The sequence below is a fragment of the Liolophura sinensis genome, chromosome 1, assembly GCF_032854445.1.
Source record: "Liolophura sinensis isolate JHLJ2023 chromosome 1, CUHK_Ljap_v2, whole genome shotgun sequence".
Lineage (NCBI taxonomy): Eukaryota > Metazoa > Mollusca > Polyplacophora > Chitonida > Chitonidae > Liolophura > Liolophura sinensis.
Window position 1 is genome coordinate 61,938,955 of NC_088295.1, and position 133,908 is coordinate 62,072,862.

A 133,908-nucleotide genomic window follows, 5' to 3' on the forward strand; every position below is an offset into this window, starting at 1 on the left:
CTGTTGGGACATCAGAACAAGTCTGTCATATGCAAGTGGATAATTTGCAGCCATATGATAAAATAATACATTCAACCGTCCGTCAGAAAACACAGCATCCTTTTGACTTGAAGCCGAAACAGCGAAAGCTGGGCTCGAACATGCGATCTCATTCATCAAGGGTCTGATAAGCGCAGCGAGCTGGAACTTTAACAACAACGAAGCGCCTCAACTTGATCATTAGACCATTAGAGATACGAAATGCATTGTATGCAAGAAACAAATTGTGAGAAGGCTTCCATTATCAAGTGATACTCTAGGAATGAGATTTTAAATGCGCTTTCTATCAAGTTTACAATTTTTATGGCGATCATTATTCAATCATGGAGGTCGCCATTCTGCAATGAAATTCAATATCACTCTCATTACTAGAAGGCACTCCGTCATATCTGATAAGGATGAAGAACGGTTTTAAAAATTACTAGATCCGGATGACCAGATCACCGCCAAAATTCAATACACTGGTCCTCAAGGCCAACATCTGCACAAAATTTCATCCAAATCAATGCACATATCTTTTTCCGTGAAAGTTGCTGAGAGACAAACAAACATACAGACAGACAGACAGAAAAACACCAGCAAAAGCATAACCTCCTTGGAAATCATCAATTACCAGAACACTGGAGAAGGGAGACAAGAAGGAACCAAGTCTCGCTGACAGTGACGCCAGTCCTAGGCCAGACGTCCTTGAAATATAAAATCAAAAAGTTATCAAGCGAAAAAGAAAATTTACTTTTAGGTTTCGTTGAAAAGGATTCAATCTTCCATGAAGAAGGCGTTTGTTTGTTTATTATTTGGTTGGTGTTTTACGCTGTATTATTTGTATACGACCTCAACCAGCTTTATGGTGAGAGGAAACAAGGCGACCAAGCGCATGTTGGCTGGAGACCTTCCCACATACGATGGTATATAGAGTAATCCATTCTGGGTTGGACTTGAACTCACACCGATCGCGTTGGTGAGAGGCTCCTGGCCCGGAAGACGTATAGGGCTACAGTAAACAGACCATGCAGATTTCTGTGAACCACTAAACAATTGCCTTAATGACTCCAGTTATGAAACGTATCAACTTTGGTGTGAAAAGGTATCATTTCAATGCATTTACATGCACATACCAAGTAGATATAAAATCACCAGCCGCCATAGAACCACTCTTTCAACTCTTTACGATTATAGAGTCACCTTCAACATTTCTTAACCATAATCTGTGGTAAATGCGAACTACTTGTTATTAATTTAGGTTTCTCTAATTAAAGTATTATTTGTAAACAAAATATGCTCATCCGGATGCCATTTTATTTGTCATTCCGCTGAGCTAGCACTCAATAGCCACTAAGCCACGGAGGCCCCACACAAAACTTTAAGACTGCAATGAATAGTTTTAGAGTGCAAAAAATAACCCCCCCCCCCCCAAAAAAAAAAAACAAACATCAGTGTTTGATGGCTTACCTGAAGTTGGTAGGGAATACTTCTGTTGTATAAACAAATACCAGGGTAAATGTGGCCGAGATTCCAAATTTACCGATGAATGTTACCCCTTGCATGGCCCTAACTTTGGTCTCTCCAACTGCAGAATAAATATAATGTAACAGTTACATTCAGCCGCCATGACACACGCCTGCGAGTTCAGTCCAGGTCTTTGACATGAAATTAGTTGATTTCCCAGTGTTTAGGGATTGTTTTTTTAGCCTTGTGAAAATAAGCGGTAGGCGAGGCTCATGTGGCCGTCAGAGAAGACGGTCAAGGCTCGGCCTACATGAGAGCTTAAGGCGCGACTCAGCTCAACGATACTGGTCGTGCGGAGTAGGTCCCAGTTGCTGATGGCCACACGACTTTAAGGTTGACCGGCAAACACTGGAGAAGAATTTCAACTGCATCGCGTCGTAGTAACGTGCTTAGGACCCGACGCATAGGTCGAGTTGAGTTGAGTTGGCTCTTAAGTTCTCGAATATGCCGAGCTTAACGTTCGTTCAAGGTCACTTAATTATGTGTCACCAATAAGCTGAACAGGCGGCCATTAACTTACCAAAGGTCGGTGCTTTTCCCTGGGCACTTCGGTTTTCTGACCGATAAAGGTATAATTAAGAATATACCACGATGCAATGTACCAGCCTGTTATTTTCATGGAGTGAGTGAGTGCATGGGGTTTAACGTCTTATTTTCATGGAAGACTCAGGAGCATGTACCAGAGGTTTGCCTTGGTTTGAAATGGAGAGTAAAAGATTTACTAGCATATCAACATGTCCAAATTATTCAAGCTTAGAGGGCCATTACTATTTTTATAACTTAATTTTTCGTTTTCATTTAGGTTTAGTCACAGTTTGTTTATTGTACTCCTTTTAACTAACCAGACTCATATAGCCTATATCCCCTGTTTGTGTTAAATCGGACGCCCATAACTTTCAATATAATGTTAAACTTCAAGCAAAGCTGTCTCTTTTTATGATAATTATTCTTCATATCTTCGCATTCTTTAATCTCTGATCTACAGAAAGACGTTGGAATTTTTCTATTATTTATTTATTTATTTGATTTGTGTTTTACGCCGTGCTAAAGAATATTTCACTTATACGACGGTAGAAAGCATTGTGGTGAGAAGAAAGTGGGCAGACTTCGGGGAAAACCCACGACCATCCACAATTGTATTTTTCTGTTAAGGATTTCACGAAAAAGGTTAAAATGAGTTTCGGTTAAATTCCACCAATGTCAATGCTACTATGGTAAGTACTCTTCTATCCATATGCCGTTCTTGGAAGAGCGTCCGCTTGGGGGCTGTAGATCTAGGGTCAATCCTGGCCAGATCACACCTAAGGCTTCAAAAGATGAAGTTGTAGCTTCATCGCTTGGCGTTCAACATTAAGGGAATCGTGCAACGACTAGGAGTGGAATTGCGTACACTCTAAGGACTCCTTTGTCTACATACGACAGGAAAATTGTTAAATACGACGTTAAACCCCAAGCACTCACTCACTCACTCATATGCTGGAAATCGGCCGACAGACATACTCACTCAGGGTAAAGTTGAAGATACCAGCCAACAACAGGGAAAATGCACACAGTCCGTGTAACCCCACCAGTAGTTTTTTGCGTGCCAACCTGTAATCACCAGCAGTAAGCATGCAGATATGCAAATATGAGTATCTATCTAAGGGGGCAAAGCCAGTAAACCTGGAACCATTTTGCAATCGTTAAATTTGTTATTTACTTTCAAACTGTGATTCTACATTCTAATTATTTTTTTAATCTTGGTTATTTTACACAAAAGCAGTTATTATACCAAGAATAATGACCAACACGTGAACATGTACTTCAGCCAAATTAGTGACGTCATGGGAGACCAGTGTCTAATCGCACATATTATACATGTACAGATAATTTGTTAATTCTAATCAAGCCAATTTTTGTTCTAAATGTTTACACATCATTATTTATTATTTACTTATTTTATTTTTGATTTATGTGATTGGGGTTGTTCGCCGTGTTTAAAAATATTTTACTTATACGACAGCGGACAATATTATGGTAGGAGGAATCCAGAAGTAAGCAGCAATAAAAAGAAAACAATAAAAACTACATTTGAAAATACTTTCACATATTTTTTTTTATACATTTTTCCCACTGAATACAATGTAGTCAGATATATGGACAGTAAGGCTGCTTTATAAGCAAAATCTAGACAAAACATGTAATCATGTCACAATGACTTTTCTCTGGTCCTAAAACCGTACTTAATGTCAGATCATCTTTTACGTGCACACGCATATATTACAAGAGTCGAGTTCGTCGGCATTTCATATTCATCCCTGCACATACAGGTACGGAATCAGTTACCTGTTGGGACGCAAAAAACTACTAGTGGAGTTACACAGACTGTAGGCATATTATTCATATGGTCCAAAAAGTCCACTGAGCAATCCACAAATTTAAGTGCAATTAAAATCTGATGAAAACATTAAAATAAAAAATACGGGCATTTTCATATACAGTTTATGTTAAGATGGTCAGTCTACTGATCCTTGTTTAATTATTATTCTTTCTATACTGCCAAATACATTGAAAACAAATGCATGCAGGGGAGTGTTATGGAGAGTTATGCCAGCAGGATGCATCAGTTAGCTACAAGCAGTATGACCATACCCACCATCTGAAAGAGACGTAGAGAAACAGGTAAGATGGAATCTCCACCAAGGCACTGAAGAAAAAGTTTAAAATTCTGTCTCCAGCCATGGCGTAGGACATGAGAAAGATCCCGTAATACACTAGACTGTTGACGAACCTGAAATTAAAAAAGGATTTAAGATCATAAGTATGGTGTTAATATACTAATTTACCTTTGATCTTTTTCTTTGACCTTTAAACTCCTGGTTTAAATCTTACCTTAATTCCATGCAATGGGTTTATTCAATATATAGGTTGTCTACTATCTTCCAATCCGTATAGCTGCATTTGGCCCCCATATTACTGGCTATTGCACTATATATATATATATATATATATATATATATATATATATATATATATATATATATATATATAATAGTGTGTGTGCGCAAAGCTGGTTTGAAATCAGTGTTGGTGGGCTTACCAGGAGAAACAAATGATAGGCACGATCTTCCGGGTTGACTTGTTTTTCAGCAAGTCTTTGATGTTCAGCTTTTTATGTCCAGGTTTCGTTTTCACTGCTGCGATGTCCTTTGAATCGGCAATGTCAGCGCTTGGTACCATCAGGTAACCATCTGAGGTATCTCCCCTGCTTTTAGACGGTTTTTTGACGTCATCTGAAAATGTGTACACAGTTTTCGGCCCCACTACTGAAAAGTCTTTTGATTGGACAGTGTCTGGGCTTGGAACCATTAGGTAATCACGTGATTTATCCTTCCTATTTTCGGATGAATCCCTCACGCCTTCGGCGATTCGAATGGCGTCTTCGGAAACCATGAGTTCCTGTTCATTGATTCCATTTGTCTTCATGGCTGACCTCAGGATTTGTGAAGCTTCCTTAAATTTTCCATTTGCGGACAGCCAGAGAAGAGACTCTTTTAAGAATCTGTGGAACAGCAAACGATCAAAGAAAGCATAGGACTGTAAGAATGTGTAACATTACGTAGGTATCAAGCAATAATTGATGTAAGAATGTACATACATGATGAATTATTTGGAGCAATTAAAATGTGTAATGCAAATGATTTCAGCTGAAGATTGTAAGATTGGCTAAAACTTGTTGAACATAATAAAATATATACTAATCATTGTCGACGTGAAAGTAAAAACATTCAATTCGTGGGTGTTTCTTTCCGCACTGTAGAGCATTTCAGCCTCGTCCGCACGGTAAGACTGTCAAATCCACTCGTCGAATTCGATTAGGCCAAAGAAAGTAGGACATGCTGGTTCATGCGATTGTAACATTCAACAAGTTACGTCGTCTGAACGCGGTTTATGAAAAAAAATTGTCATGCGACAAATCGCATCATTTCAGCTCCTCTTAAGACGGGTTGGTGGGTAAAGGCAACTGGGTAGTGTCCATCTGAAAACACCTCACCCACTTCTGCACTACCGGTATCCGGATTTCGACTTATCGGCCACTTCGACAAAAATGGTAAATTCTGACTTGCTCAGTTCTCCTGATTTGTTCTGGTCCGGTTTTCTGAAAGACAGACTCCCCAAAATTTGTTTTCACATTGGAAGATACGCCAGATACACACTCTTCAAACCGCTAAAAAAACACACGTGCTGCAAAAAAAATGTGAGAATAGCAGCAGCCCAAGAAAAATGTTCTGTAGCAAATACTAGTAGTACTTTGACAGGGGACAAATGTTTGATGCAGGAAAAAAACTGTCATATAAGTAACACTGAAATTTTTGTCATAATGAAAAACATGATGCAAACCACTGAACGTCCGTCCCAAAACTGTTCCCAGGCTTAAACTACTACATGTGTGAACATATATGTGCGACATATTCCAGAGACTTACATGACCTCCAGGATTATGGAGAGGGAAGGTAAAGATATGGCAACTTGGAAGTATCTCCAGTTCATGCCCTTCATGAGCTGAGCTATACCCGTTTGGATGCACAGATTCACCGCCCACGTTAACCCGGTCATCATAGTCACAACTGGTCGGAAGCGGATAGGAATGAGCTCCATTATAAACACGAACCTCACCAAGGTCAAACCCTGTGACAAATAATAACAACCAATTTTTTTCCTTCCATAAATAACGGTGAGATATTACCAATAATTGAAGGCAGCTTTTATTCTTCATGCGATAACGTATAATTTCATCCAACATTCTAAAGGTAATGGTCTCTTTTATATAATTCTGAGAAATATCCATTGGTTACTTCGTGCATGAATGCATCGGTAACGCAGTTTCTCCGCTGCGAATAAGTATTCGAGATTTCAATTACTCGTGAATGAATATATGCATTTCTGGCTTGTCATGCACAACACCGAACTGTTTATCAATTGCAGGTGCACAACGCACGCATGCATATATTTAAAACTTGCTTGCAGTTTGGTGATGTGATTCACCATTTAGAATAGTCCTTATACCATAAAAGAAATACCATGCCAACTGCTCCTGTTATCAGACGAAGAGCCATGAAAGCAGATATGTTTGGTGAGAGAGCCAGTCCGAAAATACATAAGATGACGACAAAACGTATGGCCAGGTAAGATCTCTTCCTTCCGAGTCGATCTGCTACGGGTGGTATAAAAACTGAGCCAATGGCCATTCCAACTGTAAACAGAACTTGCGAGACTTCCGAGAGATAAGCCTTATCACAGACCAAATCCCACTGGAAATTAAAGAAAAGTAGACATTCAACAAAACTGATAGGTGTTTTCGAACAAGTGGTATAGTACGAAAGTCCACTTAATCTGACTTTAAAATTCATTTATTTGACTGGTATTTTACACCGCACGCAAGAATATTTCAATTATACGACGTCGGTCAGCATTAATGTGGAAGAACCAGGCAGATCCCGTTGGAAACCGACGACCATCCGCAAGTTGCTGTTAGACTTTCTCACTCACAAACTGAGAGGAAGGCTGCATGAGGTGAGCTTGAACTTTCAGCGACAGCTTTGGTGCGAAGCTCCTGAGACATTGTGCTCTGCTAGTGAGCTAATCACTCGGCCACAAAGGCCCAGTTGTCTTCGAAAGCAAAACATTAGTGGATTGTACATGGCAGTTCACCATATCAACATGTTTTATGCTGTACATTAATTTATTAAATCCGTGTAATGTAGTTTGAATGTAAAACTCCCGCTGGACACTATAGATTGGTCCAGGGGCAGTGGACACTATAGATTGGTCCAGAGGCAGTGGACACTATAGACTGGCCCAGAGGCAGTGGACACTATAGACTGGTCCAGAGGCAGTGGACACTATAGACTGGTCCAGAGGCAGTGGACACTATAGATTGGTCCAGAGGCAGTGGACACTATAGATTGGTTCAGAGGCAGTGAGCACTAGAGATTGGTCCAGAGGCAAGGGTCACTAGAGATTGGTCCAGAGGCAGTGCACACTATAGACTGGTCCAGAGGCAGTGCACACTATAGATTGGTCCAGAGGCAGTGGACACTATAGATTGGTCCAGGGGCAGTGGACTATACACTGGTCCAGATGAAGTGGACACTATAGATTGGTCCAGAGACAGTGGACACTATAGACTGGTCCAGAGGCAGTGGACACTATAGATTGGTCCAGAGGCAGTGGACACTATAGACTGGTTCAGAGAAAGTGGGCACTAGAGATTGGTCCAGAGGCAGTGGACACTAGAGATTGGTCCAGAGGCAGTACACACTATAGACTGGTCCAGAGGCAGTGGACACTATAGATTGGTCCAGAGGCAGTGGACACTATAGATTGGTCCAGAGGGGTAATTTTTCTCAGGCGAATTAAACTCGTGTCTAAGTTGCATTAATACCAGAAGTACACAAACATTATTATTACATTATATATTATATTAATTATTTACCAATTCACACTGATGAGTACCAACATTCAAGAAAATAGCCAAACTCGTGTTTCTATTAATAACGATGAAGCAAAAAAGGAAACATATATCCATATATGTCACCAATAAGTTTTTAATTTGTTGCATTTATACATTTTAATAGAGGAGTTTTGTCGTTGAAGGCAAAAACAGTCTTGTTATATCATGTGACTTGTAAAATATCTTAGTCAAACTTTGTTGACAATAATTCACCTTTTACCTTTCTCACTGCGACCCAGAGACACAAGAGACACCTCTATCCTTTAGAAAATACTCAAGTTCACAAACGTTCAGCTACTCAATTTTCTCCATTTCTAGTGTAAATTACTTTTTTGTGAAACTTTTTTCAGGCGCCCATGTTACACTAAACGCGATCCCGCAACAAATGCCTAACATTTTTAACAGTTCACGTGATACACTAGGGCCTTTTGCACCTTCGAACTTACCTTTCGAGAATTCGAACTCGAAACTCCCCTATTCCTCTTCAAAAAAATCAATCTTTCACCCACACACGTAAGCATAACTATCCACATAACAATTAATCTAGGGGTTTAATTTTGTTAAGTAGCTGGAAAGAATTTCTGGCGTGGGGTTTTTTCTAAATGTCATTTTTTGTGTTTTTTATTTTTTTTTTTTTTTTTTTTTGTTTTTGGTACATATCATCTTTACATAATAATCTTTTACATGAGAAATTTAGATAATGTCTTTCTTCGCCTATTTTCATCATCATGACTGATTTGCGAGGTTCACACCAAGGACAAGTTGTGCAGGTTTTAGATAATTCTTCGAAAACTTGAAAATGTTTTGCCCTTGTCGAATTAGTCCTGTATACATGTCACTTACTTCTGCAACAATGGTCTCGTGCCTGTCGACGTCATAGCGAAATCCACCTTCACACGCGGATGAAGTGTTCGATGTGATGTTCAACACATTGCACTGATCGTCGAATCCGGTCGTGGCGTTTCTGCTCCCGGTGTAATTGTAACCATCTTCTCCATCCGTGCAGGTGAATTTCGGCTGAAAACCTGTGATTAAACAGTCATTGAATATTTTAACTTTTTTACTTAGCAAAGAAATTATTGTGCCGTTAACGCCATATTATCACACCATGTCATTTATTTCATTGCTTCTTAACACCATACTCAAGAAATGTTTACTTACACTAATACGATAAGGATGGTGGTCATTTCTGTGGGTGGAGGAAATCGTAGAGCCCGCGTGGAACTTTACCACGTGTAACACACATGGACTGCACACAAGCCGTACAACTAGCGCAATCCACTGCTTATTGTCACCAAGTTCCCACAAATATTGGTCCCACGATCAACAGGTTGTGACAAATCACAAAGACCGTAGGTCGCAGAAACAATGCTTCCTGTTCGAATATAATCCCCTGCTGTCTTTAGACATATTTTAGTTTGCTCCTTTGGGCTGCCCTTTTTCGCTTTTTCTGCTTGTTAAGTGGTATCGTTATGTAGCAGAGGCTTCAATATTTCATTCTAGGTTTGTGAAAAATTTCAATCCCTATCAGGAATTTGACTGGAGTTGTGTCAGGGGACCAGCATTATCAAGCCCAGAGCTTTCGAGGCTCGCAGATTTAGGGGTAATGCTGTAAGGCCAAATTTAAGTAAGTGGAAAAATTATGTCGCAGCACCCGTGAAACTGGGGCTTAATATTCCCTGCTCAGCGTGCTGGCTTGGGTGTGTTGTGCACATTTAACACAATAAATACTCACGAACGTGTTACATAAAGGACGGTAATAAAGTTTGCAGCCTTGTAGATATGTATATAGTCCAAAGTCACTGCATAAAATAGGAGTGAGTGAGTACTTAACACTTTTTCAGTCATATGACGACGAAAGAATCCTTAGAGTGCATGTACTGTGCCTCCTTGTTGCGGGAGGAATTTTGCTCTTTTATCTAGTGCTGCTTCACTGCGACACCTTACTGAAGGCAAGTAAGCTGCCCCACGATCCATTATACTGATACGGGTCAACCAGTCGTTGCACTATACCCTCTATGCTGAACGCCAAGCGAGGAAGCTACAACTTCCTCTTTTAACGTCTTAGGTGTGACTCGACTCAGGATTGACCCTGGATCTACCCTAGATAAAATAGGACAATTTATGTCAAATGCTTACACCACCTATCATTTGCGTAGTGTAGAAATTTATCTGTCGAAACAGACATCCGTATACCAGCAGTCAACCAATAAGGGCGCTCTAGGTCAATAATTGCAAGGTCAATTCCCAAAACGACCTATAACACAAGCCATGAAAGAGCTAAGAAAGTGTATAAAGCACGAAAATAGGACGGAAACATGTAAAGAGAAGCAGTCAGCAGTTTTCAGTGATGTTGGCAAGACGCAAGGTAGGTTCTAGGCGACTGAGTGAAATGAATATTCAAATAGTGTACCATGCTAGAATATCAATTGTCGGTAACAAACTATGTATCTAAACTGCGCTTTGATTGCAATTGTTCATGAATCTAAAGTGGCGATCTAATTCACCACGATGAATATCCAGCCCCAAGGCCCGGGATAAGCAGAATTAGACAGAGTTATGAAGTAGAGCTCAAGGAATTCCGGATGCTCTGTCCATATTTACGTACAAAAGAATTATACTCATTGTAAAAATTGAAGTGAAGGTGTTTGATAGAATAACTTTGACACAGTAGTGTTTTCAGTAATAACTTGTGACGTTGATTGAAATCGTCACACAACACGCAGGATTTAAGAAATGCTACAAGGCGAGATATGTGCACGCCATATGCAGAACCCTTCACTCAGGTACATGAGTATTGTTAGCGACTATCGTTTAAGACGGAAAAACTACTCGTAGTAGTACTTTCCTAAAAGAGAAATCGACTATCTCGCCTCGTCCATTCGTTTTTAGGAAAGTAGTGTTACTCGTACATTCATCATTACACATTAAAAATGGATGTTAGATTCATTTTAATTATTGAAAATCAATCTCTAAATTACAGCTTTTTAAAAATTTGGGATACCTTCCAATTATTTTTTTTATCTTTATGAACATTTTAGTGAATGTCATGGTGTCGACCAGCTTGCAATGCTTTGAACTATTGAACTACAGTAAGACAGAGGAATAAATCTGACTGCAGAAACTATTACGATATAAAGCTGGTATTTACCGCTGAAAGCAATTACAATGACTTGCATATCTGATGACACAGTGGCGGAAAATAGCAGGACCAACTGAAGGATTTGCCATTGTCCTCCTCGTTCCAGAAAAATGTTGACCGCGGCTTGGGTAACAGAACTGTTTCTCCTCTTCTTTGTCTTGTCTCTGTGATCCTTGATAAAAGCCGAGAGTGAACGTTCACCTTCATGGTCCATTGTCACACTTATGTTAGACACGTCTGCACAACGTGAATAGTTTTCTTTGCAAGGTTAGCTATCTCTTTTAAGCGTTGCAAATGCATTTATACTTTTCTTACTTTCCACTTTGAACTGCGTGTATGTAGAGCACTGCTTATCGTTTTTCGTGTGGGAGCCCATTGCGACCATCGCTCCGTCGTGCTGTGTTTTCTGCACTTGATTATTAATTTGGTGAACTTCTGTCCTTTTGATATACATGGACCACCAAAGCTCCAGGGGGAAATTTTGCCTTAAAATGTGGCGTGTTCTGACGAAGGCAGAGAAGCATAACATTTTAATGCAACATGACGTGGTTCCCTGATCTTTGGTTATAGCTTGGTGGGGTGACAACATTTTAGATATAAAATGTCGTCTTCAGTTATCGTTCAGTTGTAGATGCACATTCAAATGAATTATGCGAAATAGATTCAATGTTGCTGAAAGCATTAGCCAAAATTTTCTCTGCATACGCGTAAGGCGTTGACCGGCAAGGGCGACATTTCAAATTAAAATGTTGCGTGGTGTTGTTAACGCCTTTTCAAACCTCCTCCAACAAAACAAAGGGACATTTTACCTTCAATTATCACAATGTACTATGCCAGGTGTCCTCCCACCATATTACTGGCCACTATTGTATAAATAAAATATTCTTGAGCACGGCGTAATACACCAATCAAATAAATAAATAAATAAATAAAGAGATACACCAACTACCAACATGCAAGTTAAATGTAACTCTTGCCTTTTGTTAAATATCTTGAATTAAGGTACCGCTGATAGATTGTATCTTTGTAAAGGTACTGGCACACGAGGGTATGGGCTATACGCAGAGTGTGTGCGCTTCGAGGTTTATGCATATAGTCGTCTTTGTGACATTCAAAATACAACCACTACTGTCAATCAATAACGCGCCTATTCACCTATGACAAATATAGATCATCTACCGCCAGGAAATAAAGCAATTCTATTTGCTGCCATGCACAGCTGACTGGCCGGATTTTAGGTTAAAATGTCGCCTTGGCGCGTTGGCAAGTTGGTCATCGCTCCTGAGCGATATTTTAAATTAAAATGTCGCGTTGTCTTCCGGTTAAAGATATACGCATGATCGGTGAGAGTAGCGCGCCTTTTTACATTAAAATATCACGGTTCTCTCGTCCTTAATTTCTAGAGCGCCGTTTTACATTAAAATATCACGGTTCTCTCGTCCTTAATTCTTTTAAGATACACAGTAACAACGCAATATTTTAGCCAATATGTCGTTTTGGAGTGCTGTCAATAGATGTATCATTTTAAAGTTAAATTGGGGTGATTCTGTTCCCTTCTGTTCTCGGTTTAATAGGTCGGCAAAGCGAAAAGTGATATTGTATTCATAAAATCGCTCATCTTTTGCAAATGAACGAGGACGGAGCGACAGACTGACAAAACTGTCGCGTTGTCGTGCAACTGGAGAGCGCGTCAGAGTGGTGGTCGCAGTGGGTTTCCATATCTTTAAACTTCAGGTTTTTCCGCTGCTTGAACGTGCTCCGTTATATATTCTCAGCCCTGCAACCCAGATTAACTCTATACCTGGCCCTGGGTCATAATCCCAATGGTTCATTTAAATAATAAAAAAAAATAGATGCAGAGATATAAATTCAGGATAACCTCTAAGGATAATCTCTTCATGATAACCTGGACACCGCTAGCTAGTGGCCACAAGACTTAATTAAGAAAATCATTACCATGGAACTTTTTATCCCCATTTGCTTGCTGCCAGTATTTGTCTTTAAATGTAAGGACCCGGACTGGATTTGATTAATCACCCTTTATATAAGCTTATAATACAGTTCCGTTCCTTTTTCATGTTACTAGTTTTTGACATGACTCGTGGATTGTTACCCTAAGGCGTACCCCCGCCTTATAAAACATTATGTGTCTGGAAAATATCCCCAAGTCACCTCATTCTTATCTTGAAGTCTTAAGTGCATATCCACGTGCATAAATACAGAAAATGACACTTGCGTTTATGATTTAGCGTCTTTCAAAAGAAAAGCTCTATAAGTTTAAAAATTGTAACGCATAGCAAACGCCCGTATGTCAGGGCACTCAGCCACTCATATATTACCTTTCTCAGTCTGCATTGTGCTTGAAACAATGGCAAAGAGCAGAAACATACAATGTCAGTTAGTCTAAACGCATAATCCATTATTGTCCGAGTACATAAAGACGGAAATTTATACGAATACCTCTTCCGATGAAAGAAATCCTGTTTCTACAAATTTCAAAGACATTATTTCAGTATTCTGGCTTGCTACCTCTGTACAATAAATAGCGCAGTAGTCTGATAATTAAAACCTACAAAAACGTTAATAAAATTCAAGAAATGAACGAAAATGAAGTAATGATAAGCCGTTGTTTACCATTAAAAACAATCGTCATCGCTTGCATATCCGAAGTAATGGCGGCAACGCACAAAACCAAAAGTTGGCAGGTTTGCCACCGACCTCCTCTTTCCAGAAAAAGGCCGATCTCACTTTTCCTGTCTTGCATAGGTGAACAGATTTCCCCATTCCCGTCTCTTTGGTCCTTCACTAAAGTAGAGTGTGCAAATCCATTTTCATCCATGCTCGCACTAAATCTCACACCGGCAGTGACTTGTTTGGCAGCTTACAAAGATAATGTTTCACTACAGTTTTACTTTGCTTTGTACATTCTGACTTTGGCTTGACAGCAACCCTCCCCTCCCCACACACCCCACCCACTCCCTTCGGCCATACCCAACTTTGCTTTGTACATTTTGACTTTGGCTTGACAGCAACCCTCCCCTCCCCACACACCCCACCCATTCCCTTCGGCCATACCTAACTTTCCTTTGTACATTTTGACTTCGGCTGGAAAACAGCCCTCCCCTCGACACTAACCCCACCCACCCCCTCCGGCCATACCCCTCCGGCCATACCTAACTGTACCTTTTTGACCGCATTCATCGGCTCAAAACATATATGTAAATACTGGTGGTCAGAATAATTACAGCTGTTACATTCCCCTTTTCTAAATGAGCTGCGTTCGAAAGGGTTTCAAATTTTACGGCATAGGTATAGAATAGGTATGTATGCCATTGCCAATTTATGTGGTGACGGAAGATAATGCTGAATTTGCGTGGATTAAGTTTATAGAAGTTTGAATATACTGGTTAAAATTACATAGCGAGCCGGAGAAATAAGCAAATGCGGAAGTGCTTTTCTGACATTCTAATTGTGATAAATATTATTCCAAAATCACGTATAAACAAAGGATAAAAGATAATAAGATAAACTCCCCCATCACATACAACGACACACACCCACACAGTTCACCCGCACGAAAGAAAGGAAAACAAATGATGTTTGTCTTGCGATCAAACTATATGTGTAAATTAATATTAATATGGATTTAATGTATGTAATTGATATATCAACATACATCTAAACACAACTGTAAATTTTATACAAATCACTGGCATTAAATTTCAAGAGTACACTCACGTTAAATAAAAATACTCCTGAGAGAATCGATGCGGAAGAACATTCGTCTCATCTATAATCCGGGGATAAAAACAATAATACACATGACCCGCATGCTGTTGGTTAGCTGAATCTGACCGAGATGTTGTTGGTCTGTATGTACGGGGTTGTACATTAGACAACACAGTATGTCCACAGATAATTCACGTTATCGGGTTTGTCTTCTGCGTTATCGAGGCTTGGCTTCCTCTTTGGTGGTCCTTGGGAAGGTCTGTCAACAAACTACGGATTATCGTAGGTCTTCCCCGAGCTCAAAGACTACATCATTGGGGTCAGAGGTGAAGTTTGTTCTTTTATGTTTCCATATTATGAGACAAGCTTTGGATGGAAGCCTGAAATTGAACAAAATAGAAGAAACTCTAAATCTGGATTGTTTTTTTTCATCCCGTCACAAGAAGTACCGTGAGAAAACAATGACAGTAACACAACTACTCATGTAAAGTAAGCATATTCCACACGATACCCGATTGCCTGTATTGCAATCTACAACAAGGAGAAATACGTGTAACACACAAAATTGTTCATTGTCTGTGAATCATTGATATTAATTCTTAAAACTATTCTTTAATATTTCACTCACATTGAAACATTATTTATTTAAGGATTGACTGTAATATTTAAGCTTTATTGGGGTATAAACGAAAAAACCGCCGTGCAAACTGTATGAATATGCGTATCAGACCAAACATTTAGCACTACTCCATTTACTAGTTACACCTTCAAGGGGAAGCTGCTCCTGTATTATTAGAGAGAAGTCAAGAATAAAAAGTCAGCCTCTCTTTGGCACTAGCACACATTTATTTCAAGTAATTATTTTAGAGACAAGGAAAACATGTTTAAGTACGTCAGCTGAACATGAAGACAATTTACCGATACGTGTCATGTATTTATTGTAATCGTGAAAATAACGTACACAATTTCTGATTGGTGTGCATATATATTCGTACAGACAGCACATCTTCGTCACACAGAGAAGAATACTACTTGCTCACGACTCTGCAACAAGTGTAGCTAATTTTAATGCTTTTTGCTTTCAGCCAATGGAGGCTACTTTTCGATAAGAGTATAGCGTGAAACGTGAGGTGTGTCTTCAATTATAGCCTTACCACGATATGGCTGCAATGTTGCCGACGTTGCATTAAACCATATAATCATTCATTCATTCATTCATTCATTTATAGCGCTCCCTCCATTAACATATCGACCTGAGCCTTCTTTTACAAAACGTCGGAAATCAGTGTTTCTTAACCTTTCTGGTAAATCACGTCGCCTTTAACCATCTAACAGAGAAAACCTTTTTGAAAAGTTTTGATCAACATCGATCAAATTATCACTTAAAGAGGATCCTGAATTCATGCAAGACGACATCGACTTTTTTCTTCGAATATGAGCGTATGCTATCGTCGCTTAATTCAACGATGTTGTATACCAAGTTTTTTAAGCATGCAGGGGCCTCCGTGGCTCAGTTGGTTAGCGCGATAGCGCAGCGTAATGACCCAGGAGCCTCTCACCAGTGCAATCGCTGTGAGATTATAAAATACCACCAAGACAATGAGACAAACTTGCCTGTATAGTACTTTCAACTAGTTGGTGATTATAAAATACCACCAAGACATTGAGACAAGCTTGCCTGTATAGTACTTTCAGCTAGTTGGTGATTATAAAATATCACCAAGACAATGAGACAAGCTTGCATGTATTGTACTTTCAGCTAGTTGGTGATTATAAAATACTGCCAAGACAGTGGGATAAGTTTGCTTGTACAGTACTTTCAGCTGGGTGTGGATTATAAAATACCGCTATGACAATGGGATAAGCTTGCCTGTGTAACGTTACTATATGCATATTTTCTAGAGCAAAGTAAATACAGAGTGACCTCCCTTACACCATATATTTTGTATTAATGTTGACAGTAAAGTTAGATGTAGTTGAAGAAACGGTGTTCGCGTCATCCATAATCTGTGCTAGTTATGAACTCTCACAAATTAACCAGATAACGAAACATGGTGTCAGAAGTGGTTAAAGACTTCGTTTAACCGACCTACGTGCGGCATTCCTCCTACAGAGTGCTCGTTGTCACAGAATTGATATCAACGTGAAGTGGAAAAAAAATGGTCATGTAGGTAAATCTGGAAATCCCAGACACAGAGTCTACGCTTTGAATAATGAAACCTCGTCAGATGAAGAGACGTTTGTCCAGAATCGTCCATCGTCCAGAAAAATAATTAAACCCGTCGACCCTTTTGGCTTCACACCAAGAAGATTACACCATTAAAACAGCGCTTGGCAATTTGGTTGTGAGTCTTAACATTAATTTTCGTTTTATTAATCAACACAAAGTCGGTATTAGCAACTAGTGTGAAAAAAATATGATATTTTGGGAAGAGCAGAGTTCATCCTAGTAACGGAGTCAAGTGATTTAAGAATGGCGGTTCGAATGCTGTCCGAGTGGGTGCGTCGGTTATATTTGTTAATTGCTTTGATATGGTCTTTAGTATTCATGCGAAGTGAAGGGATATGAACTGAAAAATACTTTAAACTCACGGAATCTTGTTTTCATGGTATACAGGTTTGACAGTTTGAGGTTACAGCCCAGGTGACATAACCACGTTGGTGAATGTAAGGGTTCAGAGCCGTTCAGGTGGAAGCTATAAGTTGGGAACATGGCTAACCAATCTCAGCGCTAACGATGTGCATACAATTGCCAGATATATACAGCTTTCCTGACTGTTTTGTAAAACACGATTTAAAAATCACATCCTGTATCTTATCAATGTCTGACGCTCCCAAAGGATCTATGATGTTTTGGGATTCTGAACGCCAGTGATTTTATTCTTTTCCCACATATCAATTTCTATAATAGTTTGAGGCAGTTGTCGATTGTTCGTTTCTGGTACACAGACAAATAGTAAAGCCACGACAAGACAAAAACTTCCGAAGATAACACCGGGTCCCCATGGCAACAGGCGGAGCTGAAAGGAATTTAAAGCAAAACTAGTATTACTTACTAAAACAAACGAAATGTGAAGCTGCTCTTTGAATAACGCATTTGAAAAGTACTGAGCACGCATTTTTGCCAGTTCTTGCTTTAACGGTATATGATACTGTATATTACGTATAGAAGTTTATATAAGCTCGTTTGTTTAAGACAAGCACTAAATTGAGCATTCCAAACGAGAACAGTGAACAGTTTCATTGCTGCTTAACACCGTGCGTTGTAGAGTGCTTATATACCGTCAACAAGGCTTCTAGAAAAGTGGAAAACGGTAAATGACAGTTATCAATCTTAAACCATCAGAGGCCACAAGAAGTATATTAATGCAATAAATCCTTACTTACCAAAACACTTGAGAATGGTGAGAGGCAGGATCCAATTTTAGAGCAAAACGAACCAATACCCAGTCCGGAAGTTCTAAACCAATATACACATTGTGAATGAGATACAAAATTTAGCAATCGATTTCATTTTAACGAAGTGGGCGAAAATTGTAAAACAATGTATCCTTAATTTAATCTAGGTGTTTTTCTATTTAGTTTCTACTTTAGTTATTCGATCACTACAGCGTCTTTTCGACATAAAACTATAGACCAGACATATATCTATTGCAGGTAGTGGCAAAAGTTCAACAAAATTATCAAATGATTCATTACTGTTTCCTTTTAACAGACTACTTTTGTACGCTCCTTTTGTGTTAGTTACAATATTCGTGACATGAAAGTCATGAGATCACGAAAATGTGGGGCAAATTCGTGAACTTCTGAATGATGCTGTATGCATGATTACCCATCAATGGTACTAAATTATTGTTTTCACTGGGCTTATATGGTGTTGAAAATTGTGAGCAGAAACATTAAAAACAACAAAACTTCGCATGACTCTACTGATCAAATAACACGTGATCAGTGATTTTCTTTTCTGTAAAAAGTTAAACATGTTATGAATTAGGAGGACGGGGTTGCAGAACGCATGAGCCCATATTACACCATACCTGAAATTGGTAGGAAGCAGTTCCGTGGTGTAATAGTACAGCATTATGAACGTGGTCGAGATTCCGAACTTTCCTATAAACGTCACCACTTGCATGACGATCACTCTCTTGCTGCCATCTACAACAACCACAAGTATTAATACAGAACTAAAATAGGTAAATCGATACAATATGTCGTTATATCAGAACTTAACAATGACATGTCGAGGACAGCACACGACGAGGAGTCATTAGATGTGTATGTATATATAACAAGTAACATTTTTAAAATCTTTAGTATGACAGGTTTGATCCTAGGTCTCCTGGGTTCTGTTATGCAAAGTAAGCGGTTCGAATCCCACTGCTGCGAGTCCGGTAACCTTTTTATATGTCAAGAGAGTTTTTTTAAAACAATATACTAACAGAACTTTGGCTGATGCAAGTACATAATGGTATCTTACTAAGCGTGGCGTTACAGATGCCAGCCGTAAGTAATGAGAGTCCACATAGTCCATAGGACATCATCATCGTCCTTCCGCCTGCCAAAACTACATGAGATAAATGACGTCAGTGGTGTCACACACCGTAGCTTAGCAATCACTTGTACAGCGTATATAAAAACAACCGCAAACACCATCAAGAGATATTACACAGAGATGCGCGTAACGTTGATTAGTGGTTCTCTATTGATAACAAATTGACTAAATTACTGTTCGTGTGAACTTGCCTTTGCATATTTCATCTTTACAACCATAGCTTGTTAATGGTAAAACATATTTCGGAAAATTTTTCAATCCGGTTTTTACACGTTCTATTTAAGAATTTCCCCTACTGTATGGAAGTATTATTGGGTATATATATTATCAAAATCGCCATGCCATCACCACATTTACAAGGATTCGTCTACTATTCTATCTAAAAACAAATGGATAGCCAGAAACTTCACATACTATGATGTAGTCAAACTTACCGCTTGATGACAATATACAAACCAGCGCAAGATGGTATTTCTACAACACCAAGCAAGAAAAAGTTTAGGACCCTGTCCCCTGGCATAGCAGATGACATCAAAGACAGTCCGTAATAAACCAAACTTGTCACAAACCTGAAATCAACAACACAAGAAATTTGCGAATTGTAGACTGTGAGATAGCATCATGTCAGTAAAAATACCTAACAATCACGGTTACGAACCTGGGCCTCTTTTCACAAAGCGCATGTAGCGCTATGTTCATGTAACTACCGTGACGACGTAATACCTACAATACTGGTTGCCATGGAGGTTACGTACATTTGTGAAAATGGCCCCTGGACTAAATACATGAATTTAAAGAATAGCCATCAGCGTGTAGATTTCACCTCAGCATAGAAGAAAGCTTAAGACGCGGCTCTAATCAACTCAGTTCGTCTTACGAAGTTGTCCTGGTCACCGATGCACATGTATCTCTAAGTTTGAAGTTCTTACACACAAAGATTGGAGACTTTGCAGGCCTTTCTTGTTGAAGGCTGAGATTCATGCATGGTCATGGCCCGAGACACCAATCGTGTTGAATGGAGTTGGGTTTTTAAACCCCCGTTACGATTTGTGTCGAGTCTAAAACCGATTAGTTGTAGTAATAGTTGTTCAGGTAATTTATTTATGAAAAAAGGTTTCAATTTCTACTCGGTTGAGAATTTCAGGACGACGCATTTGGAAACCTATGTGTTTTTAGTATCCTGTGAGCGATACTTGCTATTGACATGTACTGCAAGGAAGAATGGGCACTAAATATAACATTAAACCTGGAAGATGTATTTTTATAGGTGAAATAAGTGAAATGGTCTTCAGCACAGCGTAAAATGCCAATGACTATAAATAAATAAATAAATAAATAAATAAATGCATTTCAAGTAAGCCTGAAAAAATAGACAAATATACGAACGATGAAAAATCTTGAAGTCAAAAAGACATACCGTGAGAGACATTGTTTAAGGCGCAATGTCTTGGATGTAAGCTTCCAATAACGTTACAAACATGTTCTTGGATCAGCTAGTGTTACTGACTCTAAACTATTATCCATTTTACATTATCGAAAATCTGAGAGGTACCGGATTGTATGTTTTAATCCGGTATAGCAATCGTTCATACTTTTCAAAGTCAAATTCCGTACCCTTACTTACCAAACGGCAGATATTATAAACATAAATTTCCTTGTTGTTTTGCTCTTCATCATATCGATAATTGTCAATCGTCGTTGATTTGATTCGTCGTCATCATTTATTGTCTTCTTAAATTCCACAGCGCAAATCAGTGATTGGTCCGCTATGTCTTCGTCAAATGGCGAGGTTTCTTTCTCTTTCAGTGTCATCTTTACCTCCTCCTTGGTCTTTAATGCCTCCTCTGTAATACGGTTAGCTTTCATCGCCTTCCTTAATATAGAAGATGCTTCCTTGTTTCTGCCATTTGCATAAAGCCAAATTAAAGATTCCTTAAGAAACCTGAAATGATAAGAAACAGTCTTTTATAAATTACAGATGCGAACCCTTTTCGATAAACTGCGCCTCGAACCTCGAACTATTTTCCCCTCCATACTGATACTCTCCCAACTTGCATGAACCGATAACATGGTTTGCGACCCCAATGCCTCGTACATTGTACATATACACTACATTATTCGTCAATATAGCAAACACTAGCTTTCACAGAGGTTTTAGGTGACCTCCGTGGTCCACTGGCTAGTGCTCTAGTAAAGTGCAATGACGTAGGAGCCTCTCACCTATGCAATCGCTATGAGTTCAACGTCATTTCGTGCTAGCGTCCTCTCTGCTCCTATGTGGGAATATCTGCACCAACTTAAAGATGGTCGTCGTTTTCCCCCGAGCTCTGCCCGGTTTTTCCCCCACCATAGTGATGGCCCCAGTCGTCTAAGTGAAGCATTAATCCTCAGTATGGCGTAAGACACCAGTCCAATAAAAAAAATGACAAAGATTTAATCAGAGTTTTGCATGACAATATATTTTATTTATTTTACATGAACTTATTTGATTGGTGTTTTACGCCATATCCAAGAATATTTCACTTATATACGACAGCGGCCAGCATTATGGTGGGAGGAAACCGAACATACAATATATAATGGGAACATACACACCTTCAGACTTTAAACTATTAGATTAAGTCGCAAATGATAACCACGAGCCTTGAATTCTTCAATTTGTGTCAATTTTCTCCTTTTTACAACATTCTTGAAAAAAATTAGTTCCTTCGAAAATTAATATACCCCGTGGATTGTTACGAGATATAGTTATAAGTACGACTTTAAAACCCCAAACATACAAAGATACATACGATATATGATTGTAAGTATGACGTTAAACACCAAGTAAGTTACGATATATAATTATAAATACGAAGTTAAACCCTAGGATACACACATACATATAAATACAATTACATACCGTAATTAAATCCGTTACGTAAATCCGTACGTTAAATCCCAAGCATACACACATACATACGGTATGTAATTAAAAGTATGACGTTAAACCCCAAACATACAAACATACATATGATATATAATTACACTGTTCCCGTGTTAATCCGTCAGAACATATACGGTACAGCTCATCTCTCATGTCTATCGTTAATCCAGGTCTTAGTTCCTGGGCCTTTATGGATTAGCATGTTAACCGGTCTGCTCAGTGTGTAGTGAGCCAGGGTGAACATGCATGGAGTCTTCAGCTTGATATTTCAATAGGACAGCAATAAAAATACTGTGTATACACTCTACACAAAGAAATGTCATCGTAACATGATAGAATTAATACCGAAAAAAAGGCCAAAATCATCGTATACTTTATGGCTGGCGTGTGCCAACCTTCCTTATTCTTTTGATGGCGGCTGAATTTAGGGGGAAAAAATGAAACAATGACCATACATTATTCGGCCAAAGCGCAGTTCTCGAATAGGCCAATTGTCTCCTTGCCAGTAAAATAGCAAGTTCAAATCCTGCTCTCGCTGGTTCGTCTCGTCTAGGGTTATGAAGTTTGTCAGGTACCTGTACATGAACAAGGTCGGTGGATTACTCCAGCCATTCCGATTTTCTTCAGCAACAGACGTATATTACATACTTACATAATCTCCAAAATGATGGTGAAATAAGAGGCGCAAACGAGCGCATAGATGTACCGCCAGTTCTTGCCCCTCATAAGGTGACCACACAGAGCCATGATACATAGACTCACACCCCAGAATATCTCGGATATGGTAGTCATGACGGGACGGGTCCGCAATGAAGTCAGCTCAGTCAGGTAAACGCCTCGTATCAATCCATTGGCCTAACAACAATGGTTAAACAAACGATTAGTTTGCAGTATTACAGCCATATAATTACAATAACTTTGTGGAACCATAGAAGAAACATTGAGGTTTCCATGGTGAAGATGACCACACCCAAACCAACAAAAAAAATGTGAGGCATGCAAGTTTCAACAAAATAGTTAAAATACGAAAATGCCTAACAAAAAGAAATATTAGAATTTTAGTGAAATTTTTTGAAAAATGACCTCGAATACGTCACCGAGGGTTAACAAACATCGTTACCAAGCTGAAAGTTGAAATATAAAATATGAACGAGCTCAACGCGGAGAGTAAACTATAGCATGATGACAGGGCAATAGTTGGCAGATAGTCACATGTAACCAGAAAAACAGGGACTGTCAGTTAACCTCAGTTAAGGTTTTATTCTAATTGATCATGTAGATGTTTAAATAGTCAGATTTATGCAACAAAAAACAGTTGTAGTTAGTTGTAATTTATTAGACATCACTAGTATAGAATTACTCTAAACCCTGTGTTGTTATCGCAATTAATGTAATTAAGTTGGTAGAAGATACTGCTGTTCCATCAGTTACAAGATTTGCCTCCCTTTGCCCCCACAACCGGCAACGCAAAAAGTAACGTGATGTCGGACTCACCATGACATATTTCTTGACCTTTCCCCTAAGAAACTGTCCACTTACCGTAGTAAGAATTCCTCCCAGAAAACGCAGCACGATAAAGCCGGTGATCCCGGGGGACGAAGAGGATAGCGCAAGAGTTGAGCAGGGTGAGCAGTCTCGTGAGGATGAAGGTCAAGCGCCGCCCCACACGGTCAGAGAGTGGGGCCACCAGGGCGGCGCCTATCGCACTGCCCACCGTGAACAGCATCTGAGAGACCTCGGACAGATAGGCCTTATCACAAATCAGATTCCACTGAAAGCAGAACGGTTTTGATGAAGTATAGTAAGAAGTTATCTAGAAATGAATCCGGCCATTGATCTCGTGAAATAAGCCTACTGAGACATGTGGTATATATGCCTATTATATCTGGACTGTTTTATTGGGTAAAATTTTTGCCATACCGCCTCACCACTTCACTCCCTAACCTCAATGGTATTGTTTACTTGTCATTCAGATTCTATGCTTTTCAGTGATTAAATCAGGATGACAACTTGTCACTCATCAGATGTTTAGGCTTAGTGTCTAAATAAAGACAATGGAGTTTGTACCTGTGGCTCGTTGTTATGGGATATCCCTACGTTTGTTAGAATGGTACATTTATGCACAATTGCTGAGTGGTTTATCATGCGCTATGTGACACACAATACTGCGTCAAGTATTTTTAAGAACATCCTCGCTTGACGTTCAGCATGAAGGGGATAGTGCAACTACTAGTTGACAGGTATCAGTATAATGGCTCGTGCGGGGCGGCTTACCGACCTTCGTCTCAGCGAAGCAGCACTAGATGAAAGAGCGCTGGAAATCCGTCCTCCAACAAGGAGACACATTACATACACCCTAAGGATTCCTTCGCCTTCATATGACTGAAAAATTGTTGAGTACGGCGTTAAACCCCAAGCACTAAGTTACTTTTAAAAACATCAATACTGATACAGAAGACTTCCACCCGCGTGATTTTGCGTCAGTGGCTGATATTTACCTCGCTCACAATAGACTCCGTCTTGTACACTTCATAACGGAATCCTGAGTCACAACCTACTGATGAATTTGAGGTGGCGTTATAAACCAAACAAGCGTTGTCAAATATCTCCGTGCTGTGGTTGTTTAGACCGTTTTTATCTGGACCCAGACTCAGTTCCAAATCACGGCAGACAAACTTTGGTTCAAATCCTGCAAACAGTACCGGCAGTTCAAATTATTGATATTTCACATCGCACATTGTAGGATTTCAAACCCACGCTTTCATAAAACTTCAGCCCACCCTACTGTCTCATGACATACTTTCATGACACTATCCCACACTGGCACATGCTCATGACACTTCATTCTACCCATCCACTTTCTCATGACACTTCATCTCACCCAACCACTTTCTCATGACACTTCATCTCACCTGGCTGCATTTTCATGACACTCAATCTGCCCACCCACATTCTCATAAAACTTCATTTCGCCCAGTCACAATCTCTTGGCACGCCATTCGCACCCAGCCACATTCTTATGGCAACTCATTAGCACCCAGCCACATTCTTATGGCAACTCATTAGCACCCAGCCACATTCTTATGGCAACTCATTAGCACCCAGCCACATTCTTATGGCAACTCATTAGCACCCAGCCACATTCTTATGGCAACTCATTAGCACCCAGCCACATTCTTATGGCAACTCATTAGCACCCAGCCACATTCTTATGGCAACTCATTAGCACCCAGCCACATTCTTATGGCAACTCATTAGCACCCAGCCACATTCTTATGGCAACTCATTAGCACCCAGCCACATTCTTATGGCAACTCATTAGCACCCAGCCACATTCTCCTGACACTTCATCCCTATCCGGCCACATTCTCCTGACACTTCATCCCTATCCGGCCACATTCTCCTGACACTTCATCCCTATCCGGCCATATTCTCCTGACATTTCATCCGTAACCAGCCAAATTCTCCTGACACTTTGTTACATTGTGCTAACTCATCACACTGCCTTCTCACATTCTCCCATACGGTCATGTTACTTTGGTACTCAATCACATACAGTCAAATCATAAAATTTCGCCCCAGGATGTTTATCTTTAGAAACAAATAAATTTCATTCGTGTAAATGAAGATTAAATGTGTTTCCAGTACAATATCATTCTACGTGTACATGCACTTACCCAGTCAACATCAAAAGTCCTACATAAGGTCCATAGAACCCTCGGAATTGAGCTCAATGAGCAGCTTTTTCATGGACGAATTTTTAGGTCATTTACCATTCAAATTTGAAAATTCAGGAAAACTCTTCTTTTCCATGTATGCACATAATATAATAAAGGTGAGCAATGACAGCAAAGTAATGCACACGTACATGTAAGCAGGACCGCCATTCGCTACATGTATGCGTCGCATAAGTACAACGCAAGAGGCGTGATCTAAGGAAACATAAGGTGGGTAAACCACATGATGTCTTGGCAATGTAGGACAATACAAAATACAACAAAACTGAACTAAATTTCGCAATGCATGTCAAAACAGGAGCATCAGTAAATGCAGTGTTTGCTGGAGCTCTTTTCCCTGTCGTTCTTTTCTGTGCACAAGAAAAGGATTTTTCTTTATCCGTGTTGAATCGCTGAGTCAAAATACATGCACCTTTCCCAAAATGTATTTATTTCATTAGCATTTTTAATGTTTTAATACTCAAGAGGTTTCCACTTATAAGATATGGCGGAAGGTTTTGTGGGTAAGGAAGGTGGTGGTAAGCCACCGACTTCTGGCAAGATACTGACTAACCTCCCACATGTGACGCCCAGACATGCATGACATAAAGCCCAAGGGTGCCGTGAACCGCTCCTTGATAAGCAGGTCCCCATAAACAACCACCACTGTGGAATCTAGAGATTCCCTGTCCAAGGCCCGGATTGAACGCACGCTTTTACTACTGGGTCATGCACGTCCACCTCACCCCAATATTATGATAACCTAATGTAGCCTTAACACACAGAGCTAGGCACACGTACCCGTGAAAACTATGACGAAAGTTGTCTGGACGGTTGACACAAATGTGAATAGCAAGAGAGCCATTTGTATCCATTGCCACTTGCCTCCGCGCTCTAAAAATCTCAGAGCTGCATCCTCCGTTAGTCTGTCTTTCGCTTCCATTGCGCATATTTCTTTATCTGATCTGTTCTTCATTTCGCCTTGCTCCTCAGTATTTCACTCGGTAGCCTCCAATCTGTACATTCAATGTATTCATGTACCGTCTAAATCAGCTGTGTAATTCTCACTTAAGTAGGTTATGCACACACCAAACTATATATACACATATACCTTATACGCTCCAATACAATGGCGTATTATCCAATGTCACAGCCTCCTCTTTCATCTACAGCTCATTAACGAGCTTGTTCCCATACGCATCACAACACTACATAACGAAGCGTGCAGAACATCATCGATAAACCGGTAAACGATAACTGCCCACAGCCTAACGAGCATGTCACCCAACACCATACAAAACATGTGGCATGTGAATGAATCCAGAACACGTGACTGTTTTTATCAAGCAGATACAACCACCACCCACAATAAAAGAAAAATGAAAGCCATACTGACAACGAACAACACGCGCACAAACAAACAAACAAACAAACAAACAAATATTTATATATATATTATTGTTATTGAGTTACTTACAATCTAACGCAATGAGTAAGAACGTTTTACGCACGCAATGGCTGAAATTTTTATGGATGGAGGAAACTGGAGAGCCCTGGGTAAACCACTGACCTTTGGCAAGTTACTGACGAACTTTCTCAGGTGAGATGAACGTATGTTCACACTATATGGGTGGAAGGCTAGTGGTCTTCAACCAACGTTAACGGAGCTATCGCAAGCACCATTTATCAGGCAGTATGCTAATGTATCAACCCACTAAGCGATCACATTAATTTTTTATCGTGGGTGTTCACATTGGAACCGCGATAATTAAGGGCCACATAAGGGAATGTATTTCCATCACAGACAACATACCTCCTGTGGCGTGTACACACCTCCTAATATTGCCATTCAGGAATAAAGCGAGTGATACACAGGCACATCTAGCTGGCATATCGGCGTCATCGCATGTATTCTGGCCAACTTATGTTTCCGGCACGAGTTTTGACTCGAGTTTATGCTTCAGCACCATCAGTACCTTGCAAGAAGCCCAGGAGAAAGGCCAGGCATCGTATGAGAACTGTCTGTGGAGAAGAGTGGCGTCGTAAGCGACACACCTGCTGGAGAGGTAGTTATATCAAAATGTTTAGCGTCAGTCAAATAAAATCCGTGGAGAAGATGGGACCACAGTAAATTGTGATGGATGTGATTCTGATGATTTTGTTTTCGGAATAGAAGGTTTCGATTTGGATGATCATGTATATGGCATGACAAGGAATTTATCGTCACTCAACACTCAATCTCTGTTTATGGTGATGATGAACCACCCGAGGGATAAAGATTTGTACAGTGTCCCATCCTTTTCTCGGACCTCAAGCCAAGGTAAAAGTGTTCTAGATGTTGACCCGATTTTTCTGGAGGAAACTCTTCAAAAGATTAATTCCAACTGCCCTTTTCTGGTAGGTGCGAAGCATGTTTATTTCTTTCCGACGTCGGCTATTATTCAAGGGGACGACAAAAGTTATTTTTGTTAAAACAAAGTTGTCTCCCTTTTCGTCTATTTTAGGCGTCTGAGCGCCACAGAATGATGATAATTATTATACCTTGTCGTTGTTGTCTTAAGTTAAAGGTCTTGTCAGAAGGACTAAAGTTGCAGCCGGATTGAGAAACTGGGATCTATACCTGACAACGTCAATTAGCAATGTATTGCTTCCTCTATGTGCGTAAGTAGCTATGTAATTCATTTGCCGGTCCGATATCACTATAAAGTGACGATAGCATGAGGCGTCATGCCAGTTTGGCGTCTTCGACATGGGACTGTAAATGTTCGCCAACAGACTTGTGCTGATCCACAACCTTCTTGGTCACGAGTAATGTGTGTCAACTACGGATGACTTCAGCTGCAAGTTCGAGCTAGCTTCAGGTTTCTGTCTTGGTTGAATTTAATAAGGTAGGTACGACTTTCGTGACGTCAGATTCATGTAATCTTTATGGATGACGATTAGCTGTCGCCATTGATATGTGTAATACGTTGAACAAAAGACAGTAGCGATGCATAGAGGTACGTAACCTTCTTATTCTGATACCCGTGAAGGAAAATGGGCATGGAATGTACTAGATGTTATGTTAACGACCACAGCGAGGTAAGTCGTATTTTAAAAGGGGAAAGCAAGGTCGGGGTGGATACATAGATGAGGCTCAGGGTAAGGTGCACAACCCCCAATCGCTTGTGTGGATTAAGTCTTTAGAGATTTCTTCGTTCATGCAGCGTGGGTGATGACAACCGATCGACGCCGCTGTAGACCATTTGTCTTCCTAAAAATTGGCGTAAAAATCACTAATTAGTCAAAGGTTGGTGATTTAACATGGGCACTCCAGTTTCCTTCACTCAGAAAACAGACAGCTCATTCGACCTCGACTGTAAAGTATATAATACACGTAGGGTTTTCTGTGAAGCGAAGATGGTAAAGTTTCAGAATTAGTGCAATAAATAAAATTTTTATAAACTTGAACAGTTGTTTGCCATTTTGGGGTGGCGGGGTCATAACCGTTTCTTGCTATTACGATGACAGCTGATGCATATTTTCCGTGAAGACTCGAGAATGTCTTAAGGTGACGTCAAGTTCGATTTGTTTGCGAACAGACAGTCATCGTTTCGCACGACAAGTAGTTGTTAGCAGTTATTAATACAGCGTTCACAACCGATGTCACCGGTCTAGCCCATGAATTGTCTACAGACACAACTGATGTCTCATTTATTTGATTGGTTTTACGCCCTACTCAAGAATATTTCACTTATACGACGGTGGCCGGCCTTATGGTGGGCGGCCTGATTTCAGTGAGTTATGAACCTTAACTTTAAAATCATATTCACCTGATCTGGACTCCCTCGTGCTAGGAAATTCCATAAAATAAGACGAGAAACAATACATTTGATAATGCGTTTAAATCCGGCGGTTTATTTCAGTGCCTAACAAACGCCGGTGTTAAGATGACTTCTTTTTTCAAATTTAACAAATATTTTTTTTAGTTTTTACAACAAATCCATTAAACTACAGTCGAATGCTGACCCCTAAAACTGACCACCGTCAAATATGTATAAATGTGCAGATCCGTAATAGTTGAGACTTTTGTCATACAGCTCATGCCATCTTGCGCCCAGTAAATGTTAAGAATGGGTGTCCAAAAAACTGACAAATCAAATCTAGTTATGTGTGCTCTTCTAAAAAATTGTAAATTACAAATATTATAGGCTCGTTGACTCGTTTCATCAGCTCGTATAGTGAGCTATATATTCCCACAACATGGACAGAACATATAGGTGGTGAGGTTATTGACAATATGGGCTAGGTCGTTCATGCAAACACATCAATGTTGAGGCAATTACTTAACCACGATCATGGACAGAGGCGTTTCGCCCAGCTGCCAGTCTGCTCAGAGCGTAAGCTCCACTACATAAACTCGCTTCATATCACTGTCACTAATAGTAACTATACTGACTGAGAGCCGGAAGAGATGCCTGACGAAACCGTACTTACAAGCCCCTCTTTGAGTGTTTTCTTGAAAATTAAGACTCAGAAACTAAACGCTTGTTGGAATCATGTTTAAATAAATGCTATTAAAAGAATTTTTGAGCCAATATGTATGTTTGGTCATTCGATTGCAATTGATATGTGTGTTAATTATGACAAATCCCTCTAGTATGCTTAGTAAAGTGTTATGAGGTCTTTCAACATACTGGCAAAATTGAATCTGCTTAAATCCCAGATCTGACAATAACACAGATTGTTCTTCATCAGACAGAAAATGACAGTGAATATGTGTAAAACGTATAAAATGTTTAATGCACAAAAATCTGCACAAAACTATTTCAAGAACATATACATGTACATGAAGCCCTAGCTTTTAACTATTTTACAACACACTGATTGATTATGATATATTGATGTACTCAGGCCTTTTCAGTCATTCGTTTACTTTGTAGATTTTATCACCACTCTTTTTTTCTTTTTCCCACATTTCAATTTCTATAACAGTTTGAGGGAGCTGTCGATTGTTTGTTTCAGGGACAAAGACAAAGAGCAAAGCCACGACAAGACAAAAACCGCCGAAGATAACACCGGGTCCCCATGGCAGCAGACGCAGCTGAAAGAAAGACAAAACAGGATTACACATATTTTTTTGGTAAACTTTTCACTAAACACTGCCACGTTTGATCTGCTTGAACATGCTTGTATACAGTGAAATTCATGTAACGCGAAATGAACCATTACAGCGAGATTTGCATATTATCGGATGGACTCGTGTTGAAGATAATCAAAAAAAATCTTTTTGCCTCAAAACTGCGTTCAAAAACTTTTTTTTCAATAAGCTCCCAAGAACAACTTATTAAAAAAATTTGAACCTTCTTCAGAACTATCACCCTTTCCACATTACAGTCTCACTTACCAACACGCTTGAAAACGGTGACAGACAGGATCCAGTTTTGGAGAAAAACGAGCCAATTCCCAGTCCTGTGGTCCTAAAATACACAATGCAAAAGTAAGTAATAGCCAAGATCACTATCAAATCACGTTATGCTAATCACAGGTTTAAGAGCATGTTTCTCATCATCCATAATTATTTATTTATTCGATTGATTTTCACGCCGTTCTCCGAATATTTTCCATATACGACCGTGGCCAGCATTATGGTGGCAGGAAACCGAGAAGGGGCTGAGGAAAACCGACAACTACCCGCAGGTTGCAGGAAGACCTTAACACGTACAGCCGGAGAAGGGGCAAGCATGATTATCCATAATTAAAGAGCGGTCATTATAGGAAGCGGGTACATGATCAGACCTTAGTGATATTGGTCATTGTGTTGATCCTTGTGAGAGTTATCTTAGAAATGTTGAACTGAGCAACAATATTGTGCATCACTCAGCACTAAACCATCCTGTACCATAAAGTGGAGTTTTATTCATTACTATTTTTCACATCTTCACTTGAATTATCAATTCACGGTCTACCACGGCTATCTGGTCAAAAAGACTTTACTGAAGTGAACTTTCGGTGCTTCCCTCTTACCTGAAATTCGTTGGGAGCACCTCCGTGGTGTAAAAGTACAGCAAGATGAAGGTGGCCGATATACCGAATTTTCCAATAAACGTTACCACTTGCATTGCTATGGTTTTAGTAGTTCCATCTGCATCAATTTAAACAAATGCAGAAATGTCGTGGAATCGATTGCTACTAGTATAGATTCAGATTTATAGCGTCATTTCTACGGTTACAGTCAGTAATACAAAGTTTTAAGAATGTTTCGTGTTACAAAGCCGTTTTCGGCATGAATTACACAGGTTGAGAAATATGATGCACTATGAATTAAGTATTTCAAGGCTGGCTCATTTATGGTTGTAACAAAGTAAATGCAGCCTACAACAAAAGCTCGAATACCGCAATGTGGTTAGAACATCCGCCTTGTAAGCTAGATGAGCCGGTTAATTCAAGATTTAGATATTTCTAGCTTGGAAATCAATATCATGCCTGCATGGTTATCCCGACTGGTCATGTATAGGCTTATAAAGTAGCAAAGCATACTCCCCCTTGAACTATGGCTCAAGCAAAATTTGGAGAAAAAATGCCGGGTGTTAGCTGCAATTTATAGACGTCACTGCTTCAGAATCACTCAAACTGCCGCATGTGTTGTCATCGACTTTAAATTTCAATCACATTAAATCTCCTGCCCAATTTCAGTATAGGCTGCGGTGTCTTCGTCATGGTGCTACAGTTGAACAATGGGTATGACTGAACTTGGTGTGTCATTATGTTTGCCATAATGACAAATCGTCGTGATAATTATTCATTAATAATTACTGACAATTACTGATCATTGATAATCATGAAAATAATGGCGAAATTGACGCTAAAGCACAAGAAACGAGAACATCATCTAACATTATTGGGAATTCTCTAGCTCATCCAAATTTTTGCTAACCTAGCAAGAAAAACGTAAACAATGATTTTGGGGCTTCAGAAGTGATGAATTTGGGTCACGTGGTCATGTAGACTTTGCGAGATACTAATTAAATCTTACGAAAAGTGATGCTCGAGATCCCCGCAAGTAGTAACGAGATTGCGCATACTCCATAGCACATCATCATAGTTTTCTTCCTGCCAAAACTGACACACACACATACACATAAATATACACATATGAATAAATATTTACGTGTAGTTTATACATTTTCAAACTCTTGAGCTGATCACAGTGCAAGTAAATTGAACGTCTATATCTTCAGTATCACTAATCACTTGTTTTTACAAGAAAAATGTAAACGACATTCTCCTTTTTGAAAACATAAGAATAATTGTATTATTTGTTACATGTATTTACTATTTATACTGAGGATATAGACGCAATTATTCCCTGTGATTTGTCTTCGTGAATGACGTATTTATACCCATGTTCTTCCTCTTTGGCTATGTGGAAGGTAACCTTGACTTTGTCTAAGGTTTTATTCGCTTTCGTTCTAAAAGCTCTAATCGTGAGCATAAACACCATGTAGTTAGTCTGTTGATAACGATAGAAAAAAGGGTGGATTAATCTGAAACTCCTCAGTTTCTTACATGTACCATCCATAATCTGGCTTCATAAATGTACAGAGTGCTTGGTTAAAAGGCAAGATGCGGGATAGAAATTAGAGAAATTAGCCAAGTATATTGCGATTTTTGACAGTGTGTCTGTAGTCGTTAATAGCGGGACTGCTAAACTGCCACGTTTTAAAACAAGGTATGTGTGTACATCTGCTTATATACTTACTGTTTAAGCACCACATACAAGCCACAACAGGCAGGAATTTCTACAGCACCCATCACAAAGAAGTTGAAGATTCTGTCTCCGGACATGGCGGATGACATCAGCGAGAGTCCGTAATACACGAGGCTTGTCACAAACCTGAAAGTAAAGAAAGTAAAGATCCTTTTCCTTGCATGGAATGGCGGGTTACACCAGAGAGTGTGCGCATGCACCAAACCTGCCATAAACCTGACGTCATCCACACAAAGAGAGTAAAGATTCTGTCCCTTGGCAAGGCGGCTTACTCCAGAAAGAGTGCACATATACCAGACCTAAATAGCTATATGTATGTGTCAGGTGAAGGTATAGTTCGAGGCACGTGGATCAAACACCTGCGTGAATGAAATATATATCTCTGCTAGAAGGCATTACGTGACACAGGACCTGGACTCCATGAGCCATTCTTCATTTTACATTATCAGTAAGACGGTACTACCCAATACAGAACGCCTATCAGTATATGGGCTCTGTCAGCCATTCTGCGCTTTTTATTTTCATCATATTTGGGGATTTTTTTTCACTTGACGCTGAGCTTCAACGAGCTACTCCAGTTCCAAAGCCTTTTAATTAAAAAAATGGCAGAGTGATCATAACCGGGATGATCTGAGCTAGATTCCTTTTAGAAGTTAAAATAAAATTTACAAGATATCAATGTCTGTTTCGTGCAGTGTACGGAGAGATTGCTTCCCTTTGTGCGTGAAGTTACATCATGTCACGTGGCAGGGAGCTGGCATAAAGTCACTGTACTATAGATGCAGTAATTTTCACAAAATTGGTTTGCCTGTCTTTAAATCCGACTCACTTAACGTCTTATATTTAAGTCAAGAACTGTTGTGTAAGGCATCCTTCGTATGATTTCTAAAACTGCAGACTACTTCCTCTATGAGCATGAGTAGTTCTTTAAAGAAAATTCCACTGATGATCAGTCATTTGACGTTGAACGATATCTAGCTGGGATATAACATATGGTGACACAGACCTCGTGTCTCACCAGCATTACAAGCACAGTGGCACTGGTAACCGTTTTGCTTTAAGTATATAAATCTTGTATACTGCTGCCGAAATAAAGCTGAAAGCGACCTAAAAATAAAACCATAAACAATATCTGTCTATATAAAACATGTAGACTACAGCACAGAGAGTAAAATCAGAGCTGTAACAAAAATGTGATAGTTGGCAAATGGTCACACGTAACAAGTGAAATATGGGCAATTCAGCTAACTGTTTATGTAAATGCTTTATCCGTAGTAAATTAAACTCCCTTTAGCACCATGGCTGAAACAGAATTAGGTACATTAGATATAATATATTAGACGAAATACTCGAAATGCTGTATTGTTACTGCATGTATTACACATGGACATGAACATGATGCAAAGAGACCAAGCCTTAGGGATATTAAGTACACCAGCAGAATCCCTGATTATGCAGAAATACAACATAAAAGATATATACTCACCAGACAAAGGAAATTACAAAAAGGAGCTTTCTGGTGGTGGGGTTTTTGAGCATATCCACGACTGTGCTTCGTCGTTGTTTAATCTCCTCGTCGGAAATGGCAGTTTTATTAGATTCAGCCGTGCTCATCAGCCTTGTGTCTTTGTTATAGTCTCTGCTAGAGGTCAATTCACTTTTTTCCTGAAGAGGCACGGTTATCTCTCTGTTGCTAAATAATGATTCAGCGGTTACACCATTTGTTTTCATAGCCGCTTTTAAAATAACGGATGCTTCTTTTCTTCTGTCATTCGCACACAGCCAAATTAAGGATTCTTTTATAAATCTGAAATGATAATAACACGATCACATATAAATTTGGTATGATTTCACGTGCTTGGGTATCATTGTAATGGTACATAATAACACGATCACATAAATTTGGTATGATTTCACGTGCCTGGGTATCATTGTAATGGTACATAATAACACGATCACATAAATTTGGTATGATTTCACGTGCCTGGGTATCATTGTAATGGTACATAATAACACGATCACATAAATTATGTTTGATTTCACATCATTTAGTATCACAGACGGAACGACATTAGGTTAAAGGTAACCCATCACAAGCTTCGATGTTATGCTGAATTTTACTGTAGGTTGATTATAATATTAGTGTGCAAGCACAATGTGAAATGGTTATATGTTAAAATCTTATAAAACGGATATAGCGTATTTCTTTCCCTAAAGTAGATGTGAGAGAATCAGCTTGAATAAATATGTTTTTTAGAAAACAGAATAGAAATATTGGAATTGACTGATATATATATATATATATATAAAGAAAAATGTCCATCGTCAGCCAACCTGAATATGGCAATGTTTTCAACAACACCGATTTTCCGTTCGATAATATCGTGGCAAACAACAGTATCACTTCAAATGAACTATAATATTGTTTTAAGAATTAGGCCCTGCTTAACTGAGGGCCGTAAGTCTCAATTCAGGTTCTAAATAAGAACTTGCCACATACGACCGTTTCACAAACTCATACACAGATAAGAAAAACAAACTGTGTCAAATTCTATCCTGTTTTTTTTTGCGTTTGGGTTTATACTTTGTGGTGATAGTGTTTCCATTTTTCTAGAGGTACACATTCTATTTATTTACTAATTATCTTAATGGTGTCATTTAAATTTAAATGCGCACAGGCATGGAAAGTTGATATCTAAATGGTAAAGTGTTAAATTAAGGCTTACATAGTTTATTTTGCGCGTCAGTAGGCCTATATACCGCGTGGTAAAACGTACGACTAAAATGTACGACTAAATCTTAAACACCAGTGAAATGGTGTTTAGGAACTTACATCACATCCAAAATGATAGTGAAAAAAGACATAGAGAGGAGCGCCTGGAAGTATCGCCAGTTCATTCCCCTCATCAGGTAGCCAATCAGAGCCTGTATACAGAGAGCCACTCCCCACACCGTACCGGATACAGTGGTCATGATGGGACGGAATTTGAGAGGCGTCAGTTCACTGAGGTACACCCCGCGGACAACACTGGTACCCTGACACCAAACAAGAAACACAAGGCATATATGCATGGTTTATCTTGGATTGTAGGATCTGCTGGAAGTATTCTATTCCTGGATCTGGATTTGACAAATCATTTTTACACATTTAATTTAATCCAAATGTGTTAAATGTATTGAAATATCTTACATCATCTAAAACCAGACGTTTGTATACCAATGTTCAACCACAATAGTCTTGCAGGGTCAATAATCGTAAGGCCAATGTCCATAACGACGTTCAATACAAACAACCAAAGAACTAAGACGGTATACAAACTAAGAAATTAGGACGAATTCATGTAAAGACAAACAGTCACCGGTTCTTAATGATGCCGGAAAGGCACCAGGAGGTGTAGTGTTAATGGAGATGTGAGCCAGACTGCTATCCAGACTACAATTCACTGCTAAGAAGCGGTCCCTTGTGTTAGAATCGGTAAGTATTGGCATTACGTGATAGGCCACATTAAGTGTCATTAATTTACCAAATATGATGTCTGTTGATGCAATATTAATGGAGATATAGCCTAATATATAATCTAAAGAAATAATCTCCCTGTTGAACTGCGAACCGCAGACTAACTTCACTCACGTTTTTTATGTACGGTTTTACATTGTGTAAATCTGACACCGCGACGAACTGTCTAGGTTAACCACTGACTGATAAGTTCACCATTTCTAATGCAGCCTTCAAAGGTTTCCGTTACATTTTGACTTGGAAGCTTGTCGTTCGTTATAGTTTCGTAATATGTAAACCTTAACCTCGTCACAGAGCTGTCACATTCTTCTGTACGTCGCGAAACACCAATAATATGTGAACACATTGTTATCCGTAAGAGTACAGCAAAGCGACCGTACAGAAAGCTAAAAGTACAGCAAAGAAACAGTAAAGAAGTCAACAATACAGCAACGAAACTGTACAGAAAGACAACAGCACGGCAAAGAAACCGTACAGACAGGCAACAGTACAGCAAAGAAACCGTAGAGAAAGGCAACAATACAGCAAAGAAACTGTACAGAAGTCAACAGTACAGCAAAGAAACGGTACAGCAAGGCAGAATACAAGAATACATTGTCGCTTAAAAAGACTATACCGGAGATTTCTTACCAAAAACTCGATCCACACAAGTCTAATCGAATCGTTCATATTATTTTAAAATAGCTTCAACAATTTCCCTTCGCAGAATATCAATCTCGTCTGTGTATAGGTTTCCATTCAAACGCGGCGATAAAGTTTCTAAAATTGGTGATGCAAAGCTAATTCTAACTTTTCTATTCAGTAAACTGTAGAATCATTTTAAAACTATTGAAGAGACATGATTCTAATATTTAATTAAAGGCAATTATTTAAACCGTTCTTATAGAAATAAATGTAGAAAAATTTTATTTGAATAGTGGATATGAATTTTTGCCTAAAATCTAATATATAGCCTCTTGATATTCAGCGATGAGAAAACATATAGTTACCGTGGTCAGAATACCTCCCAGAAAGCGTAGCATTATGAAGCCGGTGATCCCGGGGACGAAGAGGATAGCGTAAGAGGTGAGCATGGTGAGCAGTCTCGTGACGATGAGGGTCCAGCGCCGCCCCACACGGTCAGAGAGTGGGGCCACCAGGGCGGCGCCTATCGCACTGCCCACCGTGAACAGCATCTGAGAGACCTCGGACAGATAGGCCTTATCACAGATCAGATTCCACTGAATGTAAACAAGTTTAGAGGAATTAAAGATAGAAACCAGCAATTAATGAAACTAAAGAATTCATAGTGTGGATCTAGACGTTGTGTCGCTTAAAAATTATAAAGGACCTGGTGAGGCAGAGAATCGCCCCGGAGAGGTACGATTAGAAAGTGCAAATTTCATAATCCCGGCACAGTTCTGTACATTTCCAAATCAGAAGTATAAAACTCGGTCGAAGCATCCAGAAAAGTTATATGGCCATATAAGAGATGGTTGCTTAGTTATAACCCGCCAAAGACGCACTCCACATCAAAAACGCCAATGTTACGTTCAAACGAGGCAGTGTGTTTTTAATTTACAGCATGAAGATCAACGTTAACCAGAGTAATATCTTTAATGAAACTTTTGCGTATGTGCTATCGAAGTTTTGTTTTGGTTAACGTTTATTTTCACATGTAAAACATAAACTTCATAATGTGATCAGTTTTGTCATATTTTGGCAAGTTTAAAATCCATACTTCTGCCGTAGTCACAGATATCCTTCATGGTACAATGGACTGACAAAGTCAGGGTGGAAATCAAATTCAACCTCGAGGAAGAGTTCGAACATGCAAGCTTCTTCTTTTCATGTTTTGAAACATACTTTTGTGCGAGGAAAGATACGCGCTGCCTTGTATTAAATAAGTGTTATCATGAATTAGAATGGATAAGCTAAGGTATTACGTAACGTGGGGCAATTATAACGAACTCGTACATGAATCCTGGCTGAGAGTACATGTGGTCTTCTACATATCATTAACATCAACATGTTATGCATAACGGAAGTATAAGACTTTTAGAAAGTTACATTTGTTATAGGTTTAAATTACTGACTGGCGCTTAACTGCGTGCTCAAGAATTTTCAGAAAGTTATATTTGTGGTGCACTGATATTTTCCATCACTCTACAGTGTCCAATGCAAAAAGAAAAGATAATTCAGTGTGACTTGAACAGGTTACCATTTTTCGATTGTATGACCTATACATTGTTTCAGTGCATGTTTGGGCCTTTATAGGTCACATGCTTGCCAAATAAGGAAAAGAAGAGTAAAACAAAACTGAAAAAGATAGTAGCCTTGCGAGTGTGTCACTCACAGCCATAGTCAGCTTTGCTTCTTGAGGTGCACAGTTTCTTGTATTGAGGCCGATTCCGCGCCTTATCAAATCAGGTCCTTTTCAGAAATTATAAAAACATATCTAAAATATTCAAACAGAAGCAAATCCTTATTTTTAGTCCGCCTAGATTACAAAATATGGGAGTTTCGAGTTCGAATTCTTTCGTTAAGAAATGTAAAAATATTAGGCAACGTTTGCTGATATAAAGTTACCCATCACCCATCTCATTGTGTTCCAGAGACAAAAATGATACCTCCTTCTTTTAAAAATTTCTTTCAAGTTCACAAACGTTCAGCTCCTCAGTTTTCTCCATCGTTCGTCTACTCTAAATGACCTTTTTGTGAACCTTTTTTTTCAGATGCCCATTTTGTAATAATTGTCATCAAAAATATTCCCTAACATTTTTGACATGTCACGTGATACAGTAGGATTTTTTTGTTTTACCTTTAGCAATAAGAGAGTTCGAACTTTTTAAACACTAATATTGTGTAACATACAACTGCGATTAAAAACGGTTTTCAGAGTATCAACTCACTAACAAAGATGATTCAAGTATTTAAATTACTTACCCCTGTCTATATTTATATTATATTCCTCTGTCTATATTTAGATTACAAAATCCTGTCGTTTATATTATATTTACCTCGCTCACGATAGACTCTGTCTTGTACACATCATAACGGAATCCTGCGTCACAACCAACGGACGAATTTGAGGTAGCATTATAGACCAAACAAGCGTTGTCAAATATCTCCATGCTGTGGTTGTTTAGGCCGTTTTCATCTGAACCCAGACTCAGTTCCAAATCACGGCATACAAACTTTGGTTCAAATCCTGCAAATATATTTAGAACCGTTTTGTGATATTTATAACTCACTATCGTAGTTGTGCCAACCAAGATATCCGAGTAGTAAGCTTCTGGCTTGTAAACGAGAGATGCGGGGTTCAATCCCGAATAGAGTCATACCTAGGGATTTTAAAATTATCACTCTCGGTACTGCACAAACATTTCTATCAGAATAAGGGAACTATGCCACCAGCTTGCCATGCCGGTATTGATGTAATGTGACTGACTGGCTGCCACTCAGTCATAATAGGCCGTCTTTGGCATGGCGTCCAAATCAGGCGGCAATATACGTACATATACTCGCCAGTTTTGGGATGAGCCAACTTTAAACAGACATCAATGTAAAATTGTGAAAATATTGCTGAAGGCGACTTTTAATTCTAATACAAATAAACACTTCAAAGCGATGAAGCTACACATACAAGGTCGATATTGAACATTTTTGAAAACGACATTTCAACAACAATCCCAATAGAAACAGAGAGTCTGACTAAAGCAAACTCTTAGGCCGATATCATACACCAGATAAAGTCTAAATCTAAAACGTTCAAAATTTTTCAACATCCCAAGTCGTTTTTAACGAACGTATGACTATGCAAAGAGTCCCATGAGTGCCTTACTGCTTATATTTTCGTACTCGTACACGAACAAATAGACTGCCTGCGGCTATCAGTGAGTCTTCAGCTTCAACTTTAGTACAGATCAGTTTGCGACATGACACTGCTTGTAACTGTTGTTCAGCCGGTTGTTCATATGCTGGTATATGAAGATAGGTGGCCTGATTTGGACAGTCAGGGACAGTACCATCTGAGTCTAGGTTGATTGAGTGAGCTTAAATGTCTGTTTCTGAAACAGGAGGAGGTCATTGAAACACTTGAAGCGAGAAAACTATTGATAATAGCCAGGTTACTGGGCTCGGTTGTTCGAAATTGGTTTAAGAGTTAATACCAGATGTAGTATTCAGCCAAGTCTTCAATTTTGCACTTAGCCCAAAAACAAAAGCACATTCAGAATAAGCGACCTGAAATACACTAGAATACATCAAACTAAGTGACTTAGAAGAACAAACTTCATAGCCCTAAGGCAAATATGTATATTATGTATATTATATATACTGACATTATGTATAGTGACAGCTGAATACCGATATACCTAGAAATGTATACGTTTACCTGTGAAGATAATAAGGAACGTTGCGTGAACCGATGATATGTACGATGCCAGCAACAGCACTACCTGGATCCAATGCCACCTTCCTCCCCGTTCCAAGAATTGCATGGCTTCATCCTCTGTAAATGACTCCGACATTTCCACTGCAGATGTGTAGTCCGGTCTTCAGATCGTTCTTAGCAGCGCCTAATCGTAACACATTTAACACGTTCATGTGTGAGATCTATATGTATATGTTACCTGACATGCGTTAAGAGATTTAAGACACTGACCCAAATCTCTATTTGTACTTTAAGTATATGCGGCTTAAGTAGGTTATAACCCCTTTGTGCACATACGAAATTAGACATTCCGAGGTCGTAATGCCTGGGATATAATTCCCATCACAACCCTCCTTTTGCATAAGCGCGTGACTAACACGCTTGCTAATGAGCCAGTAATATGACTGAGTGCGTGCTTGGGGTTTAACGTCGTACTCAACAATTTTTCAGCCATATGACGACGAAGGAATCCTTAGGGTGCATGTACGTGTAATGTGCCTCCTTGTTGCAGGAAATGTTTAAATGAAATAAAATTTAACAGTATAAAAATATGAGACAATGTAAACATCACATGTACCACACACATTATAATTATGTTTTGTTACATTTAAACTGCCCGTAATGGTACAGTATCATTGGTCAGCAAGGTTAAAAAAACATTCATAATTTTTCATAAATAGTGTCTGCTATGCCCGCTATTTATTTATTTATCTCTATAAAAACAACGAAGAAAACATCACGAAAGGAAGCTAATATTTGACCATAACACAGGGTCTATTTCGATAAGCGCACTGATATGGCGTACTCGGGTGACGTAAGAAGTGCCCTCGTATATATGGCGTACTCATAAATAAGGACATAGGGTTTTAAGAGTCCAGTCAGTGATGACTATTGACAACAAGTATGTTCTTCATGTTCTGTGTACATTTCTTGTGCGGACAGGGTGGAACATTATAATTTACGCATAGCATACTCGCCTTAAATTGCTTCGCTTTTATTAATGCCAATTACGTATTCAGTGCCGTGGAAAAACACGGCAGCAATGTGGAAATAAAACGTTAACGGAAAAATTGTTTATCGTGTATACAATACACATGCGCGATTTATTTATTTTATTTATTTGATTGGCGTTTGACGCCGTACTCAAGAATATTTCACTTATACGGCGGTGGCCAGCATTATGGTGGGAGCCGGAGGGGGGGGAACTCACGACTATCCGCGGGTTGCTGCCAGACCTTCCCACGTACGGCCGGAGAAGAAAGCAGCCTAAGCTGGACTTGGACTCACAACATGCCGTGCTGGCATGCTAATCGCCTCGGCCACAGATGCCCTCATGCTCGATTTATACATATATATCCATTTGTCTGCACGCAGTGTCATAGCAACGTTATAAAATATACAGACCTATCTCATTATTACCATTGTGACCTTCCCTATATACCTCTGCTTTCCTTTTCAATGTAATTTCATATTATTATGTTTCATGCTGGCTTGCTCTCCGGCCGCACGTGGGAAGATCTGCCAGTAATCTACGGAAGTTCGTGGGTTTTTTCCGGGCTCTGCCCGATTTAATTTCATCAGGCCTCCGTCGTATAAGTGAAATATTCTTGAGTGCAGCGTAAAACACGATTCAAATAAATAATTAAATATCATTATATTTCACGCGTCTTGGTTTGTGGCCGGCAATTCGCAGAGGACAACCAGGCAAAATTACCCATAGGCGGTCACAAACTACAAAGCACGCATGTGCATTTCAGTAAGGTACCGGAGGTTAAGAACAAGAACATCATTATAAGCTTTAACAACAACAATGGCGTCCTTACAGAGCTTATCGTCGCAGATAGTAATATAGCTGACTGCAAACCGCTGCACCCAGTGAACCCTCTCACACGTAATAGGATTACTGGTTTGCTTCAGACTTGGATGACCAAACACTCTGTTAATCTACACTGGAAATGTACCAAATCCGATTTAAACCAGGGACATATAGAACCAAATCTGAATTAAGGTTGAATCACTTAGTAGAGTATATGTGTAGCAAAATAAATCATAGTATCAGAAACTGCACACCCTGCACAACTAGGTCGAAGAACGTAGATGTACAAACGCTTTAGCTTCATGAAGATGCATATGTTATTCGCTCATTTCTGATAGATAACAGTCGCTTTTAAATTTCGTGTTGTCCAATTTCTCCGGCTCTACTCTAATACACATATATGCAAATCTTGCAAAGCAATATTATGCATACTTACACTGGGAGCCTCTGACCGTTAGCATAAAAATCTGGCAACTCACAGTGAAAACATATCTCCCGTCTGTTTGCCAGGCACACAGCGCTGGTCAAACGAACCCAGAAAATCAATAGGCTCTACCGGTCAGCTGTGCTCCTAACCAACAGAGGTCAGTCTCGACTGACCGGCCTGCGACCCCGGGTATTTAACGTTCACGGCGTAATTTTCTCGTGGTTATTTGTGTTATGTTTCTTTCATATCCCATACCGCAACATTTATTAATTAGTAAATGATATTGTGCACTTGATTTTTAAACGTGAATTCAAAGATAAGGACTTCAATATGGCGTCATTCATGAATATATGAATAAATCTTGTTGGTACTTCCATTAATGTGTGCTTAAAATGATCACGTTTATGTTGCTCTATCCGATCGTCCAACAACTGAATCGCGCAACACTGTAGCTGGAATAGCAATCGCATTCACCATGCATAAACAGTCGGTTCTATCGCTGCATTCTACAATCCAGAAAAGTACACTAACACTGTGCGCATTACACCGCCGCAAAAATTTGCATTATACGCTCAGTTCTTTTAAATCTTGTGTTGTGCAATTTCTCTGGCTCTACTCTAATACACATATATGCATATCTTGCTAAGCAATATTCCGCATACTTACATTTGGAGCCTCTTACCGTTAGCATGTAAATCTGGCAACTCACAGTGAAAACAAATTTGACAGACACACAGTATTTAAGGTTCACGGCGTAATTTTCTCGTGGTATAACAGCGTATACTTATCACTGTATCAGTTGTGCATAAAGTCTGCATTCGAGTAAACGCATTACACTGCACAGTTTAGATTCTTTTCTCAAGTCGATAATGCGAAGTTAACCGTACTCTATCGCCCTTTTGAAAAGGTCGAAAACGTTTTCTGCAGTTTAGACTTCGAGGTAGTTAACAGCGGGTTAACAGCGTGCTGCATCAAGCTACTACTAACCCTTAGCGTGGCACTACACGAGAAAATAAAGAGTGTCCGACTAAGTATAAAAGCGAACGAGGACCAAATTACAAATTATACATATACCAATAACCTTGGATGGCTTTTGTAAATAAAAAAAAGTGTATGTCATTGTTTTCCCTTTTGATTACAGTTCGTAGAAATAAAAAAGGCCATCTTCTTGAAAATAAAGGTTGGTTAAAAAAAAATCTGTCAGCTCTGTACATATTTGATTTAGTAACCCCCTGTGTATGTAGCTTTAAACTATGTATGCACATAATAATTACAAGTATGCCTTTTCAGCCCCCCCCCCCTCCCCCCAATTACCCTGGCACATTCACATGTAGACTACACTCGGTCACACGCTAACCCATGGATCAAAGGGCTTGAATACCGAGTGGCTACACCAATGTAGCTGACAAGTGATCTAAAGATGCGCACCGTTCAAGGCTACACATACTGCTGCCGTAGAACAGATGGTATTCTGGTTGAGAATATAACTAAACCCATTTAAAACAATATTGTGTTATCGGATATGCAACTAGTTTGTGACCTTTGCTCCTTCGCATTTTGGGGTTTTCGCCCTTTCGTGTTTTCGCGCTCCGCTCTTTTGAGTTTCATTTATAAGGTCTCCCCGGGCTCTGTCCAGTTGCCTCCCACCATAATGCTGGCCGCCGTGAAATAAGTTAAATATTCTTGAGTACGGCATAAAACACCAATCAAACAAATAAATAAATAAATATTTATAAGGTCGAAAGTAAGAAAACTGCAAGTGGTCGCATCTGGCTTCCATAGTTAGGAGTTATCTTTATATTTGTGTCAATCATGTGAACTAATTTACACAGTGACGCAGTTGCAGGTTGTGCTTGTTTGAATGTCAACAGAATGAAGAGAGACCTTTTAAAACTTTAGCCAATACTTATATAACTTCATTATACTGTTTAATTTCATTATTTTAAATCATGGTATCAAATATATATTTGTATCGCTATTAACATTAATGTTCCTATAAAGTTACTCGTATTTTGAAGGCCTCTCGTGTTTACGTGACACTTAAAGTCAAAAAAAGCCAAAATGTGAAGTAAGGTTCATCATATGGACAACGGAAAACTATGCGTAAAAAAGCTTTCATTTATTTGTTTCAGATTTTTTAAGAGTGTTTAAAGGCATTCAAATATTTCAGTACTATGGTGGGCTTTAATGGACAGTATCTAGTAACTCTGATGTCACATCACCTTTTTCTTCCTGATGGTCACCAAAAGGAAGGAATCTTTGGGAATCTTTTATCAGTAATCTTTTACTCGTGTGTAAAAATAATTATACCTATATTCATTTTCGTGATTAGATTTGAAAAACTTCATGTGAAGTTAGAGTTCCTAAACTCTGCAAAGACAACTTGCCTTCTCTCTCATTAACCGTGATGACCTAGTGACTAGATGTTCGTGTGGCTGTTAGCACAGTCTAACGTTCGGCAAAAACAACTTGCCTTCTCTCTCATTAACTGTGATGACCTAGTGACAAGACATTCGTGTGGCTGTTTGCACAGTCTAACGTTCAGCAAAAACAACTTGCCTTCTCTCTCATTAACTGTGATGACCTAGTGACAAGACATTTGTGTGGCTGTTAGCACAGTCTAACGCTAGGCAAAGACATCTTGCCTTCTCTCTCATTAACTGTGATGACCTAGTGACAAGACATTCGTGTGGCTGTTTTCACAGTCTAACGCTCGGCAAAGACAACTTGCCTTTTCTCTCATTAACTGTGATGACCTAGTGACAAGACGTTCTTGTCTGCGCAGTCTAACGTTCGGCAAAGACAATTTGCCTTCTCTCTCATTAACTGTGATGACCTAGTGACAAGACGTTCGCGTGGCTGTTAGCACAGTCTAACGTTCGGCAAAAACAACTTGCCTTCTCTCTCATTAACTGTGATGACCTAGTGACAAGACATTCGTGTGGCTGTTTGCACAGTCTAACGTTCAGCAAAAACAACTTGCCTTTTCTCTCATTAACTGTGATGACCTAGTGACAAGACATTCGTGTGGCTGTTAGCACAGTCTAACGCTCGGCAAAGACAACTTGCCTTCTCTCTCATTAACTGTGATGACCTAGTGACAAGACATTCGTGTGGCTGTTTTCACATTCTAACGCTCGGCAAAGACAACTTGCCTTTTTTCTCATTAACTGTGATGACCTAGTGACAAGACGTTCGTGTGGCTGTTTGCACAGTCTAACCTTCGGCAAAGACAACTTGCCTCACTCTAAGTATGGTGCACATATATGTGCGTCACACGTAGGAAAGTCCATTGGTAACCTTCCAAATGCACTTCAATTTCTTCCAAGCATAAATTAAACGCTATCGTGTAAGCGAAAAATTCTGAGCTTTTGACGTTAAGCATCAGTCAGATAAATAAACAAATATTTTGTGTGACCAAAAATGAAGATGCAAGAATTTTTCATAAATTCTGTGTTATAGCAAAACTCAAGGGGCCTCTGTGGCTCAGTTGGTTAGCGCGCTAGCGCCGCGTAATGACCCAGGAGCCTCTCACCAATACGGTTGCTGTGAGATCAAGTCCAGCTCATGCTGGCTTCCTCTTGGGTTTCGTGGGTTTCCCCCATGCTGTGCCTGGTTTCCTCCCACCATGATGCTGGCCGCCGTCGTATCAGTGAAATATTCTTGAGTACGGCGTAAAACACCAATCAAATAAAGAAGACCTGAAACGCTTTGGTTTTATTTCCTAATGCGCAGATTATCATCTGTAATAACACATAACAGTACCAATAAATTTTTCAACTTTCACTTTGGTGGGTAAAAATGGCTTCAACGTACAGTTTTCTTAAGGCCACACCGGTTAGTCCGGAATTTAAGTCGCTTGCAGCGGTGATGTCAACGATGATCTCATTTTAAAAAGAACTCTGTGGAGGACAGACCGAACCGGTCGGGCCGAATTGGGACGGAGGCGTGGGGAACAGACCGAATAGGGGCGGGTGTAAGGGCACGGAGAGGCGCTAAACTGGCCCAAAGAAGCCATGCAGTAACTGAGTACATGTCACTCTGCCCACACCGTAGCGACATGGTTCACTGGACTCAGGCCACTTTGGGAGTGTTCACCGAGTTCTGATAAAAGATCAACGATGACGTAGTTTCTGAAAAAAAATCCGATGATTGACGCAAAATATGCATAATATAGAGGGTATATTAATTAACAGGTATAAAAATACCCCCAAAATGCCTTTTCACAAAATTTGCGACGCATAATTTTGTTCATTTGACATCAAATCATAATCATTGTTTTATAGTCTGTTCCTTTTCGTGCATCGTTTAAAATACAACGCTACTTTATGATTGGGTGCAGACTTCAATATAATGCCAGTTCTTTATACAGGTTGCCAATGAATAATTATACAATGCAGATTATATTTGTTATCATTACAAGAACACAAACTGGTTTCCTTAAACCTGCGTACTGGTATACACTAAAAACATCTGTCATAACATCGCAAAGCTTTATTGTTCAACTTGTGATATAATAAATGCAAGAATGATGGGAGGTTGCATACAAATGAAATGCTATTGCACTTCCCACGGTCCTTTTCCTTTCACATCCGTTAGAATCTGCCCATGAACTTCTGTCCGGTGATCTGGAAGCTTCCTTGTAGGACATTGGAGGCAACAGTCTTCCTCTGGTTCGGTTGCTGACCGCCGGCATACACACGAATCTCTCCTGAAAACAAAAATGTTATGATTACCTGTTAGCTAATATACTAATGGCATAATGTTCATTTATCGTACATTTATTTCCATGCATAGTAAAATAGTCTGAGTAAAATTTATCGCGTAATCGTTGCCTAACCAGCCGGTCTGTCAACCAATTCGTCAAATGTCCTACACCGGGAGTTCTTTGTAATGATTAGTTAAATAATTTTTTCCTCACCATTTTTTTTTTACTAAAGGACGACGACAAGATTACTTGACTGCGCTTTCTAGCACTGTGTCTGGCCAATAAATTGCCAGTAATTCACAAAAATGACAGCAAACCACATTGTGGCATTTTACCTGACTCAATGAAAAACTGTTCTTTAGAATCGTCCCACTGCGCCATCTGGCGAGGATCAATCACAAACTTGACTGTCAATGACGTCACCACAGGACTGATCTGTCGTAGACGATCGTAGCCGACCAGTTGTAACTGTGGCATCGTGGTACTCGGACTAACCCAGGAAATGTACACCTGGATCACCTGTTAAAATAGGCAAGGTGTCACCGATGTCACAGCAATCTGTTAACACCTGATATAAGTACGTGATAATTGCTCAGTGCATGCTGGTGATTAGGAAATGTGCAGATGTGCGTCAAACGCCTTTGACAAAGAATTTTCCCACTTTTTGTATGATGTATCGGAGGTCTCCAAGGTCGAATAGATAGCGCGTTAGCGCAGTACAGTGACCCAGGGCCCTCTAATCCACGTGGTCGTTGTGAGCTCAAGTCCAGCTCATGCTGGCCTCCCTCCGCTCGTAGGTTTGCCAGCAACGTGTGGATGGTCATGGATTTCCCAGAGCTCTGCCCGGTTTCTTCGCACAATAATGCTGACCGCCGTCGTATAAGTGAAATTTTCATGAGTAACACCAATCCATTCATCAGACCTATAATTAAACAATAACTTCTGTTGATTCATTTATTTATTAAATTTTTGTTTACACGGTAAGATTATTTCACTAATAAGCAGTGCAACTTATTAAGATTTATGGACAGAGGTGGAAGTGACAGGGAGTAGATGGAGGTCAAATGTAAACAATTAATTGTGGTATTATTAGTGCTCTCACCTCATCGCTGATGGCGGCTCCCGAATTGTGGAGAGTAACGGACACGATCTGAGACTGACCAGCCTGTAATGATGAGCTGCCTATAGTGATATCCGTGTAGGTGAAGTTGGTATAGGATAGACCATAGCCGAACGGGTACAAGGGGTCTCCGGTAAAGTAACGGTATGTACGCTCGGACATCGTGTAATTCGTGATCTCAGGGGTCTAGAAGTATAGTATACGTGACTATCAAGCATATGTATCTTTCCTTCAAGCATGTTTATCTTTAATTTTGCTCAAATGTTCCATAAAGCTCGCTATAGACAATTCGCATTAGACATGTCCAAAAGATTTAGCTTTGGGGAATAACTTGGAAATATTACTTATAAATCTCTGTGTTAATTGCTTTATTATTCTTTGAATCACAAAATTACATCCGTGTAGCGTAGTGAATTTTTTGTGAACTCTGTGATACAACTATGAGTGTTGGGTAGTTTTTGGCCTAACTTCCAAATGTATTCCAAATTTGGTAAACGTTCAACTGTGATCCCATTAGGAATTGCATGTATCTTTTACCTGACTGGCTGAACGGTACCACGTGTACGGAAGTCTGCCAGCTGGACTTTCCTCTCCCAGAAGAACCTGCTGTAGAGCATTTCCGGTTTCCTGGGCAGGGAAGAAACAGGCAATGATAGAGCTGACGGCCTCGTTCTGGTCCGCCCAGGCGATGTCAAGAGGACCGGCGTTAAACATGAGCAGAACCACCGGGGCGCCATTAGCTGAAACACATAGTCACTGAGAACTGTTATTCGAATATCATTTAGAAAGTTTCAAAAACAAAATGTGAAAAGGCTAGTTTCTACGAAAATTCCGTCTAACCAAGACAAGAATTTATTTTATTACTAATATAAGGGCATTGCTAATATCGGGGCATCACAGGACTGGTTCCATGTTTATATTTTGTTTTTCATGGTTATGCTTACCATACTTAACAGCATCCTGTAGAAGCTGAAGTTGAGATCCTGAAAGATCCATATTCATCCTGTCATGTCCCTCAGCCTCAAGAGACTGGCCTGAAACATGGACAGAAAAAATCCAGTAAATTAAAGGCACAACATATGGTATACACGGATCACTGTGTGTTAAGACAGGAAATTGGAAGTGGCAACAGTACACTTCCAAAAACAAACAACAGTTCTCGAAAATCCTCGCTGTTTGGTAACCGTAAAAACCGCTTGAAAGCTGAACTTGGTTGGGTTCACAAACCTGTCCCAAGACACACGAATACAATGTCGGATCCATTGACCGCCTTCTCCACATCACCGCTGTTGTAATCGGTGCACTCTGTGACCGAACAGCCGCTGGCCATACTAATGGTAGGCCAGATGGCCTGTAGCCCTTGGTATGGCGTCACCGTATACTGTGGTGGGTTGCTAGAAGAATAATCCCCAAACAGTTGGCTAGGGTTGTCTGACATTGGCCCCACGATCTAAAAAAAAAACATCCATAAGTTTTGTTCATGGCTAATTTAATGGAATAATGACGGGCTTCACAAATCGTCATATATGGATTTTACAAATGATGTAAAACACTAAAATGAATTAATGCGCATATATATAAGTGAATAAAGCATGTTCGTTTGTGGAATATTTCAAAAAAAGTAGAACAACTGTAGACATAAGTGAGATGGGTGTTGATAATGCATGTATAGAAGAATGTACAGCAACTTACCGCAACTTTTTCGTATTGGCTGGGAGTGTTTATCGGTAAAAAGTTGTTGTTGTTCTTCAGAAGTACAAATGTCTTGACCGCTGCCTCCCTGGAGAGGGCGATATGAGGTTCACTCTCGATGACCGTCAGGTTGATCCTGTTATAAGGGTTCATTTCCGGTGGGTCAAACTCTCCCTGCCTCAGTCTGGTGTAGAACAGAGGCTTCACCCTCTCTATGACCGTGTCCATTGTGAGACTTCCGTCTTGAACAGCCTGGGCTGAAGAAGAAGAGTGCGAATTGTATTTGTATAACCCGTCTTGACTTTGTGGATACATGCAAAAATGTCCTGATCTGTTTTCCTTAATCGACAAGGTAGAATCGTAACATTATGTTTCTCCGCTCTCTTAGACAATGACGTTAACCTAATATTTATTGAAGGGTCAAGGTCAGCTATGGTTCAACTACTTATGGTTTAGCTCGCTTCTAAAAGTTGAGAAAATTTCCCGTTTTTTTCTCTGCGCCTGCATTGCTTTCTTATATTTTACATCGTACGCACTGGCTTCAAGGGTTTGTGATTACAATGTCTAATCCACAAAAATCAAATAAGTAAATAAATCAATGAAAAGAAATGAATGAAACAATGAAAACATCAACAAAACCTGTACCCTACCCATATCGTTGAAGAAATCTTTGGGTTCAACCGCTACATGAGCGAGATCCAAATTACATCCGGCATTGACACATGCGGCCACAGTTTGGACACTGGTGTTGAAGTAATGATGATCGTAAACGATATTCTCAATCGCGCCTTCGTCACTGACCACGTAACCCGTGAATCCCCATTCACCCCGCAGCACATCCGTCAGTAATTTCTTGTTCGCACAGGCAGGAACCCCGTTGATCCTAAAATAAGATTACGTTACTCACTCAGTTGTAAGACCACCATTAAGGAGGCAAACTGGAAGGAGCAGGATTTCAAGATGAAGGTATTTTTTACTCTGTTAAAGTTACTGCGGGATTGGTACTTGTAGTTTTGTCATTTTCAAACCTGTTCTGGTGTCATACGAGACTATCCCCAGTACACTATAAAAAATAATAACCCTGGTGTACATAAAGCACAAGCGAAAGTTGAACATAGCCTCTCCCAATCCAAACAACTACATTATATTAAGAATACACCAGTTCTGTTGGAAACGTTCTCAATAAAACAAATCTTTGCATCTTTGGAAAGTTTTTTTTATTATTTTTTATGTTTCATCACTGCATGAATATGTGACCTGTTGTAACTGCACATCACGCTGTAGGTTCCCGCCTCTACACACATGCGGAATGCCGGGAGAAATGTCAACCTCCAGTCACGGGTAGACACCTGTAAAACCCAGAGTATATTAAAACAGGATTGAATGGGTCGCCGTGAGTATAATGTGATTGGAAGGGATGTCTTGTCTGGTGTTTGATTTCTTACCTGTAAAAAATTACTACAATTGTGAAAAAGAAGTTTCTTCGGTAAAAAGTGATTTTCTGTGTAAACCGATTAGTTAACTTCAATAATTAAAAGCTTGATAAGCCGCCTCACTAGCAAGCATATATAGACAACAGTCACAAAATTCAAATGAAATTACTCAGCGCTAATAAACCACCGCATAATCATATACTTTTTGTCTAACTGTACCCTTACACTGTGCCGAAGACATTTTTTTATTTTCTGACATGTGTCAGTTTTCAGGAAACTCCACCATTTTCCAGGTAGCTCACCAAACTCCAAAAGCAAACAGTCCTCTATAACAAGCCACATGCAGATCATGTGACCTGACTGGTTGAGATCAAGTCCCATATCATCTACAGACGGCGCTTTAGATGAGATATAAAGAGATAGTCTACATTGAAAGTGCAACATTTCAAACTAGTGTCAACTTCGGGCTTAACACAGCCAACGCAAAAGAAAGAATAGAAATAGCTAAAACTTTTAGAAAGTACAAATCAGATGAGAGAGCCTGAAATGTGCAAATATGGATTTTTTTTCCTTCAGGAGAAAAGGGTGTTTGAAAATGTTTTTGTGTGGTGGGTATCTGGGACCACAATTTGGTACACATCGTTTATGATTAGTAATGTTCTAAATAAGGATATAATGCATGGCCAATAAATTTATTTGAATTAAATTTGTTGATTCTATCCAAACACATACATCTTTTATAAATTATGATAATATCTATGATTATATTAAAAATGTAAACCGGATCAAAATCCAGGTCGAACATATTTGTTAGCGGAAAAGACCAAATTCCAGTGCAAATTCTAGTGTTTAATAACATTATTAAACAAAGACAATATATACCAAGATACACCATACAAAACATATTTTTAAGTATCTTTCTCTCTTTAAAGACAACTCAAAAACCATACCCAAGATCACATGTTCTGAACTTTATGTAGTTTTTAAGTTTTCTCCACCTTTAAACCTTAAATATTTCAGACAAGCGAATATAAGATCAAGCTGAAGAAACCATAAGGTATTGAGACTTTTAGTTGTGGAAACTTGAAGAAAACTAAAGATTTTAGTAACCTGAGCATCAAACGAAAATCTTGATACAGGAATGTTGTCCGGACCACCGTGGACGTCAAAATGTTTACATCCGGCGCTTGCACGGACGTAAAGTGGGTGATCTCCCTGTAAGCCGGCCACGAAATGCTGAGCGTACAGACCATTCATGAACGGATCCTCGCCGTACGTCTCCTGAAATGACCGAATAAACTATTTTCAACTATTGAAAATGCATAATTCTTAAAGCACATGTACCACTCTCTACTCTCGCTTTACATCACTGCCAGCACTAGAATAGCTTGACCTTTGAATCCTGCGTGACGCACGTGGGTTCGTTTAGACTTAGTTGATCAGCATTGATCAGTAAAATTGTTTCAGGTGTTGGTTAGAGGTGTTGTGCAAAGGGGGCATACTTCAGATTAAGAGAATGCGTGTGTATAAAATATTATTAGAAATCAAGATTGAGACAAAGTTTTTTGTGTGTTTTTGTGCATCCTGCCTCATCACTGTGTCCCCAGTGACATCGACGTTGTTCAATATTTCTGTGAAAAAAATTGCTACTGTCGCAGTGAGCTGAAGCGAATGTACACAGCAACGCATGTGCTGTAAGGAGTGTGCTGAAAGTAATGTATCAATAAGTATTAGGGAATGAAATGTAAAGCCCAGCGCAAAAGAACAACATGCTGGCATTGATCTTGGCATCAATGCCCTCAAAAGTTATTCTTTTGTGGGCGAATATAATAATTTTGGATTCTTGAAAACTGTGTCCAGAGATGCAGTTTGTTTAATTTTCGACCAAAACAAATACAGAAGATAAATAATATTTATAATAATACATGTTTGGATTAAATGTATATTGACAAATCGGGATAAGTAGCCTATCTAACGACAGCAAAATGTGGACAGGCTTCTGTACGACATTAATACATTTCACATGATTTTAGACGTACATGCTATTAATAACAGGTCTGATATGGATATGTAGGACACCGAGTGAATGTGTTCTAATTTAAGTTCACCAGTGCACTTATCCTAGTCAACCTGGGAGAAATATTAAAAGCTCTAGGTCAAGTGGACAACGGACCAGAATCCTTTTTTGGCAAGAAATAATCAATACTGTAGAAAATATGTCAACCCGAAATGGCACAATAAATTTTATTATTCCATGTCTTCATATGACGTCATAGGCTGACATAATTCCTTTTGCCCAGAAAGGAACGTGAAAGTATTGCCCTATCAAATGTGTACTTGTTATCAAGTGAACATTAAATAACTATGTTAGAATGCTCACCGAAATATCGTCACCAATAAATGAGAAAGTTGTTATCTATAAACAAATTGTTATGCTTTTGGTCACAGAGAAATAACACTACTGATTACTACCTGATTTCTTCCCCATAGCGGGTGTCTCATGATGTTAATGACTGGACTGAAGCAACTAATCCCCTTTGAGTATCCATGGAGATTGTTTTTGGCGAAGTAGTTGTACTTGGCTCGCACCTCAACCGATGTGGCTTCGGCGATGCGGAAGATCATGGTAGGACTGCAACAGATAAATTTTATTCAGAAGTTTAAGCTTGTTGTGACGACGTCTGGATATTCACTTCGTTATATCGGCAGCACTTTCAGACATCAGCACCGAATCTTTAAACGGAAATATTTTTGTGAAAAGTTTTCTAAGAGTTGAATACTACAAATAGTTCATGTTTGAGCGTTTTGTGAGTTCAATATATGTGATATTCAACGATTATCAGTGATTGGAAAAGCCGTCGTAGGGCTGGTTTGCTATACAAATAAGCAGACAACGGGCTGACAAGGGGAGGTAACTGTAGTAGGATAAATTCAAAGATCGCTAGCTATTAGAGCAAATGTACACCGACGTTCACTGTTAGCCCCAGTTCGATGACTATGAAAAATAGTGAACATCCCGTGATAGTGTTTGGACTAATCGCATGCGATAATCTATGAATCAGATACAATAGGGTAAGCGATTGCCAAAATTGTAATCTTGTGACATTACTACAGAGAAAAAGAAATTCGTGTAAATGGGCGTTCCAGGTAAGTAATCGCAACGCCAATTCCAAAAAACGTCGTATATTGCAAACTAAGAAATATTAGTTTGACCGATAACTGTATCTAAAATACGAAAATAGGACGGCGTCATGAAAAGAAAAGCAGTCAACAGTTTTCAAGGATTTATTTATTTGATTGATGTTTTAGAACATACTCAAGAATATTTACTTTACACGACGGCGGCCAGCGTTATAGTGGGAAGAAACCGGGCAGAGCTTCACAGTCTTCAGTGATGCTGGAAGCATGCAAGGTATGTTCAAGGCGAATGGGTGAAATCGGTGCTCAAAGATGTATTGACGTGACGTTTCTATCCACCAGTAGTTAAGGTAATATAATGTAAGGTAAGGTAATGGGGAACGACACGTGTGTATATACTCTTGAAAGTTAAAGATGTCATGTAGTCGTCTTGGAGTGCATGTGCTTTACTGTATACAATTTCACGTTAAACTGCACACAGCACAGAGGAACATCACTGTGATGTCATGATATTCCAGCTAACACCAGTAGCATGTCATGCTAACGTCACTGGGATTTCATGATCTTCCAGTTAACGTCGTGATGTTTCATCTAAAGAGTAACGTTTTATACCAGTAACAGAGACCGCAGTGTTTTTCTAAATAGATGGCATGTTTAAAAAGGGTGGCTATATTGGATTCAGTTATGACCATGCTCTTTTGATGATAAAGAGCATACACTCAGCGGTTTGTAGAGCTTAATAATTAAAATATATATTTTGCTGTTTATGTTAACATTGAATATAAAACTTGCCGTTGAACATAACAGTAGGCAAAGAATCAATTTTCCCTGCTAGAAATATGATTCGAGGTAAATAAATAAGTAACTAAATAAATAGCTCTCGTGTGCTGGAACATGAGCATGAACTGCCATTGGGAAAAGTACGAGACATGAAATACCCTGTACCTAAATGTTGCCGCGAGTCCCAACGCCTGTGGAAACGATGTGGCTGTCCCTGCGTATACGTCTCCGCGCAAACATTCCGTGTCCCAATCGTGCGCTTTGATGCCTAACCGATCTATGGCTGGTGCCGGCTGAGTTTTGGCCATCTGTGGGACGATCTCATCCAAAGTGAGTCTGCCCACTAGGTCGTTAACCCGTTCCTCCCATGACAAGGAAATGTTCCGGAAGGGGAAGTCACAGCGTGCCCCGAGAACGAACACGTGAAGAACCACAAAGCCGATCAACAGTCCCTGTGCTGCCATCTTGTCGCGTGTTACCAGAAGATATATCGGCTATGGTATGACACGACGTTCTTATATTGAAATAATGTCACCAAGTGTCACATATCTCTAATGGCAATTGTTTTTAGATTAAGTCGTACATCCAGGGTATTGTGGTGAGACATCGTGGTCGACATGCTTGTACAGGTGATAGTTTATCTACATCCTTTGATCCAGTATCTATAAGTGTCCATCAAATTTATCTTTAGTAAAGATAGATGTCAATGATGTGGTTTGACCTGCTAACACGAAGTCGGAGTAAGAGCATGTTTATAGGCTCGCATTAGAAGGCTTTGATGCATATTGTCGTAAATATTTTTTTTAAATAACACTATCTCGCTTTAAATGTCATAACGTTGATTTGATTTGGAAAGAAAGGTTTCACAGACTGATACAGCAAATCTGCCCACTAGGTCGCTCACTCGTTCCTTCCATGACAGAGAGATGTTTGTGAAGGGGAGGTCACAATCTGCCCGAAGAAGGAAGATGTGGGAAAAAACACAGCTCAGTGCCATGCTATATGGAGATGGGGTTGGGAGGCACTTTGGGCTAAGTGGTTTACAAGTGAGACTACTTGTGCAGCACAATGACTCAGGAGCCTCTCACCAATGCGGTCACTGTGAGTTCAAGTCCATCTCCTGCAGGTTTCCTCTCAGGTCGTACGTGGAAAAGTCTGCCAGTAACCTACGCACGTTCTTGGGTTCCTCCAGGGTTCTGTCTGTTTTTTTCTCACCATGATACTCGCCGCTGTCGAATGAGTGAAATATTCTTTAGTACGGCGTAAAACACAAATCAAATAAATAAATAAATAAATCATAGAAAAAGTACAACCAAATCATATGAGTAAGACATCGCAATGTTCTGTAAATTGTTATTAACACCATTGGAAGTCACTGCATATCTACCTTTGCTTAAGCCGTGGTATGTGGGAGCGTCTAAGCTGCTGCCAGTTATGCATGTTTATGAACAGTCAGAATAACTGAGGTAAATTGATTTATTTGATTTATTTATTTGATTGGTTGGCTGTACATCCAATTCAGGTTTCATTGCCTAATTTTGTATCCTGTAGTGGGGAGTGTTTTTGTTCGCAGTTGCCGAAATCACCAAAGCCAGCTTTGCATGCTCACCAAAAATGTTACGCCCCGTTTCTTATCACTGCAAGTGATTTCGAAATTACCAACACCCATTTTAGTTCAAGTCAAGTAAGACAACGCACATAAAGTGTGACCAAATTGAAATCTATTGTACGTGTGTTCAAGCAACAGATGTAGGTCACATTGACCCGGTGATCTATATATACATGTATATTGACACACGTGGATTAGGAGATTCGGTTATGAATGCTTTGATCGCTGCAGCAGCGCATGTAATTATTGTTTGAGTGAAAGGTTTGTGTTTAATATGTCTGTTTAGATACAAAATCATCAGTCTGTTAGTTCAAACAGTGTCAAATTGCAGTTGTAACACTGAGCCAGGCGCATACTCTGATGTGCTGTGATGTGCATATGTGACAACAGAGAAAGTTGTTTTGGATGTTAAGGTCAAGTGCTACTTCGTAAAACTATCGTCTAACGTCTATAATTCCAGTAAATCATGCAAACCCAGCATGGTTAGAGTGTAGGTTACGGGGAAAGCAAAGGTTATGAATATATTCATAAGATATTCATATCATATGAAGTGCCAATATATTCAACCAAAAGTTCGTGTCACTTTCAACACATACTTTGGCATTTTTAGGTTTTAGGTTTTCAACCAAGCAAAAATCATTACTGCTGCCAAATACCTGAAATACTGGGCGTAAAATGCAGACAATAAAGAAAGAAAAATATTTCCAACAACACAAAACTAAAAAGCCTACAAATATATTTCCATAAATCTAGCTCTGTTGTAGAAAATTTTATATCACAATAAATACAACAATGACTTCATGAATAGAACACATAAACGTAGCAACGTTTCCAACTAGAATCTACCCAAAAACTTCTGCCCTGTGATCTGGAAGCTTCCCTGTAAGACATTGGAGTTGACGGTCCTCTTCTGGTTCGGCTGCTGACCTCCGGCGTACACACGAACCTCTCCTGAAACGTGAGCTGGATAATTAGTCATTGTCCTACGACTGACTGAATAATTGGTAAAGTAGATGCTTTGAGATAGACTAAATCCACAGTGGAAAAGATTAATGATAAAATCGTAAATAGGTAAATGCTTATTGACTTTATGAAACGCTGTTTTATAATAAAAAAACGCTGTTTTCTGCCAGGCTGCCATACTTTCGAACATCACTGACGAACTATTTATCAGAAAGCTACATTCTCAAATTTTAATACAATATTTGTTTAAAGTGTGGGATATCGCTGTGCTGATATTGTTATGTATGACTATTTAACGTTTTCATGTACTGTTAGTCTGCGGACCTTTGTGAAAGCATAACAGGCCTTGTTATATATGTACAGCGCGGACCTGATGGAAAGCACCTTGTTCAATGCTCTGTTTATTTAACTGGCTGTTCATTGGCTGTTAATTCTGTGTTTAAAAATAGTTGAATCCACCTGGCACGTATATAAGCCGTGTTTTCTGTGCAGAGAGGAGGGGATTTTTGCTGCATCCACTGGGAGCCATGAGAGTGTGCGACGCTCTCGTATCGAGTCCATTATATTGATATGAGCTGGTGATGCCAGTTTCATTTGGGAGGACAGATTTTTATGCCGGCACCGTTTGTGTACCACAGTTGTACTGATGTCTGGTTTATGTGTGTTTATCCCATGGTCTTTACGTTGGATCTCCTGGAATACGTTCTTTGGGATGCAAAGGTGAACTGGAAACTTTTAAAGGCCGGTAATACTGATGTGTATGTTTTTTTATGTTGTTGTTGTTGAACTGTCTGTAAAACTGTACGTCTCGTTTTATATATAAAGCATTGTAATATTGAGTCACTGAGTCTGTTTTCTGTTGCTGTTTTCAATACCGTAACAATATCCAGTGATCACCTACACAAACATGTGACTTGTGAAAATGAACTGTTTATTTAGAAACAGCAAATATCTGGTATAGTCATAGTAAACGTTTTGTATTCCAGTGTGACTTACCTGGCTCAATGAAAAACTGTTCTGTCGAGTCATCCCATTGCGCCATCTGGTGGGGATCAATCACAAATTTGACTGTCAGTGACGTCACGACGGGGCTGATCTGCCGCAGGCGATCATAGCCGACCAGTTGTAACTGTGGCATCGTGGTACTCGGGCTTACCCATGATATGTACACCTGGACCACCTGGTAATTCGAATAACAAAGAATGTCAAAGGTTTGCTCAATTTTTACTTTATTCAGTGTTTTTGGATTGAGCTTAGGTTTGGGCTGTGGTTACCTCCCCATAACGCCATGCTTTGGATCGCTTTCCCCCTTTTTTCAGCACTGTTATGGTAAAAGGAAGTGTAGTGACAGATTAAGATGTTAGAGGTAACACTACCAAGACCAATACGTCTAATTGCAACACAGCCAACGTATGTTGCCCGGTTTTCCATTGTTGCATGCCACATCTAAATTCTGGAAATATTTGTTTGTTAAGACATTGGTAGTTGATATGCTGGACAGTCAAAAATGCATACCCAACGATGATCCTGCACGTGTCACCAAGAAATGACTACACCACTGCAACTAAACTCTCACTAGCCTCACCTCATCACTGATGGCGTCCCCGGAGTTGTGGAGGGTTACAGACACGGTTTGAGGCTCACCAGCCTGTATTGATGAACTGCCGGTAGTGATATCCGTGTAGGTGAAGTTGGTATAGGATAGACCATAGCCGAACGGGTACAGGGGGTCTCCGGTAAAGTAACGGTAGGTGCGCTCTGCCATTGTGTAATTTGTTATTTCAGGGGTCTGGAAAAACATTATGCGTAATTATCATATACAGGTAAAGTAACCATGTACTAAGTATACAGTATGCCATCAAAAGAAAACATAGCATGACATATGCTCACACATGTATCGGATATGTTGGTTAAATTGTGTCTCCCGTCAATTCAAATATGTATGATAAAGGCTGGTAGATGATTGTCTACTTGACTGATATTTATTTGTTTGATGGGTGTATGGTCAGGGTCATAGACTGGGGAAACCCGAGTTCACGTATAAAGGAGTTTGAGAAATTCTTAGCCACAGGTAGATTCGAACTTGCGACCTTATCGATGAAAGTGCTGATCCTACCTGATTGGCCGAACGGTACCATGTGTACGGAAGTCTACCAGCTGGACTTTCCTCTCCCAGAAGAACCTGTTGTAGAGCATTTCCGGTCTCCTGGGCCGGGAAGAAGCAAGCAATGATGGAGCTAACGGCCTCGTTCTGGTCCGCCCAGGAGATGTCAAGAGGTCCGGCGTTAAACATGAGCAGAACCACCGGGGCGCCTTTAGCTGAAAACCAAAGGCACCCAGAGTTCAGTATTTTAGTGTTGTGCCTTTTAAATTTATTGTATGTTAAATGTGATTACAATCTGGCATTGTGAGAAATTCTTCACCAGTGACGTAGAATAAATTGTACTTATTAAATTCTAAACATCACTTTCTTCAACCTAAGTCACCTAACCCTTCGGATTAAGTCATGGTACTAGAGGGTGGTGAGGGGGAGTATAACTTGTTACTATTTAAAGGACAAAACAGCTTCTGGCTAAAACATATTTCAATCGAAAGCAGGATACTCAAGCTTTCTGAAAAGCATCAAACTTTATTAATTTAATGAGATTTCACCGAATAAGATCTAGAACACAAATGACAATATTGCATAAATGGTTGGTGTGAGTCGATTCACACACCACAATCTTAAATCTTGAGAATTTTATCCAATCAAAGAAGTTGCTATCAAATTGCTCGGCCTAAGCTGTGACGTAGCCTTTACCCATTCATTTAATGAAGTGACTAATGACAACACAGGACTACTGCATAAGACATCATTTTTAGATCGTTTACATGACTGAGTTACGTCATTGTAAACGTAACTAATTTTCATTGAGTTACCATTTCACAAAGTGGGACAGGTCTGTAAAATGAGTTGATTCGCAAGCCGTGTAATATTCATGCAACGCTGGTATCAAAAATTATGTCAAACAGTAGCATACCGTCTCGGCCCAAATCGCATTCATCTCCTCAAATAATTTTTTGTCGTTTGTTTTAGCGTTTAGTCAGCAGTTTCTAAATAACAAATATCAGAGTCAGTGCAAAACTCATTAGGGGTGTCGAAAGTTTATGGGAATAAGAAGATGACGTCTCATCTGACAACCCTTAAAATTAATTAAATCCTGTGATATGATTTTTCTCTGAATTTATTACATTTGAAGAATTTAAGCATTGCTCCTTCTTCTTTCCCGCATACAAGGGGTGTATTTGTATTCTGTTTTCTTTTATAAAATAGGGTAAAATTGTTGAAACGCTGTGTACAAGCCGAGGTGCTTTCTCTGACGTTCACGATAACTAGGTCAGCGCTGCTCTCATCTTTGAAGCCACCAACAATCCTACTGTGATTTTGTAAACATTTAATAGGCTTCAAAATCACCAGCACAGCCCCTCAGGAGGCTACCACCTGCACCAGGAATACCTTGGCTGTGCATCTACAGCTAAGCTATTTTAACCAGGTGGCTGGAATTATTTGTAAATGATATAGTAAGCCTACTGTATCAACACTTCAAGCGGTGAAAGAAATATTCTTATGTGCTATTTCCAAGAAAACTACATTTATCACTTGGGCCTTCATCACCGAAGTCCACAACTTTTATCTGCCATAGGCAACTGTTTAGACTATTACCGTATACGGAAAATACCTTCGACGTTAGAGAGCTAGAGTAAACGTGACGTCACGTTGGTCTCAATAATGGAGACGTGCTGAAGCTGTGTCAAAACGAATTTTCACTAAACTTTTACATGGTTCAAAAAAATCTAAAAAATATTTAATGGCGGTTTAAGATACTTTGAATGGTTGTCTTGCAGTGGACATAAACATTAGTCAGATGCTGTCCCCCACTTTATGCGTTTATATAATGAGTTTGAATAAAATCGTAACTGATGTTAACTGACAAGAGGCCGTATTTCACCGGTTACGCGGAATTCCTGTATTATATTGATATGATCAATATATGAAATTTCCTCTTTCATCTGGATTGTTTCAGCAGACCTTAAATATCTGTTATATCTATAACACACATTGTACAGTACACAACAAACACCCCTAGACTTTCAAAAGATAACATTACGTACCATACGCGACGGCGTCTTGCAGCAACTGTAACTGAGATCCCGCGAGATCAAGGCTTTTACGGTCGAGATCCTCAGACTCAAGTGACTGGCCTGAAATGAAAGACAAAAAAACGCTGAAAAATAGAAAGACTTTGACAATGGTACGTTTATATCACTAAATTTGTCGTGAGTTCATCATAAGTCATTCGCCCAGAAGCCACGGGCTTACTCTACCCAACGACTTCATATTACAAAAGTCAGTGCACTTACCATCTAGATGGAAAAAACGCAGCTAACTTAACAGTCAAGAATTGCCCAATCGAAATCGCTTTTGTCTCAGTTTTGTCATTAGTTTTGTTTTTCCTTTATGAAGTCGAAGTCGGGAGACCCGGGGATCAAACCAGGATCTGGTCACACCATAGATTTAAAAAATGGTGCTTGTTGCTGCCTCGTCTGGCGCTCAGCAGTGAGAGATTAGAGCAAACAAACATGACTGGTTGGACTTGTGTCAGTATAATGTGATTTTTGCGGTGTCTTGTCTGGTGTCTTTCACATGATACTTCAGTGGCAGCAGCATTTTGCCGGCATGTACTCGCCACAAGAAAACACAGTATATGTACACATACCTAATGGCTCCTCGTCGTCATATGACTAAAAATTGTAAAGTACGACGTTAAAGCCCAAGTATTCATTAATTTCTTTATGGCGATTTCGAGACTTTTTAATAACTAACGCTTAAGCCACACATGCCTGTGCCAAGACAAACGAAAACGATGTTGGAGCCGTTGACCACCTTCTCCACATCACCACTCTTGTAGTCAGTACACTCCGTGGCCGAGCAGCCACTTGCTATACTGATGGTAGGCCAGATGGAATTAAGGCCATGGTACGGGGTGACTGTATACCCAGGGGGACTGTTGGCGGCATAATCCCCGAAGAGCTGACTAGCGTTATTTGACATCGGTCCAACAATCTAATATAAACATACCACAGAATGGATGAATAAGTAGAATTAGAAGCTTCCCAGGAAATATGGATATATCTGGCTGTGGTATTCCTAAAATCGAAATTGTAACGCCTACAGTGTCTTGTAAAATATGGCTAAAAATCTTATATGTATAAGGATGTGATGGTTTTGAAGCATGAATTCATGCCTTTAGTACACCACAAATTTCACTTTACCGCAACTTTTTCATATTGGCTCGGAGTGTTTATCGGTAAAAAGTTGTTGTTGTTCTTCAGAAGAACGAAGGACTTGACGGCTGCCTCCCTGGAGAGGGCGATATGAGGTTCACTCTCAATGACCGTCAGGTTGATCCTGTTATAAGGGTTCATTTCCGGTGGGTCAAACTCTCCCTGCCTCAGTCTGGTGTAGAACAGAGGCTTCACCCTCTCTATGACCGTGTCCATTGTGAGGCTTCCGTCTTGAACAGCCTGGGCTGAAGAAAAAGAATCCAATAATGAGGAAACAATCAAACTAAATAAAATATGCAATACTAAATTTATCCCAAATCAATCACGTAACATTATTTGTCCAATCATGATTGAGAAGGACAAGCTTTCTTGGAGTATTGCAAAAGCAATTCGGCTCCAATACGGGGGGAGAAATCTGTGGAAAACTTTGTACTGAAAATGGACGAAACGGCTTGACACTTGAACTTTATCTGTAACTTTTTAGCACGAAGGGATCCCCTATTAACAAGTATTCTCACATTTGTATAGTTTGCTCCAAATAGTTTGTTTGGAGGCCGATTCCTAGAATGTTTTCATAGCTTTGTATGCGTATGTATTTTGAACGAAGAGCAGTTTGTGTGTGTTAAGTGGCAAAAACCTGACATGACGTCACAATATTGTCATAAAAGGCCGCGTACAGAATCCAGTGTTTCAAATACATCTTAATCGGTTGCTAAAAAACTCCAAAAACAAGAAATGGAACTATTTTTCTGGATACTGTGAAATGATCTTTAATCTGAAAGATACGTTTTGTTAGTGCTTTGTTTGGATTTAACAAATCTGGGTTAAGGCACCTACCCATATCCATGTAGTAGTCTGTACTCTGATGGCTATTGAGTTCCAAATTACATCCAGCATTGACGCAGGCCGCGACTGTCTGCACGCTGGTATTCAGGTAATGGTGAGTCTTCACGATGTTCTCTACGGCATTTTCGTCACTGACGACGTAACCCGTGAATCCCCATTCACCACGCAGCACATCCGTCAGTAACTTCTTGTTTGCGCACGCTGGAACTCCATTGATCCTAAGATGGAAAAAAGACATAATGAGATGGACACTGATAAAGATATTGTATGATCAACTGTCAGAGGAAAAAGTAATCATGAAATATTTATTAATTTATTTATATGATTAGTATCATACGCCGCACCCAAGAATTATGGTGAGAGGAAATTGGTTAAATCCCTATAATGACGTATCAAAGGGGCTTTCTTCACTTGCAATAAACAAAGTAAACAAAGCAAAACAATCATGTGTTAACGACAGAAACGTGATCCATGCAGCAATGTAGTTTCACTGACCTGTTGTAACTACACATTAAGCTGTACGTTCCTGCTTCAACACACATGCGAAATGCCGGGAGAAACGTCATTCTCCAGTCACGGGTCGCCACCTAATAATTGCAAACTGACACGTCAAAATGCCATAAGATATTTTAGTAAGTAGATACGATACAGTTTTCCTTATGTCTCGTGGAGGGGTGTGATCGCTGCAAAACTATATGATATTAATAAGTTTAAAGGGTTCATGCAGGGAAAGTGATATAATTTTTCCTAAGTTCATCCTAGCGTGCGGCAATACAAGTACTCATTACTTTAACATGACACATGTACACTTTATTTTCCATCAGTACATCTACTGCCTTGTTGCACTGCATTTGCAAATCAGAAATATGTCAAAGAGTACGAAATAAGGTCCTTAAGAACTGGTAGAAATCAAAAGAAAGATAAACACAAATGGATATTCATCGTCATTGAACTTCTGTAACCTAACCTGAGCGTCAAACGATGACCTGAGTACTGGATAGTCTTCCGGACCGCCATAGACGTCAAAGTGTTTACATCCCGCGCTGGCTCTGACGTAACGTTGGTGATCTCCTTGTAAGCCGGCCACGAAATGCTGAGCGTACAGACCGTTCATGAATGGGTCCTCCCCGTACGTTTCCTGGACGGTGGATAAAGGATTAGGTATGTTTTAGGTATGGTATGTTTTACTCTTTCCTGAGTGAAAACCTGTACGGTTCTTAATCCATTTAGGCCCCTATAACTCAAATTGCATTACTTCAAATTTCACTACCGTCTTTGTGTTTCAAGATGCGCCGAAAAAAGTTCATATGTAGCACAGTAATTACATTTGTGGCTGGACGAAATCATACAAGCTCAAAATAAAATCATATAATCTGGTCTGTTACACAGCAATTCTGCCGCCGAACTATCATGAGATAGATTCGAATAAAGAGGTCATTGGTCACGTGCTACTGGGTACTGAATTAAAATGAGATAATCTAGATATCGCCAGAAGCAACGGTTCAATACGGTACTTTTTCTCTCTTGCAATGCTTGAGTAAAACATGTACGTACCAAGTTTCCTAACAAATCGCCATAGCATAGGCAGGAATGAACAGCAGACTAACGACTTAGGCAGGAATCATTTTAGGCGGGAAGGTTTCACATTTGTTTCCAGTGAGATACTTTATCAACTAGAGCGAAACATGCAGGTGCGTGTCGTGAAACGGCTTTCTCTTTGCTTTCCTACCTGATTTCTTCCCCACAGAGGATGTCTCATGATGTTGATAACGGGGCTAAAACAGCTCATGCCCTTATGATAGCCGTGTACGTTATATCTGGTGTTGTTGTTGTACTTGGCTCGCACTTCTACGGATGTAGCTTCGGCGACACGAAATATGATAGTGGGACTGTAAGTGAAAGAAATGGAAATCTACGGTAAAATTCGTTACATGAAACACTACCAGCTTCTCCAAATACTGCTATAATATTCAATGAACACTAGTGGATGCAAATCCAGCATTCACTGGACATTTTCAGGATAACTCAGTCAAGATAATGCATCAAGATAAAAAATATATTACACGTTTTATTTTACGACGAGTACCTTGTGTTGCTTTCTTGCCTTATTAAAAAAAATGAAAGCGATAAATGCTTTTTCAAAAATTGCTATTCACACCTGAACGTTGCAGCTAGTCCCAGAGCCTGTGGGTACGATGTGGCCGCTCCAGCACCGGCGTCTCCTCGCAAACACTCCGTTGCCCAGTCGTGCGCTTTGATCCCTAACCGGTCAATGGCGGGGGCAGGCTGGGTTTCCGCCATCTGGGAAACGATCTCATCCAGGGTGAGTCTGCCCACTAAATCGTTCACCCGTTCCTCCCATGACAAAGAAATGTTCCTGAAGGGGAAGTCACAACGTGCCCCGAGAACGAAAACGTGAAGAACAACAAAGCCGAGTAACAGACCCAATGCAGACATCATAGTGTTACCACTGGCTCAGCCGTCTCGAGCGTTAGACGATGTACCGATACAACAACGTGCGTTTAATTTCTATGTGGGTATCACGTGCTTTCTAGGCGCACTTTATATGAAAGGTGATCTAGATATCGTTACAATCAATACTTTATCTATGTATACTAATATCATGGCATTAGGTGACCTAATACCGTAGTACTCAGTCTGTGCCCAGGTACCCTAAACACAGGCACGCACATAATACATCTCCACTGATATTGCAAATCAATAAAGGTAAAACCGATGGGCGTAATCGGTGATCGTCTAGCGGATATCACACAAACACTTTCATGTTTATGCTTGATCGGGAGCTAACCTAACACATTTAGTAAACATAAGTAATGTTATAGTCTGTTTCTTTTAACCAGTTGGCTGTATTCCGTTGTTTGTGAAGTCAGTCATACTTGCTACTAAAATTATTTGTAGGGCTCGGAGGGGCAAATGGCTTAATTTGAAGTCAGATCAATCGTCAGACCTTAATTGCCAAAGAATGGGTCAGGATATTGAGTTTTTGGACACTGATTCTTTAAAGTGATTTCAAGGACAAAGCTCCTAATAATAGTACATATATCTGTAAGAATTATTACTATCAGGTTCTTGTGGTAGCTTGACAAAACAACAACAACTGCCGCAACGTCGACGTATTCCAAAACGGCCAACACTCTGATGGAACTATTTTAATCACATCAGTCCTTTCTCAAACTGAGGAGTATATCCATACCCTCCCGTCACACCGAGATGCCACAACTTTACTGGATTAGTGCATAAATCCCCATATCAATCTAAGATCGCTTTATTGCGGGGGGAAAAGTTGTAACACCAAACTTGTATCCACTCTCCTAACGAAGGAACAAGAAGTACATTCATTTTGAAAAAAAGAACTGTTGTACAATTGCACAAAAATATCAGTCGTCAACTGTATGTGGATACATAAAAACTCAAAACGTCCCACTGAAGAACTGGACGCTCAAATGCACGTACCGTGCAAGGACATATGCACTTGTGATTTCTCCACTGTATGTACTACTACTCCTCACACGAATTTTATGGAAAGAATCTCATCACTAATAGTTTCGGTGTTTAATAAACCAGTCACCGCTATATTAATGTCAAAGACAACACTACGTTACATACAAAGGTTACGATATCCATCGAGTTGCTTGAATTTCTCATTAATAACATCTATGTGAAATTCGGTGAAACCATATATTAACATTGTAGAGGTATTTCGATGGGTACAAATTGTGCCTCCCTTTTGGGCGGACCTATACCTGTTCTCATGGGAATACGACTATATGCAGAAACTATTAAGGAGTAATCCTCACTAGACTCCATCTTCCCCATTCATATTGTATAGTGATGATCTGTTGGCTTAAAGCAATCCATATATAGCAAAGTCTGTGAAAGATATTTACACACCTTCACTGGATTTAAAGAAAACCACAGATTCTCCAGATGTACATCTTATCTGGACCTATATTTGCACTAAGACCAAAACGGTTTCTTCTTTCGCAGACTTTACGACAAGGGGATAGTTTCAATTTTGACATTGTAAATTGCCCTTACTTGGACAGCAATATACCCAAAGGTCCTGCATATCGCGTGTACATGTCTCGCCATGTAGCTTTTGTTAGATCCTGAGTGTTGTGTGACAATTTCAATCAACGTCACATGTTGGTACTGTTAAAAATAGTTCTCAAGTTTATTCCATCAAACACCTTCACTCTAAGTTTCTTAAGTTTTACAACGAGTATAATTCCCTCGTAAGTAACAATGGAACTTTCGGGTTTGTATAGTCATCGTGTTGAATCAGATCGCCACGTTGGATATATGAACAGTTGCATTCAAAGCGCAACTGAGATACATATTTTGTTATCGATAACTTATATTCTAGCATGGTACAGGATTTGAATACTGAATTCACTCAAAATTCACTAGAACATACCCTGTGTCTTTTCAACATCATTGAAAACTGTTGACTGCTTCTCTTTGCATGATTCCGTCCTATTCTCGTACTTTACATACTTTCTTAGTTCTTTGGTGGTTGTGTTATACGTCGTTTTGGTAACTGGCCATGCATTTTTGACATGGAACGTCCTTAATGGTTTACGACTGGTATACGAATGTGTGTTTAGACGCATAGATTCAGATTAAGGATGGTAACTGCTTTCCGTCGTTTAACAGACAGAAAGATGTATGGTACCTTTTTGCATTAATTTTTCTTTAATTTTTTTCATCCAACATTGATTTCTTTTTTTAAGAGCCCGATTACATATAAATTATGAATTTCTTCTTACTTGAAATTAACGTAATGCTGTGAATAGAACAAACTGCTCTCTCTTGTATTTGATTAGTGTATCTGTTTCCAAAAATTCAGATAACTACTCAAAATAAAATTTCATTCATACATTCTGAATATAACCCAGGCAGAGCATAAATCTTGCCACCTATGGCACAACATCCGGTCGGCACTGACGAATTATGTAGACATTTTTTCTAAGACAAAAAAACGTTGTCTTCTCCAAACCCCCGCACCATCATTTACACTAAAGTGGACTCTGGAGTTGTAAGTCTAATCGTATTTTACTGCCCTGCAACCAGGTAGCAGTGGACGTATCAATTCAGTCCAAAAATGCAGAAAAATGTATTTTATAGATTTTCTTAATTTCCATTACTAATGTGAGTTTGAAAGGCCCAAAAGATGACAAAAACCATGCGTAAATGTGTGTAGTTTAATAAAGGGTATGGCAAAGGGAGGTAATACCCAAGGGAAAGTTGCTCTATCAGAGCTCTAACAAACACACTTTTTTCCCACCTTACGTATAGCATAAAACAGATTACATCGAGCAGGTAAGGTAGAGTTGGAGAACATGGCCTAAGTGACTTTACCAGGGCTGTCGAGCGCGTGTTGCAACAAAGGCTTTGATCTGTTAATTTCCCTGTTGAGGCTGACAATGTACCAACATATCGTGTGTCCTAGCGATTGAAACACAAGCATTTAAGAACCGATCTCTCACCATGATGCATACTTAAATGCTACAACAGATCCAAGGGCTGAATATTGTCAAATGTAGCATAGCTCTGTTTGTAGAGCGTCCGCTTCGGGAGCGGTAGATCCAGGGTCTATTCTGGGTCGAGTCACGCCTAAATCTTTAAAAGAGGAAGTTGCACCTTCCTCGCTTGGCGTTCAGAATGAAGGAGATAGTGTAATGACCGGTTGACCCGTATCAGTATAATGGCCTGGGCGGGACGGCTAACTTCTCAGTGAAGCAGCACTAGATAAAAGAGGCGTGGAAATCCGACCTGCAACAAGGAGGCACATTACATACATTCCAAGGATTCCTATGTCGTCATATGATGAAAAATTGTTGAGCCCAAAGCACTCACTCACTCACTCAGATTTTTGGTTGAAGGAAATCTGAGTGCGTGGGTAAAACCAGCGACATTTGGCAAGTTACTAAAAGTTTCCAACGTATGGCTCGCAACTGTGCACGCCATGTTAGCGAAAGACAATCAAGTCATCTTCAAAGGACGCAAACGGTCCAAAAAGACTTCCACAACATTAAACGATAAAATAAACACGCTATGAGACCGTTTTTGACGTTTTAATCAGAAATTTGCAATACAAAAAAATCAGCACATCGGCTATAAACACAGTATAAATATTAGAATTCGGATGTCCGAAATACCCTTCCCTCCCCCAACATTTCCAAAAATAAAGAAATAATCATTAGACAGTCATTATTATTAAGCATGTAAATGTTTAGATGATATAAAATATATATGCAAATACACTGAGAAAGTGATGCAATGCTTTATCAGGACTTGCACAGACAAAATGTGTGTACATGAAAATCCATTATTGCATTTACTACCTGAACGGAAATAATTATGAAAATAATTAACCGATTGTCATTAAGCATGCAAAAGTTTAGATGATAGGGGGCATGTACACTAAGTTTCGTGGAAATAGGTTCAGTACTTCAGGAAGGGTTTACGTTGACAAACTCTGAAAAAAAGGAAAAGCGCTATTACACTTAAGTCCTAAATGGGTGAAATTATGGAGGGTTATCTCCAGATTGGTAAGACAATAATTACCCGATTGCCACCAAACTTAAGCACGCACAAGTTCAGATGATAGATGTATTTACCAAAAATCGGTGCAGCGGTTTAGGAGGAGATCCATTGACAAAATCGTGTCTACAAGCAGACAGGCGGACAGAAAGGGTGATTACACCTTGAATCTTAATATACAGCTGTCTCCAGATTGGTACTAGAATCTGCCCAGAAATTTCTGCCCGGTGATCTGGAAGCTACTCTCTAGGACATTGGAGTTGACGGTTCTCTTCTGGTTCGGCTGCTGACCTCCGGCGTACACACGAATCTCTCCTGGAATGAAACGTTGATTTAGAGCATTAACTGATTAACTGATAAAAGTCGACCAGCTGATTCCAAAAAACAAACTGATCGAGCGTTCATATTCTACAACGTCCATTAACCGCCAGTTTTAAATGACCTCACTCTGTTTACAGGCTCGCATTGGCTATACTTCATCCATTAACCCACCCGTCGTCACACACTTGAAAGAATGCCTGAGCTCAAATTAAATTAAATCTCACAAAAATGGAGATAGGCTGTTTGGGTAGTAGAATGATTATTACCTCGGTGCAAGTAAATTAACTGACTGTTGGTATGTGCACGACTGCCGTCAGTTTCTAAATTTAACTTGCCACTGTTTACATACGCTGAGTTCAGCGCCTGCTGTCTGCCTCTACCTTAAAATATTCCAGAATGCGCTCAGTTCGGTGCCTGTTTGTTTACATCAAGTGTTCAGGAATTTTCTTATTCTAGACAATTCCACCAGGCTATATAAGACCTATGAAAGCAGGTCAAAGGGGGAGAACGGAGAGACGAAGAGAAAGGAGAATTATTGAAAGTTTGGATGCTTTCGCTGTGCATTACTTTAGCAGGCCTTTTGTGCTGAATTTTGGTGTCTTTATAGCCTCAGTCTTTGTTATATCCTATCTCCACCGAGCACTTGTTCAGTCTGAACTTGTATGTTTAATTTGTGCTCTTGTATACACAGTGCCCATTAGTACATGGACCCTGTCTGTGGAATTTTGTGTATATTTCGTCATACACTCAGTTATACTGTGGATTTTCCCTCCTGTGAATTTGCCTCTGAGCATTTATGCCTGTGTGGTATATATTGTGGAATATATGCGTCCGTTTGGACTTGACACCGTAAGTACTTTAGTATTTGTACACATACTGCTTTCCTTTCTTGTTAAACTTAAGTACTTTAGTATTTGTATAAGTCTTATTATCTGTTCTTGTTAAATCTAATAAATAGTTGTAAAATAAAATCTGCTGGTGTTGGTTACTGTTTTGTGCGGCTAAACTGTCGTGTATTTCGAACAAGCCATCTCTTTATAATACAGACAGTTTGGGTCGTAACACTGTTAATACTTGGTAGACAAAAGGCTGAACTCACTGAATGATGTGTTGATTGATACAATAAAGTGACTGTCACCTACGGAGCCAGGCATGGTGTGGTCGGATGATGGATGAAATTTCATCTGTATAGAGAGAGTGAGTGAATGGAGATTTGTTCCCTTCAATGTTTTCAAGCAGATTTCCTAATATGAAAAATGGGCTATTCATGCAGCTTTGAACTCATTTGTCTTACTTACCTGGTTCAATGAAAAACTGTTCTGTCGAGTCATCCCATTGCGCCATCTGGCGGGGATCAATCACAAACTTGACTGTCAGTGACGTCACGAGGGGGCTAAACTGCCGCAGGCGATCGTAGCCGACCAGTTGTAACTGTGGCATCGTGGTACTCGGGCTTACCCATGATATGTACACCTGGACTACCTAATAATAACAAACATAACGGTAGTTCTGTACAAGAGACACGAGATGGGATTTCCCCGGTAATACCTCACACTATCGTCACTGCTCTGGTTTTACTCTCAGTGTTGTAGTATTTGATATTAAAGAAAAGACATGTCTTTGACATGCATGGTCAAGTTTTCCGTGATTAGAGGTTTTGATGAATGTGCCGCCCCAGGAGAGGCCCTGAAAGGTAAAGTTTTATGATCAGGTCTGTTTGGCAGCTCCGTGGAAGCCGAAAACGCATCAAGGGGATACAGGCCTATCCATTCATCTTCACGCGCACTCATATTCACGAAAAAAGTCAATATTGTCTGCAGGCACCTCAACGTCTATCTACTCCGTTTAACAGAGCCTGTAACATTTCAAACATGCTCTGGATGAAAGTTGTAAATCAGGTAAGAGTTCAGGCTACTAATTTCCAACAGCAACGGATTTCGCTCTGTGTGCTTCTTGCTATCAAACACTCACTTGTCGTTTATAATGAATTCTGAGCGATCTACTCTATACAACCCCCCCCCACTCACCACCCTCCCCATCACCCTCTCTCCATTACCCCCCCCCCCTCTTCCCCATCCCCCCTCCATTCCCCATCACCCACCCCAAATAATGTTTTATCCACTCTCACCTCATCAGAAATGGTAGGTCCAGAGTTGTGGAGAGTAACGGACACGGTTTGAGGCTCACCAGCCTGTATTGATGAACTGCCAATAGTGATATCCGTGTAGGTGAAGTTGGTATAGGATAGACCATAGCCGAACGGGTATAGGGGGTCTCCGGTAAAGTAACGGTAGGTACGCTCGGACATCGTGTAATTCGTGATTTCAGGGGTCTGCAAAAAGGAACAGGTTTATAATTAAGCATTATCAAAATGTAGAAGCATTTAAACAGTGTTTAGATAAGTGCCAAACACCATTTCATGTTTTCATGACGATTTGATAATGGAATTTTTTACTTTGTCGGAAAATAATACTGCACTCGCATTTCTCCAAAGAACGAACCTTTCTGAGCGTCATTCTTCCTATCTCTATAATAGTCCAAACAAAATGCACCTAGTCATTAGTGAGTTTCTACTAGCATTGAAAAAGTGGACGGACTTGTGTTCTGACCAATCTGCGTTACCAACCTTTCACATGGGGGCATGTAAGCCATTGTATCCAAACTTATTCACCCAACCAGTATTGACAAATTCCATAGCCTCTGAAATCTATAATAATCCCAACCTTGTACAATTACATGTCCCACGTGCCTATAAATATATTTATTTATTTATTTATTTATTTATTTATTTGATTGGTGTTTTACACCGTACTCAAGAATATTTCACTTATACGACGGCGGCCAGAATTATGGTGGGAGGAAAGCGGGCAGAGCCCAGGGGAACCCACGACCATCCGCAGGTTGCTGGAAGACCTTCCTACGTACGGCCGGACAGGAAGCCAGCATGAGCGGGACTTGAACTCACAGCGACCGCATTGGTGAGAGGCTCCTGGGTCATTGCGCTGCGATAGCGCGCTAACCGCCTGAGCCCTATAAATATGGGTGCTAACTATAAATATACATAGTTTAACGTGAAGCTACATGTACTCTCCATAGGAAACCTGAACCTATTTGAATATACGTACGATAATTCTTTGTAACTTCCTATAATTATTGTAGCTATTCCACAAACAATTTAAGGAGTTTTAACCTCTAACACGCCTTGCCTTCGTCCAATGCATCTACTCCTAGTGTTTTGGCTTCCTTTGTATATTATTTGATTTTCATCTCACACACCTTTTACACACTTATATGCACGGGTTACATTCATATTAGCTAAAATAGTCACACAGCTGTTTTGTATTGGAATGTCCTTATTTATTTTAGACCATGGGTAATGATCTAACGAGCTACCGTGTGACTGTTGGGATATTTGGTCGGGCGTTTACTTCTTCAGGCTTATATAACTATCTTTGTGCCCCACCGACTTTCTGTTGTCAACACACTGAAAATTGTCTACTGGATGTGTTATGTACCTTTACTTACTTGGTTAATTTTGAAGTGCGGGGATGTGGAAACGAATCCTGGGCCTCCAAATTAGCTTAAGAATCGAGTCGAACGTACACGTTAACGTTTGCAGGGCAAAGAATAAAGTAGATGAAATATTTGCGAACTTTAATGATTTTGATACCACTGCGATCACTGAATGTCATTTGAGTGAGGGAAATGACTCCTCTTCAGTTGCCCTCTCTGGTTATAAGGCACCTTTTCACAGAGATCGTAATCAAGCATCGGGAGGAGTCCGTGTTTATGTTGCCAGCCATTTGGCAGGAACTCGACGCACTGACCTTCAGTGTGACCTACTAGATATAGTATGGGTTGAAATCAATGATAAACTCAGTACCCTTCTCTGCGTCATACACCGTCCTCCCAATTCCCTAATCCAGAAGTAAGAAGTCTTAGAAAAAAATATTCAACGCGTTTTAGACCATAATCCAAACAAAAATGTCATTATTGTAGGAGACCTTAACGAGAACCTTCTAGACCTTTCAAAGTTGCAAGGTATTATTTCGCGTTTGGGATTAAGTCAATGAATTCACACAGCTACAAAACCTCAGTCAAACACCCTTCTGGACCCTATAATTTGTAATAAACCCGACGTAATTATTGGTTCCGGTGTGCTTTCAAATTTCTGTAGCGACCACTGTCCAACTTACGTTCGTTTTCATTCCAATACAGTCTTCGAAAAGAGTTACAGTTTTAAAGTCCTCTGACTGGGATAGTATTCTTGAAAGCGATTGTATTGAGAGTATTGCCAAAAAAAATGGAGAGTAATATATTGCATGCTGCAAAGAATACAATTCCTAACAAAACAATTACAGTCAAATACAAAGACAAAAGCTGGATAACAACACAAATTAAACACGAAATTCGAGTAAGAGACTGTTTGTTTCAACGATCGAGACGTTTTAAAACTTGTCATAATATACGTACATTTAAAACTAAAAGAAATAAAGTTAATTCACATATTAAATCCTCGAAACTTTCTCACCAGTCCAAAAAATGACGAAAAATTCGATCCGGCAATATAAGTGAAAAAGTATGGTGGAAAATAGCTAATTCATTTCTAAAGGGTAAATCAGGTCAGGGTGTTACTTTTCCGAAACTAATAACCGATGATGGATCATACGAGTACAATTCAAGCACAAAGGCCACTATATTAAATAACTATTTCTCCAGCATATGTACAGTAGAAAATTCAGCAATAGGTCCACCAGCTCAAACACTGCAATCTGAAGCAATTCTACAGGAAAACGTTATCACACGAGAGGATATAAACGATATCATAAGCGGCCTCGACACTTCCAAAGCCTCTGTCCCAGATGGAATAAGTCCCAAACATCTAGATGAAGGAAAGGATATTCACACGCCTGTATTGTCGCACCTTTTTAATATGTCCCTCACTGTAGGTAAATTCCCAAAGTTATGGAAAATTGCTAATGTAACTCCAATTTACAAAAAATATACACGATTTTAGAAATTACAGGCCCATATCTCTACTAAGCTGCTTAAATAAAGGATTTGAAAGAGCTGTGTTCAAATATGTTTTTCAGTTTTTGCGAAATAACATCTGTACAGCACAGCACGGATTTCTCCCATCTAGATCAACGGTGACTCAACTGCTAGGTATATATTTTGACATAGTCAGTTCCTTAGATAAAGGGAAAGAAGTATACTTTGTCTTTTTTGATATTTCAGAGGCTTTCGACAAAGTCTGGCATAAAGGATTATTATACAAACTTAAAAGTGTTGGTATTTTACTGAGGCAAGTGAGGCAATTTATTAAACTGGTATGAGGATTATCTCACAAACAGAACGCAACATGTTGTCTTCAATGGCCAGCAATCAGAAATAAGCACACTACAAGCAGGAGTGCCCCAGGGTTCGGTTCTTGGGACCCTATTGTGAGGAGTGGTCCAAAAAATGGCTCGTTAAATTTAATTTTGACAAAACACATGCTTTACTTGTGTCCCGACGCAAAACACCATCCATTCTATCCCCTATCGTCAACTCAGTCACAATTAAAATATCCCCGTCCCTTAAACATCTGGGTCTGACACTATCAGAAGATGGCACTTGGAACGAGCATATCGACAATATTATTTCTGGTTCATGTAAACAGACAGGAATCTTTAGAAGTCTTAAATACACACTGGATAGAAAAATCCCTATCCGTTGCGCTCTGTTGGAGCAATCACCCCTTTCTTCTGCCGAACAGAACAGTTCAGAAATTCATTCTTCCCTCGCACTGTTCGAGATTGGAATGCTCTTCCCCCTCGTGTGAAAGAACTCAGTGATCCAGCCCATTTTAAGTCTCAGCTCAATTTATTGTTTCAGAAGACAAAATCGCCTCCATGGTACTACTCATGTTATCTGTATGATGCACAGAGGGTAAAACTAATGGATGGTATTAGGGCGTCGGGTTATACTGGTGTTATTACACCTGTTACATTACTTTTTGGGGACAACACATTTCCGGCAAAATCTAATGAAATAATTAGATAATGTGATAATAATGTTAGAAAATTAGATAATAATGTGGGTTGCTTTATTAATGAGAGCCGGAGATTTAATTAGCAGTGCGTATTTACATCATCAGTCTCAGGCTTTAGAGACAAAAAAGAGACAAAAACATCGGGAATCCTATTTGCATATTTAGATGTATAATTTTAGGAAACTTTCCAAAATATTGTTCTTAGATATCTTTCGATTTTCCTTTTTATTCAAGCACATGTCTGTATTATATCGTCCATTTTGAACTGTTGATATGTAGCCCATCCCGCACTGCACGTTCTCACAAAAAGCACTTTCTCTTGCACATGTAATTCGCTGGTCTGATTACATTATATATGTACACACGCACGGTTATTTATCTGTAAAATTGTTGTATTCATCAAATGGGTCACAGTATCAGTCACGGCTTATTGTGGTACCAAAGATTACAAAACAAAGACTATATGAAAAAAAACAATAAATAATACTTCAGGTAGCCATCTATGAAAAACTCTACCCGTTTATCATAATGCCCACGGTAGATCTGTGAAAAAAATGGCTTGTTAGGTGATCGCATACCTGACTGGCGGAACGGTACCATGTGTACGGAAGTCTGCCAGCAGGGCTTTCCTCTCCCAGAAGAACCTGATGTAGAGCATTTCCGGTCTCCTGAGCCGGGAAGAAGCAAGCGATGATGGAGCTGACGGCCTCGTTCTGGTCCGCCCATGTGATGTCAAGAGGTCCGGCGTTAAACATGAGCAGAACCACTGGGACGCCATTAGCTAAAACATATATGTAGCACATGTATCTCTCACAATTAAAATGACAACTAACTTTGCCATGGCTCGAGGTTACCAATCGATTAAAAGAAGTTCTTGTTTCCTTCTCAGTTTTGTTCCTTCCCGCGTAGACAATCTACTACATGTGACCATTTAGTGTTCATTCGAAGCCCTAGCAAATACGGTGGCGCTATCTGCATATAATGCTCCCAGCTTTATTCCTGTTACTGTACCTTTTACTAACGGTTTGAAATCAGAACATTACCTACCATACTTAACAACATCTTGTAAAAGCTGAAGTTGAGATCCTGGGAGATTCACGTTCATCCTGTCATGTCCCTCACGCTCAATAGACTGACCTACAAAATGCATACATATGGGCCTTACCTGACAAAAACATTAATATGCACCTAACCCTAAGAAATCTCTAAAAAAAAACAATTATCCAAACATTTTTTATGAATTAAAAGTAAAGAAATATTGAAATAACATTTAACTCAATAATGGTTGTTCAAACCTGGAGAGATGTGCTTGATCCTAACTGGCCAATTCTTGGATGTTGCATGATCAAAGGTTCGTGAACAAAAATTGCTTTCAGCATATGTTCAGCATCTAATGGCAATCCCCAACATGCTGATACAAATATATAAAAGATAAAGTAATCAAATGTTCTGCTACATATCGCTAATATTTCAACGGCGGCAAATTTTGTTTCCTTTCCAAGTAGGCCCATATTTTCGGGAGTATACAAGCAAAACTGGAAGAAGAAAAATGGGCCGTGAGTTGTGTGGGATCGTTTTAGCATAACCACATTTCCATACAACATATTAACAAATGTACTTGAAACAATTTAGTTCGGCAAAGCAATGACAACTGCATTGGTATTTTAAGTACTGCACCATATTGCTGGGGGGAAAGTCGCCTACAAGAGTAAGAACACGTTCATTTTTTATCTGAACAGTGGCGACAAATTGGTGCTAGCAGATGTAAACCGTGTATGGTAAATAGGTTGGTAATTGTTTTTACAAACCTGTGCCAAGACAGACAAACACAATATTGGATCCATAGACCGCCTTTTCCACATCACCGCTGTTGTAATCCGTACACTCTGTGACCGAGCAGCCATTGGTCATGCTGAGGGTAGGCCAGATGGATTTAAGACCCACGTATGGGGTTACGATATAGTCATGAGGACTGTTTGGAGGGTAGTCCCCAAACAACTGACTGGCATTGTTCGACATTGGGCCGACAACCTGAAAGTTCATTACAGAAACAACATTTACAATTAACACTGTCATAATTTCTAATATTTACGACGGTGTACGGAATTAACTGAGCAACGTAAGTTTATAAGACACATTAAATAGTCTCCATACTTAAATCCCGATCTGTATCTATGAATTCGGTAAAATTTGGCCCGTATTTACCTTCCCGTTTCGTTCAATAGATTTACAACAACAAGTTACGTCTTACCATGGTCCACTGGTCATTCTAGATTATGTTAATTAGCCATCTGTATCAGATTTGTGCGCTCTTTCGGCAAAAGCAGTAGACGGAAGGCTTCGTGTCTCTGCACGAGGACAATAGTAAACTGCGGGATGATTTCAAGTTGAGCGTTACGTTTTGTAGGTTAAAACATTAATTTTCTAAAGATACTCCGTCCAGTGTTGCTATAAATCGAGTTCATATTTTGTACTGAATACAACCATTTTGCTGATAAATACAGAGAACTTAGTAAGCGATCTGTCTTGGGTGTTGCTCCTCATACACACAATTACTCTGATTGCGTTCTTTGTGCATTATTTGTCAATACACCAGCCCGTGGTTAACAAGAGAAACCACCCGTTAAAAATGTAACACACCTGTCTGTCTCTAAAAAAAGAATGTTTACAAATCGACAAAACAAATTTTCTTTATTTCCATTAATTCTAGATATTACAGATTGTTTTCTTTCTATAAATGGTACTTGTACTGTTTGAAAACAGAAGACAATTTCTGTTTATTTCCGTTAACTTTTGATATTGTTTATAGTTTTGTTATGCACACGCACTTTCTCTCTGTACTACCTTTCCAGTTTTTTATGTTCAGATGAATGTGGCTTTGGAAAATGATCTTGCATTTATGAATTTGAAAGAATACGACAAGGGCTATATACTCCATATGAAGAATAATTCAAAAGTATTCCATATTTCTAAAACCAATAGAAACCTTGGAACGATCTGTAAACGCGTAAATGAAAGATAAAAGATCTTTTGATAAAAGACACAATAACCACAAATATAATAAGGTTTCGTTAAACAGACCTTGGCTATTGTTTTGAATTTGTCAGTTAACATATTCGCCCATCTTCACAGAATAACCACAAGTAAATTTCTCTTACCGAAACCTTTTCATATTGGCTCGGAGTGTTTATCGGTAAAAAGTTGTTGTTCTTCAGAAGAACGAAGGACTTGACGGCTGCCTCTCTGGAGAGGGCGATATGAGGTTCACTCTCGATGACCGTCAGATCAATCCTGTTATAGGGGTTCATTTCCGGTGGGTCAAACTCTCCCTGCCTCAGTCTGGTGTAGAACAGAGGCTTCACCATCTCTTTGACAGTGTTCATGGTAAGCATTCCTTCTTGAACAGCCTGGGCTGAAATATCCACAATCAAATGTGTTTTTAGTTTGCTGTCTCCGGGATTAAATATATATAAAATCGTTTTATGTTTTATTTTAGTTGTATTTTAAGAGAAAAGACCAAATTGGGTATTGACAAACCATGTTTCAAATGGCAGACTAGTTTAAAATTTTGAAATCTTCCGTAAGTTAGATTAATTGTTTGAAAACTCATCTTAAAACGATTTCCATTTTCCTGTTCTTAAAGAAATCCGACACCTGTATATAAGCCAACACTCAACAGGGTGTTTCTCTTTTTTTTTTTCTTCTTTTTTTGGTGGGGGGGGAAGGTGGACGGTGCCTTAATCAAATACAGTCGAAAAAAACGAACAAACTGAAGTAAATTAAATCTTCGGTGTGCATGAGCATCTACAAAACTCTTACCCATATGAGAGAAAAAATCACTGTCTTCAATTTTCGCAGGAGCCAGTTCTAAACTACATCCGGCATTGACACATGCGGCCACTGTTTGGACACTGGTGTTTAGGTAATGATGAGCATTGACGATGTTCTCTATCGCGCCTTCATCACTGATCACGTAACCCGTGAACCCCCATTCACCGCGCAGCACATCCGTAAGTAACTTCTTGTTCGCGCACGCTGGAACTCCGTTAATCCTAAAATTGTGGGGGTTTGAAAAGATATCGATAAGATATAGATAACGACGCTTTTGTCAACTGGACGATAGACTGGTTTCATCGGGTGAAATCCAATTTAAAAAATGATAATGAATATATGACTGTTAGTTATATATTAAAACACGAGAATTCATTCATCAGACAGGAAAAAAAACATATTGTTCTTTTTGTTTCGCAGTTCTCTAACGGATGGCAATGTCTTTAATCAAACCAGCAATTGTAGGAATATCAATTTACTCACAAGATAAAGCATTGTGGATGGCATTACATTGACCCGTTACATTTGATAAATCAAGTTATGTGAGAAATAATAATGACCTATTATAACTGCACATCAAGCTGTAAGTTCCTGCCTCAACACACATTCGAAAAGCCGGGAGAAACGTCAATCGCCAATCTCGGGTAGACACCTGCAATGTAGAGGAGTTTTACGAGCAAAGGCTTACTTATACATTGTTTCTGTAACGGTATAAATGGAGGTATACGAAAGTGAACAGAGCATTTATATTTAAAGCCAAAATAAGTGTGTCGACAACATATTCCTGGAATATGGTCGATATGACAAAGACGTAATCATTCATACAAACAATTACAATGGCCTAACCTTGGCGTCAAATGAAAATCTAGTGACGGGATAGCTCTCTGGACCACCGTGAACGTCAAAGTGTTTACATCCGGCATTGGCTCTGACGTAACGTGGGTGATCTCCCTGTAAGCCGGCCACGAAATGCTGAGCGTACAGACCATTCATGAACGGATCCTCACCATAGGTTTCCTGGTACAAAGCGAATATGGAGCGAATATAGAACAGAATTAATTGAAATCCTTTGTGCTTTTGGATCCAGACTTTTTTTAAGAATTTGAAGAACAATTTACAATCAGCCTCAACCATACAAAATTAACTAACTCAGAATGTCAGGTATGACCATGGATTTTATACAACTCATGACAAAATTTATATAACACACTGACCTGATTTCTTCCCCATAAAGGATGTCTCATGATGTTGATAACGGGACTAAAACAGCTGATGCCCTTGTGATAACCGTGTACGTCGTACTTAGTGTAGTTGTTGTACTTGGCTCGCACTTCTACGGATGTTGCTTCCGCAACACGGAAAATAATGCTGGGACTGAAAAGACGTATATAACACAACCAACAAAATCGAATGCCCTGTAGGGGGTTTCCGTGGTCGGGGTGGTGAGAGTGACCCAGAGGCTTCTCACCAATGCAGTCGCTGTGAGTTCAAGTCCAGCTAACGTTGGTTTCCCCTCCGGTCGTACGTGAGAAGATCTGGAAACAACTTGCGGATGGTCGTGGATTCCCCCGCACTCTGACCAGTTTCTATCACCATAATGCTGTCGCATAAGTGAAATATTCTTGATTACGGCCTGATCAAATAAATAAATAAATAATGCTTTGCAGTACCCAAGAGCACAGCTTTAAATAGGTGATAATGAAACCATCGCTAACTGATATATTTATAGAAACAGATATCTTTCATGATTATATCTTAACCATCATCCTTCTCAATGTAATAATTTTCGTTTACCTGAAAGTTGCTGCCAAACCTAGCGCCTGTGGAAATGACGTAGCGTCTCCCGCGTCGACATCACCCCGCAAACATTCCGTGTCCCAATCGTGCGCTTTAATCCCTAAGCGATCTATAGCTGGAGCCGGTCGAGTTTTAGCCATCTGTGGGACAATCTCATCCAGGGTGAGCCTGCCTACAAGGTCGTTCACCCGCTCATCCCATGACAAGGAAATGTTCCGGAAGGGAAAGTCACACTGAGCACCGAGAGCGAAAACGTGAAGAACCAAACATCCGATCAACAGTTCCCCTGCCATGTTGTCCTGTTTGACCAGAAAATATGTCGGCCAGAGTGTGACAAGTGGCCTCTACATATCAGCAGAAATCACATGTGTGCTCCACAAATGTATTGTTGTCATCTCGGATTAGATCATCAATCCAGCGATTGTCTCTTCAGCTAATGATTTTTATCTACATCATTCAGTGTGTAAATAAAATCCAGCAGACACTTCATGATCACTTTTTGTCAGTAGACCTTGTATGACCCGTACTCTATATCCTTAGACGCGCTCAGACGCTTACGCAGCTTATCACGATGAAGAGGCTTACGACAGGAACTCAATAATAGAAACAGATATTCAATTTACAATACGCCATTAGTCTGAACAGGGGAGTATATTTGGTGTATTAAAGTCGGTTTTCGCTTTAAACATTTGTGTGTTTATGGCTAGCCTTGGAGATTCAGCTGCCCTCCTGATACCATATGTCTTATGATTTTAGTCGTAGACAATACCTGACAAGTAGATAAAAACTTCATCATTATTTTTTCCAAATAAATTATGAACATATTGTGAAATATTGTGAAGCGTAATTGTACCAACAATTTATACTTGGACATATATTCATAACTTTCCGAAGAACACATAAATTAATGGCGTGTGATCTTGTACGAATGTGCAGGTGAAAACGCGTTGTGCTAATGTGAGTACAGTTCACTTTATTAAAACAAAATATAATGGAAGGGAGACAGATTCACTAATGATTGCATCCATCAAAAGGAAGAGGCTATTGACGATGCATCGGAAGCATGTGTATCCTCCTCGCCATCGTCATCATCCTTCTGGAGATCTTTACTTTTGCTTAGCTCTACTGATATAACTTTCCTTTGGCATATTAAAGGGTCATGGTCATATGGCAGCTATATTAGTGATTCTAGAGGACATCTTAGAAACGTTAGAAATGTCGTCCATTTCATTTGCCAACTTTCGAAGATCTATTAGACACATCCCTGTACGCCTGAAACCACATTTATAGCTAAATGATTGCAGGCTCCATAAACTCATATATGTGTTTGGTTAAGATATCTTTTGGCAATGTTGCCATCCGTCAAAACCATGTCAAAACTGGTCTCCAGTTGGTTTTCAAAGACGAAAACACACTGACGTCCAACGGCTGGCACAAATGTGTACCGTGCACATTTTGTAGGCAGACACACAAAAATAGTGTGAGTTCTTACCACTGCAGGCTTTCTTCTCCGAAGTCACAATATGTTGTTCACATCAACATGTTTTCCCTCGAAGGATTTTATCTAATTCTGCTCAAGCCAATGTGCTAATTTACTACTATTAAAACATTCGCATGAACAGTTAAAATAAAGCCCTGAGTGGGGTAAATTGATAAAAGCAACAGAAACAAACACGAGCCCCAGACTTAAGTAAGTTGTTGTCCACAGTTTGTTGTCCACAGTTTGGTTCAGGTTTCCTAGTTTTGTATGAAAAACCTTCTTTGAGCAAAAGCGTATTGCAGAATAGGATTTTACCAGCTTTACCAACGTACAGGGGCTTGATTAAAGCATTTTCAAAAATTGTTTCATAGCTCTGAATTGAACAGAGATTAATTGGTCCGTATCTTTTGGCTCGTTGAATTGGGACCCTTACTTTTCCAAGACAAAAGGAAAATATTTCGATTGATGCGGGATTTTTTTTCTTTTAGTCTAGGTCCTCGGGCGAACCGTTTCACACGCCAACAGTTGTTTAATTATTTATTTATTTGATTGGTGGTTTTTTCCGTCAAACGACGAGGGCCAGCAATAAGGTGGGAGGAAACCGGACAGTATCCAAGGAAGCCTATGACCATCAGCCTACAGATTGTTGAACTTCATACACATATCTGATGAATGAGAAACGATTTCCTGGTACAGAAATCTTTAACTAATAAACTTTTATTCTTTTTCTGGGAGTTGTAATGACAACAGCTTTGTACATTTTGTCCAGAATAAAAAGAAAGAGTCTGGTTAAGATGTACATTCGTGAATAAGCAATGATACAACATGAAAAGACAAAAGTTGGAAACCTTCTGTAAACAAATTTGTTTGATGCTCCGTCATCGTTCTGCACAGACACCAGAATATTAAATTTGAAATTTTTTAGACATTACAGCTGATAACAGGCAGCGCTTAATCTACAATATGAATGATAGGTCTAAACTTGGGTACATGCACAGAGGTCAGCAAAACCCTTGTGTATTTTGCAGGGACATCTGGTACCTGTAATTTCTGCGTTTTAGAAAAAGAATGTTTAATATTCGTCGTCAGAGATATCTTTATGATTGAGGAGAGTTAACGAGGTAAGGCTGTACTGCTGTATGTCGAATTAGGGTTGGATCAGTAGATAATTTCTTCAACTGCATGGTGTCGCCGAGCAGTTCTAGAATATTCCTGTAACGATCCATTCTGTTGATGATGACAATTTCAATTCCCTGGTCCCGCTTAATCGAGACATACTTGCGTTCTGTGTTTCTTAACATGTTCATGCTAATATTCATGTGCAGACGTTTTTCATTAAAGTCAAGAAAGTTGTATCCTTGAACGCGAATTGTGTGTTTTATTTTGACATCTTTCATGTATCTCTAAGGGAGGACGTTCTTCTAATTCAGCTGATCACAAGGAGATTCTTATTTTGCAAAAACGTTAGTTTCTTAGGTCTGTTAGCAAGGCTGTACTCTGAAATGACAACCCCTGGGCATACTTAAACTGGCAACATGTTTAACTGAATGTTGTAAGCTATTTCCTCACGCGTCTTTTGGAGTATTTATTCGATCATTGCCAAACTCGCCAGTTTTTAATTTTACGAGAGCATTCAGTTGTATGGGTGAATGACTTACATATGTAATCCACACTGGTGAAAGACAAACCTATTATCAATGGACTTAACACAGCGCAAAACGGTCCCACAAAAAATTCAAACACATAAGCCGGAAGCTATTAACCATATAAAGTCGTCCGTAATATTTTAATAGAAAGGAACAACTAAGACGCCCGCACACCGGCAAAAATGCAGTATAAATATAATCACAACCATGAAAATATACATCTAGATTTCTGCACTTGTACTGAATACTAGAATCTGCCCATGAACTTCTGTCCTGTGACCTGGAAGCTTCCCTGTAGGACATTGGAGGCAACGGATCTCTTCTGGTTCGGCTGCTGACCTCCGGCGTACACACGAATCTCTCCTGAAATATAAGCACTGGTTTATTTATTGATTGATTTATTTACTAAATGTATTAACATTCTAAAGAATATTTCATTTATTCGATGGTGGTGAGTTTTACGGGTGGAGCACACTGGCGTGCCGCGGACACATGTAAAACCATTGGCAAGTTACTGACAAACTGTCCCACATGTGATGTAAAAATATCCACCTCAAATTGGTGGAACACAGGAGCGTTAGAATGTACAAACGGCCACATGGGCTTCGCTGACGGTTTATTGTCACCAACACTCCGTAGAGCGTCCGCTTCGGAAGGCGGTACATCCTGGGTTAATCCTGGGTCGAGTCACACATAAGACCTTAAAAGAGGAAGTTGTAACTTCCTCGCTTGGCATTCAGCATGAAGGGAACAATGCAATGACTGGTTGACCCGTATCAGGATAATGGCTTGGGCGGGTGGCTTACTTGCCTTCGGTAAGGCGTCTCAGTGAAGCAGCACTAAATGAAAGAGCGTTGGAAATCCATCCTGCAAAAAAGGAGGCCTATAACATGCACTCTAAGGATTCCTTCGTCGTCATATGACTAAAATATTGTTGAGTATGACGTTAAACCCCAAGCACTCACTCACTCACCAAGACTCCCAAAACAGCAAGAGTAGGGGCCAGTTTCACAAACCAGTGCGCGGCATTTTTTTATCGTATATTTATTGCACGATATTTTGTACGACGCTATTGCCGTGCTATACGTACATTTTGTTTTTTTGTTTTTTTTTTTGATGCAAAATTTTTGAACATTGCGCTATGAAAAATGTCCTATCCACATAACTTTCCTCTTACTCACCTGACTCAATGAAAAATTGCTCTTTAGAATCGTCCCACTGCGCCATCTGGCGGGGATCAATCACAAACTTGACAGTTAGTGACGTCACCACCGGACCGATCTGTCGCAGACGATCGTAGCCGACCAGTTGTAACTGTGGCATCGTGGTACTCGGGCTTACCCAGGATATGTACACCTGCACCACCTGGTGATAAAACATGTCGGTAACGGTAATGGGAAGGAAGTTTAACAAGAAATGTCTTATATCTGTGTTTATGTGCTAGTCATTAGAGGTTATTTAGAACGTTAGTCGCCATCAAAAAACTGATGCTCGGTAAGATATAGTAATCACGATGGGAAATATTGTGTGGAAACCACAAAGTACACAACAAACTGGTCTGTTTGTCAGCTATGCCAGAGACAGAGAAGCATCAAATGTTTATGTTAATTCTTACATATGCTCGCAACCATAAAAAAATGTTATTGCGAGAAAAATGTCAGAGATCAAAATCTAATGCTGCTTAGGGATCTTTCGGCAAGCCTTTCTACAACGTTTGACACACTGAGTAACACCTGACACAACACCTGGTCGAAACGTGTAACCAGGTAGCAGTTCACAGAATTTCTATAGCAACGGATTTGTGTACATCATCTGTAAAATTGTCTCCTAATATTTACTAATAATAGTGGTTGGCAGCAGCCAGCGGATGGTCGTGGGTTTCCTGCGCGCTTTGCCCGGTCTCTTTCCACTATAATACTGTCCAAATAAATGATGTTTGTCCATTCTCACCTCATCACTGATGGCGGCTCCCGAGTTGTGGAGGGTTACAGACACGGTTTGAGGCTCACCAGCCTGTATTGATGAACTCCCGATAGTGATATCCGTGTAGGTGAAGTTGGTATAGGATAGGCCATAGCCGAACGGGTATAGGGGGTCTCCGGTAAAGTAACGGTAGGTACGCTCTGCCATTGTGTAATTTGTTATTTCAGGAATCTGGAAAATCAACAAGTTTATAATTAAATATTTGGAAGATATAAAACCTACACATTGCTGAAATATGCGCCAAACATCATTCGTAAAATGAAAGTTTTACCCTAAAATGTTTCAATATATACGGCCTTCGCATAAAGTACAATATTTACCTTGACAATAATATTTCTCCTCGTCGGCTTAAACATATATATAAACACTAGATTTGTTTTTCAAGCCATTTATCGTTGCACCTATGCAGGTGTTTTATGAATGGGATATTAGGTGATCCCCTACCTGATCGGCTGAGCGGTACCACGTGTATGGAAGTCTGCCAGCTGGACTTTCATCTCCCAGAAGCACCTGCTGTAGAGCATTTCCGGTCTCCTGAGCCGGAAAGAAACAGGCAAGGATGGAGCTAACGGCCTCGTTCTGGTCTGCCCAGGCGATGTCAAGAGGTCCGGCGTTAAACATGAGCAGAACCACCGGGGCGCCATTCGCTGAAACATACATCTAGCTACTTACAGTTTACTTTTCTCTTCCAGTTTAAACTGACAGTGAGCATCGTCATGTTATGCTTACGGTTGCCAACTGATGTAACATAAATTCTGTCATTTCCAATTTTGTTCGTCAATCTGCTATATGTGACCATTTAGAATTGCATTCGAAACCCGAGCAAGTACAATGAACCTGTCCTCATGCAATGTTCCGAACTTTGTTACTGTGACGCTTGTCTTACTAACGGCATGTCAAAGTAATAAAATACCTACCGTACTTTACAGCATCTTGTAAAAGCTGAAGCTGAGATCCTGGAAGATCCATGTTCATCCTGTCATGTCCTTCAGCCTCAAGAGACTGGCCTGCAAAATGGATGTAATTAAGTGTAATGAATGTAATTAAGATATAAATAGGCTTCTTCACCAAAGAAATGTGTAAAAGTATGGTGACCCATGTGCAATTCCCGAAGTTCAATTTTTGCTAAATGTACATTATCTATATGCAGCCATCAAGATCGTCCTTAAAAGCACGCTAACATACATGAAATATAGCTACCAAATATACTTTCCATTAATCTTGTTTTTTAATCCACAGACCAATAAAAATTCTGGCAAAGTATGCGTTTGTCTTCTTCCTTCTGGTTGTCTTCAGCGATAGACCATATTTTCATGAGCTATATAGACAAATGAACACCAAGAAACTAGATACGGTTCGCCAATGTGATGTCGATCAGAGCTATTTTTATACATACCACAGTATTTCTGGAAAAATCCACTAATGAAGTGAACGAAGTTTTAACCTGTTTCTGTCGCTCAAACGAATATACTAATTCCTTCTTGGTTCCGCCGTGACTAAGGAGACACATTTGTGCTACAAGATCTAAACGGTATGGCGATAATACCCTAGTACTTTTGAACTCACCTGTTCCCAAACACACGAAGACGATGTTGGATCCGTTGATCGCCTTCTCCACATCACCGCTGTTATAATCCGTACACGCGGTGGCCGAACAGCCGCTGGCCATGCTGATGGTAGGCCAGATGGACTGAAGTCCATGGAACGGGGTAATTGTATAGCCCGGTGGATTATTTGGGGCGTAATCCCCGAAAAGCTGGCTGGGGTTGTCTGACATCGGTCCAACGATCTTAAAGTTCATTACAGACAGACGACATTACACCGCAATACTTTCTTTTATTTAGGACACCGGGCATATTTACAGACCTAAGCAAGAAAAACATTTCTTTTCATATCTTGGTAACTTGGTAGATGTATCCACTAGGGACAAAGATAGGCCACCGAGCTTACTAGAACATTTTGATCTGACATACCCCCAAGAAAGAACACCCCGACTGAAGCTGGACAGTATAGAGAATGAATGTTGTAAAACAACGTTGTTATCGGTTTAATTGATGTCTAGCTCACACATGTCTGTAGCTCTATAACGAAGGCTTAATAATACCTGCCAAACTTATCCTTACGCTCTAAACTTTTCAGGAAGATCGCAAGTTAATATCTCTTACCGCAACTTTTTCATATTGGCTCGGAGTGTTTATCGGTAAAAAGTTGTTGTTGTTCTTCAGAAGGACAAATGACTTGACCGCTGCCTCCCTGGCCAGAGTTATATGAGGTTCACTCTCGATGACCGTTAGGTTGATTCTGTTATAGGGGTTCATTTCCGGTGGGTCAAACTCTCCCTGCCTCAGTCTGGTGTAGAACAGAGGTTTCACCCTCTCTATGACCGTGTCCATTGTGAGACTTCCATCTTGAACAGCTTGGGCTGAATCACCATTAAACAGTTTCTACTGTTTCCATACAGGCTATACAGACTCTGATTAAAACATTTATAATGTCAATTTTGTAATATGTTTCATTGTAAATGTATTTTAAATTTAAATATAAATCTGCTTTAATGTATAGCTGACATCCTTATTTTGCATAAGCAAGGGTCTCATTCGATTTCTTGCAAAATGAACGTTCAAAACAAAATGACAAGCTCTATAAAAAATGTTAGACGATCGTCCACAGTCAGGTTTAAATCCTGTTTCTTAACCAATAAGGCTTCTTCAATCTGATGAGAAAACGGTCGGTCGAAATTGAATGAAATTGCGTTAATTCATCACGGTCTATGAACATCGGCAAAAGTCTTACCCATATCCATGAAAAAGTCTCTATCCTCATTTTTTGCAGGAGCAAGCTCCAAATTGCATCCCGCATTAAGACAGGCGGCCACAGTTTGCACACTGGTGTTGAGGTAATGATGAGCATAAACGATGTTCTCTATCGCGGCTTCGTCACTGACAACGTAACCCGTGAATCCCCATTCGCCACGCAGCACATCTGTCAGTAACTTTTTGTTCGCGCACGCTGGAACTCCATTGATCCTAAATTGTAGATACATCGATATTGTCAAAGCAAAGTTTCCAACAGCCAAGCACTGAATACATAGTAAGTCCCTTCACAACGCTAGTTCTTGTTTTTATCATGTAGAATCTAAAATTAATTATGAATATATTACCTACTATTTTAGAAGAAAACAATGACACCACCAAGTAAGACACAACAGCTTCGTTGTTTTTACTTTGCCGATTCTCTGGATCAATTAGATGACAATGTCTTTGACTGAGAGTGTGCATTTATAATGAACAACTGTATATATCCTGCATGATGGGACAAACACACTAAATAGCAGTTAAAACATTTTAGCTGGGAATATAACAGATATCAGAAAACGTTATATTTCTGCAATCAAACCTTGTGAGAAATGACAATGACCTGTTATAGCTGCACATTACGCTATAGGTTCCAGCTTCAACACACATTCGGAATGCCGGAAGAAACGTCAACCGCCAGTCACGGGTCGCCACCTAAATCGTACAGTAGCCAGATGTTGTGACGTGTATAAAAAGCTAAGACAGGCTAAAATTTCAATACCGCTCTCGCTCTAATGCAAAACTAAAGTTAATACAAGTTATGACTGATAATACACTTTTGAACTTCTGGGCTCAGAGGTGTTATGAGAAAGGCCTTCTTTACGTAGTGGTTTCCGCGCACGAAAATGAACAGAATTTCAACTGTTCAAATGAGTGCAGTTGTGTACTTTTGCTACTCATCATTACAGATATTTATATTTCAAAATCCAAGTAGGTCAACAGTCAATGTGGCGTAAGACTGTGACCAGTCTTTCACATAATGATGTTGCTTTTACCTTGGCATCAAACGAAGATCTGGATACAGGATAACTGTCCGGACCACCGTGGACGTCAAAATGTTTACATCCGGCGCTTGCCCTGACGTAACGTGGGTGATCTCCTTGTAAGCCGGCCACGAAATGCTGAGCGTACAGACCGTTCATGAATGGGTCCTCGCCGTACGTTTCCTAATATAAGAAAATACCTTTATTATGATTTTTGTGCAGGCGACCGTACACAATTTATCCATTTGGAATACCATATTTTATCATATAGCTGTTACATCAACTCTCCATTTCACTCCATATAGCTGTATAGTACACTGACCTGGTTTCTTCCCCATAAAGGATGCCTCATGATGTTGATAACGGGACTAAAACAGCTGATGCCCTTGTGATAACCGTGTACGTCGTACTTAGTGTAGTTGTTGTACTTGGCTCGCACTTCTACGGATGTGGCTTCGGCGACACGGAAAATAATGCTGGGGCTGGAAAAATATAAAATCTATTGTTTTGTTATACCCCACAACACATTTTAAAACAGTTTGTGTTGAGACCATCGCTTATTAATATAGTTTTAGAAATGACATACCGTTTATATTTATTCTTTAACCTTTATTCTTATCAATTTAATGATTTTTGGAAAATATTTTACAATCTCAGTGTTTACCTGAAAGTTGCCGCTAGACCAAGGGCCTGTGGAAATGACGTAGCATCACCACTGCTGACATCACCCCGCAAACATTCCGTGTCCCAATCGTGCGCTTTGATGCCTAACCGATCTATAGCTGGTGCGGGCTGAGTTCTCGCCATCTGTGGGACAATCTCATCCAGTGTGAGCCTGCCTACTAGGTCGTTCACCCGCTCCTCCCATGACAAAGAAATATTCCTGAAGGGAAAATCACAATGTGCCACGAGAACGACGACGTGCAGAACCACACAGCCGATCAACAGTTGCCCTGCCATCTTGCCGCGTCTCACCAGAGACAATGTCTGCCACGGTGTGACCCGATGTCCTCCTGCAAGAGGCTTGAGTCTATATCAGCAGAAATCACATGCATGCCCCAGAAATGCATTGTTTTCAGTACGGTTTAGATAATCAATCCAGGGGTCTTCTGTTAGGAAAAGCTTGAACTGTCTGTCCAGCTAGAGAGTTTTATCTAGCGCCTGTCTGTAACAGATATGACCCACATTAGATCACTGGGGCGGTTAGTAGGTCAAGTGGTTTGGCATAGTTCAACCAAAAAAGGGGAGCAATCAAAATCAAAGGAGATGAGTTATAAAAGTCATAACAATCCTTATGATCCAGACTTTGTCTCAACCAATAACCCCAACTTCCCTGCAAAGTTATTCTATTTTATGCTTAAGCAGTCATTTTGTTTCTGTATAAATTATTTGTATTAATGAGGACAATCCCCAATTTCGACTAGTGAAAAAAATGTATTCTGTTTGGCCAAATTTTTTTGCTCTTATGGATCGAGCGTTCATTTGCGGACACTAATTCCGTCATTATTTCTGTCACTATTTTGACCTCTAGCGGGTGAGTGGGCAGTGCGCCCGGGTATTTTGACCTCTAGCGGGTGAGTGGGCAGTGCGCCCGGATATTTTGACCTCTAGCGGGTGAGTGGGCAGTGCGCCCGGATATTTTGACATCTAGCGGGTGAGTGGGCAGTGCGCCCGGATATTTTGACCTCTAGCGGGTGAGTGGGCAAATGCGCCCGGATAATGCTTATTTAATTGGAATACAAAGTGAATGGTAAAAACAGTCATGGTACATCACCGATCTCTAGTGTCAAATTGATAAGACGTAAATCAGTGCTTGATCATTCATTAATTCTGATGCAAATCTTTTATTTGCGGTATTTGAATTCCGTTTTTTGGTTTACAGTTTACCGCACTTGAGTTTCTTTCCAAACATTAGTAGGAAAATGTTTGTGCGCATGTTAGGTTAGGATAGCCATTTAGAGAATGAAACATGAAATTTGAACCTTTTATCTCTTCTAGTACAGACCGGCCCGGATAGCACAGTTGGTAGAGCGTCCGCTTCGGGACCGGTAGATCCAGGATCAATCCTTGGTCGAGTCACACCTAAGACTTTAAAAGACGAAGTTGTAACTTCCTCGCTTGGCGTTCAGCATGAAGGGGATAGTGCAACGACTGGTTGACCCGTATCAGTATAATGGCTCGGGCGGGGCGGCTTACTTGCCTTCGGTAAGTCGTCTCAGTGAAGCAGCACTAAATAAAAGAGCGGTGGAAATCCGTCCTGCAACAAGGAGGCACATTACACGTGCATGCACCCTAATGATTCCTTCGTCGTCATATGACTGAAAAATTGTTGAGTACGACGTTAAACCCCAAGCACTCACTCACTCTTCTATTACAGGACTATCCCCTGAAGTATAGGTAATACTCTTTTGTCTGATTTTCTGCAACGATTGTGCAATATGGATTTGTTCCTCAAAGTGTTTTTAGCTTAGTGATCATCTTCACGACTTGTACACTCACAATAGTGGTGATGGCTGAAAACTTTCCGATGAAATTACTTTGTGGACCGGAATCTAGTTCATCCGCAAACTTCAAGTGAGAAACTCTGGTCTCAAAGACCATTCACATGGACAATAACCCTTTGAATGGTCGTGGGTTTCCCCCATGCTATGCCTGGTTTCCGCCCACCATAACGCTGGCCGCCGTCGTATAAGTGGAATATTCTTGAATACGGCGTAAACCAAAAGTCAAATAAATAAATAAGTAAATAAAGAACACTGTTGAGAAAACGTGCTGACAAAACGATGTTTGGAAAGAGCAGCCTGGATTCTTTATGGGCTTTAAACTTCGTTTGACCATTTCCTTGCAAGAAAGACACATCCTGCGGATATAATGAGATTAAACACATTTTTTGGTTAAACTATCCTTGTTTATTCTTGAAAGCGGAATATCTGCGGTAAAATTACAGAAACCATAATTGTGTAAACAGATTTACACAAACATTTTAAAATATTTATAAATATGACTAAGTAGAAAATATTCACCATTTTGTCAGAGAAGGAAGTTTTTTTCCATCTTTTGTTTCTCTTCGGGCGATAATTTCCCGTCTGACGAGGCCACTGACTTTTGAACATTTAGTATAAATATTGCTGTTTATCATATCATTAAGTGAGATACGGTATAAATACCGTTTGTGGAAAACGATGCACGCAAACTGCCTTCATAGGTCTGACCCTAACAGATACAGCTCAAAGAAGTAACCATGTTTGGTTGACTGTTTAATATATTCTGACAATACAAATATTTTACCATGCGAATTGTTTTGTATTATTATTACTGTTATTATCATTATTTTTATTTTTATTATAAATTCACAAATTTATGATGTTTAAATAGTAGGTCAATGTTATGGCTAAATGTCTAATGCGGTAGCTTGGAGGAAGTATGCGCTCTCGAGTAGCATGAAAAGGACTGCGGAATATCAGTCATCACTTTTTTTGGTTTTCGTTTTTTTTGTTCGGATTTGTCATGATGAACAATATTTTCAGAAGGATGATGGACTGTATATGTGTGGACTGAAGATAATATTCATGTAGAGTAATATCTAGAATGAAACGCCCTAACTAAATCTGGACTAAAAAAGTAATCAAATGTACCCTTTTTGATATCTTCTAATAAAGTTCATATTTCATCATGAATATACGATGTGAAACACCAGAAATAGACACTATGTGACATATATATATATATATATATACTTTGCATGTAAAACCCAAAAATTAACTTACGATGTGAAACACCAGAAATAGACACAATGTGACATACATATGTATATAATACTTTGCATGTAAAACCCCAAAATTAACTTCTTTGTTATGCCGACCCTCGAAATATCCCAGAAACATCTGTGAAGTATTTCATTTTATCTCAGTATTTAAACATGCACAGAGCCATTTCCCGAATAAATGCCAAAACCTCCCTTTCTGACGACATGTAATTAAATTACGTTTTATTGTTTCTTCACATCGGTCACAGGTTGGATACCCGGTTACCGTCACTGAATAGATACTTATTACATGGCTAAATAGAGTGCAAAATCTTGCATTGCATTGATGTCGCTCTGTTGTTTACACCAATCTCATGAGTTGCAAGCCAGATTTTGTTATCTGGAGAACGAAAATTGGCTGGGGCACATTTTATAACCGTACATTTCTACAGAAATATGATCTAATAGAGGTTTATACATGAATTTAGTTGTTATTTTATCATTATCCATTCTAACGTCTCGGATGTACGTCATATCAAAATTTAAGTTTAGCCTTTTACCAGCAAAAGGGTGATCTGAGACATTTTTCAAAATAGCAGTTTCCAGAGTTTTCCAAATTCTCTAGCTGCCGTTTGTTGCTGGGATACCATATTGCTGACGAAGCAAATTCAACGGTTTGAAAAAGTGCCACTTTCATCAAACAAATCATTCCACTCTTCTCACCAGAGTGCGTCATAAATAGATTTTACTATCTAAATGAGTTTATTGTTCCAAACAATTTGACCATCACTAAAGAGAGAAATCAGACCTCCATCAAACCTATCCTTAGACATCACACTTTTTAAAATTTTGCCACTTTCATAGTACCATACGAATTTCTATAACTCTGAGTTAACTATTTTGCAGTGCTGTGTTTTAATGGAAGCACACTGGCCAAATAAACGCATCTTGAGATGTAATGTGCCTTTGAAACAATGGCCTTTCCTAACAACGTGAGACCTCTTCCCAAACCAGTTTTGAAGTCTTGTTTTTAATCTCGTTATATTTGGGGTTAATTTTTTCTTTATGCAGCTCTTACGTCACTGTTAAGTTTCTACGGCTTACCTCCCTTTTTTCCTAACGCGAATGTATGAAATGTGCGCAGTGGTTTTCCTTACAACTTTTGTGATTAATATGTCAACTTTAACATAAAAGATATATATTCCCAACCCCGCGTGTGGCACTAAGCCCTACTGTCGCCTGCAGCGTGTAATTTTCTCCACAACATGCGTAAACTTCAACATACATGTAGCATAGCCTGTAGTGGCCCTGTAACTCTTATCACTGGAAGTGACTGGTTGCAACCTGAGGGAAAGGTCTGACATTTTAACAAGATGTAAAGCAATAGTATCGAGATTTAAAATGTGTCAATTATAAACTAAGCCTATGTTCCAGCATTACCCAACCAGTTGCCAGAACTCAATCTTCCAAGAGGAGGTAAATCTTGGATTCAGTTCCATGAACTGCATGTGTTCAACCCTATAACAAGAAAGTCTAGTGCGTGGAGCCTTGTTACCTCCCCTGATCTAACAACCTAGAACACAGGGCGAGTCTTTAGAGTCCAGCTGTACCTCAGCCGATGGAGGTTGTGCTTTTACCGGTTCAGGGTTGCGGTCAATCCAATAAAATTTGGTGGTGACCCGGATCTGGACCACAATTTATCACCATTTCAATGTATCGATGACTTCCTGAAGGCTTGTGTAGAGCTAGGCCTTGACACAAGCACCAATGCATTACATTTAAGCGGTGGTCCACATATGCACGTGTAGGGAGTTTTTAAGCGATTGTTCATCATTTAAAGATTTCCGTTTTTTGGTCAAAATATTTACACGAAATTTATATACGGATTTTCATGAAACCGAAAGTTTGCGACAGCTGGATCGGGCTCAATAAAAGCAATGAACGCAGCAGATGTATTCACTGCTTATCAATAATCACGCAATCAATAATTCCACCCTTACACATTTAGAAACGATTACACTTGATGACCAGTATTTGTCAGTGTACTTTCCAATAAACTTCCAACATCCGCCAAAATGTGTGTTTTTCTAGGTTGTGTTCACAGTGTAGATGCAACCATTTTATGGTCACGTGTACAGCCGTCCGGGTATTTTGAGGTTTTGACGTAACACATAGCTATATCAGTCTTTCCAGTTTCGGTAATGTTATCTTCTTTCATTGTGGAAGGCATGAATATGTGTAGAAGATTAACACTATGCTTTTGCTGCCGCCCTATTTCCTTCTTTAACTTTTTTTTTTTTTTGGCGTGACGTTACGATTAATTTCCACTAAAACAGAGAAATTCGGTTGCAGATTTCAGTCAAGTCACAGTCACAAATAACATGTATACAGACGTAACATATAGTTTTCATTTCCATATACATTTCCACAAAGGCATATCCTATCTGACTCAAAATTTTAAAACTAGTCACAATGCTTAGATTGATACTCAAAGTTTAACATTTGACACTTTCGTCTTAGGGTAGCATTAACGAGGTCGTGAAAAAGGTGGTTAAATTGATGGGGTCCACTAGTAAGCTCTATAAACGCATCTCCAATTTTGACTTAAGTCAGAAATGGCTTTGTGGAATTAATCTCTATGACTTGAGAACAATACCCCTCAAAACATCAAAATCAATTTTGACGTCAACAGATATGATTTATTTATTTGATTGGTGTTTAATTTTATTTATTTATTTGATTGGTGTTTTACGCCGTACTCAAGAATATTTCACTTATACGACGACGGCCAGCATTGTGGTGGGAGGAAACCGGGCAGAACCCGAGGGGAACCCACGGCCATCCGCAGGTTGCTGACAGACCTTCCCACGTACGGCCGGAGAGGAAGCCAGCATGAGCTAGATTGGTGTTTTATGTCGTACTCAAGAATCTTTAACTTATACATCATTATGGTTGGAGGAAACAGGGCCAAAAAAAAACATAAATCCGCTCTGCCAGAATTTATGGATTGACCTTAACTGATACATGAACAGGAGCTATAAAGCAAGGGTGTTTTTATGCCAAATCAAGAAAATAATGCCCTGTAATTTTTGTTTTAAAAAAATCATTTTGGGGTATTATTATACCTGTTAATATATTATGCAAATTTTCCGTCAACGGTGGAATGATTTCAGAAATTACGTCATCGTTAATCTTGCTCGGAATTTGGTGAACACACCTGAAGTGCCCGAGCTGGGAGAACCGTGTCGTTACAGTGTACACAGATACTGTATGGCCTTTTCGGGCCACATTGGCGCGCCCCCTGCGCGCCCGTACACCCGTCCTCATTCGGTCTGTTCCCACTCCCAACACATTCGCTCCCATTCGGCCAGACCCGTTGGGTCTGCCCCCCACAGAGTTTTTTTAAAACAGGTATCATCGTTGGCGTCACCACTGCAAGCTTTTTAATTTCCTGGCAGACCGCCGGGGGCTTATGAGAACTATACTTTGAAGTCCCCCCACCCCCCCACCCCCACCCCCCTTCACCCCTCCCACACACACAAACGACCAACCAAAGTAAAAGTTGAAAGATCTGCACATTAGGAAATAAAACCAAAGCGTTTCAGGTATCCTCTGAAGAAACATTTCAATGAACATGGGAAGTAAAAACCGTATTATAACAATATTACAATGAGTCATTGTCATTGCAACACTTATTCAAATAATTATTTGTTTATGCGTTGTGTTGTTTCGCCACTAAGGGCAGTTAATTCAGTGAGAGTTGCAGACCGGGTTATTGTCGCCAAGGCTTTCTGCGGCTGAGCGTCGAGACGAGTATCACGTATACTTGGCATAACCGCCATGCAATTCAGTTTGTTCCAACAGCAAGTGCAAGCAGCACCCTTCAACAAGGAATTCGACTGTAAACCTCGGGGGAAATCCCTGAGCATTTATCTTTAGTAAGACAAATTTTATCTTCAAATTCGGTTGGTCAACCACTACGACATGAATGAACCCGGCATGTCGTATTTAAAAAAAAACCCGGATATATACCCGTACAAACACAATACAGTACCTTATCTTGGCTAATACAGGCTTGACTACGAATGACTAGAACATGAATCGCACTTCCTGCAATAAACAACTCCGGTTCATATCGTCTATACATAGTTCTTAGAATATCACCCATTTCTATTCATTTCTACACACTTTTTCCAAGCTATCTTTCACCTCGTTATGTGTTAGCCAATCCCCACCTTCTGCACTCAGACCCTTCACTGTGGTGGTATACGTAAAATATTTCTCTGTAACGCATTCTCTACAGTGGTTCCGTCTCACGTTCTGCACCCAGACCCTTCACTGTGGTGGTATAGGTAAAATATTTTTCTGTAAGGCATTCTCTACAGTGAGTTCCATCCAACGTTCTGCACTCAGAACCTTCACTGTGGTTCTATACGTAAAATATTTCTCAGTCAGGCATTCTCCAACGTTCTGCACTCAAACCCTTCACTGTGGTAGTATACGTAAAGCAATCTTATACATTCTTAATCCTAATATGTTTAATACTAAATGAATGAAGAAAAACGATTTTCTTGGCAAGAACAAGAGGGGGTGGGGGGAGGTATCGGAAACCATATATACTAAAGTTAACAATCCACTGAGCGTTTATCTTTAGTAAGACAAATTTCGGTCGATCAACCACTCAAGACAATGAATGCACCCTGCATCTATTTTTATTTTTTTTTTTTGGAAAAAAAACAAACAACCCGGATATGTACTCGTACAAACACTATACAGTACCTGTATCATGGATGGTACATGCATGACTACCTGTGACTAGAGCATGAATCGCACTTCCTGCAATAAACACCTTTAACCTGCACGGCATTTCTGCTGTATGAAAACGCTGTATACAATTTTTACTAGTCAAACAGCTGGCTTTTATTTGTTTTATTTTATTGGTGTTTTACTCCGAACTCAAGAATATTTCACTTATACGACGGCGGCCAGCATTATGGTGGGTGGAAACCGGGCAGAGCCCCAGTTGGCTTTTAGAATATAATCATCGTTTGGATATGTTTATCTCCCTTTACACTGACAGCACTCCCCTCGTCATATACACCACTGAAACCAGTTCGGTCACACGAAGGGCTGGAGACCAAGGAAACACGACTGCATGGCTGGCCAGGTCTCAGTATGGGTGAAGTGCCCTGATGTGTTAATCGGTCTCGGTTTCCTAGAAGAATGACCGGGATTAATCTTTATTTCTTAAAAAATCGTTATAGTCAGAAAGATTGCTGTGTTGTAAACCGCCATGTGCGGAATTTACACTAGGTTTCGTCCAACCTTCTGTACTCAGAACCTTCACTGTGGTGGTATAGTAAAATATTTCTCTGTAAGGCACTCTTATACATCCTTAGTTTTAATTAAAATCTTAAACAATCCTTACGGATTGCTGTGTTGTAAACCACCATGTGTGGGATTTACACCGGGTTTCGTCCAACCTTCTGTACTCAGAACCTTCACTGTGGTGGTATAGTAAAATATTTCTCTGTAAGGCACTCTTATACATCCTTAATTTAATTAAAACCTTAAACAATCCTTACGGATTGCTGTGTTGTAAAACCGCCATGTGCGGAATTTACACTAGGTTTCGTCCAACCTTCTGCACTCAAAACCCTTCACAGTGGTGGTATAGTAAAATATTTCTCTGTAAGGCACTCTTATACATCCTTAATTTTAATATCTTTAATAATATATGAATGGAGAAAAATGATTTTCTTCGCAAAAAGAAGGGGGTGTTTCGGAATCCATACTAAAGTTAACATGGAAAATGCTGGTAAAACGTAGACGTAGGCAAAACACCAAGACGCCAAGCAAGGCATATAGAATCTGAAAGTAAAAGAAACGACTAATAAGAGAAAATACTCGCATTAAAATAATTTCATCATAGATCAACATATACCATGGCTTGGTAAGCTGTTTATCTTGTTTGAATAGGGGGTATTTCGAAAATGAAGGAAAAATGAAAGTCTATCTTATTTATCAGATATAGTTATTCAAAACCGGAATTAAAACTGAAATCAAACCAAAATTCTGGTATGAGGAGAGTGTGGTAAAGTGAACAAATTTTTTAAACTTTCGGTTTTCTAGCGCTACATTACATCCCTGTGCAACGTATAGACTAAATTCAAATCGACTTCTAATTTACCATAGGAAAGGAGAGTCACACAAAAGACTACGTATAGCCTATTTAATCACATGAAGGCAATAATTTGGGGGCAAACGCCAAAATTCCAAACCCCACTCCAGCAGTTTGACGTTTGGCAAATCTTGAAACCCGAGTTTATCTTTATAACTCCATATCTGTATACTCTTCCTCAAAGAAAGCCACTAAAACAGAAAATAGTCCCATTAAAAATAACTGCATCATATATACCAAAACATGCTAATGGTTAGGTAATCAGTTAATTTGGTTGAATATAGGCAGCACTGTTGAGAATTCATCTGTTAAAATAAATTTCTCCCTATTTATCGGGTGCTGAAATGTCGAGGATTCTTTTTTACCTAAAGTGATGATGTCACTAAGTTGATGCTATTCATAGGCCGTGCGAAACATCACGCAAATCTATTTTTATTTTTCTTTTAATTTGTTTGATGTCATAAAAAGCATTTAAAGAAGGATAAAACTGGAACTAAATCTAAATGACGTGACATCAGATCACTTTCTTCATAAGAATTTCTTTTATCTGCCCACGGAAAATTTGAATTCTTTTAATTTCTGTAAATAAGAACCATCTCTAATGGACTAGCTCAAGGTCATTCTAATAAGTTTCAATAGATCTTAGACGCTACCAATAATGTGAAAAACTGTCAGAAAATATGGTCTTAATATACAAATTGGAAACTAATTTCTTTTGTGGAAGTTTTGCGGAAGTAAAAAGGTGAAAAAAAAAGCAATTAATAATTTGAAGTATTTCTGTGTACAGTTCTCTGTAGATTTTCATTTCAGACAAACAATAGGCTATTTTTGACTTTATGAACTCTTTTGTCTTAACGAAAATGGACAGATAAATCCGCGGAACGCCTTGTGTGAACCACCAGGAATTGGAAAGCAATCCACCAATGTTTCCACATCTGACATGCAGATGTCCTAGGCCTGTCGGATGAAGATTTGTGATGTCCAAGGAAACCTAAGCCCTTCTAAATAACCAAATGAGCACTGTCGACAGACTATAGTCGTTTAGGCTCCCAGAACAGTGGTGGGACAGCATGGGCATCGATAATGTCCTATCAGAGGCTGCCAATGATACAAATACAGTTTGTTCCAGAAACTGAGAGACAAAGATTTTACAATCATTCCACCACGACCAGTTCCCCGTATATCACTTTAAGAAAGATTATAGAAATTGTTTATTAGGAATACACAATAATAATAGGTACTCAGTCACTCCATACATTTATGCATGTAGCTTGGTGAATAGAGCAAAATTATACCTTAACAGTGTACTGGCCTTATCAGTTATTGGTTTTTTACATCCAGGCGCTGGCATGCTAATTCACTCGGCCACAGTGGCTTCGATGGAAACTAGTCTGATGTCCTCTTTGAGTCTCGTCAACTGATCCGCTTAACCTTTTTAGAGTCGTACGCTTAAATGTTTGCAGAATACACGGTTGCTTTCCCGCTTGTGTTTGGCCAAGCTACCCTCAAGAAATAAATGTTCGGAAGATGCGTAGGATGTAGTGTCCAAGGCAGACTTGTTGGCGTATCTGTCTCATTTCCGTTCACAAGAATCCTCGAACATAGTGCTTTTCGTTCGTGTGAAGACGCCGTTTTCCTTGGACACGGGCATTATGGGGCTTGAATACTAAGAATTTTGAAGGAGTAGGATATCTCCTAAGTCTACTTTTTGCCCGACAGAACATACCTTCATTGTGCTCTTTCATCCAACGACATACCAGCCAAATGTTAACCACGGTTTTTTATCGGTTACGTGTGATCGTGTGCAAATTATCAAACTGCCCTCTAGTTTTACTCTCTATGGTGTAAGACTTATTAGATCGAAGGGTAAAACATGACCAACTTTTTCATCCACATATAGGGGACTGTATTGTACACCAAGTATAAGGTGTATTGGCTAATAAATTGCAATTAGTATAACTGCATTTTTTACCTAATTACGCATAAATATGTATTTGCACGAACAGTTACCTTAAAATCCTAACGGACAGAGGCCGTATTTCATCGGTTATGTGTGACCATTTGCCAAGTATTACACCGTCATTGCATGCTGCTCTGGGTTTACGCTCTTACTGCTGTTAGGAACATTCGCCAAGTTCTCAATGCCATGAGCTTCTTTTAAATACTCTTTTCCACCTCTTTCCAACTTCAACCGCTTTCTGTTGTGTTTGGTTAAGTATCCTACACACACCCTCTGTTTTGTTAGTGATCTGGCACACATACATGTATGAAATACATGTTTCTTCATGTCTGGAGATGGTTCTATAAACTGGAATATATTCCAGTATGGTGCTTTACGGCGTACTCAAGGATATTTCACTTATACGACGGCTGTCAGCATTATGGTGGGGGGAAACCGGGCAGAGAAACCCACGACCATCAGCAGGTTGCTCGAAAACCTTCTCACAAATACGACCAGAGAAGAAGCCAGCATGAACTGGACTTGAACTCACAGCGACCGCATTTGTGATTCGCTAACCACTTAGCCAATGAGGCCCCAGTTGGAATATAGAAAACAATTAATAGGGCCTATGCAGTTTTATTTTCTCATTTCTGGGAGTTGTGACTGTCCAAACAGAATAGAAATCCAAATAGAAATAGCTGAGAATGCAACCTCATCGTTGGGATATCCGGTACGTCTCAAATAAACACATATACACGATCTCACAGCCACAGCATTTACATGTACAACAACATCCGTAATGTAACAATATCTGTGGTATAATGCAACCAAACATCATGTTTACTTCTAGACACAGACAAACAATCGGACTCATACGTAGATGACGTGCAGCTCGATTACAAACAACATACTATACACTCCGACATAACTAAGCTGTAGAATATGTAATGCACAATACACGTAATTTTCTCTTATAAATGGTTGCATTATATAAATTCCATCTGGGATAAAAACGGAACATACAGCGTTTCATTAATTCAGGCCTTGTGACTATTTATATAAAACATGAAGCGGGAAGTCGTGCGTTGCTCTAAAACGCCCATTCATGATTAGGCAGCAGTGAACAGTTTTAATGTTCATATGCACGCCTTGTGGATTTATGACATGCTTGAAGTAAAAATAAGCACTGGATTTTCCTTGATTGTGGATATCATCTGTTACGTCTTCTTTATAAGGCTTTATCCACACTGTGGTTTGATTTGCGTAACACTGAATTATGCATGCTTCTTAATACACGACTCTGCAAGGTTAATATATATATAGACAAAAAAAATTGCTGACCTGAAGTGTTAAACATGGATGGCTAAAGCTTTGATCATTGAGATCACGAGAATGTACAGTTTGTCAGATAATCAAAATTTGTTATATTTGTCAATTTGTGAATATTTTCAAAACTGTCCACAACGAGGACAGAATCCATGCACTGAAAACGCCAGCACGTAGATTAGTGATTTATGTGTACAAATTATCTTCTGTATGATATATCCATATCATGACTTGGGTGATATTATGAGATAGAGTATACAGAAAATACCTATTCATCTTATGTTGTCAGGACACACAGAAATAATTCATTACATAAAATATTTACATATATGGTGGACTCTTATTGACGTGTTTGAGTGTCGTGCTGAATTACCTACCGGTGCCAAAAAACAAAATGGACTTCATATAAAGGATTAGTGTCCAGATTTAGCTACTGGTCCTAATTATAAAAACTGTAACCTGTCTAACAGTATGCTACCGGGAGGACTTTTGAGAAACGCAATAATGGCTTTAAATCCACCAAATGCAAGACATCAACTGACCTAGCCGATCTCTAGCCAGTCTCACTGCTCAGCGAGGATCCAACCCAGGCCTATCTGGCCTGTGTAACCTTGGAATTTGTATTAAAACGATGTGATTTTTTAGATGAATTCTAGTTGTACAGAAGCAAATATACTGATGTATCAATCTGAACCCACAGTGAACGACGTTGACGTTCCAGTGTATGACACTAACATTTCTGGCCAGACTGCAGATTTATTTACTATTCTTTCCCTCTGTCTGCTTCACAATAAACTGGCCAGACTGTAGATTTATTTACTATTCTTTCCCTCTGTCTGCTTCACAATAAACTGGCCAGACTGCAGATTTATTTACTATTCTTTCCCTCTGTCTGCTTCACAATAAACATCATTCCATTCCCCGTGGGATTCTAAATTCATACCCATATGCGATGACAACTACCGGTACATGTTAGTGTTGGCATTCCGAACAGCGTATGCAGATGGGGGTCTATAGTCGTGTAGAGTGTAAATACACATACGATGTGGATGTCGGCGTTAGTGTACAGAGTTTTGCTATCTATCAGTTTTCAGTTCGCTCAATAGTATTTTATAACCACTGTGCATATCGTGGAAATCTGTCTATTTCAGCTGTATTCCTGTCGTAGCTTTCAGCTGCAAAATGGCGAGTTTTTGGTGGGTCCAAAGTCCATCCGCCTTGTGCTGTAAATCTACGCCTTTCTGAGGGCTAAATCGTTGGCCGGGGTTCTTCGGCGACCTGTTTTTACAACCGTATGCAGAACTGCAACAATTCCGGAAATTGTGGAAATTTATATTTAACACTGAACTAAAAGCCTAAACCCTGGCAGCTCACAAAGGTTGGACTTCTATGATGTAATACGAGTCTACCGAGTGTTGGCGGAAAAAATACATAAAACTAGCTTTAACAGTATTTTAACTACCATATTACTCACTGATTATTGTAAACTTTTCAATATTTTTTGCACTCAATTTAACAATATATACAAGGGTAGTTAGTTATGAATAAATAATAAATCTGGACACCAATCCTTTAAAACCTCTCGATATTTCTGCGACTCTCTGATATCATGCTATTTTTAACATTTGATCGCCGCATTTGAGAAAATATTTGTCACTGTTGTGACATACCTTACATGTACATACTGCATGCTTTTATAAGCGAGGCTCAGCTTCTCGTAGTTTCACGCCTCAGGCCTATTAACGTACATAGGCAGGAGGATCGTATCTATTTCAGAAGGGGACTGGTCTCAGTAATTATATCAGTATACATTTTATATCACCTATACGTGCCTATACGAATCTTGCGTTATGACGTCACCTACACGCACATGACAGCGCAGTAGAGAGTTTCCAAATACTTGTCATCCAACTTCAAGTGTATAAATTATTTATATTTATCAGTATATTTATCTGATTGTTTTTTTTACGCTGAATATGTTATATTTAGTTTGTTACACTTATGACGCGGTATGATGCAATTAGGCCTGTGTATCTACCAACACATTTTAATCTACAGTTAAAAAAATAATCTGATCAACCACTTCTTAAAATGCATACCTTTTAACAGACGGAGGAGCTTTCGTGGTAAATGCATGTAGGCCTAGGCCTGCAGCAAAGGATTAGATGCGGAAAGCTCTGTCTGGCAATTACCTGCGGGTGATCGTGGGTTTCCGCTGGGATCTGCCCGGTTACCTCACACCATAATGCTGGCCGTGTTAGTGAAATATTCTCGAGTAAGGCGTAAATACGAAAAGAGGGATATACCGCAATCTGGAATGCCCCGTGACGTCATCTTCTAAATTTAGAGTCACTACTTTGTCTTAAGCGCCATATGTTTGGTCACGCGCTCTTCCCCGTCCTGCTCACGCACGTTCGTTCTGTTGGTGGATGTACTTCCGGTTCCCTCGTGGACGTAGGCTGACGAGTACTGTTGACCTAACTGGCATACAGTATATATGCGGCAGGGACCCTGCAGTAAACGAACATTTGACCGTGAGTTTCAGTGAGTCACAACACAGATTTATCAAAATTTACCAGACGGTGTGCCTGTGAAATAGTGAGTACGATTTCTTCATTTCATGTACAGACATGTTTTGTGAGGCTTTACTGTCACGTGGGCCATTTGTTCAGAGCTTCGGCTACAGAGCCTTGCCCGCTGGAAAGGCCTGTTGTAGTGCACAGACCTCCATGTTGTGTACCAGAGGGACTTGCTAAGTTAGCTTCCTGCTAGACCAGTATAGGCCCATAAGACCTTTGTTGCCGCTCGCCGACTGATGTGCACGGACAGCTACACAAGCGGCTCAGTAGTGTGTACAGGCCTATGCATGTGTGAGATACTATATCGTATATAATGCTGGTTACTCTTCAAAAGATCGACAAGCGCGCATGCGGTCAATTTCCGTGAATTCGAGTGAATATCGAACTGAAATGTACATGACGCAGGCTTTCTTTTCGACTAGCAGAATGTAGGCATACATGTCCCACTGACTCGGGACAGTAGGTCCATGAAGGACACCTTGACAACGTGTGTAAAAATCTGAATTTGAATCGCACAGCCGTTAACCCAAAGACCCAGGGCGATGGGCCTCTAACATTTTATCCCACCCAACATTCTGTTCACAGGGCATGCACAGGCCACAGGCGGAGTCATAATAAAGTGCGACCATTGTTAGTGGCGAAGTTATAATCTCTGCGTAAGTGGTAAGGTCTGACAGCAACCTGTGGATGGTCGTGGGTTTCCCTGGGGCTCTGCCCGTTTCTAGCCACCAAAATGCTGACGGTGTATAAGTGAAATATTCTTGAGTACGGCGTAAAACACCAATCAAATAAATAAATAAATATAATCTCTGCCACTCATTATGGTGGGAGGTAACTGGGGAAACCCACGACCATCCACAGGCTGCTGGTAGACCTTCCCACATATGTGGACATCACAGGTGGAGTTATAAGAAGATGAGGCCATTGTTACAGGTGAAGAGATAAGGTGCTTTCAGTGCTGTCATAATTGCGAGGATGGAGCCCTAATGCAGCTGTACTGGTTAAGGTTGAGTTTAGATTTATATTTTATTTTGTGGAAACACCATTGACCGTGCAAGTGAAAATTAAGCAAGTGCCTAACAAATTTTCAAATCGAAAAATTTGCTTGAAGTTTTTTAAGCACGGCAATTTTATGTCTATAGTATCAAAGTGCTGCATCACTGCATAGAGAACAATCTGTCAGAACGTTGTTTTTCTCTTATCGCTATATATACGAGTATTTCACTTCTACGGCGGTTGCCAGCATTATGGTGAAAAGAAACTGGTCATAGCCCGGGGGAAGCCACGACCATCCACAGGTTGCTAACAGACATTCCTCAGGCTGCTAACAGACTTTCCCAATGTATTGGCTTGTGTTCAGCTATGCAAGTCATGCCAGCACCACTCCTTGCATGGGTCAGAATGTATAACAACGTGCATCATTATTTAGCTGCCCACTTTGGGTATTTGCCAAAGACGTACTTCACTTTATTTCGCCTTTCAAATCCATTCCTAATTTTATCTCGTTTAACTCTTCTAAAGGCTTTAACTGCATTTCGTTACTATAACATGTCAAGAATAGTTTCTATATAGACTAAGAAGAACACACTATTCAAAATGTATATCTGAGTACTGAAAGCCTGGAAACCATGAAGGTTGATTATAAAGATCGGGGTACCTGACTTAAGTCACATTGTAAGCTAACAACAGCTATACATCCATATGTCAAATAATACATGTGACTCACAGCCTACATACATCACCGTTTATAATCCATTTGCATCAGACACGTCGGATCAAATGTGATTACGTCACATGCATGCAGTTAATATTCTAGCATTACTTAAGGCCAGTTATGTAATACAAAGTACCAGTAATACGTGCACAGTGTTGTGTTGACACGGCTATAAATCCAGCCTTCAACATAAGGCATTATCAAGAACTTGCACATGTTCCCATTATTTTATTCTGTAAACTCTTGTATATGTCATGTTGGTCTCTAAGTTAATTTATGTATATATGTTGATTTTATTATTGAGGAGATTCCCTCATGGCTATTTGGCTGTGGGAAACTCTCTTTAAAGCAGTAAAGGGTTAAATTAAATTAAATAATATTGGGCAATCGTACGGCATGAATTCGGTCATACAGTGTAAGCCATTGAAAATGGACCAGGGTATACATTAGGTGAATTTATTTTCAGTGTGATTAAGTTGAACAATAATTGAACAAATGAATATAGATGTGAAACCAGTTTAATGGTTTGCACATGAAATAGCCTAATTCTATACATACTCAGACAAGGTACGTGAACTAAAGTCACGTTTTTTATACATGCATATTTGTTCAATCAGAACAGGGGCCTCCGTGGCTCAGTCAGTTAGCGCGCTAGCGCAGCGTAATGACCCAGAAGCCTCTCACCAATGCGGTCGCTGTGAGTTCAAGACCAGCCCATGCTGCCTTCCTCTTCTGCCGTAGGTGGGAAGGTTCTGTCAGCAACCTGCGGATGGTCGTGGGTTTCCCCCAGGCTCTGCCCAGTTTCCACCCACCATAATGCTGGCCATCGTCGTATAAGTGAAATATTCTTGAGTATGGCGTAAAACACCAATCAAAAAAAAAAAAAAAAATCAATCAGAACATACGCTCATTGTGTGCCTCATGCTTTCACTGAGATTAGATTATTTAAAGAAGTTTGCGTGGGACAAACCCAGTATTTTGCAACATTTCCAATAACTTTGCAACCTTGACAACTTCAGTTCACAGCTATATACTAGAGGAAAGCTTAGACACCCGAGTACAGTAAGGGCATGAATAACCACTTACATTTTGGTTCTCATTTGTAACACTATGCAGTTTGACAGTTATAAAACACTGTTAATCAAAATGTTATATTTAATACTATACTATATATATGTTCATACGAGTTGGCACTTTTGAATGGCATTTTCCAATTTGTAAAGGTTACAGTATAATGGTACTGAAATTTTATTTCTTTAATTCATGCATGGGTCAATTGGTGGGTAATTATTACAGTAAGACGCAGAATCATATAAATGTAGGTCAAATATATGTACATATAAATAGGTCAAAGACGCATTTGCGTGAAGTAGGTTATAAACAAACAGTATAATACAAGTCCCTGACTAACCTGGCAATACTGCATGTGTGTCATACTCTGAGCACGTGATATGAATAAGCTGATTTGTCTCTTAAGCACATCATTGGGGCTGAGGTGGTTAGCACGCCAGCGCGGGGCAATGACCGAGGAGCATCTCATCAATGCGGTTGCTCTGAGTTCAAGTCCAGCTCATACTGACTTCCTCTCGGGCCGTACGTGGGAAGGGCTGCCAGAAACCTGTTCATGATCGTGGGTTTCCCGCGGCCTCTGTCCGGTTTTCTCCAGCCACCATGCTGGCCACCGTCGTATAAATGAAATATTCTTGAGTACGGCGTAAAACACTGATCAGATAAATAAATGAACTCCTCAAAAATCAGTACTTGAGAGTTCGTTAAGTGCAGTTATACTGCCGTAACATCTGTGTACGGCCCACGTGTTTAGGGCACACCTCGAGCTGTTATAACAAATATATAGGTAAATTGCTGATGTAGAAAATAAATTGATTCAGTTTACAAGGCGAGTTAGTTGGTCAAGTATACCAGTAAGTGCGAAAATTTTCCGTGTTCCTTGTATTTTTAATGGAAATGCATAAGGTTCCGCACCTACCGGAAATCTCAACGAAACGGGAAATTTCATATTCAATACCGACTTTGAAATGTTATCGTGTTATTTCATATGTGATTATGCTGTTACAATCCTTATTCGTTTATTTAGTCTGTGATGTCCGGGTACATATTCTGGGTTCCCCCTATAAGCCGGACATGGACATAAATAAAATAAATAAAAAAATAAATAAATAAATAAATGATTTACTTCCTCGGGTGACAAACGTGAGAAATTATAACTGTGGGAAAATTTTTCACTATTCGGCAAGGCTGAGTTCGAAACCACTGTAAATTCTTAACTACAATATATACGTGTATTCCCATAAATACATTTTCAATATGTTCACATTTGGAAAAGCCATCGATATAAAGCACGTATTTTGTTATGATCTCTGCATGAGATATGAGCTTATTATACCAGCCACGGGACGTATCTAGTGATGACGTCAAACTCTCGTGATTTGATTCTGTCTATTTATCATATACTATTTTAAATGTTATATGCAATGGAGCTTCATCGAAAACTCATCGTCCATTCTGAAGTATATATAATGACGCAAAAAAGTGTATGTACGCAAAAAGTAATAGTGGGATCGACGCCAAGCACCTCATAGACTTGCGGCAAAATAACCATGCTTTCCAGAGAACTGATGGGCTGATATTCACCATGCAGAACATATATTTCTTCTGCAGATTTTGATAATTTATACAGCCTTCGTACAGTTGAGACACTCCTTACTTATATGGACAGCCTTGGGAAATTCTATGCTAGGTCCGGGGCTCGTTACTCTCACTACGCAGACAGAAGAGCCCGAGTGAATTCCTTTGTCGGCTGGCCCCGTGACCGTGGACAAAGACCCCAGGAATTAGCAAACGCTGGACTGTTCTACACTGGTAAGGCATATTTATGTATATATGTATATATTTATTGATATGTCGACTGTTTAACATCATACATGCTCAAGAATATTTCATGACAACAGTTGTCAGGCAACATGGCAGAACTGGACCTGGCAAAAACCAGCTATAGACACCCATTCACTGTTCTCATAGGAAGAACCTTATGAGTGGTTTATTCGGTAGGATACACGACGTGTGGGTTCAGATCCTGGCGTGGACATGGAATTTATAGATTTTCCACACTCTCACTGTTTGAGGAGCTTTGATAACTATAAAGGGTCGACAACGCTGGTGTTGCCGTGTATGAAGTCCAACCTTAAATGAAGATCACCAATTTGGTGTGCCAACTCACATCTCGGAAAATTCATCAGTAACTTGTCAAAGGTCGGTGGTTTACCAAGGGCGCTCCGGTTTCCTCCACCCATAAAACTGACGGCCATCGTATAAATGAAAAATTATGTTGTGTAGCGTTAAAGACGAATTAAATAAATAAGCAAGTAAATAAGTAAATTTAAAAAAAAATGGTTTTAACGGTATAGTATCCAATAACAATAAATGCATCCAACATTTGCCGTTTAATTCTTTTTAGTTGGTAGAACAAATACTATGATTGCCTAAGCTATCCTTCAAGTTTATTAACGATCGCCACTTGTTCTGCTTCGACTCAAGGAAACGAAGACTGCACCCGTTGTTTTTACTGCGGAGGTGGTTTACGGAACTGGCTTCCCGGAGATCGACCGTTCGTTGAGCATGCGCGATGGTTTGCGGATTGTCAGTATATACGTTCTGTAAAGGGGGACGACTTTGTCAACAACGTCAACATCAACTTTCCAAGACATTACCAGGTGTGTGTAACAGTAGTGTAGACAGTGCCAAGTTTATGTTGGACGTGTGCAAGATTGGAAAATGAATTGCTTGTCTCGTGAGTGTGGGTTCAATCCCCGTCTCTGACAGGGAATTTTTAAGATTCTCGCGCCGACACTAGTGCTGTCAAGGGTTGTTGAAAATTTAGCAGTCGGTAAAGCTGATGTAGGACCGTGTAGGTGATCAAGCAGTCGTGAAAGGAAGTTCTTAAAGAGATCCACTGTACACTTCTCCATTTAGGGCGCTGTATTATTGAAAAGTTAACTGTGCTTCACAATGACCGAGGAGCTCCTCACTGCTGCGATCATGCTGGTTTCCTGTGGTATGTGAGAGGAATTGTTAGCAAGCGGCTGATGGTCGTGGGTCTTCCGCTGGGTTCTGCTCGGTTTCCTCCCATATATAAGTGAAATATTCTTCTGTACGGTGTAAAAATCCAGCCAGGCCAAAAATGCTAATGTATACAATTTATCTCAACGATTAGCCTTCGTTTAGTTTCAACTTTTTAAATCTCTTCAGGCCAAGCTGTTTAGAAATTTTGCTTTCTGCTTAAACTAGAATTTCTATCAGCGGCAGAAATAATGCTCAGCGATTGTCTTATCTGTTCTATGTACATAGTACGTGGTTATATTGCGGTGCTGTGAATCATAGCCTAACTCTAAATTTGGCAACCGTTGTGGTACTATGATGTATTCCTCCCCTCATCACACATCCTTCAGCGAGGAATGAAACAACAAAATTATACAAATAAGACAAATGCCTCACATTCTAGGAGGGAGTTTCTGCACCTAGTTAAAGCTTTGACTCCGTACATCCCAATGTCAACTAACGGAAAATGTTGGCATGTTTAGAGTCGATTTCCTGTGTTGACGTGTCGAAATGACATGTTATGACTGTAGCAGAGAAGATGGGATACAGGCCTACCGCTTTACTTATACATTCTATAGCACGTCCCTTCTATATCAAATAAAGTGACATCAGAGATCTCCAATATGTAGAAAGTATATTCATTTAAAAACCCCACACTCTCCGTCATCAAGTTTGATGCATGTTATGTATACATACATGTACCTTCAATACCAGTGTCTGTGAGATAAATTCTCTGTGGTGAAGGTTACAGGTGTGATTACGTTTCGTGATATTCTCAAACGGAGCTTCTGTTTTCGTAATCAAAAAATTGAGGGCGTACGATATGAATATTATGGGGAAAATCTGGATATATTGAATTCCCAAGACTGAAACGCGTATCTGGTACACCAATGAATGAATGAAGGATTATGGCTTAACGCCACATCGGCAATTTTGCAGCCATATCGTGGCGAACCCACACCAATGAGATACGAATCTAGACCCAACGATTCGCCAACTCATCTTAGTTGATAGAGTGGTGTGAGGGTCTAGACACATCACCCGCTTACACAAATTCACTCTACCTGTGGATCAGTTTCTGTGTGAATATCGATTTCACAAAAATCGATCTGATTAGATTAACATGCACCTTCGTATATATGAAAACGAAACTAGTTGCCGTGGCGTCATATACTGAGCTAGCATTAGTTTGGAAAAACTTTCCAATGTAACGGCGTTTGAGAGAAAAATTACACGTCATATACGTCCCCAATGCCTGGAGTTTGCGTTCCTTATATTTTCGTCTCTCTGTGTATCACGAACACAACGTCGTTCGGTTATATCCTAGCCGGTTTGGTCCGGACATTCCGTGATGATGGTCAAAGCGAACGGATGTACTGCCTCGACATTCATATATTTGGCAAGGACAGGTAACTGCATGAGGTTTTTAAATGGAGCGCCCCTTGCCGTTGGTTAGGGTCCGTCCTTGGCCTAACAGAATTTTGCCAAAGCTAACCTTCGAGCAATCTCGGACTACCCTAGCAAGTAAATAACTATAAATGGCCCCTATATGAGATATTCTGAATAACATATATAAGCTTTTACTTGACCAATGTTTTTACCCAAATACACGTACATCTAATTAGTGATCGTAAATACTGACGTCAGACACTTTATATTTTCAAAATGGAATCGCATAATCCAGGGTTTTAATTGGTCGGTTATTGTTTGCAGAAAGCATTGCCAAGGAAATAGGCGCACACGCCTGGCACATCTTCCGTCTGCCACTTAGAGGCTACATATATACGTGTATATGCGAATAACACTTTAGTGGGGAGGTTGTGGTGGCTTCTATTGTTTAATAATATCCAGCGGAACTTGCATACATTTTCAGTTACACTTGCAATAATGTGCAGACGGCGATATTCAGCCAAAATATGCTCAGGATTGAACTTTTTCTGGGACTTAGTTTATTTTAAGAAACTCCCACTTTTCCGGCTGCGTCACTCAATCACTTAAGACAAAAAATTTCGAGTTGGCCCATATGTTTTACGCACTATTACTGTTAAGCTACAAACGATTTCGTCATTGTGAGGCAATAACATAACATAACACCCAATAACTGGGTACTTCATGTGGAAAGTCCGACGTTGCTGGGGTCGATAGCACGCTCTGTGGATGTCACAGCCGGGGGAAAAAAAACAGATTCACGTGTTTTGAGTCCTCCGTGAGAAAGGCTGAATCTATAAAAAAAAAATTAATAAAACAGTATAAATTTTATATGCGTATGACTCTCAGCTGAAAAAGTATAACCCCACAAAATTCCACCTTGAACGCTTCGGATTTTTAGCAGAGTGTATACACCTGGTTATACACAAAACAGGCTAAATATGAACACTGACTAAGCACTTACGATACCGAAAATATCTGCAAGCTCATAACCAGAAATATATAGACATACATGTATGCGCTGTAGATAGATATTAAGGACTGTATATATAGAAATCGTGCTGACATATATAGGTATAACATAACCTTAAGCAAAACATGTTTATTGATGTGTACAGTTGGCCTGGGCGTTACCGTAATTGTCATAAGAACGCCAGTATGATTTATTCGTGTACATATTTTAGCTACTTAAACTGTTTGAGAAAGTATCCAAAAAAAGAATGACGGTATGTAAGCTAAGCTGTTATCACTCTAATTGCCAACTATATCAGCATGAATGGAAACGAGTTCTACTTTAATGACATTTTTTTGGTGTGGTGCTGTTGTATAAATGCCGTTTTTGCATTTTGCACTATATTTACATTTAAAATCTTTATTTTCAGCAAACCGACGGTCCTAGTGAAGAACCCCAGGTCGCTCAGAACACAACCCCCGTTCCAGGTAAATACACGCCAGTTATTTCTACAAATTTGTGCGTATAGATAATTTTGTGTAGGGTTCACTGCAGTTGTCATTTTTGCAGTTTTCTTCAGATAAAAATAACATTTGGAAAATTTTGATCAGTAATATGTCCCGTCTGTTTTTCATGAGACATAGGGACATGTCTATCAGAAACCTGGGGATTGTCGCGGATTATATACCTTGCCCGGTTTCCATCCGCCAAAATGCTTTAAGTGAAATATTCTTGAATATTCTTGGACATAAAACGGCAATGAGATAAATATGTAAATTCACGAGATACGGATTGTGATCTCTTTGATCGCACATCTCCTAATTCTGACCGACGTTTGCCTTGCAGAGGACATACACTTTAGAGGCTATATCTTGTATTGTTAACGTATGAGACAAATAAGACAGTATATTTTATTCTTGCTCACAAAAGCATCCAAACCTAATTCAAAAGTAATAACAAAACCATAAGAAAATTATCGTCATGTTAGTTAGTGTGATTTTTTTCTCGTCATGACGTCATGACACAAAGGGACACAACTCAGCGAAGTATTTCTCCTCCAGTCGTGGTAAGGAGCAATATGTCCCAGAATTGCTGTCAATTACGTGCACGTGTATTTTTCTTACAGATCTTCATGAATTAGTGGATAAGGTGATAAAACAACCGTGCGGAGAAGCTCTGCTTGTTTTAGGTTACCCTCCCAAACTTGTCCGAGCCGCAATTACAAATCTTCTCAATGCTTCCGGTAAGTTGATCACTTGAGATTGTATCAAGAGAAATTTGTTTAATCAGAGAAATGTTATACTTGTATTTATTTCTGTGTCAGTGTGTCGTACTGTCTAGCTTTATGCCTCAAAAGGTTTGTCATACCTTTTTGCTATAGCCCGACTAATTTTGACAAGGGCTATACAATGTTGGTAATTACTGACATTGCACTATTACTGTAACTCCAACAGTAATGCTGGATGTAGTATTTTTTTTTACCGAAAATCTTTTTCCTTTTTTTAACTGGTGAACTATTAAGTCTTGTACATTGAGCATGCACTATTTGATGAAGTCTCAGAAATGCTTGGCTTGAACATATACGGGTATACACATATACTGAGGAGAAAATTGGAATGAATAATGAATACCCCGTGTCCTTCTTAATGAGGTTAACACTTCTGGTGTTTCCTCTCTATATGGTGTATACACTGCTTGTGTCTTTGTTTCAGGCTGGGATGAAACCCAAATTACGTCAGAAAAGCTGGCGAGGATCACCTTGGAAATGGAAGATGCCATTGGTGAATTCAGGGAAGTTGAGCCAGAAAAATCTCATACTGTCGGTAAGTTCTTTTTTTTTTTTTTTTTTTTTCCTTATTGGAACATGGTTATTGGTGGCTTACCATAACAAGATGCAGTGATTTGATTTGATTGGTATAAGGTGCTTGACGCCAAATAACACCTGAAAAAAATATTTTTGTTATTTTATTATTATTTTTTGTTTTTGTCTTCCTCATTTCAGCTTTTGGAGAAGGAAAGAGTACAGCTGTCATGGATAAACCCTCGCCTAAATCTTCATCTTTTAACTCACCAGTTTTACCTGAGCGTGCCAGAGGTATGTTGTATATTAAACGTTTATCTGTCATCGGCTCTGTCTTGTAGAGGTATATCCGTGCTTACACATGCAACGCGGTATGACCCGGATGTCATATGTATGTATGTATATGTTTTCATTTCGAAAGCTCTTAAGCGGCAATGTACGAGTAATTGTCTGGTAGAACAATTTATGGGCAACAAGCAGGGAAAGAAATAAAGATCTTAAGTGGAGGTGTTTTGCATTCCGATTCCAGTTAGAGTGAAGATATTTAATCCCCAAACAGCTGTCACAGTCTTATAAATAGAAATTATTCTCTTTGTTTTAGAAAAAGCGGCTAATGGTATGCACGAACTTTTGGTCGAAAACCAAAGGTTGAAGGAACAGATGAAGTGCAAGGTGTGCATGGACCGTGATGTAACCATCGCTTTGTTGCCTTGTAGTCACCTCGTCACTTGTGACCAATGCTGTGTTGACCTCACCTACTGTCCACTCTGTCATCAGACCATCGCCGCACGAGTGAAGACCTACATATAAACAGCAGAGCTCAAGAACGCAAAAGATGCCACAATACTGGCCCTTTAGAAAACGAGGTGGCGTATCGGAACCCAACTCCGTCATGCATTGACAGCTGCAGATTAGGTGAAGCAGTTTGTCAAGTCCATGATGAGGTGCAATGAAACGCTCAATCAGTGTAGACGATGGGAATGAAAAGGCGTAAGGCGAAAGATTCACACGGGGATTTGGCTTCTCAGAATGAGTTAACAAAGAAGTGAAAGATTGCGGTACGACAAACTGCGAAAGGGAAACAATTCGGAAAGTGAGTGAGTACTTGTGGATTAACGTCGTACTTTGCAATTTTTCAGTGATATGACAAAGAAGGTGTCTTTAGACTGCATGTGATGTGCCTCCTTGTTGCAGGACGGATTTCCACCGCTCTTTTATCTAGAGCTGCTTCAGTGAGACGACTTAACGAAGGCACTTAAGCCGCTCCGCTCGAGCCGTTATACTGATACAGGTAAACGAGTCGTTGCACTATCCCCCTTAATTAATGCTGGGACACCAAGCCAGGAAGCTACAACTTCCTCTTTTATAGTCTTAGGTGTGACCCGACCCAGATTGAATCTGGATCTACCGTCTCCCGAAGGTGACGCTCTGACAACTGTGCTACCGGGCCGGTCTCAGTTCGGAAAGGAAACACTGTCTGAAGGAAAATGCTGAACATTAGGGAAAGGACACAACAAAATTACAACTAGATTTACCATCCGAAATTACCATCAAAACATATTCTCATACGCGAGCTTGGACTAACAGGTCATCGCCTATGTGGGCGCCTCAGAACCCCAAAGACTGTCGATATAACTACGAAGACAATAATTCAATTGCTATCTGCAGGATGCAGGGGAATATCAGATACTTCGGGCATATACGATTTTTGTAATCGATTACATATACGCTTATGTGTGATGAAGAATAAAAAGCGGTGCCGGCTGTCTTTCATACTTTTGTCCATACTGCACCCAAATGTTTACAACATAGATACATATACGTGTTAGTTGTAACCTTACTCCTCCTCTAAATATCTGCGCTTTAAATGCAAGAATAATATTGGTACTAGAATGCATTTATACCCAAAACACCAGAGATGACAAAGTAACTGGTATATCGAGTGGACCAGTCATCAGTGTACGAATATCTGATATCTGTCCATGGTCTGCTGTCCTGGGTTTCGGACATGATGGGGAGTTCGACACCAGTGGGGAGGCGGTATATTCTTTTATATATATATTCTTTGTCCGTAGGTGGCGCTGGTGTGAAGCAAGACTACAAGCCATTGTTACGTCGAGAATGGATTGTACCGTTACATATCAGTTTCTATTGTAAGGCCGTACTGCCTTTAATGTGACGTCATCATTATCAGCTGGGAAAGGAACATTTGATGTCACTCAATGCAACAGTCTAAAGTGTGAACATGTGTGCATTTCTGCGGCGAAGGCAGTTGAGGCTACATGACGACCCTCTTCTGACATCTGCTCGAGCAGGTCAGAGCAGCACGTACTTGATCTGTATCCTTATGTTCAGGTGGAGGTAATGACGTGTTAGTCAAGTTTACACTCTTAAAACACACAAGACGCACAGCACAGAAAGTAAATCCAGATCACCGATGACAGTGTTATAGTTGGCAAAGTGCAACACGTAACCGGTTAAATCTGGCCTCTAGTTATTCTATCTCAGGATTTTATGCATACCTGGATTATACTTCAGCGGCTTTACTGGCTGAAAACTTTTTAAGATTTTGTGATAATTATATGCTCCCAGTAATAAATGATGATTCTCTTTTTCATGTCGAGTTTCAGTAGATTCTGTTTGTGCAATTCCTACGTTGAACATTTAAGGGATGTTCACCTTGGTTTACCACGAAAGAACATATTCAAGAGGGCTGAAAATAACTTCATGTTTTCACAGGATATTCAACCGAACTCCGTTCTAATGACATTCTGAAGCACGTTATAGTTACATTTGGACAATTCGGGCAATTGTGTCCAAGATTTGCATTCGAACTGAAGTGATATGGAACACTGATTGGATAATTCTGCCAATCAGACATTTTAGGTTGTTAATACACTATAAATTTCTGCACTGCTATTTTGCACCTAGTTATAGGTGTGTAATCTAATGTTAAAATATGTGAGAATTTTGTCTGTGTTGGATAAAACTGAAAATTACTTGCGCGACTTCAACGTGATGACCAATTGTCATAGGTAATCGGTGAAATACCGCCTCTTGTCAACTTCCCTCAGTCAGGGTTTGATTCCAGCTGTTTATGTAAATGGATGAATACATGTAGTAGCAATTTACACTCCCCCCACCCAGCACCATGGCTTAAGCAGAATTAAGTAAAATAAAAAAAAAGTATGCAGTGATGTAAATTAGACGATTTTTGCGATTATTCGACATCACTGGTCTAGAATGACCCAAAATGCTGTGTTGTCATCACATTTAACATACTCATTAAAACAATGCAAAGGGACCAGACTTCGGGGGTGATTAGTTTACAATTTTCATAATTTCATTTGGAAATTGTCGTAATGTTAAATGGGTAGGCGTTTCCATTTTTTCTTACTTGACTGTAAAGCAAGATACTATTTATTACTGGTGGATCTATACATGTATATTTACAATAGAAACATTTACAATTGAAAATGAAACATTTACGATGTCTACTGTAGCCTTGTCGTTGTTTTTGTCTCTCCTTATTGCAAGAATAGACGTTATATGTTCATGTAACTACCATGGGGGTCGGCATTGTAAACATTACGTCTGGAATTTTCGTGCTGGTAACGTTCAGAGGGTTTCGTGAAATTGGCCACGACCGGGCTGCGAGGTAAACAGAGGACTGGGGTATACAAAAAGAGGTCTATACAAGTACGAAAAAGGAGGACCGGCGTATATAGGACAGGACAGTAAAACACAGAAATTCGAGATTTCTGTCTGCCTGCTATGTGTAATTTAAGCGAGATAGTTCAACGGTTTTTGTCACAAATGTTTACAAGGGAAGAATAGTAATACCACCGGTTGTATATGTTGACACGTTCTGTTACAAACAATGGTGGGGAAAACCCAAACCCAGGAGAAGAAAACTTAAATATTAAACAAATACCATTCAAAAGAGTAGGCATTTCCTCGCTTGTGCATGCCATAAAAAATTTAATGTGTAACTCATGTTGATAAATTATAAATAAGCAGGCGGGCACCACCAAACAGAAAAAAATGTGCTCTTTTCAGCCTATAGTGCCATGTTTTTAAAGTGTCTTCTTTAATTTCTATTGATCTGCTATAAAAAAAAATCCCGTTCTGTTTTTAGAGATTTTGTTTTCACCAATACCGACGCTTGCTTCGAAGTAGTGAAAAACTTTACTGTACATGCTTGTTTTAGGTACCGATACTCTGAGGCTGAATTTTAGGTATCTGTACTCTAAAACTAAAATGGGGAGGTCTTGCAACAACCTGTGGATGGTCGTGGGTTTCCCCCGGGCCCTGCCCGGTTTCCTCCCACCATAATGCTAATTTCGTATCAATGAAATATTCTTGAGTACGGCGTAAAAACATCAAGTAAATAAATCTAAGACTAAAGCATATGAACAGGTACTCCAGGGTTGAAGTTTAGGAATAGGTGCTCTAAGGCTGAAATTTAGGCATCGATACTCTAAGGCTGAAGGTTAGGTATAGGTACTCTAAGGCTAAAGTTTCTAAGAAACGATACATCAGTCAGTTGCATTGTGTCTTATATACGTAAAACAGCTATATGCAACACCGAGTAATATACCAGATATCCAAACCACTCGAAATACCATTTTGAGAGAGTTTTTACATGTCATAACGTCACTGAATAGTGTTTTGCTATCCAACGGAACATGGGTTGAAGCATTATATTTCAGGCAAGTACTCCCATTTGTTGCTGGTTTAATACTATCTCACTTGTGGGAAAATTTTCATAACATGGCTAATCCAGAAAGTGAAAGTTTGTTAAATTTCGAGTTTTAGGTTTGAAACATTTCGAATAAATGAATGCATACTTAAGATGGTTATCATTTTTCCTGTCGGCACGATGTATTTATTTATTTATTTATGTGATTCCTGTTTAAGGCCGCACTTTTTCACCTATACTGTGGTGGCCAGTTTTACAGTTAACCTGGGATATAACCATAGGTCTTCGGCAAGATACCTGCGAATTTTCCCAAACCTGGCATACAGATGTGCATGTTACACTGGTGGACCACGAACATTAGACTGCTTATTTAAACAGCTCAGTTAGCAGATTTGTATAAGCACGGATTGTGTGGTAAGTAACTGTTACTTACCACACAATCCGTGTACAGCCATGATGGCGGGACGCTCAGTGCAAGTCACCCATAGAATGGATGAGGTTGACCATGAGCTGATCACGCGCTGAACCCTGTCTAACAAGCCGTTGTCATTGGTTGCTTGCTGATAGAAACACCAATCATGTAGCTGCTTGTCGAGTTTATGACACGGAAGCTAAATATAGTCCACAGAATCTGGAAATCCCCGTTGCTTTCTTAACTGGAGACGCATTATAAACTGGAATTCCCCTTACAAGTTTATATAGTTGCTGATTGTAATTTTTCTGTAACTCATTGAACCAAACGTGCCAAAATGTAGGTACTCCGTGCCATTGATTAAATTCACAACCTGTTTTCTCTTCAATAACAACAAAGTCGACGGTTAAAAAAAGTAGAAATTCATTAACTACTTCAGCAAGAGTAGGTAATGTTTTTGACGACGCTTAATCGCTTATCTGTTATGAATGGATTTCCAAGATAAAATTTGACGCCGAGCTTGGCCTTTTTCACCCATCCAATTAATTTTCGTTGTAATCCGGGAGTGGATCTGGTTTCAGAAAATGTTTAAAGTGAACATAAGAAATTCTATAAAGCTTTGAAAGCCGAAAAGTTCAGCATTGAGGATATGGCACTGGCAGACAGTTCACTCTGAATAGCTGTGTTGTAGAAACCCAAGTGAATTTGGCCAAACACTAGCGCTGAAAGCGTCACGTAATAATTAGCTCCCGTCAAGAGACGTATTAGCCCTCTATTATCAGTGTGGTTTCTTATAGTGGATAGACATATCGGTGCAATAAACTGGATTTTGCGATTAGCGTACATGTTGGCAGGATATTGCAGTAACTCTACAGGGTGAGCAGGCAAGACAGCCGCCTCGTTGAGACCCATTGCTTGAAGAAAAGTATTGTGACTTACCATTATTTTTTCTTCGCAAAGTCAGATTTATTACGAAAATATCTCGCCGAAATCTGAATGAAAGAGTCTGATACCAGTCAGAAGGTTCTTCTATGTTCGGTAATTCCCTAAAGTCGGTACATCCAGCTGGGCCAAATGCTTACACCTATGCAGGACGATGGAGGACGAGCTGGGTGGCTAAAATACGACGCTTGTGTCCGCGAACATTGCCCTGAACGAGAGCCAAACCCTAACGAAACACAGAACAGAGCTGATACTCTTTGGATGGGTATCACGCGTTTTGTTTGTATTTTCTCATTGTCACATTGGTTAATACCGATGGTACGGGAGAGCTGCAAGGCTTTGTGACGTCACTCTGGGTAACATGGCAAAAAGGCGTCATCAAATAAGTGGTTAGGTACTGACTCTTGTTTGCGATTTATTTTGTTAATAAACGGTGTAGAATTTTTAAAATATCTTTAGAACATTTCTGGAATAATACTTCATTAATTAAGTTAGCGTCAGTGGCTGGCTTTATGTTCACTTTTAATGATTGCTCAGCCTGGTGAAATGTCTGTCAGGGACTTTACAGAGAAGATCATGCACACATTTTATTGAAACTTTGTGCAACACGCACGGATCCATTCAATTTTGGTGGTGATCAGAATCAGAATCGAGGTGTCGGTGGTTCAAAAGTGCAGTATTAAGCCAGGTTTAATTTTCAATATCAGTCTTAGTCAAAACTAAAGTTGATACCGGACTTGACTGCTAATACACTTTTTAACAGTTGGACTGTATTATTAACAGTTGAAACTATATGTATTAATTTTTAAGCGATCTTTCATCATTTTCCAGATGGCGTAAAGAAGATGGGCATGCAAATCTGTATGAGAATATACTGATGTTTAATCTTTAGTTATGGCCGTTTGTTCGATTTCGGTGGTTTCATTCCCCTTGGAAGGTTAACTGGACAAGTTCTAACTTGACTTGACACGACTTCAGATATGGACAGGAGAACATTATAAAAATATTAGGTTATGAAAGTACATCACAAGGCGTCGTTAATCATTATTTGCATAACTTTTCTCGTCTTCTTGTGGTGCCATTAACCTACGGCCAACATCATTTACGGAAATATTACGAGAAATAGGATTTACAAAGTTTTGAGAAAGATACTTTCGTAATTGCGAATTTAATTGTCCTTGTGTTTATTTCGCACAGTGTGTGAGTAACTGTGTATCCAATCCAAACAAACCTTTATTCCCTGGTAAGACAGTCCAGAACATTAAATAAAACGGAACAGCACTTATTCCAAACGCTCATATATACTGAACTCAATGAGACAGCCAGCGTAAAGCATATTTTCGCTTTAAAATTAGCACCAATCTATTTGTTTATTAATATATATATGATTGTTTTTTAATCCCATAGTCAATTTTTCACTTACACGTTGGCTGACAGTTTTACGGATGGAAGAAACCGGATTATCTGGGGTAAACCACTGGCCTATCGCATGGGATGTTACAGATATCCAAATTATATATTGACGTTCGAACGTCAGTCTGTGTATACGGCCCTGTGAGCTTCGTGGCCTTTTCATTGTCACCGCGTAATCGTATAGTATTGCTTCCGTAGGGTTTTCCCCGGGCTCTGCCCAGTTTTTTCCCCACCGTAAAGCTGGCTGTCGTCGTATCAGTGTAATATTTTTGCGTATGGCGTAAAATACCAATCAAATAAATAAATAAATTAATATTTTATCATTTCTGATATTAATGCGCATGCCCAAACTTCTTGTTTCAGATCCCATACCGAATGGCGCGCTAGCATCATTATAGACCTATCACGTTACTGTATAACCGCATAACGACAAAACATTCATGTGAACGCTATATATTCGTGTAAATTTCTTATCCGGGACACAAAAAAATGAGTAGCGCTATGTGCCACCCAGATTGTTTCTGATGAACAGTATACAATGAAAAACTTCGGTGCCAGCACCGAAGGCCTACATACGTGTAAATTTCTTATTTTAACACGTTGATCCAGTTTAATTATTCTCCATAAAATGTGATGACAACACAGCATTTAAGTAATTCTAGATCAGTGACGTCTTATGCTGTGTGAATAACATAACTGCATTTTCCCCCTATTATTTTGTTAAAGACATGCGAGGAAGCGTGTGTGTGTGTGTGTGTGTGTGTTGGGGGGTGAGGGGGGAGGGGGGTAATACATTATTAAAAATAACGAATGTCAACCAAGCGCCTAATTCTTTACTTGTATCATGGAAAACAAATGTGGTCCTATAATTTCCGACACGTCTATATTCAGCTGTCTATAAAATCAGTCATACTCGCTTCCAAAGTTGCCTTTAGTTCTTGGCATGTAATAGCCCAAGCTCTACATCTTGATATGTTGGACGTCCATATTATTACAAGGAAAATGCAGTTAGAATATTTTTTCTAATTCATAATGTTAATATCCATAAGCTTTGTTTCGACTTATTGCCCCGGGTGACGTAATAATTATTCAAAAGCAAGTTGCATGCTGGACAATGGGCGTGGAGAGTAATTTGTTTTACAATGGCTGCACCAACAAGCGCTTAGAACAAGTTCAACGCAATAGTATACTGTCTCTGCGAATAGACTATATAGTTTTAATTGCCTAACACCTATCTCTAAGACGTTACTGACGTGATCATCATATACTACAAGAAAAAAATAAAGAAAAATTATTGAAAATAATGTATTTTAGGACGTAAATTTCTCGAAAGTGTGTGAAAGTGTAAGTGTAGCTGGATTTGAACACATAGCGATCGCACTGGTGAGAGGCTACTTGAGCATTGCGCCGCGCTGGCGTGCTCACCACCTCAACAACGAAAAGCACGGAGAATCGGTTTGAAGTAAGAGGTCCATTTGTGATTCGCTTATGGGCGATGGGTGACGCAAGGTATTGTTGAAACAGTCTTTATTTCGTTGGTCTGGAAGTGCGAGGTTCGGTAGTCAACAACAAGTTTCTGCATGTGTAAGTTATGTGAATATTAATGAAGACACAACTACCAATGAAACTTTGTTCTAGTTTGCCAAATTAAATGTTCCGTACGGAGCATTTATTGGCTATAACACAGTTTAAGTCACTTTTCTCTCATACCAGAAATCCACGTGTCTTCCGACAGAGCGTATAAAATCGATATAGGCCTATTCGAGTGTTCTGTGATCTGCTGAGATTTACTGTGAATACCAAAACACATAAATCAGCCACCGACACAGCTGTGATAACTCTACTGTGATAACGAATCAGTTCGAATATACAAAGACAGGAATCAGTGATCACCTGGTGAAATTATGATTCGCCGTGAATACAAGGCCACATGCATCAGCCACCGACACAGCTGTGGTAACTCTACTGTGATAACGAATCAGTTCGAATATACAAAGATAGGAATCAGTGACCACCTGGTGAGATAAGGATTCGCTGTGAATACAAGGCCACATGCATCAGCCACCGACACAGCTGTGGTAACTCTACTGTGATAACGAATCAGTTCGAATATACAAAGATAGGAATCAGTGACCACCTGGTGAGATAAGGATTCGCTGTGAATACAAGACCACATGAATCAGCCACCGACACAGCTGTGATAACTCTACTGTGATAACGAATCATTTCGAATATATAAAGATAGGAATCAGTGACCACCTGGTGAGATAAGGATTCGCTGTGAATACAAGACCACATGAATCAGCCACCGACGCGAGATGTGATATCTCTGATGTGACAAGCAATCACTCTGAATATAAAAACAGACAAATCAAGCACCAGTTGATGTTAGGATATTCCTACTTCCGGGTTCACTATAAATATAAAACCCGTCTGCGTCCTCTTGTTCAAAAGTTTCAGGCATATTCAGACAACAAAACAACAAAAAGCCATGATCATATGAGTAACGGTGTATTTCGTAAACAAAATGAAAAAACTGGTCGCAAAAGAGCGATTGTAAATAAATATAGCACCTCCCCTTTGAATCACAGGGACTATATTAATACCAATCGTTATTTTCTACAATCCTGCAAAAAATGCTGCCATCATATCTCTTACGGTATATTTTAGCGAGTGTAAGGGACAATATATTCTTACCATCAGATCACAAACATTGTATATTATGTAAAAAAAAAAGACTTCCAAACTGAGACATAGTTAATTTGTAGTATTTCTAGTATGAAAATGGGCAATGGGTGACCATCAAATAACAATTCACGAACGTCACAAGATGACCACATTGGAGGAAATGATCACCCTTGCATGAATGAAAACATTCATAGCTAAGTGTGCTAAACATTAATCAATTAAATATGGCTCTCACGTAAGTCATGATCTTGGTCCGGCAAAATGAATAGTCACTGAATAGTGTTTTGCTATCCAACGGAACATTGGTTGAAGCATTATATTTCAGGCAAGTACTCCCATTTGTTGCTGGTTTAATACTATTTCACTGGTGGGAAAATTTTCATAACATGTCTAATCCAGAAAGTGAATGTTTGTTAAATTTCGAGTCTTAGGTTTGAAACATTTCGAATAAATGAATGCATACTTAAGATGGTTATCATTTTTCCTGTCGGCACAATGTATGTATGTATTTATTTATGTGATTCCTGTTTAAGGCCGCACTTTTTCACCTATACTGTGGTGGCCAGATTTACAGTTAACCTGGGATATAACCATAGATCTTCGGCAAGATACCTGCGAATTTTCCCAAACCTGGCATACAGATGTGCATGTTATACTGGTGGACCACGAACATTAGACTGCTTATTTAAACAGCTTAGTTCGCAGATTTGTATAAGTGCAATTACTTACCACACAATCCGTGTACAACCATAATGGCGGAACGCTCAGTGCAAGTCACCCATAGAATGGATGAGGTTGACCATGAGCTGATCACGCGCTGAACACTGTCTAACAAGCCGTTGTCATTGGTTGCTTGCTGATAGAAACACCAATCATGTAGCTGCTTGTCGAGTTTATGACACGGAAGCTAAATATAGTCCACAGAATCTGGAAATCCCCGTTGCTTTCTTAACTGGAGACGCATTATAAACTGGAATTCCCCTTACAAGTTTATATAGTTGCTGATTGCCGTTTTATTTTTCTGTAACTCCTTGAACCAAACGTGCCAAAATGTAGGTACTCCGTGCCATTGATTAAATTCACAACCTGTTTTCTCTTCAATAACAACAAAGTCGACGGTTAAAAAAAGTAGAAATTCATTAACTACTTCAGCAAGAGTAGGTAATGTTTTTGACGACGCTTAATGGCTTATCTGTTATGAATGGATTTCCAAGATAAAATTTGACGCCGAGCTTGGCCTTTTTCACCCATCCAATTAATTTTCGTTGTAATCCGGGAGTGGATCTGGTTTCAGAAAATGTTTAAAGTGAACATAAGAAATTCTATAAAGCTTTGAAAGCCGAAAAGTTCAGCATTGAGGATATGGCACTGGCAGACAGTTCACTCTGAATAGCTGTGTTGTAGAAACCCAAGTGAATTTGGCCAAACACTAGCGCTGAAAGCGTCACGTAATAATTAGCTCCCGTCAAGAGACGTATTAGCCCTCTATTATCAGTGTGGTTTCTTATAGTGGATAGACAGATATCGGTGCAATAAACTGGATTTTGCGATTAGCGTACATGTTGGCAGGATATTGCAGTAACTCTACAGGGTGAGCAGGCAAGACAGCCGCCTCGTTGAGACCCATTGCTTGAAGAAAAGTATTGTGACTTACCATTATTTTTTCTTCGCAAAGTCAGATTTATTACGAAAATATCTCGCTGAAATCTGAATGAAAGAGTCTGATACCAGTCAGAAGGTTCTTCTATGTTCGGTAATTCCCTAAAGTGGGTACATCCAGCTGGGCCAAATGCTTACACCTATGCAGGACGATGGAGGACGAGCTGGGTGGCTAAAATACGACGCTTGTGTCCGCGAACATTGCCCTGAACGAGAGCCAAACCCTAACGAAACACAGAACAGAGCTGATACTCTTTGGATGGGTATCACGCGTTTTGTTTGTATTTTCTCATTGTCACATTGGTTAATACCGATGGTACGGGAGAGCTGCAAGGCTTTGTGACGTCACTCTGGGTAACATGGCAAAAAGGCGTCATCAAATAAGTGGTTAGGTACTGACTCTTGTTTGCGATTTATTTTGTTAATAAACGGTGTAGAATTTTTAAAATATCTTTAGAACATTTCTGGAATAATACTTCATTAATTAAGTTAGCGTCAGTGGCTGGCTTTATGTTCACTTTTAATGATTGCTCAGCCTGGTGAAATGTCTGTCAGGGACTTTACAGAGAAGATCATGCTTACATTTTATTGAAACTTTGTGCAACACGCACGGATCCATTCAATTTTGGTGGTGATCAGAATCAGAATCGAGGTGTCAGTTGTTCAAAAGTGCAGTATTAAGCCAGGTTTAATTTTCAATATCAGTCTTAGTCAAAACTAAAGTTGATACCGGACTTGACTGCTAATACACTTTTTAACATTTGGACTGTATTATTAACAGTTGAAACTATATGTATTAATTTTTAAGCGATCTTTCATCATTGCCAGATGGTGTAAAGAAGATGGGCATGCAAATCTGTATGAGAATATACTGATGTTTAATCTTTAGTTATGGGCGTTTGCTCGATTTCGATGGTTTCATTCCCCTTGGAAAGTTAACTGGACAAGTTCTAACTTGACTTGACACGACTTCAGATATGGACAGGAGAACATTATAAAAAATATTAGGTTATGAAAGTACATCACAAGACGTCGTTAATCATTATTTGCATAACTTTTCTCGTCTTCTTGTGGTGCCATTAACCTATGGCCGACATCATTTACGGAAAAATTACGAGAAATAGGATTTACAAAGTTTTGAGAAAGATACTTTCGTAATTGCTAATTTAATTGTCCTTGTGTTTATTTCGCACAGTGCGTGAGTAACTGTGTATCCAATCCAAACAAACCTTTATTCCCTGGTAAGACAGTCCAGAACATTAAATAAAACGGAACAGCACTTATTCCAAACGCTCATATATACTGAACTCAATGAGACAGCCAGCGTAAAGCATATTTTCGCTTTAAAATTAGCACCAATCTATTTGTTTATTAATATATATATGATTGTTTTTTAATCCCATAGTCAATTTTTCACTTACACGTTGGCTGACAGTTTTACGGATGGAAGAAACCGGATTATCTGGGGTAAACCACTGGCCTACCGCATGGGATGTTACAGATATCCAAATTATATATTGACGTTCGAACGTCAGTCTGTGTATACGGCCCTGTGACCTTCGTGGCCTTTTCATTGTCACCGAGGTCCCACAAACAGTGAGAGTTGGGGTGATTGGTGATGAATGTACATGTATCGTTTGCTAACGGCCAAAAAGTGTCTTTTCATCTTCTTCGGTATTAGGCTGCAAATCGCCTCTATTAATTTAAGTCGTTTTAGGCGTGATTGCATGACTGTCTGACTGGCTCAGCTGACCGAGTTTACTTGAAGGGGATTTGAATTATGCACTGACCTCTGAACTTTGAGACCTCCTTGCCTCTAACATTAAGCAAAGGGAAATTGCGTCCAGCCCGGAGGTATAGATTGTAGCCAACTTGTACATCAATATACTGTGGTCAGTAACTGACCAAAGTTCTTAATCGTACAGTATTGCTTCCGTAGGGTTTTCCCCGGGCTCTGCCCAGTTTTCCTCCACCGTAAAGCTGGCTGTCGTCGTATAAGTGTAATATTTTTGCGTATGGCGTAAAATACCAATCAAATAAATAAATAAATTAATATTTTATCATTTCTGATATTAATGCGCATGCCCAAACTTCTTGTTTCAGATCCCATACCGAATGGCGCGCTAGCATCATTATAGACCTATCACGATACTGTATAACCGTATAACGAGAAAACATTCATGTGAACGCTATATATTCGTGTAAATTTCTTATCCGAGACACAAAAAAATGAGTAGCGCGATGTGCCACCCAGATTGTTTCTGATGAACAGTATACAATGAAAAACTTCGGTGCCAGCACCTGAGGCCTACATACGTGTAAATTTCTTATTTTAACACGTTGATCCAGTTTAATTATTCTCCATAAAATGTGATGACAACACAGCATTTAAGTAATTCTAGACCAGTGACGTCTTATGCTGTGTGAATAACATAACTGCATTTTTCCCCTATTATTTTGTTTAAGACATGCGAGGAAGCGTGTGTGTGTGTGTGTGTGTGTGTGTGTGTGTGTGTGTGTGTGTGTGTGTTGGGGGGTGAGTGGGGAGGGGGTAATACATTATTTAAATAACGAATATTAACCAAGCGCCTAATACTTTACTTGTATCATGGAAAACAAATGTGGTCCTATAATTTCCGACACGTCTATATTCAGCTGTCTATAAAATCAGTCATACTCGCTTCCAAAGTTGCCTTTAGTTATTGGCATGTAATAGCCCAAGCTCTACATCTTGATATGTTGGACGTCCATATTATTACAAGGAAAATGCAGTTAGAATATTTTTTCTAATTCATAATGTTAATCTCCATAAGCTTTGTTTCGACTTATTGCCCCGCGTGACGTAATAATTATTCAAAAGCAAGTTGCATGCTGGACAATGGGCGTGGAGGGTAATTTGTTTTACAATGGCTGCACCTACAAGCGCTTAGAACAAGTTCAACGCAATAGTATACTGTCCCTGCGAATAGACTATATAGTTTTAATGGGTGACGCAAGGTATTGTTGAAACAGTCTTTATTTCGTTGGTCTGGAAATGCGAGGTTCGGTAGTCAACAACAAGTTTCTGCATGTGTAAGTTATGTGAATATTAATGAAGACACACCTACCAATAAAACTTTGTTCTAGTTTGCCAAATTAAATGTTTCGTACGGAGCATTCATTGGCTATAA

General features: G+C 39.6%; 8 protein-coding genes across 11 annotated transcripts in view; 1 reads left to right on the forward strand and 7 right to left on the reverse strand.

The window, feature by feature from the left end:
• The window catches only part of LOC135463077 (solute carrier family 22 member 15-like), a 14,428-nt gene extending 409 nt beyond the window's left edge, over positions 1–14,019 (reverse strand). The window contains exons 1-9 of the mRNA XM_064740399.1: positions 13,899–14,019; positions 8,882–9,063; positions 6,606–6,836; positions 6,011–6,213; positions 4,625–5,086; positions 4,181–4,315; positions 3,050–3,135; positions 1,489–1,606; positions 653–725 (exon numbers count right to left, since the gene is read on the reverse strand). Of these exons, the coding sequence (XP_064596469.1) occupies positions 653–725; positions 1,489–1,606; positions 3,050–3,135; positions 4,181–4,315; positions 4,625–5,086; positions 6,011–6,213; positions 6,606–6,836; positions 8,882–9,063; positions 13,899–14,019 (1,611 nt within the window). The remainder of the gene's footprint in view (positions 1–652; positions 726–1,488; positions 1,607–3,049; positions 3,136–4,180; positions 4,316–4,624; positions 5,087–6,010; positions 6,214–6,605; positions 6,837–8,881; positions 9,064–13,898) is intronic.
• A 7,364-nt stretch (positions 14,020–21,383) lies between these two features.
• On the reverse strand, positions 21,384–27,046 carry LOC135463087 (solute carrier family 22 member 13-like). Its single transcript, XM_064740410.1, has 4 exons — positions 26,989–27,046; positions 24,886–25,076; positions 23,927–24,158; positions 21,384–21,403 (listed from the first exon to the last, which is right to left on the reverse strand). The coding sequence occupies exons 1-4, from the start codon at positions 27,044–27,046 to the stop codon at positions 21,384–21,386; spliced, it is 501 nt and encodes a 166-aa protein (XP_064596480.1).
• Positions 27,047–31,006: 3,960 nt separating this feature from the next.
• Positions 31,007–41,881, reverse strand: LOC135463098 (organic anion transporter 3-like). Its single transcript, XM_064740421.1, has 9 exons — positions 41,746–41,881; positions 40,370–40,560; positions 38,360–38,590; positions 36,687–36,889; positions 35,357–35,660; positions 33,845–33,884; positions 32,110–32,227; positions 31,490–31,562; positions 31,007–31,186 (listed from the first exon to the last, which is right to left on the reverse strand). Exons 1-9 carry the CDS (start codon positions 41,879–41,881, stop codon positions 31,007–31,009), a joined length of 1,476 nt encoding a protein of 491 aa, XP_064596491.1.
• A 6,741-nt stretch (positions 41,882–48,622) lies between these two features.
• Positions 48,623–57,362, reverse strand: LOC135463109 (xylan 1,4-beta-xylosidase-like). Its single transcript, XM_064740431.1, has 12 exons — positions 57,064–57,362; positions 55,453–55,612; positions 54,091–54,261; positions 52,805–52,896; positions 52,198–52,430; positions 51,548–51,804; positions 51,083–51,305; positions 50,800–50,889; positions 50,393–50,595; positions 49,838–50,041; positions 49,071–49,254; positions 48,623–48,738 (listed from the first exon to the last, which is right to left on the reverse strand). Exons 1-12 carry the CDS (start codon positions 57,360–57,362, stop codon positions 48,623–48,625), a joined length of 2,232 nt encoding a protein of 743 aa, XP_064596501.1.
• A 1,980-nt stretch (positions 57,363–59,342) lies between these two features.
• LOC135463118 (uncharacterized) lies at positions 59,343–68,101 on the reverse strand. Its single transcript, XM_064740442.1, has 12 exons — positions 67,800–68,101; positions 67,371–67,530; positions 66,609–66,779; positions 66,137–66,228; positions 65,633–65,859; positions 64,784–65,040; positions 64,352–64,574; positions 63,623–63,712; positions 61,587–61,789; positions 61,056–61,259; positions 60,467–60,650; positions 59,343–59,458 (listed from the first exon to the last, which is right to left on the reverse strand). The coding sequence occupies exons 1-12, from the start codon at positions 68,099–68,101 to the stop codon at positions 59,343–59,345; spliced, it is 2,229 nt and encodes a 742-aa protein (XP_064596512.1).
• Positions 68,102–72,407: 4,306 nt separating this feature from the next.
• LOC135463130 (uncharacterized) lies at positions 72,408–84,484 on the reverse strand. Its single transcript, XM_064740451.1, has 12 exons — positions 84,189–84,484; positions 83,609–83,768; positions 83,241–83,411; positions 82,955–83,046; positions 82,383–82,615; positions 81,722–81,975; positions 80,372–80,594; positions 79,611–79,700; positions 79,142–79,344; positions 74,658–74,861; positions 73,828–74,011; positions 72,408–72,523 (listed from the first exon to the last, which is right to left on the reverse strand). Exons 1-12 carry the CDS (start codon positions 84,482–84,484, stop codon positions 72,408–72,410), a joined length of 2,226 nt encoding a protein of 741 aa, XP_064596521.1.
• A 3,080-nt stretch (positions 84,485–87,564) lies between these two features.
• LOC135463142 (xylan 1,4-beta-xylosidase-like) lies at positions 87,565–94,244 on the reverse strand. Its single transcript, XM_064740461.1, has 12 exons — positions 93,803–94,244; positions 93,461–93,620; positions 93,151–93,321; positions 92,718–92,809; positions 92,094–92,326; positions 91,466–91,722; positions 90,867–91,089; positions 90,218–90,307; positions 89,745–89,947; positions 89,268–89,471; positions 88,499–88,682; positions 87,565–87,680 (listed from the first exon to the last, which is right to left on the reverse strand). The coding sequence occupies exons 1-12, from the start codon at positions 94,096–94,098 to the stop codon at positions 87,565–87,567; spliced, it is 2,229 nt and encodes a 742-aa protein (XP_064596531.1). The 5' UTR covers positions 94,099–94,244.
• A 14,627-nt stretch (positions 94,245–108,871) lies between these two features.
• Positions 108,872–121,537, forward strand: LOC135480337 (baculoviral IAP repeat-containing protein 2-like). Of its 4 annotated transcripts, none has more exons than XM_064760174.1 (8): positions 108,872–109,917; positions 113,305–113,505; positions 114,181–114,356; positions 117,552–117,609; positions 118,248–118,364; positions 118,834–118,944; positions 119,124–119,216; positions 119,524–121,537. In XM_064760174.1, exons 2-8 carry the CDS (start codon positions 113,355–113,357, stop codon positions 119,730–119,732), a joined length of 915 nt encoding a protein of 304 aa, XP_064616244.1. In that variant the 5' UTR covers positions 108,872–109,917; positions 113,305–113,354; the 3' UTR covers positions 119,733–121,537. The 4 variants fall into 4 exon arrangements, 2 of the variants coding, with proteins under 2 accessions (XP_064616244.1, XP_064616236.1); XR_010445929.1 differs by lacking the exon at positions 108,872–109,917 and having other exon boundaries at positions 112,814–113,505; positions 119,524–120,019; positions 120,998–121,537; XR_010445928.1 differs by lacking the exon at positions 108,872–109,917 and having other exon boundaries at positions 112,814–113,505; positions 119,524–120,015; positions 120,998–121,537.
• Positions 121,538–133,908: the final 12,371 nt, after the last annotated feature.

Excerpts from the sequence above, each read along its gene's own strand:
- LOC135463087 (XM_064740410.1), bottom strand. The coding sequence starts at position 27,046 with ATGGAAGCGAAAGACAGACTAACGGAGGATGCAGCTCTGAGATTTTTA. Across the intron at positions 25,077-26,988 it reads GAGATTTTTAGAGCGCGGAG|GATTTGAACCAAAGTTTGTC; the intron begins GCAAGTGGCAAT and ends TACTGTTTGCAG. Across the intron at positions 21,404-23,926 it reads TGGGAGGAATTCTTACTACG|GTTTCTTAAGGAATCTTTAA; the intron begins GTAAGTGGACAG and ends TTATCATTTCAG.
- LOC135463098 (XM_064740421.1), bottom strand. The coding sequence starts at position 41,881 with ATGTCGGAGTCATTTACAGAGGATGAAGCCATGCAATTCTTGGAACGG. Across the intron at positions 36,890-38,359 it reads TGGGAGGTATTCTGACCACG|GGTACCAGTGTTGTCCGCGG; the intron begins GTAACTATATGT and ends GTTTGGTGTCAG. Across the intron at positions 31,563-32,109 it reads GTGCTCCCAACGAATTTCAG|GACCACAGGACTGGGAATTG; the intron begins GTAAGAGGGAAG and ends TGTGTATTTTAG.
- LOC135463109 (XM_064740431.1), bottom strand. The coding sequence starts at position 57,362 with ATGGCAGCACAGGGACTGTTGATCGGCTTTGTGGTTCTTCACGTGTTC. Across the intron at positions 51,805-52,197 it reads AGATTTCTTCAACGATATGG|CCCAGGCTGTTCAAGACGGA; the intron begins GTAGGGTACAGG and ends CTTCTTCTTCAG. Across the intron at positions 50,042-50,392 it reads GGTACCGTTCAGCCAGTCAG|ACCCCTGAGATCACGAATTA; the intron begins GTAAAAGATACA and ends CTATACTTCTAG.
- LOC135463118 (XM_064740442.1), bottom strand. The coding sequence starts at position 68,101 with ATGATGTCTGCATTGGGTCTGTTACTCGGCTTTGTTGTTCTTCACGTT. Across the intron at positions 67,531-67,799 it reads GGACTAGCTGCAACGTTCAG|TCCCACTATCATATTTCGTG; the intron begins GTGTGAATAGCA and ends TTTCACTTACAG. Across the intron at positions 66,780-67,370 it reads CTCTGTGGGGAAGAAATCAG|GAAACGTACGGGGAGGACCC; the intron begins GTAGGAAAGCAA and ends TCCACCGTCCAG.
- LOC135463130 (XM_064740451.1), bottom strand. The coding sequence starts at position 84,484 with ATGGCAGGGGAACTGTTGATCGGATGTTTGGTTCTTCACGTTTTCGCT. Across the intron at positions 81,976-82,382 it reads TGATTTTTTCTCTCATATGG|CCCAGGCTGTTCAAGAAGGA; the intron begins GTAAGAGTTTTG and ends TGGATATTTCAG. Across the intron at positions 74,012-74,657 it reads GACCTACCATTTCTGATGAG|GTAGTCCAGGTGTACATATC; the intron begins GTGAGAGTGGAT and ends TGTTATTATTAG.
- LOC135463142 (XM_064740461.1), bottom strand. The coding sequence starts at position 94,098 with ATGGCAGGGCAACTGTTGATCGGCTGTGTGGTTCTGCACGTCGTCGTT. Across the intron at positions 88,683-89,267 it reads GAGCCGCCATCAGTGATGAG|GTGGTGCAGGTGTACATATC; the intron begins GTGAGAATGGAC and ends TTTTATCACCAG. Across the intron at positions 87,681-88,498 it reads GCAATTTTTCATTGAGTCAG|GAGAGATTCGTGTGTACGCC; the intron begins GTGAGTAAGAGG and ends CTTATATTTCAG.
- LOC135480337 (XM_064760174.1), top strand. The coding sequence starts at position 113,355 with ATGGACAGCCTTGGGAAATTCTATGCTAGGTCCGGGGCTCGTTACTCT. Across the intron at positions 117,610-118,247 it reads GAACACAACCCCCGTTCCAG|ATCTTCATGAATTAGTGGAT; the intron begins GTAAATACACGC and ends TTTTTCTTACAG. Across the intron at positions 118,365-118,833 it reads AAATCTTCTCAATGCTTCCG|GCTGGGATGAAACCCAAATT; the intron begins GTAAGTTGATCA and ends TCTTTGTTTCAG.